This window comes from Tetrao urogallus, assembly GCF_951394365.1.
Source record: "Tetrao urogallus genome assembly, chromosome: 6".
Lineage (NCBI taxonomy): Eukaryota > Metazoa > Chordata > Aves > Galliformes > Phasianidae > Tetrao > Tetrao urogallus.
Window position 1 is genome coordinate 27,470,611 of NC_136819.1, and position 144,179 is coordinate 27,614,789.

The window sequence follows — 144,179 nt, forward strand, 5'->3', positions numbered from 1 at the left end:
TTCATATTTCTAATGCACTGTTAGAATTAGGAGTAAGGTTTCTATCTGTCTCTGGTGGTTTGAGTTCATGTGCAGGATTCTTCATTTTTGTGTTGTGTTTCTGAAGTTATTCAAGGATGGCTTCAGTAACCTGAAAACTGACTCAAAGTGTTTGACAAACTCAATGTAAACAAATCCAGGAACTAGCTCTTCTCTTGGTATTGAGGCTTTTTTTTAAACAAAAACTGTCCTCACAAAGAAAGATTTGGTCATTCCTTGGGCAAGAGGCCTCTAGGGGAAGCCATGGTGCCACAGGCAGTGCTGGCAACATAGCAGGAAGCTGAATGCTCTGAGGGAATGCTGAAGCATACACTGGTAGTGCCACTGATGTATGCTGCGCTGTTTCATTCTTCACATGCAACATAAAAAGGAAGACTGAGGCCACCAGCTGCTGTAAAGATTTCAGTGCTCTTTCACAAGAAGGCTTGTCCTAATGTCTTTGCTGAGCAGTAATGGGAGTGTTTGCTTTGCAATAACTTCTCTCAGATCTTCTATTCAAGCTGCTTATATTACTGTTTCACACATTTTCATGAATGTGGCACAGTGTTATCTGTAGGGCAGTGCTGGTGTTCCTCTGCAGGACTGCCAGCGCACCAATGCCAAATGAAATAGGGGCTATACAAGCAGCTTGGAATGCAATAAAATATATAGCATGTAAATTGAAGTCATCACTAAACCAAAGTTAGACGTAATTTCTCTTAGCTGTGTATCTTCTAGTGAAGTTATAAAGCTCATTTGAAACACTTTCTCTGATTTATTTTTCTTACATGAATATTGATAAATGTATCAGTGCTGCGTGGCACAAGTGAAATCATACTGTGACCTGTGAGTTAAAAAGATGAATCTTTAAGAAACTCACATTTTAGCCCAGAATTTCCACTAACTATTGTTTTCAGTCTTGTTTTATTTTCCAGGTCATCTGCTCCATGATGGTGTAGCCATCTGGGAGATTAGCATATATATTTTATGGAGCAGAGCTCCCTCTTGTACTGACTCAGATGCTGAAGTCCCAGATTCACAGCCTCTTTCCTAGTCAGCACGGCACAGCTTGTACAGCTTCTGTTGCCAGTGGCTTACCTCTCCCCTGCATGAAGAGCAAACCTACATTAAAGCGATGCTGGTAAAGCAGTACTTTTCTAAAGTGAGGGAAAAGCATGGTCCAGTTTTACAGCCATGCACTGAGGCAATTTATAACGATAGAAGAATCAATTCGTCAGTGAAGCTGACATTATTTGAGGAGACATTATCAAATAACTGTCTGCTGGCATTACGCACATCTCCAGATTGCTTTATATGGCTCTATCTGTGGTTATAACTATGGAACACAGTTGACACACATCCTAGGAAATGTATAAAAGCCAAATGCTTCAGTGCCAGGGTAATTTAAGATGCAATATAAATTACCATGGACTGCATAAGGAGTGAGCTATGCTAAGGAGACACACCAAGGACCATCTCCTTAATCTTTTATACCTTCTAAGTGTGCTGGCAGAGATGTGTTTTCATCAAAGCTATTGTTGGAACAACAGTAGTGACATTCTAGTACTACGTTGTACATACTGGTACTGTTTCTTCCTTCTGGACCTTTTTTCTTTTTTCTTCTGTAGGTTTTTTTTTTTTTTTTTTTTTTGCCTATACAGAGCACACAGACAAGGAGTCTGGAGTGCCAAGATTTTGATAACCAGTATAGTTTATAACTATGGACTGGCACATTAGGAAGATGTTGTTATAGAACAGCTAGGTCCAGTTAAGAGAGGGAAAAAGTGTCAGTGGAAACAGAAAGCACTAGTTTAATAGTGCACACAAATAATCCTCAGAAGATAGGGCAAAAACTGAGATGGTTGTTCTAAATGTACACAAATAATGGAATGCAATCAGCAGGGCAGAGTTTTTGAAGCTAAGGCTAGGGATAGATGGGCCTCTCTTTTCTCCTCTAATAACTTTTGTTTTCTAACACAAAAGCAAGACTAAGCCTGCATTAAAACCCTTGGTCCTAAATTTCCATTGTGAAGGCATTCTGAACTACATTCAGATTATCATCCGTATTTTACAGATTAGTCTCCTTTTTAAACACATTGTGATGAAATCTGTTGCCAAACATTCAGAATCACTGAATGGGGATTGAGATACAGACTTTCAGATTTGAATCTACAGTCTAATTCTCGTTATTCAGATTTGCTTGAATAATAATGGCAATATGTAGAGTAGTCTTAGAGAACCCGTAAGAAAAAAAAAAAACAAAAAAAAAACAAACAAACAACAAACCCCCCCACTGTAGCATGTATGCTGTTCATCAGACAATCATGCACTATTCCAAAACTTTCTGTATCTCACAAGAGCTAAAATATCATTCACAGACTGCCTGTGCTATTTAATGTTACTTTCTTCTGACTTTTGCCAGTTACTGACATATTAGTTTAACATTAACTGACTCTTGTGATCAAGGTAAATAGATGAACTGCCTTTCCAGTCTGCCCACGTATTTACAAGCAGAAACTGCTTTCTGAGATGGCTGGTGAATGATGCCAAGAGAAATCTCTGAGAATGGTAGAAACCCATGAGGGCTCCTGCAGAGCATTTCCCTGGTCACTCTCCCAGCTCCAGGTACTTATTGCTCTGGGTTTCCTACACAAGTGAGACTATTTCTGCAGAAATATATCATGGAAGAAGAAAAAGCACAAGGAGAAAAAAGAAAAAATCAAGATCTATTTTTACAAGTTAAGTTGGCTGCATACCACAATACCAAGGCACTCCACACGAGGGCAGGGCTCTGTCTAGGTTGCTGCAGTAGACCATCTGAGCATGTATAAAGTCAATTTCCTTGGAGTTTTCACCATTAGCAGTGTAACTCTGCTTTAAAGGTTTTTGTGTTCTATTGTAGAAATGCTTCAATCAGCTAAAAGACAGGAGGCCTTTATTTTGCTGTCTCATTAAATTTTTCGTCGGACAATTTTTAAAGAATAATATTTGCTTTGAACTGTATTTCCCCATTGTGTGGTTTAAAGAAGCTGTTATTTTCAGTTAATATAACTGGACAGAAAGGTACTGGATGCAGCTGAGGGTGTTTTAAAGAAGGATGTTAACACCACTCCTTCAGATTTCTCCTCAATTATTTATTATTTGAACTTTAAAAATTACAGATACAGCTATATGTTAACCCCTCAGCATCATGCGGAAGGCAAGCTAACCTGACTGTGGGTTGAACAGGAGAGGTCTGCCATTCCCCATCCCTTATATAGTGCTGGCTTTAATGATCATGCTTGCACACAGCCCTAACACGAGTCAGACCAACCTGAAAAGCTGACTGAAATCTCCCTGCCTTTACAGGGTGGCTTAGCTTTCAGATGGCTGAATGAGCTGAAATGACTCTAGAGCCACGCAGTCACTGCTGCTGGAATCAGGAAAGCAGGTCAGGCATGTGACACAGCGCAGGGAAGTCCCTTTCAGCAGCAGTAACGTTGGATAAGCTCAGATTAATGGTGAAAACGCTGTTTAGTAACAAACGAACGGTGGAAAGGGTGCACCCTGAGATCCAGCCCCGCTGGCAAGAGGGAAATACAAAAGTCCCATGCAGAACACTGAGGAAGTACTGGCTGTCACCTTGTACATTAAAAAACAACAAAAGCTCCAAAACACCATCAAGTGCTTCATTTTAAGTGCAGAATAAAAAAAAAAATCATTTAGCAGATAAGAATTGTGTAATTCTCTTTGCAAAACTCTGAACAGACACTAAGCCCAAGGCCTCATGTGGGAACACGTTACACGCAGTTGGGAAAGCAAGCACTTCCAGTCAGGAGGTATTGCACGATGAGACTTTTCACCTGCAGGTTTATCAGTGACACCTGCAATGACATATGAAGAAAAGCCGCCCTTTTTTGTCACTATTACACTTTTACTCATTTTTCACTTGGTGAGCCACCCGCATTAATCTTGCGTGAAGCCCGGGTAACGCCTGCGCTGGCGCACAGCCTGACCATGTGGGGATAAACGAAACCGCAGCCCCTCTTGGCCCGCGTCTGCGCTTCCACGCTGTGCCTGCTACAGCCGACCGCACCGCAGCCCTCGCCGCTCCCCACAGCACGACATGGCGGCGCCCCGCCCGCAGCGCGCTCGTGGCCTCGTGCCGAGCGCAGGCGCAACCCCGCCCAAAACCGCGGCCTCAGCGCCGCACGGAGGGCCCGCGCTGCCATTGGCCAGCGACGCCGCGGCCGGCCCCGCCCTCCAGCTGGCGGCGGGCGAGCGTGGCCCCGCTCACTCACGTCCGCCCTCTTTCGGCCCTCCCCGCGTCGCGCCGCTTTCCCCAGCCAACGAGATGCGGCGGGGCGGGCGGGGCTCGGGGCCCTTAACTGACAATTGCGGCGAGGCCAATGGGAAGCGGCGGCTGACGGGGCGGGGGCCGATGGGGGGGGGACGCCGGCGAGCGCGAGGCTCCGGCGCGAGGGGGTGTGGGCGTGGCCGAGAGGGCTAGAGCCCTCAATCAGGTGAGAGGGAGGCGTTGACGGGCGTGAGCGGCGGCCAATCGCGGCGAGGAGCCGGGCCGCCCCTCCCCTCCCGCCGCCGAAGCTGCCAGAGAGTCAGGTGGCTCCGGGATGCGCGGCCGCGGCGGCAGGCGGAGGCGGGCGGGGAGGAGAGGGATGCGGCGGCGGCCCGGCGGCACGCGCCGCCCGCCCTCACCCCTTCCCGCGCTGGGCTGAGGCGGATCCGGGCCGGGCCGCGGCGGCGGCACCCGCTGCCGGGCCGCGCCGGGCCGCATGAACAATAGGCGGCGGTACCGGCCCCGCCGCCCCCCGCAGCGCTCGGCTGCTGCGGGCGCCTCCCCCTATGGAGCAGCCTCGCCATGGAGCCCCTCACAGCGCTCAGCCAGGAGGGCGCGGGCGGCGGGGAGCCGCCGGGCGGCGGACCGCTCTGGACGGCCGTCTTCGAGTACGAGGCGTGCGGCGAGGACGAGCTGAGCCTGCGGCCGGGAGACGTGGTGCAGGTGCTGTCCCGGGACTCGCAGGTGTCCGGCGACGAGGGCTGGTGGACGGGGCAGATCGACCAGCGCGTCGGCATCTTCCCCAGCAACTACGTGAGCAGCGGCGTGCAAGGGGGCGGCCCGGAGCTGCGCGCCCGCTACCCGCCGCCCCCCGCCATACAGCGTAAGGAGCGCGGCAGGGGGGGCGCCGCGGGGACCGAGGGCCGCGGCTGTGGGGAGCGGTGCGGCGAGGCGAGGCCCGGCCCTCGGCACGGACGGCCCCGCGAGGGCGGCCCCGGGAGCTGAGTGCGAGGCGGTTCGGCGCTGCGCCGCGCGGGGCTGCCTGGGGGCCTTTCCTGTCGGCAGCCCGGCGGTCTTCTGTCTCCCGGGTTCGGCAGCGCGGGCGCCGCGTTCGCGGTTATCGCCGTTTCCCTTTGTTAAATACCGTGCTTCTGTGGGCTATAAACCTTCACACGGCTGAAGCTTCGTGTGGCCTCCGGTGGCTCCCCTTTGAGAATGTCCTTAAGGAGGGAGACGTTGCTGTGTGGGAAGCGGTTGCTTTCTGCAACGATCCTTCGTTACTCGTTCATTATTTTCCTTGCTCCTAACCAGAAGTCTATTATCTTTTACTCCTATGTTAATTTGTGTTAGCAGGTTCCCGTTTGCCATTTCCCTAGTTACAAACGCTGCTCAATAACAACTCCGAATGAGTTTTATCAGAGTTTGGATATTTGGGCCTACCTGAGAGTTGTGTGATTAAGGTGTGATGCTGAAAGTATGGAGGGGTTGGTTTGTACCTAATTTCAGAGCAGTTTTGAAGCCTTTGAGCCATTTCATTTTTGCTTATTCTTGCTGCCACGTATAATTGCGGAAAGTGAAACAAGATGGAATGGATGTTATTAAATCTTGTTTTTATCAGTATTGACAATTCAGGCAAGAATAAAGTTGTGGGTTGGTGGGTTTTTTTTTTTTTTTTTTTTTTTTGGGGGGTGGGGGCAGAGATGAATCTTCATTTTTTCTAGAAAGTAAAAGGGGTGAAGATGCTTTGTCCTATCTGGGACGTATCTCCAAGGAATACAACTAATAGCTTCTTTTTTTTTTTTTTTTTTTTTTTTTTTTTTTTTTTTCCTTATTCCACATCTGCTTGAAAGCATTTAGGTAGAGAGCTCAGTAATTTGTAGAATTACTCTTGGAAATATGAAAAGACTGCTGGGCAGCAGTGGGGCTCGCTTTCATGCTGGAAGAGCGTAGGGTATTTTTTTCCTCATGCAGAAAATGCTGCAAATGCTCAGTAGGTTTTGCCTCATGATAGCTGGGAAGAACCACTTCTACAGAGAGTCTTGAAACCTCAGCTTCTCTCATGCTTTGGGCTGTTTTAGCACAGTCTTTATAACTATGTATTCTCCTGTCCTATTACACTTTCCGAGGCAAGGTAGTTCAGGAACAGTTGTGGAGTTGCACCATCTCCCTTTATCCTTGTTATCTTACCCTTCTGTTGCCCTAACAGGACAGCACTGCCTCTTTTCTCAAGTAAGCAACCATAAGTTCATGATGCAATAGAATTTATTCCCCTGCAGTAAGTTTTTAACGTGCATTCTGGTGGTGGTGTGGTGTTTGTTTTTGTTTGTTTTTTAAGAAACAGTGAGATTTGGACAGGTGGAAAGGTTGGTTGCTTTTGAACTGGATTTTGAAGCTTGACTTCACAGATCTGCCCTTCACAAGGAGTGATGCTCCCTTTTAGTGTTGGCGCTGCTAACTTGAGGGCTATTTGGAGTACTGATCCACTGTTAACTTGCTTAATGGAGTAATTCAGAGTAGTAATTTGTAGCAGTCATGCAGGTCATTCTAGAGATGTGCACCTCAGTGCAGAAGCTATTTTTAGTTGCTTCCTGAAGTTTATCTTCATGTATCATGAAGGTGTTGGAGTGCAAGGTCTTGAGACATTGCTTCCCCTGAGAGTTGTGGTATTGAGTGGCTGCACACTTCCAGCCATCCTGACAGCTCTCGGCAGAGCCTTACCTCAATACCCTAAGCAGAACTACCAAGCATGCTCTCCCTGCATCCCTATGCAGGCTGTCAGCGATGGGTCTATTTGAAGGACCCTCATTTACACTATGGGCTCTTATGCATGACAGACTCAGCTAAGTGGCTTAATCATATGGTGTAATGAATACCGATTAAACAACGATTACTTTGCAATTGTCAACTTCCCCACCGGTTAATGGCATACAGGCTCTAATTCCTTTTCAGTCCAAGACCAACGATAGCGCTTCTTAAGTTCTCCGGCAATACAATCTGCACCCTATATGTTCCCATTGTCTCTGCAGTTTATTATAGCATGTCTTAAATTAACTCGAGCTTTGAGAAGGTGTTAGTGTGTTCAAAAAGATAAGGGGAAATGAGTCTTTTATGTGCTACTGTAGCAGTACAACCGACTCTGTGAAGTTAAACTAAATCAACGCAAAATACTTCTTTAATTAAAAAGCTTGTCTAAAAGTGAGCTTTTTTCCTGATTAAACTACTTTTGAGGATGAGAAGGCCAGTCTGCATTAAAGAAACATGCACACATTCACAGCAAAGATCGTTCCTGCAAATAAAAGAACTCATTTCAAAATTCCGTGCAGTGTCGTGTCTTAAGTTTCACCTGGAAGCGTAGATCTCGCTGGTGTGCCCCAGGCTGCTTCAGCTGTGCGCCCAGGAGGGCGTTACTGTTTGTGTAGGGGTGCAGCTGACGGCGCCCGCGCCGTTCGGCTTCCGTGCGTGGCCTTTTCCTCCCGGCGCGGCCCCGGGGGGAGCTGTCCCTTCAGCACCGCCGCTGTCCGGCCGCGGGCTGGCCGCGCTGCGCTCGCTACCCGCGAGTCCTGCTGTGGGCTTACGTGTTTGGTTCTTCTCGGACTTGTCATTGACTCCATTGTTCGTGGAACAATAGAGAAAAGAAAACAGGCATTCTTATTATGCGCTATATGCACTAGTAAAAAATTGTTTTCCTTATTGCTGGCCCTGCATGCTCAGTATGCAGTCTGATCCATCTGTTTGTCACACAATTGTCAGTACTGTCAGAATTGGCAAACAGATCTCTTGGGAAACAAGCCTGCAAAGCTTTTAAAGTGTGGAGGAATAAGCTTGATTTTGGAAGGATTAAAATATTGTTAGTGGCATTTGAATAAAAACTTTCAAATACGGCTGAATTCAAGAGAAGATGTTTGATATTTACATTTAACTCTATAACGGCAAGCACTGTAGTCACATCAGTGGAGATTAGCATGTGGCTGTCTCTTGTTTTAGTTTTCAAAATATTGCACTATCAGTGAGGGCAAGAAATTAGGATTTATCCTTAACTGTGTTTCAGCATGTTAAGACGATGATATTTTTAAGTGTATCATACACAGCTGTGATGTTGAAATCATCACCATTGAGTGACTACTTTATGGAAGTTTTTATAATACTACAAGTTCTTTTTTATTGTACTAGTTCTTTAAGAAATATTATCAGAAGGGACTACTGCTTCCATTTGTGTAATTTTGGGTAGAAAATTGGTCCATCTTATAAGGGTGAGGTTGGGCAATATGGACCTTGAGTAAATATATGGGCTGCATAGTTGCTAAACATTTACATCTTTTTTTTTTTTTTTTTTTTTTTTTTTCCCTCTTTTCCTAGTCTTGGAGATCGACTTCTCAGAACTTGTTCTGGAGGAAATCATTGGCATAGGAGGCTTCGGAAAAGTATATCGAGCTGTGTGGATAGGAGATGAGGTTGCTGTCAAGGCAGCTCGTTATGACCCTGATGAGGACATCAGCCAGACCATTGAGAATGTCCGCCAAGAAGCCAAGCTCTTTGCAATGTTAAAGCATCCCAACATCATTGCCCTCAGGGGCGTATGTTTGAAGGAACCTAATCTTTGCTTGATCATGGAGTTTGCCCGTGGAGGATCATTAAATAGAGTGTTGTCTGGTAAAAGGATACCTCCTGACATCTTAGTGAACTGGGCAGTACAGATTGCAAAGGGAATGAACTACTTGCACGAGGAAGCAATTGTTCCTATAATTCACCGTGACCTGAAGTCCAGCAACAGTAAGTGCTATACGATTAACAGTAAGGGAGCTGGGATCAATTTTCAGAAAGAAATAGTATATAGAAGAGAGGGGAATAACTCTAATTTAGGAATCCTTTCTTGTGAACCACTGTATCCTCTAATTTAATCCGAGAGGGGTTTAGTTGTCTACAGTATGGTGCTACAGACCACAGAAAAACATGTGAATGCTGTTACTTTGTAGAAGTGACTGAAAAACTGTAATTGGAGTATTCTTCTGTAGTAGTTCTCATACATATGATGTCTTAGTTCTTCTGGCATTTCAGTGGATTCTGGTGTGTTGGAAAGTGCTTTTGAGCTTAAACTGTGCACCTTCTTTCTACTTTTTTGAAGGATAAAAATGTCTTTTGGAAAGATTAACACCCTAAAGCTTTTATTTTCTTTGCTATATTTTGCTATATGTATGAGATATAAGCCTAATTTCCTTACGGGAGATAATCTCTACTAAGTGGGAACTTCTCCCAGTTCCTCACAGAGCTATTGTTGACAGAAGCTTTTTTTTTTTTTTTTTTTTGTAGAAATTTTTTTTTTTCTCCAATTTTCTCAAATTTTCTCTTATTTTTTTTTCTCCAAACTTTATCTTGAAGTCAAATGCACATACAGAACCATTATTTATGAATGTTAGAGCAAACTGCTGTGGTGGCTTAATGATCATCTCCATCCTGATGTCAGTTTGCAACTGTTCGGCTTTGGCCTTTCTCTGTGCTTATTTCTTGTCTTTCTATTTCTTGATAAAAGAAATCAACTATCTGCATGTTAACTGCAGTGATTTAGTTAGATGTGTTAGTATGAATCCATTTGTATTTATGACTTGAATTAATAAGAAGCACTATGAAGTGGGTGGCTGAGATGCAGGCACATGCCCTCCTTTGCTTTGAGGAGAGTAACATCTAGCAGAGAGGTCTGACAGATGGGAATTTTAATATCTTAAATAGATTTGCTAGAGCTGGTATTAACCATTACGATGCTATAAATTTCAAGTCTGCAGAATCTCCCTAGGTTTTTTTGTCTTTTAAGCTTTTTTTTTCCGTTAGAACTAACTATGTATGTTTACTGCCACAAGTATTAACTTTTATTGCTGAGTTTGAAAATAGAAACTAGGAATTTTCAAATTTATTTCTGTATTATGCTACTAAAGTTTCCCTTTTTTCTTGAAAAATCAAAGCAATCTTAACATCTAAACTTCTTCCCTTTCAAGTGGCAATACGTATTGGCATATTAATAAAGTGAGAAGAAAGATTGAGTGGTTGTGTTAATTAAGGAAAGGCTGGCTTCATCTGTGAAAAAGAAATAATTAAGAGTTGCTTACCTAAGCAAATACTGTCTTATTTCACTAGCAGGCTGTTAAGACTTGATTGCTTAGTGTCTGAACATTTTTGAGGCTTAGAAGGAAAGCTAATTCTAAAATAAACGGCTGTTATGTCCTGGCTTTTCACTGTTTCGTTCAGACTAGAGACTGCTAGTTGTGAAAGGAAAATGTACCAGTGCAATGAGAGGTACTCGGGCACACAGGATTGCCAATGAAACTCAGATATGGGTGTTAGAAAGCATCTGTTCTGGCAGCAAAAAAAAAAAAAAAAAGTCTCTTGTCACAGTGATTCAGCAGTACATAATTTGTGCCGCGCTGTAAATCTTCAGTGAGAAGTGAAAAGGTTCTGCTAAATAAATTGCTAGAATTTTCCTCATTTGGGAAGGAAACAATTGGAAGGGAATAATCAATGAGAATGCCTGTTGAATAATTCCAGGATGTTCTGTGTTTGGAGCAGAGCGGGGGAGAATTTCTAATTATTATTGGATCACCATGTATATATTGTTTGTGTTTTGTGTGGTTTTCTGATGTATGTAACTTTCCTATTGCTGTGGATAGTTGAGAATGAATTAAGTTATCAGCTTTATGGCTGAGGAATTACAAGTTTGTTGCTTTTTTTTTTTTTTTTTTCTTTTTTTGGTACAAGTTTTCACCCACCAACTGGATAGAAAGTAATGCATCTCTGCAGAAGGAACAGCTTCTGCTCGCCAGATCTTGGAAAGGATTCTTGCAGACAACTTCTGCCACGTACTGAACATCTACCAGTACTCCAGAGCTGCCATGAGAGCATCTGTATTGGTCTACTGATTTGTACTGCCTAGCTTTAGTAATAACTACTTGTACAATTCTTCTACATCTTGTCTTCAAGAACCACCTGCTATCTTGGACTTGTGCTGACTGTCTGAAGCTGCAGGAGTCATCAGTATGAGAGTTAGGGAGTTAGATGGGGGAGCGAGAAGTAACAGTTGGCTTATTTAAAGTCAGATTTCCTGCTGGAGTAGTAGAAGATCAGATAGTGCTTTGCTCTCAGATGCCTGCCTATGTTCAGGCAGATGCAAGCTGCATAAGGACAATACTTCATGCTGAACCTTCTAAAAATAGTCGTATTACATTTGAAACTATGAAATTAATCAGATGAACACCTTAATGCAAGTCTGAGAAATTACCCAATTACATACCAGGATTTGAAAATATCCTTTTTAATCTGAGGTATTGCAGTTTTATCTGGAATCAACTAGTAGGTACCTCAACAATGTTTTCAACATTTTGGATGGCATAGTAAAGAACAGGGTTTCATTGCTCTAGGAGGTAACTCCATTTTGTATGGAGACTGAACCTTGTGAGATTATTTGGGGATTCTGGGAGGTGTAGTTCCTTGAGATTTTCTCAGTCAAAAAACACTCTGTCACAATTTTCTGTTTTCCTTTTAATCAAAAACTTAAACATCTTATTTTTGTTCCACCATTTTTCTTAATTTATTTGACATTTTTGTTATCTTACTTTTTTTAAAAAAAAATTAATTCTAATGCAGTTACAGTGTAGAAAGCATCCTGTAAGTTTTAGAAGCAGTGTTCATTTCAGTTAGAATTTTAATCTTTGGAGGTGAGGGTCTGAGCTGCCTGTTCTCGTTGCTGGATATTATCAGGAAATGGGCGGATAAAATCTTTACAGAACAGATTGCACACCTGCAACTTATTTTTAGAGATCTGAAATTCTTTTGCTGAATGTCCGTTTGCAGCGAGTCTGGGAGGTGAGTGTTCCGCTGGAATTACCATCTCCCGTGTTAGCTGTCTAACTACAGAATAGAAAGAGGATAACCCAGGGAAGCTGTTCAGTTCTGTTGTGAGGGGATGAATCTTTTTTTTTTTTTTTTTCCTTGCATTTGGTTCAAGAGACTCAGTTCTTTTTATATAAGAAATTAATCTTTTTTTTTTTTTTTAATCTGTTGACAGAATCATCTGATTCTTTCCTCTTTTCATCTGGTGGTATTGTTAACCTTTGCCTCTTCTCCTGCGTGTCAGTGCTCCACTGAGCATCTGCTACAGAATTGTTAGTAGGCCTCTCCCAGTGTGGAGGCTTCTAAATCATGGAAATATGGAGCTATAGGAGGAAAAGAAAAAAAAAAAGCAGTAGGAAATGCCCACTGAAGGAAACATCATCTGATTGGAGTCTTGTTTTTGGCTGTGGGAAGACGTTCGGTCAGTAATGCTGAAGATCAAAAAGGGCAGTCCTGCTGGTTTCAGTGAAGTACTGTAAATAATCAAGCTGTTTCAATTTGTCTGCCAGCACTAGATATGCCAGCATTGTTAGAGGAATAATGCCCGTTAACTAATGCTGCAGAGAACTACCAAAAGTATATTTGCTCCTTTTTTTTAGCTGGCTCAGCAAAACATGGTTGTTGTTTGCACAGCACTAAGATTTAGCTGAGGGTATTCATGCTACTTAGCAAAATGCTTTATAAAAGCTGCTATTTGCGTTCCACAGAGTGGCACGGATTAGCAGGGAAGTGATATGTCCAAGGTCAAAGAAAGAGGTAAGGACAGAGCTCAAAATAAAGCCCAGTAGTTCTGATTCATTCAAGTCGGTAGTTCTTTCCTTCTTGTTCTTTGGAGGTGTTCACCTCACCACCTACTAAGAGGACCAAGGTAAGTCTGTGGTATCCTGAGAATTAAAACTAGCTTTCTGAAAATCTCCTGAGTCTGCTATAGCTTTGATTATTGGTTTTGTGCAGTTAAGCCTTTTTCAGTTCATAAAAACGCTAATAGAGGTGAATGATGGTCTATAAACAGTTGTTCCTAGGAATTAAAATGTTCTTTGTTCTTTATTTTTTTAAACTGTGGCCAGAAGCAAGGATGGTTTGCAACTAGTTTGAGTCTAATCTCAGGATGCCATGACTTGAATATTACATAGCAGTGCTGCTGACATGTGGTTAGTTATCCCATTTCTTGTTGCAGTACTGGATCCCAATCCATTTGTAAATGACATTCTTCCTGTTGGTCCATTCTGAGAAGGAAAAATGCTTAATGTAAACCTCTTGCTCTATCTGATGGCATCACAGAGGAAAGTTTTCTCAGGGTCTGGTTAATGTACGTTGGCAGAGCAGTTTGCAAGTCTGCACTGCTATTACTGCTTCTTGCACTTCAGTGTAATTTGCTGAGTAATTCTCCAGTGTTGTACTTTCTACCCAAATGGATTTCCTTTGTCAGTGCTATGAAATGAATGTGAGTAATGCTTCATATAAAGGATAGTGAAAGTATTTTAAGAACATCTGAGTATTTTAGGCTGGGTGGATTATTGATTTAGCCTCAGTTAGTTGGTCTTTCTCCTGTGAGAGGAAAGTGAAATAAAAGTAATTTTTTTTTTGACAGAAGCTGTGTGATTAATTTGGATTAAAATAGTCCATATAGTAAAATCAAGTCTTTTATACTGCCTGAGTACACTCTTGGAGGTGACTAAAGATGGCTTTTGAGGTTTGTAGTGGAAATGCGAAGTCATGGCTTGAATCAGTGATTGAGCACCTGGTAGGAAGGCAGGGCCAACCTTGGGGAGCTCAGGTGCATGCAGTGCAGCCAAATGACCAGAAGGGGTGGAGCTAGGATCCTCTCCTTCCCATTCCTCATTTAAGTGCTGGCAGTGGAGGTGAGGGTATCTTGCTGGAGATCTCTGCGTACCTGGGGCCTTCTGAAGGTAAGCGGCTTCTTTCCTTTTTTTCTGTGCCTATGGCGGTTGTACTTGAGCAAACTCTCAATTGCAGCCTAGCACCTTGCTGCTCTGCTGTCATTGCTGCACTTTCCCTCGTGTTACAAGGTTCTACACTTCAATAGTTACCAGATTTTGTGGGTGTGCTGCATGGTATTGCTAATGGTGCTTAACTTGCAGTTCTGGCTTCTCTGTTCTTTTTTGCATCTCCCCAGAGCATCAATCTTTGTGCTGATGTTCTCATTGCTTCTACTGTGGTTAACAAATTCCTGAGAACTGTATACTTTTCTAAACGCGGTAATATGGTGATGAAAGTCACGGCAGTAATCTTACAACTTGTGTGGAATAGAATCACAGAATCACAGAATCACCCGGGTTGGAAGGGACCCCAAGGATCATGTAGTTCCAACCCCCCTGCCTAGCAGGGCCACCAAACATACACATTTAGATCAGGTTGCCCAGGACCCCGTCCAACCTGGCCTTGAACATGTCCAAGGACGGGGCATCCACAACCTCCCTGGGCAGTCCGTTCCAGGGCCTAACCACTCTCCTTGTAAAGAACTTCCCCCTAACATCCAACCTAAATCTTCCCTCCTTCAACTTGGATCCATTTCCCCTAGTCCTGCTATTGTCAGCCCTTTTGAAGAGTTTAATCCCCTCCTGGGTGTAGGTTCCCTTCAGGTATTGATAGGCTGCAATGAGGTCGCCCCGCAGCCTTCTCTTCTCCAGGCTGAACAAGCCCAACTCCCTCAGCCTGTCCTCATAGGGGAGGTGCTCCAGCCCCCTGATCATCTTAGTCGCCCTCCTCTGGACCCTTTCCAAAATCTCTATGTCTTTCTTCTACTGAGGGCTCCACACCTGGACACAGTACTCCAGATGGGGCAATGCAGTATTGCAGTATGTACTGCAGAATGCAGTACATTAATTTCTTTTTTTATCATTTCAGAAGATATAAGTTACACCTGAAGGCAATTCTAATTGATGCAATTGAGACAGTGGAAATTCAAAGAAAAAGGGAGACGGTTTACATCATGTTTTTAAAAATTTTATTTATTTTAGCCTGCCTGAATAAGTGCAACTACTTTTTTGAGAGGTGTAACAGGTGCTTTCGTGCTGCAGTCTTACTATATTCAGTATGCATTAGTAGGTTTCTGAGAGAATGTTTTCTTTTTGGAGATGTTTTGTTTTAGTTGAATATTAATTGCTATCTTCAATGTGAATTATGGGTCAAAAAAGGAAAGAATGGGAAATGATTCTGATATGCAGAAGAATACTTTGAGATACTTCTGCCCCCACTAAGCAGCAAAAATACAATTTTACAAATGGAATTCCATGTTTTTGTAAAGAAGAATAGAAAGAGTTGATCTCATTTTTAGAAGTGAAGCTGTTTCAAACTTTTTTAAACCTACCTAATATCCTTTCCATTTCTCTCTGCTGCTGTGTATAGTTTTATACAGAGTTACTTGTCCTAAGAAAAAAATTAACCAAGCATTGTGATACTGAGCGCTTTCTCCCAATTGTGTGTGTGGAACCATAGAAGAGATGGGAGCAGGCATGGCCCCCATTGTGCAGGAAATGTATCTCAGCATCTGTGTGCTGATCCCGTGGCTTCAGTAGCTGCCATCTGTGCCAGAGCTGTGATAAATCTGCTTGTCTGAAATTTCTTTTAAAGCAGTAAGTTGAGAATGAGAACAGCTTTGTGGTCTTTCTGGGAAGTTGGGATGACTTTCAGCTGCATTTCTTTTTTTTTTTTTTTTTGTTCCTACATCAATCAACTTGACTTGTATTTTGAGAGACTTCTCTCAGCAGCTTAATTTTTGCTTTTCTCATCAAACAGTTCTCTTAATAATTTCAACATATCCAGTGTAGACAAACTTACTCTTGAAGCATCAGAAGTGTGATTTTTGCTGTTTGAAATGATGAATTGCCACCGAGGATGATTTCCTTAATTTTGGTAATAATCTATTTTGAAGTTGGTGCACGTTCCTTTATGATGATAAAAGCTTTAAGTTATTGGGAAGATCACAAGATGTAGCATTTGATTTAGGTGGCTGCTGCTTGGTACGTGTTTGTGATTCCAAGGTAGTTTCAGTTAGATTGGGGTGACTTTGTATTCCAAATGGTTGCCAGAATCGTCTTGGATATTTCACGATTGCTTATTGATGGTCAGACTGCTGATGGCAAGCTACACGTAGCCTCTGTCAGACCAGAAGGTTTTCCAGATATGGGAAAGTAGTGACAAAAACATGCACTAAGAAGAGAAACTATCACAATGCATGATGATTTAAAGTTACATCATTAGAGTTCATTAGTGTTTGTTATATAAGGGAGAAGAATGCTTACTTGGATAACAGTACATCTTTAGGCCTCTGCCTGTGGAAATCACTGTGATGTTGATGGTAGCATGGTGCAGCTTCTGTGAATATAGATCTGAAAGTTTTTCTGAAATCCCGTATCTGCTTTGAACACTGTACTAAAGTTCTGGGTGATTTTGAGCTACAGGGTAGGATCCCAGTTGTGCCACGTGTTCCTCTACTTCCTCAAAAATACTTTTGGAATTTGCTTTGGCTGTTAAAGATGTTAATGGATTAGCTGCTTGTGTTGTGGCTGCAAGCCTTTAGTTAAATCATGAGTGTGACTTCAACCTTATTGATTTACGGACTTGCTGCTTATGTGTGGCAAATGATAGTGTAGCTTTATTTACTAGTAACTGAGGGAGATATTTCTGCCATTAAGGTTTTGCTCATTGCAATGCTTACTGTGCTTAAACTGGGGATTCCTGGAGCATTTCAGGGGCACTGTAAAGAATTGCTGATACGGAGAACAGTGAAAGGGCTGGTAGGGCATGTCTTACGAGGTAAGGCTGAGGTCACTTGGGTTGTGCAGTGTGGGGAAGGTGAGACTGAGAGGTGAACTCATTGCTCTGAAACTTCCTGCGGAGGGAGAGAGGAGAAAGAGGTGCTAGTTTTTTCTGTCTGGTCACCACTGATGGGATGTGCAGGAATGGCACAAAACTGTGCTAGGGGGTGTTCAGACTGGACAGTAGGAACTACTTACTTGCTGGGTGGACTGTCAGGTACTGGAGCAGGCTTTTGAGAGAGGTGGTTGATGTCCCACACTTGTTGGTGTTGAAAAGGCGTTTAGATAATGCCCTCGGTAACAGGCTTTAACCTTTGGCTAGCACTCAGGTGGCCAGGTGGCTGGAGTCAGTGAAGGTCCCTTCCAACTGAACTGTTCTAAATAATTGCTGCAAAGATAACGTGGGGTGCAGAGGGGCAGTGGGATGCATGTGAATCATGGCCTCAGCAGCTGTAGAATCACAGAATGTTGAAAGGGACCTTAAAGTTGATCCAGTTCCAAACCCCGCTACCCAAAGCCCTATCCAACTGGCTTTGAACATTTCCAGGGATGAGATGTTAGGCTTTCCTGATGTTTCTCCTATTGCCTAGGAAAAGAAATTAGAGCCTTCCATTGCTCTTGATGTGGTTTTTTTTTTTGTTTTTTTGTTTTTTTTTTTTTTTTTTAGGCCGTGAAATGATCCTGGAAAGAAGAATTCTGTAATTTTAGTTATCAACAGAAAATTGTCTAATTCTACTTACTGAAGTGCTATCAATCTTGCCTTTGGATAGATTGATTTGATTTTTTTTGTTTGTAATCATTCACATAGTGTGACTTTGATATGATTATGGTCTTCTGGCAACTGAAGGACATGCTTAATGTTTCATCATGTTGCTTTGTAGCTCAATGTGATTAAGAAGCATTAGTCAGAATTAAAAACAATGTAACACTTCAAGAAAGTGGACAGCTTTCTGATGGTTTTGATAATCATTTCTGATGGTATGAGCTGTTGTCTTATGTGGACTTGTGCAATGGTGCAGGACTGCCCTCTTTCTCAGCAGCTGGCAATTTCTTTTACTCAGCTTAATGTAAAGCTGCAGTATTTAAGGAAGCCTGGATTTTGCTGTAGTCAGCTCTAGTTTTGTGCTGGTTGGACATCTCTGAACCCGTTTACATTTGTTGGGATTAGTGGAAATTACTTCTGTTTTCTTAATGCTTGCACTAAAGTCTAATTATTTAAAAAAAAAAAAAAAAAAAAAAAAAAGGTAGGATTTAATCTGAATCCAGAGTCAAACAGCACCAGTTTTCCAGTAGAGTCACCTGAGTCTTCTCCAGAAGCATTCTAAGTGTTTAGTACCAGATCACTAAAGCGATAAGACTTTCAGCTTGGCTAGGAGAAAGGCTGGATTCTAAATATACTATGGCTCTGGAGGCCTTTCCTACCCCCTCCCCCTTATGCATTAGCTTTTTACAGTTACTGTACTGCACAGTTTAAAATCAGAGAACTGCTGTGCTGTCACATCCATCACCTCTTCTAGGTTGATAGAAGAAGACAGTTGGCCAGCTTTATGGCTTTACTGAACCCTCACGTAGCCAATAATCAAAATGCTTTTTCCTTTCAAAGTGTGTACGTATATATTTTAATGTGATGTTACAGAATGGTTAATAATATAAAGTATTTGCTGTTTACTTAAAGGCAGCACTTACGTTCTTTGGTTTTCCTTCTAAGATGTAGTATTTTGAGCAGGACTTGAATTCCGTGATGCACAGGATTTTAAGCAGCACCGTGTAACCTTCTGCACTGCGAGCAGTCATTAGAATAAAGATGCAGTCCTTCTGAAATGTACAACAGAGTACCCAACAGCACGTTGGGTGAGGGCTGCATGCGGAAAGCTCGGACTCAATCCACGTGCGGCTCTGTTAATCACTTTTAAGTACTTTGAATGTGGGATCAGGAGCAGATTGCTCATTATCTGGATACTTGGGAAGCAAAGCTGTGCACGCTGACTGTGGAAGGTACAGCTGAAATTACAATTTAAATTTTGGCAAGCCACTGCAGTACAAGATTTTGGAGTGAGTGTTTGAAATCCTTTCCCAAAAGCTCAGTTCTCTGGATGCGTTTGTACTGCCAATAGGATTTAATAATTAAACAAAATAAATACCCAGCAATCTTAGTTCCTTGTCCCTCTTCCAATGACACTGCTTTTTTGTCAGCCAAACTACAGACTTATTAGCTATCTTCTGACTCTTGAGACCATGCAGCTCAGAGAATGCAACAATCTGAAGAAATATACTAAGGCTGTCCTTTTCTCTAGTTGTGTGATACGCACTTCCCTCCCCCCATGCCATCCAAGCTGAAATTTATCTTGGGAAGTTTTGCTTATTCATAGGAGGGGAGAGTGGGACTGGAACAATCATAGGAAGTTCAGTGAAGACATCCTCTTCTATGCAAAAGCATTTTAATTTCATCTGTATGTACTTTTCTTGTTCAAATAAGGATTGTTCAAGAGCCGTGGAGCTATACTGAATGCTTGCTATTACTGTAGTACTTTCTAAATAAGAGACTTGAAGATTTGACAGATGACTTGTGTTTCTTTAGAGTACAGTGGAATTTTCTAACTTTTTTTTCAGATAAAAATAAAGATAAAAAGTTGTATTTGGACCATGCAGGGCATGAAAAATACTCGTCATTTTTTCCTCAATTGGTCTCCAGAATAAAAATAAAACTACATTGAAATGAACATTAAAGCCTTCCAGTAGCTGAAAATGTTCGGACTGAATATAGATCAGTAAGACAGTTAAGACTTGGATAAAGTGAAGTTCTACCTAGATTGTAAGGAAAAGATTGCAAAAACATTTTAAACTGAAATTGGCTGCTCTAACTCTGAAATTCCAACGTGCGTGTGCCAGGGAGGAAAATGAAATACAAGAGTAGTATTTAACTTCTGTGTTCATGGATCCTCTGCTCAGAAGGGAGTTCTTCAGAAAGTGCCTTCTGAGCTGATCTGGTTTGGATAACTGTATTCTGGAAAACAAGAATACACACATTTGAAAACACACAAGGTCGAGTGAAGAGCTTTTGTTCAAAACAAGGTTTCATGTAATGAATTGGCATTTTCTGCTGTGCGCTAAGTGAGAGACTGGATTGGATCCTTTAACACTGATCAGATGTCTTCCCCTCTGGTATACTTTCAGCTTCATGCAGCCTTTAACTGACTTCTAATAGTTATGTAAGGCTTTTTTTGGGGGGGTGTAAATTAGGAATTTCCGTTGGAAAAGAGGTCAGAATATCCTGTTTCCTTCAATTCTTGCACTTGAGGACACTTCTCTCTGTTAGGGAGAAGTTTTATGGCAGTGCTTCCTTATGGGGATGTGGATTGCCCTTAAATCATTCAGTGGAAAATCTTGCAGCTTTCAAACTAAAACTTTGGTCAGGTTTTGTGCATTAGAAGATCTCAGAATGAAACAGCATGGTTTTCCTTAAAGATTTTACTCTGTTCATTTCTTTCTTAAAAACTCTTATCTGGCATTTGATGGACTCAATATCTGATATTTCTTGTAGCTCGTGAGTTATCTTCATAGAGGAGGCGAATGGTTTGAAGCTTATCTGTTATCGGATAGAATTTTTTTTTTTTTTTTTTTTTTTTTTTTGCATTTTGGAAAGTGGAAGCCATAGTGATCTATTCTGTTTGCATGATAGAGCAAGAAATAAAATGTGTCCACTATCCCCACTCGCAGTGAGTGCTCAGCTGCAGCAGAAGTCTTTTACGTTCCAGCTATTACAGGATAAGCATTAGTTCCCATTTGTAGCTGCTTGCTGACCTTTACTGCTGTCAAAAACAGTGATCATAGAGTAACAGTGAGTCAGATATGCATAGATGAGTGAAGGCTTGTGGGGGGGAGGGGGAAAATGCAGTTACTAGGCAGTTGTATAGGTGTTTGAGTTTCTCTGAAGTGATGGGAACATCTAACTGCAGAAAAAAATTCATGGTACTATTTTGAGAATGTCTCTACTCTGAGTAAATAGCTCTAATTTTTTCTATGTAGATTTAAATTCCTCTGCTTTTTTTTTCCTTCAGCCTTGGAGTTCTTAAGCAGTGATCTTCTCAATTTACAACCTAACAAAATAGGAATAGATATAGTGAAACCGTGAGAATAAAGGAAAATCTAGCATGAACCCAGATGGATGTGGGAAACTAGGAAATAAACTTCATTAAGTCTTTGCAAGAAGTTAGATGGCTACTTAACAATTTAACTATAATAGTTTAATAGTTCAGCATCAAGTAAAATAACAGATTACATCCTGATTTATAACCTTTCCTTGCTAGTGTTACCCACCCACCATTACTGCTGCCACCTTGATCTTAGACTGTGTAACCAGATGATTGTGCCTCTAAAGAAGACAGTACAGCACAGAATTCAAACCTGTCAGCAGCACTGTTAATTGCAGGCATCTTTTCAACAGGTATGAAGACTTAACAGAGATAACTTCAAAATATAACAGTGGCTCACACAGCTTAGTGTTGTTTTATCACTAGTTAATAGTTCTGTTGTTTTGTGATCTGTTGTCTTTATTGGACAAAAACTACTTGCGAGTAGTTTTTTGCGAGTATAAATGTGAGGTCATCAGTCAGCCTTTTAATCAGTGATAATCCCAGTGTATCATAGACAACAAACCCAGCTTTCCTCTCTGCCCTCAGAGTAGAGATCCTGGTTTTCTAGACTCCTTCCTTATTTCTTCCTGTATGTTTTTGATTCTCATTGTATACTCAAGTCCTCATTTCTTTTTTAACCTCCCTTCAGTTAATGATTGTCAGCCATTCCCATCAGACTTAATGTTCATTAATGTATAATCAATGAATATATGGATGCTATAACTAAGAAATGTACAAGAAAGTTAGGCTAAACAGGTTATCACACTAAAGAAGAATGGACAGAAGGCTTACCCTTATCCTGGGCTCGCTGAGAAGACTCCAAGGGGAGCCATCTCCAAAAGAGATCCTTCCCCACTGGCAGTCAGCTCTTAATTGGTGTTGGAGAGGTGGAGCCAGGCTTCACCCCTTCCGGCAGCACGGATGAATTGCCTTCACTTCTGCTCCCATGGCTGACACGTTGCTTGCCTCAGGTGGTAAATCAGAGGTTCAGGCTGTAAATTTAGCTAGTAAATTTTTATTCTTTGGAGTCAACTGTAAGCTGGACCATGAAAGAAACTATTTGTTGATTTCTCTCCTGTTTCTTAATAATATGCACTGGGGAGGGGAGCAGGAAGTTGTTGATAGAGCTGTGTCATGAAATAATGAGTGGCGACGAGTTTGGTTAGCTATTGTGGCAACATGGGGGAATGTTACTTTTCTTGTTCAGTCTTAATGAGTTTTATCTCAAGTCAGGATTTTTCTGTTTTCTGAGTGTGTAGGAGACCCTTATTTTTCTATCTTCATTTCTAAAAATGTGATATTTTTTACAATGAATGATCATCCTATAATAGATCTCCTGGAGCACTCTGCTTTTGAAGCGATAATGAACTTCAGCATAATTGAAGGTGAGTTCTGTTCAGCACTTCCAGAAATCAGAAGAAGAGATGACATAGCCATATTTACAATATATATTTTTTACTATATTTCGTCTTATGGTCAAAACTAGGTGACAGTGAAGAGCCACTTCCTACCAGTTCTTTGGTGTTATGGGTGCAGGTTAAAATATTTATTTTGTCCTATGTGGTACCAAGGACAGTTCTATTTAAGACTAATGTAGCAACAGTACTATTCTGATCTAGATTTGCTGTCCTCCTAATAGAACAATATATTTCTGGAAACTTTAATTAAAAGAATTTCAGAGCACTGACAAAATTTTGCAGCTATGAGTATATAGATTTTCACCGGATGGCTCTCTGATGTTCCAGCAGCCGTTGAGGAGAGATTCACATGGTTTGAGTGTGAAACTTGACACAGGTGTGCCTCTGGTCGTAAGAGGTCTCTTTAGAGAGTAATTTGGGTATGTATATTAGATTTAGGCTTCAAATCTCTTTTTGGAGAGACTGTCACTTCAGGTAATGGTGGGAGCCTGGGAAGACTGCTGTCTAGGATGATGTGAGTTTGTTTCATTCAAGCCAACTTTTACTGTTATCATCTGTGGGGATAGAGAAGGGATGGAGTGTGAAGGTGACAAAATCCCTCTTTTCAATGTGTGAAGCTATGGGAGGTGTGCATCTCTTTCATGTTTGCAAGACAGAACTTAGTCTCTACGAAAATGTTCATCATCTGCCTTCCACCTTTCTCTGGTTTTACAGTTTATGGCAGAGTTGAAACCTGACTAGCATTTAATTGGTATGTTTTTAATTTGTGTATCTTCAGAATCCATTTACACTTCTGTTGTGTCTGGTCAGAACCAACCACTGTTATGTTGAACTAGTGCAGTGTTCAGTAAGAAAACTAGCAGCTTTAAGTTTTGATATTTTCTGTGCGAAAATGAATACAAAATAGTCCTAGATATGTATAATCCGCGTATTAAACATGGTAGTGAAAATTCGTGAGTTGCCAGTAAAACTTTAATATTCTAACATGAAACTCCACATTTAGTACTGTCCTTAAAGGTCGCATTAGACCAAAGCAGTCTTAACTCTGTCCTTTTAGCTGTTAATCTTGCACTATCTCGTGCACCATGGAGCAAGCATGCTGAAAAGTACTGAAAACAATAAAAGGCAGGTGTTCTTAGCTCTAGCAATACATAGTTCATTGACTTGCTGTCATGTCAGACAGAATGACTGGACACTGCACCAGAGTCCCGTCAAATGGTCTTTGTATTTATTCCACTTTACAGTTTTCTTCCTGTTAGTCTGTCTGTTGTCAAACCAATAAATGTTAACTCATTACCTAACTCACCTCTGTGTGATGCAAACTTTTCCCTGTATGCCAGGCAACTTTCTCACAAGAGACTGATGTCGAGGTATCCTCGGTGCTTCTTGTAAGGGACAAAAGGTATTCTTAAAGAGCAACTGAGAATCTCAACAGGAATTTTTATTTCTGAGAGAGAAGTCTGGTCTTCATTACCTACATAAGAGGAGGCCCAGCATTTAATTTGTATCTTCTCATCTGTCTATCTCAGCTGTAAAGTGTCATGGTTGCCTGTTGTCTTTCAGGACTGGCATTTTGCTGACTCTTAAGAAGTTAAACAGTGGGACTGGATCATGAGCAGTAATGATTCTTCAGTCCTTGTAATGAAGTTAATACTAAAATCCTGGTAGTGCAAATGACATACCTAAGTGATGTGCATTTGTCTTCATGACTGCCTCATCAAGGGCAGATGTTGCTAGGAGCTAATAGGGTCTATTTGGATCCATTCTTGTTCTCTCAACTGGGACACCTTGCGATATAGAAGGGCTGGCTTGCTGGGCAGGATTCATCTGAGCTATAATGAATTCCTCCCTGTCAAGCACTTATTTTCTGAAGGACAAGTTCAAAGGAATAGTTCAGGAATATATGCAAATTTATGTAGTGCTTCTGAGTTATTATTCTTATCAGTACACGTTCCATGAGATATCCCTCACCTAAAGTTGCTACAACTTGTTTTAAACCTCCATGCTTTGCTTTGCTACACTTTAGGCAACAAACATGGTGTTGGTGATTTGCTGCTAATCACCAGGTAGGCTAGCTGGGTTTTTGGTATAGATGCTCTCTCTGGATGTTTCTGTTGACTTCTTAAAAATAACTGTATCTGGCAACAGTTCTGCTCCAAGTGGTCACATCTATTTGCAGATGATGGCAAGGTAAGTAAGTTAACTCTGCAACTGCTGCAAGTATGGGGAGTATCTTATCTGTGTTGCAATTTGTGCTAGATTCTAGTAAGTGCAGAAGATGTGGTACTTGCAGAAGAGGACTTGCATTAAAAGTTTTAAATGGGAGGCAATAACTGGTTATGTATCAAGCTCACAAGAAAGCGGCATTTCACTCTTGCAGATCAGTATGGAGTGTGTGTTGTCCTAGCAACCTGGCTTGTGTTCACTATAAAGGAGGTTAAGGGGGAAAGTGAAAGGAATTGATATTTCACCTATTTACAAGATACTTCATTGAAAACTGAATGAGTACAGGAGAGAGAGTTGAGGCTTCGGGCTTGGAAATCTGACAGATAGGCTAGAGAGATTCTTGACAGTCAGAAGTGAGCCTGTTGGTACTGACCGCGGTGAGGAGAACTGTTTCAGATACTAGAGAGAGCTTTAATTCTTAAAATTAACTTATGTAATTTGAGGTTGCAGAGTTCATTATTATGGGGAAATAAGAGGGGAACCAAGGATGTAACTAAGGAATTAAGGACTTGAAGTAAATGCAGCTCTTTTATTGTCCTTCTCTGTGGCCTTTTGTTATGTTAATTTGTCTTACAGCCTATATCTGACAAAAGGACCAGTTTATGGATACAAAAGGTCTGTGTAAGTACTAATTATTTTCTTAGCTCTACGATAGAGAAAGGTAATTAGATTTAGATAATCTCTTTCGAGGAAGGTCTGTAAAGCCAAACTGTGATATTTGGCCCCTTGTCCTGCTATTGAGCTGACTCGCACCGTATGATCTGCTTTGTGGAGTGCAGGTTATCTTGTTGCTTGTGCTCCTGGATGGAAGTGAAAACATGCCCCATACCCATGGTTTTCTTTGTTTGCTTTGGAGTTTTTCTTTATTTTTACAACATCACCATAACTCTATTGTTGTTTTTAAATTTAAAATTCATATTATTTCTGCTGATTATTTAGGCGCAATCAGTATGTTGTAGAAGAAAAAGAGCATGAGACTTAGGAAAGTTGTTCACTCTTGCAATCAGGAGACTTGCTGAGAATTTCTATTAACAATTCTTCAGCTGCTAGAAATAATAATAGAAAAAGTAAGCTGGAAGATGAGGGCTGAACAAAGCTTGCTTCCGTTCCTCTGTGTCTTGTGGTTCTTTTGTTCCTCGCTGAAGTTTGAGGGAGGAGAGTTGATGAAGTTTTGGTCTGGGCATGTTATCAATGTTCACCGATCTTTATTTTAGTTAGGAATTAAGAAAAAGCATATGTAGAGTTTGTGCTCTTAATGTATTTACTCAAGGGGTATATCAGCCTATGGGTGTATCTGGATTAAAAAAAAAAGTCCTCTAAGCAGTTCAAGAAAACAATTCTATTACTGGCTTGCTGAGAGAGGATTAATTAGGAAATGTCTTCCCTTATCTGGATTTCTAGATGTTACAGTGGTTCACTTCCTCTTAGTAGAGGAATATACAGAGTAACACTAGTTACTATATTAAATAGTTTTGTTTGTTCTCTGAGGTTTTAGATTTGAAGTTATTTGCTAGACAGTTTTTCACTTATCTCATGACAAGATTAGCTTGAAATGACATGTAACAAGATGAGTTATTTGAATAACTAAAAGTCAGGAAGAATCTTGAATTTTGAGAGATCTTCAGTAAGACCTTTTTACATAAATACTAGTCTTACTTTGCATACTTTTTATCCCCTTTCCTTTTCTCCAGTACTGATACTCGAAAAGGTGGAAAATGGAGATCTGAGCAACAAGATATTGAAGATCACGGATTTCGGCTTGGCCAGGGAATGGCATAAAACTACCAAAATGAGTGCAGCTGGGACATATGCCTGGATGGCTCCTGAGGTCATCCGCTCCTCCATGTTCTCCAAAGGCAGCGATGTGTGGAGGTATTGATTTGGCATTAAGTGTTTGGATACTGAAGACCTGCTAGGAAATGTATTTCGTTTGAGAATGAGTGATGAAGCAAATGTTAAAATTCTGGGGTTAAGAAAACCGTCCACTGGCTTTCCATGAACTTGACTTTGAGACTACTTTGGTATTAATTGTAAACGCTTTTTCCCTGTAGAAATTTGTGGATCACCTCCTGTGTGCTTCCAAATTTTTGTTGTTCCTTGCATTTACCTTCAGATCATCCTAGGATTCATAGCCTCCATTTCACTATTGGCTATCATAAAGACATAAAACTGAGATGTGAAGTACTTAAAGTTGCTGATTTATTTTTTTTTTTTTAAGATTTCCCAAGATTAAGATTACTTAATTTTGATTGTAATTTGTCACAATGCATATGTGCACAATTACACAGTACTTCACGAAGTTCTCCCTGCAGTTTTAGCTTGAGCACAATGTTTTTTTCACTTTCATAATGAGCTCATGAATTATTTATAACTTCCTACTCTTTCTGCATAAAACAACACATCTCTTCTGCAGGTCAGTCTGAGTATGTGATCAATGAGTAGTAATTTGTGTGCATTGTCTTTTCCGTTTAGGAACTGTGATTTTTGAGAATAGGAACTACTTTGGTGGATAGGAACTGCTTTGATAAGGATCGGCCCATAGAAAAAAGTAGAGTTTGATTATGTCTCTTAAGTGAATTAAATCCAGAATTCAGTAAACAGCTCATTGTTGTCCTAGGATAATGACATTTCTGGATACTGTGAGACACAAATTTGTACTAAAAATCTGAAACAAAGTAGGTAGAATTTTGTTTTCCTGCATGGGGCGGAGGTATTGAAATGTTGAATTGACCAGGTCTTTAGAGCCATAAAAATCTCTCATTAATTATCAGTGCTCCCATGAAGTATGTGCATGCTGTGAAATATGCCAGGAGGAAGAAATATTCCAGCTGGAAGAATTATGTGGTTGTTACAGAAGATATTTGGTGCGGAGTTCTTATTTTCCTTATCTAGTTATGCAGAATAGATAGATAATTTATTTCCTTTTATGCATAAATGTGAGCTTGTTCTGCACATATTGGTATGGATTGACTTAAGACTATCATTAAATGTGCAAACCCCTATTAGTAATCTGAGAGGAACTGTGAAATAACTAGGCTTTTACTCTGAGTGAATTCTGGCAGAAATTACAAACTGACAGTACTGGTTTGTATTTTTTCTCCTCTGAAACAGTGCCAGGAATTGCCTTTAAGGGCAGGAGGGAGGAAGGAAGAAGGAAAGCTGGAAACAATTCCTCTGTGACTGTAACTTTACTAGTCTGTGCGTACTGAACAGATCACAAGATGTTTTGCTCCAATAAGGCCTCATTTAAAAAAAAAAAAAAAAAAAAAAAAAAAAAAGGGAATTTTAAGGGTCAGTTTAGTCTTTCTGTGAGGGTAATTTAAGAGCCTCGATATCTGTGCGAAAATATCAGTCTGGTAATTGACTAACTTAGACTGTAAATCATGTGTAAATATTTCTCAGCTTCTCAGAAGTAAATTTCTAAAATTTTCGTCACTTTATAGTGATTTCTTTATAGTTAGCAGTCTTTCATTGAACACAGGTTGAATTCCTCTCAGTACTTTTCCTTAAGCAGGGTAGTCATCACTGAAAGTGCTATGATATATTGTTTCTGGGTAAGCCCTCTTCTGAGATGGCCAAAACCTCAAATCATACTGAAATAAGCTGAAAAAGACATGGTGTTTGCAGCATCTATGTAGATGCTTGCCAGCATAGTCACTGCCACTGGGTCAGTGACTAAGCACTTGATTTTTGTGAAGGCAGCAGTGCACGTATGTTATAAATCCTTTCCCCACCCATGGACACAACTTGAAATTGTGAACAGAATGAAATTTTAAAATCCTGTTTGATTTGATTCTTGTCCACTTCAGCCTCTTGGTTAATCACTGGTGTTGAGGGTGCTTTCTGACTGATAAAAGACCTTCTAGTTAGTCTGTGTACCATCAACAAGACTGGAATATTTCTGTCCCTAACAATCACAGCACTTTTTATCTCAACACTTTTGTTGAAAAGCTTGTTAGAATAATACTACTGGCTGAACTGTTGCCCAGCTTTTCAACAAGAATCTTATTGTGTATCTGTTTCCTCTGCACAAATGCAGGTAGCTGCTGAAGAAGGTGCTTGCCAACACTGAAATTTCCTGAATCGGTCTTTTATTCTGTCATAAATAATGTATTTGTACAATTCCTTTCAATAATGTATGAAACTCTTAAAAACAGCAACAACAGCAAAAATCCCCATTCTACAGAAGTACCAGCAAAGAACGTGAGAAGGCAGAGGAACACTCCCGTGTGTTGATGTCTACCACTACTATCACCATGGTCTTGGCTACTGTAAAGCTTGTTGACAATAATAGCACTTTGAGAATCTTGCTAGTTATAGTCTGTCTTGCTATGAAAGTTGTTGTGCCTCACCCATGAATTTTAGGTGTATAACAGAAACCTTGTGCTTATGTTGCACAGAGGACAAAAGCTACCATTTTGTTTAAGTGTCAGACAGTACCTGTAAGTCTAGCGATATGCTTGAGAGGAGAGTTAGGAATCCATTTTGGATTCTTGGGGATGAAAATGAAGTGCAGATATGACAGTTTATCCAGCATTGCACAGCAAGCTGATGTTTGTAGGAATCAAATTCAAATTTCCATGCCATTTAAATTTTTTGTTTACTACCAACTTCATGTTTGACCTGTGCAGCTTAAAAGAAAGTAGTGTTGTCATCATATGAAGAAGATAAGGCGCAACATTACAGCCTTCATTTGAGTTCTTAAGGTTCCTCAATTCAGATTCATCTTAGAATTATCTACTCTGAGACCAGTCAAATAATTAGGAATTGAATCTCTATTTGGGAATGGAATACCAAAGCTAACAAAAAAGACCTGATTAGCAGATCAAGTTATTTCATGCATTCAGTGATGTAGATACTTTGGTCGCTGGAATACTTCATTTGAATCCATTGCTGGCAAGCACTTTCATCCTCACCTGACTGCTTGCAGGCTTCTGTAGACTTCTGTGTGGAATGAAGCACTGGCAAGATACCAATTCCTGGCAGATAACGGTTGACTAACAATACTGTTAGAAATTCATGTGAGAAAATCATACGTAACTGACGGTTGTGAAATAACTACATGTAAACTCTGGAACTACCAGTTGAATAATGTGCAGAAGTACTGTTAATTACCATTAAAAATTTAACTAAGTTCAATTTTTTTTTTGTCCTAGCAAGAGTAATATTCTAGTTTCTGTTGCTGCTGGTGTCTCCATGGTGTGTTGATAGTGGCTTTATTATAGAAGGTGCTGCACCAAGGGCAGTGCAGAATAGGAACCTACGGTGGAAATGCCATTGAACAATAATAGCGAGAGGAATTTAGTGGTTTTTTTTTTTTTTTAAAGTTCACAGATTGGCAAGGGAGGTGGCAAAATCATATCTGAAATCCTGCAGACCTCCAGCCTCCTCCTTCCACAGAATCCAACGTGTAAGATTGAACCTGATGTTAAATGGCTTAAGGGATTACTGGATCACTGGGAAATGCTTAATTATTCAGTGTCAGTTGACTTGAACACAGGGTGTATATCACGTGGTTCATTTTGTAATTAAAGTCCAAAAACTACTAGTGGATGCTGGAAAAATAAATGAGCTTTCCTCCCAGTTGAGAATAAGCGCAACTCGTTGATTCTTTCTTCCCAGGCCCTTTTCATGGAAATCTCTGTTCTTTTGCTTTATAATTCATTATAATCCTTCGCTAGAGAATGAATGGAGAATACTCTTCTCAGCAGCCCCTCTCTTGTTGCTTAGTCACTTGGGATGATCTTTGTTAAAATGACACTAGTTATGTGAAAGCAGTATTCTCAGCCTAGTTAGCTAGACTAGACTGGCTAGTTAGCTCAGTGACTACAAGTCAGCTAATAGGCACAAAGGGATGCCATTAGGTTCTCCAAGAAACAAACCGTGCTTTCCTGCAATATGTATGTCTTGTGTCATATTAAAAAAAAATAAATGGACAGATCTATATTTAATCTTAAATATATATATACATATGCCCTGTATAAGAAATGTTTTGAGCAAATCAGTAGCGTTTTCCTAACAATTCCATGAGGGGAAGTATCTAATTCCTGCCTTATTCAGAACAAGTGGTAAAGTAATAGGACAGTCTACCAAAGAGTTAACTTTTGATATCAAAACTCTGAAAGCTCTCAACTCTGAAGAGTATCGTGAACAATCAGCGTTAAATAGGACAAGTCCTGTATTCATTCAGCCCAGTATTCATTTTCTTTCAGTGTGCCTTTTATGCATCCTTGGAGGTCAAAAAGAAAATCTGAAGTCTTTAAACTCCTGTTTCTGTTTTTCAAGTGAGGCAATTATTGCAGTAAGAAATGATGGAAAGAAACAGTTGATGGGACATTATAATATGAAAAGTGTGAATTATATAGGAAAAAATTCAAAAGGTTGTGTAGATGGAAAAGTGGTCTTTTGTTTTTAAAACGTAGGCTATATTAGCAGTAAAGATGGAATCCTTAGCAACTCACATTTATTTCATGTTTAAATAGGAAAAGTTATCAGTAAGAGTTTCCAACTTGGGTGACTGCAGTTACAAGGAAAAGGTCTTGGTAGAGGTGGGATGGGGAGATGGCAAAAATAGATTGTGGTGATGAAAAATGATTACTTCCAAATGGGTAGAGCAAATGACACTTTGAGCCATGAAGAATAGATGCATATTTTAGATACCAAGGTTACTGTTTCATGGGACAGCTATTCAGGGAGCTTTTAGGAGGAAAAGCTCTTGGTCTTCAGGTGTGCTTAGGAGGCCTTCAAGATAGTGCAGTGTGCCAGTTGTTAAAAAAATACATGCTTTGGCTTAATGTCTTTGCAAGAGCAGTGACGAAGTCTGGTAGAGTAGTGCTCTAATCTGAAGGAGAATAGTAACAGTATTGAGATATTCTGCTTAAAAAAATCAAAAAGAGTGGTTGCACAACTTCATGATGGTCAAGGTGGATCTCTTAAGGAAGCTACATGGAAATGCAGAGCAAATGGATAGGAAATGACACCATGAAAGTAGCTGTGAAACAGTGGGTCATCTTCAGTGGTGCAGATTTTTATGAGCACAGCATGCAGGCAATGTCCATTGTGGCAAAAATGCATAGTTAGTAGTGGTGGCTATGTTGAAAAATAGTGTTTTATAGCTGAAAATTTACTCAAACAGTGTATGATTATGTTCTTTGTATCTGTATTAGTCTCTGTGGATATAAATAGGAGGCATTAACTTCAAGAGTGACCTACATAAAACCAAATATCCTGAGGTAGCTTTACTTTTAAAAATTAATGTATTGCTGTTGACTGATGGTGTCCAATTTGACTTGGATGGTTTACTGTATCATATCCTGAACTCAAGAAAATGAAGTTACCATGTTATATGAACAAGATTTTTGCTGTTGTGCAAAGGTTACTTAAAGATGTAAGGCAGGGCTCCTGACTGCTTCAGGTGCAGTTTTGGACTAGTCAGAGAAATGATTACAATTCATGGTTAGTCCTTAATTTAATCAGATGTTGTAAAGAAATGAAGACATTCAGGTAATGGGATTGATTTTTTTAGGACTGGTTTTTACAGAAGTCTCATTTCCTTTGTTTTTAAACCGAAGCAAAGTTAGAAACTGTAAAAGTATGAAGATTTTCTGTGCTGTTATTGGGTTTAAAACTGACTGATGAGGGGATCAGTATGTTAGTAATGGATTTTTCCTTTTTGACCATGGGATTCAAGAGGAAGAATCTGCTGCGTTATGTTACTTAACAGCCTCTGTCCTCTTATAATTGCTATCACCATCAAATAAGAAAAATTCCCAGTTTTATTGCTTGATATTACTTAATCTTATTTCTTGATATTCATATCATAAATCCAGAATTAGGAATGTAGAAGTTAGGATTGTTGGATTACTGTGTGATAATTTCACTGGAGTTCTTGATGAAATGTTAGCAGTTGAGAAAAGAGAGACTGATACACAGCTTTTTATGAACAAATACCCCTCAGGTGACCTTTATTTGCCCCTCACATTTCAGTTCTCATTCTTACTCTGATAAGAAGCTTTTTCTTTACATTCCTCTATTGCAATGTAGTCAAATATTAATTCTAAAGTTCCCGCAGGTTATCTGTCTAGTTCATGTGTAACATATATGGATGATAAAAGAACAAAAAATGGTTTTTCAAGTGAACCTGTTCAATATCCTTAAAGATTTCCCAAATTTATCAACAAAGATATTTTGCATTTTTGAATGTCAACGTAGATGTTAGTACTCTTCCAAAAATATTTTAATTTACACACTGGGGTTACTTTGTTTTCATTATATTAAAAAAAAAAAAAAAAAAAAAAAAGAGGTGTAACAAAGAACTTTTGCCAGTTTGACAGCCACAATTAACTTATCCAGAAAATATGTGAATTCTTCGGTATACCAGAGGCACCCGGATAGGCTTACATGCTGTCAACTTGCTTTACCAAGGATGCATTAAAATCAGGCACTTACATTCTTTTCCCTTTCCTGTTAGTTATGGCGTGCTGCTTTGGGAGCTGCTAACAGGGGAAGTGCCATTCCGAGGAATTGATGGTCTTGCAGTAGCCTACGGTGTTGCCATGAATAAACTTGCTCTTCCAATCCCTTCCACGTGTCCAGAGCCTTTTGCCAAACTAATGGAAGGTAAGCCAGCTCTAGTGTGAGTATGGTTAGAACATTGTATGCTGTTCCTAGAGTGCTGTTTAGCATTGCCTCCTGGTGTTGGTTTTGATACCTAAGAGCATAAATTACTCAGATGGATTTTTTGATGCTGCAAATTACTGTGGGGCTTCAGTATAGCTGTTTATGTGCTGTAACAGTTATTCTGTTACAACAGTAATATATGAAATTCCCATCCATTTTTTACTATGTGGGCTATTGTTGTCATCATCTAGCTTGTTTTCTTGTAGCGAAAATGCACTGACACCAAGATTTGACATATATTGATATAGTTTAAAACCTTCAACTTGTTTTGGAGGTTGTAGCTTGAATACCTTGCTGGCCACTGTCAGGATAATTTGGAATCGTAGTGTCACAGATATCGAATGCTGAACTTAGGTTTTGTGGCCTTTGGAGGTGTTTTTAGCCCTCAGAAAGGAATTTTTATGCAAGAAAATGTTTCTGGTGGATTTTTCTGCTCTTGGAATATTTTTTCAGCTATGCTTTCTGTAGATGACAGGCTTCAGTTAAATTAAAGTAGAAAATCTCAGGTATTGTTTTGCAAAAAAAAAAAAAAAAAAGGTGGTATGCTGGACAGTAAACAGCAACAGAGTTGCAGGTGTATTAAATTGGAAGAAATGTTAAACAGGAAACTGCAACTGAAACCAGTTTATGAAAGATTAGAGCACAGTGTTTTGCCATCGTGGTTTGTTTTGGCGTGGCTCCCTAAAACAAGGGACCCTGAATTTCTTAAATGTAAGTGGTCTATCTGCTGATAGCGTTAAAAATAATGCCTTCTTCCTGGGAAAGTTGGATAGAGGCGCGTGGCCTGTGCTTGAACCCAGGAGCACAGGGGTAAGGACCCTTGGCTCTGAAATGCTAGGCTTCTCCATGTGCAGGGAGAATCAGAGAACAAAGGAACAGTTACTTTCTGCCCCTTCACTAGAACTGTTTTTCAGGCTATTTCCCATCTCTGTGAACTCTTGTTTCCTTAATGCTTCTTTTGCTTTTGAATTACTCCTCTGGTGGTCGTCAGTGAGAAAACAAAGCTGAACTTTACCTTTTCACAGAAAAGATTTGTATGTTTCAACTGTCCTCATTAGTGCAAATAATGGCAGATCTAGGACTGGAGGGAAAAAAAAAAAGCCAGGGGCCACCTGCATAGTTATCCTGCTCATTCATTCATGCATTTGGCTGGCCACAGCATTTTGTTTTACTTTGGGTCATGTTTGCTTTGCCATGCTTAAAACCTGTGCTAGTGGGGCAGAGATTATGCCACTGTCAGTCCAGCTGTATCACCCATTGCTGCTAATTGGTCAGCAGCAGCGGGGGACCTTCAGAGCACTTTTAACATCCTTAATTCTCTGTTTTGGTAAGAGAAACAATTTGAAATCCACAAAGACAAATGTGTTCCAGCTTATGCCTCCCGGAACTTGATCAAATGCTTAAATACCATCTTGGTATCAGCAGTTTCAAAAACAAAGCTCCCAAATGCCAAATGTCAGTAACAGTAAAATCAAAGCAGAGAAAAGATCTGCAAAAAGAAGCCTCAGCAGTTGCACAGATTTTGTGAAATTTTATTTATTTTTTAATCACAGATGCTCCTTGATGTATTTCAATCCTTAAAACAGATTAAGTGAATGCTTTTTAGGACATCACTAGAGATTTTTAAGAACAGTACTGCTCTTCTTCCCCAGCAGTAAAGTCTAGGAAACTTTTGAACATTTATATTATTCTTGCTTCTTAATGCGGCAATTTATGTCTCAAACGTAGTGATCGTTCTTAGCAATGGTAGTATGAGTGTATTGAGAAAGACCCACATATTAGTGTCTTCCACTTGGACACAAAAGCTGTTGTCCATAGCTTTCAGAAATGTTAGAATGTTAAATCTCCTGTTTGGTTCTTGTCAAAGTTTGACGTGCAGTTATCTTGCAGTACTAAAAAGAGTAAGGATACGTGTTGAAGAATAACCTGTGTAAGTGCCAGTATTGGAAAATATAGAATGAGCAAAATATGTTTTCTGCAGGAGTTAAAATAATGGTGAGGTCAGAGAGGATGGAATGGGTAATAATTTCACACTCAGAAGCACTGCTAAGCCAAATTCTTTCATTTAGTAACTTTTAAAAACATGATTTTGATTTCGTAGATTGTGATGTTACTCTGGAGTGTTTTCTTTTTCCATTTGTTTTCAATGTTCAGCTTCCCTCGCTGTAAGAGGAAGAACCTTTTCATACCATCACAAATTGAATTGCCCTTTGTGGTAATAAGGGTACCTAAAATTCTGTATAGCTCTGTGATTGGTTAAGTGAGTGCATTGGACTGTTTAATGAAAAATCTTACCTGTGGTTTCTCATAAAAGCAATTGGGGGGGGAGCGGGGGGGGAGAAGCCTTATTAAACAAATTTCTCACAGTAACAAACAAAAAAAACCTTTAAAAATAAGAAAACTCTAAATGTACTGTCTGTTTTCATAATCTACTTGAATCCTGTGTTTTCAGTCACAGTGCCCAGTATTTTACCCAAGTATGCTCAGGCTGCTTTGCAGGAGAGTTTTTCTGTTCTGTGGAAGAGATTCATAATGACTCAGCTTAGCTTTAGAAGGGGCTCTAATACATACCTTTCACAGCGACCGGTAGCTCTGCAGTGTAAATGTGTTAAAGGAATTGTGTATAGGCATCTTACTTGCATGTGCTCACAAAGTACAGATGATAGTTTAAAAATTCCACACTTGGTTTATGATAACACAATAGTCAATGAAAGAGAGAAATGGGAGACAGAGTAACACAGTGTACGTGCCATTCTCAGCCACTGGGGATCAGTAAAGTACCTCTCATCATCTCCAGCCTTCTTACTAAGAGATGCTTAATAGTTGCTTGTCTTTGTCCTGTTCTAGATTGTTGGAACCCTGACCCACACTCACGACCTTCCTTTGCCAGTATCCTAGGCCATCTCACCGCTATAGAAGAGTCTGGTTTCTTTGAAATGCCCAAAGATTCCTTCCATTCCCTTCAGGAAGACTGGAAACAAGAGATCCAAGAGATGTTTGATCAGCTCAGAGCCAAAGAAAAGGTAAGTAGAGAAAAACAGTCCTTGCTTGTGTTCTTCTTGTGTTTGATAGAGTACTTCCTATTCAGGGATCATATTTTAGGGCATCTCAGAATTAATTTTGCACATGCTTTGCTTCAGCTTTTAGTAAGTCCCTGAGTAAATGGGAGTTATGATGCATGCTGGGGTAGATTCATAAGTAAAATAAACATCTGCATCTTTACCAGCATGCTGCTCTAATGTTGTAGTGAGCATAATGTCCATTATACACTATGCTGAATTATCTTTGTTTAATACATCTGGTAACTATTTCACTGCCATTGTCATAACTGAGAAGCCCAGCAATAATTGTTAACATTAAAAATAAGAGAGAGAGCTTCAGACTATACACTTCTGCAAAAATCTCTAATTTCTGTCAGGTTTGTATCTTCAAGGTAGTGTTCAGGGCTGTGGGTGCAGTTAAAGGGGATAAAATATAATAAACACGAGTACTACCAAGGGAATAATCCAACAACTGTTTAATTAAAATTTGCCTGGTAAACAGCAGGGAATGAAGACCCTAACAGGAATAAAAGGAACAATGACCATCAGTTAAGTGACAAGAATCGGAGTCTTATTCTTCAAGCATACTGCCAGAAACAAAGCAGTTTGCTACATCTGGATAAGGTCCTTACAGACATTACAGATGTTGGTACGAAGTACTGCAGTTATTCACTGAGGTGGTAGTTTTTTGAGTTGACTGCCTCTCACACAGAAGTAAATTCATAATAAATAGCCAACTTGATTTTGGCTCAGAAGTTGGGTTTAGAAGACAGAGAAAAAGAGGATATCTTGTGTACAGGGATAAGTCCTACAATGGTTTGTAAAGCATTTTCTCTGCATGTATTATAGCAGCTTTTGGAGGAAAAAAGGAAGAGCTGATGGACATTACCCTGATGCACTGTGTGGTGTGTTGGTATAAGTTTATTGGAACAGCTCTTGAAAACCAGAAACTTCAACAGAGAACAGTAGTTGCTAGACTGCTGTCGTGTTTTGAGCACTGTGTTCCTCCATAGCAACGAGGAAAGAGAGTTTGATATCATGGGAAAGCAAAGATTAATTTTTTTCAATATATGGATGATAAATCTTGCAAAATGAGTTCTCATGTATGTGGTAATCTCCAGTGGCTCTTGAAGATGTGCACGTCAGCATTTTTTTCTCATGACGCTGTATTTAGGATTCAGTGTCTTTTCACAGAATCACGGAGTGGTTGAAGTTGGCAGGGTTTTCAGGAGTCATTTACTCCAACCCCTGCTTGACCGGGGCCACCCAGAGCAGGTTGCCCAGGCCCATGCCCACGTGGCTTTTGAGATCTCCGAAAAAAAAAAAGATTCTACAAGATTCTACAACTTTTCTGGGCAGCCTGTGCCAGTGCTCCATCACTCACACAGTATGAAAAAGCTTCCTAATATTCAGACAGCCTTCTGTGTTTGTGCCCACTGCTTCTTGTCTTATCTCTGAACACCGCTGAGAACAATCTGGTGCTGTCATCTTTGCATCCTCCACTTAAATATTTGTATGTATTGATAAGAAACACCGGAGCCTTCTCTTCTCTGGACTGAGCAGTCCCAGCTCTCTCAGCCTTTCCTCATAGGAGAGATGCCTCGGTTCTTTCACCATTTCAGTAGCCCTTTACTGGCCTTTCTCCAATGTCTATGTCACTCTTTTATTAAGGAGACAGAAAGTACACCAGATGTGGTCTTATGAGTGCTGATTAGAAAATTTTTCTTCACTTTTTTTTTAATGTCTGTATGTTAACAGTGATTTGAAGGGCCTCGAATGGCAATCACAGAATTTCTTAAGTATTGTTTTCAGTTTATTGATGTTCAGCTGAGTCTTGAACAGTGGCATTAGCTGTGCTGCGAACAAAAGTCAGTGCTGCTGTACCTTCAGAATAGGTGTTGTTAGCCTTAACCCACAGGTCACGAGATAGCTATTCTTCTTTCTCCTTTCTGATCCCCCTACAGGAGCTTCGCACATGGGAAGAAGAGCTGACTCGTGCTGCTGTTGAACAGAAGAACCATGAGGAGTTGCTCCGAAGGCGGGAACAGGAGCTGGCAGAACGTGAGATTGACATCCTGGAAAGGGAGCTCAACATCATCATCCACCAGCTGTGTCAGGAGAAGCCTCGTGTGAAGAAACGTATGGGGAAGTTCAAGAAAAGTCGGCTCAAGTTAAAAGATGGCAATAATATCAGCCTGCCTTCAGGTTGGTGAGACGAATAAGGCAAGATGGGAGGAGTATGTGAAAACCCGTAGCTTTGGTGTCTTCTTTGTGCTCATACTTGCACATTTTAAATTATAAAAAACATACCTTTGGCATCTAGGAACTAAACTTCATGCTTTTGTGGCTAGCATTCCTCAAAGGGAACAAGTCAAATTATAAAGCCAAGAAGTGGGATTGTAATGTTACATGTTTGTTAATGTATACGATTGATAGTAAAAATGTTGCAATTTAATACAGTAGTGCTCAAAATAATAATTCGAATAAAGGATATTGTTTTGTTTGGTTGTTTTAAGCAAATGTTCCTTCTCTGGGAATATTTTACATAATACTGCAGCTGAATCTGTAAGTTATCAGATTTCTTGAGGCAAGAATCAAAAACTTACCAGAAATATTGAAAGCTTTGATACTGTGGCATTACACAACTTCACATGTTAATGCAACACACAAGTGACTTCTAATGTAACCCTTAAAATAAACCTTAAATACTGGCAGTCTGTCTGAGAAGTCACATAGTGTTTTCCTTTGTTAGCATCTCTTTGTCCTGTAGAACATTTTCTATACAGACCCTGAAAATTTCACGTATTACAAGTTAGCATCAACAGTTATTTTTTTTCTTGTATTAAAAAAGGATTTTAACTGTTTTTCTGCTTGTGTTGATTTTTTTTTTTTTTTTTTTTCTTTTGGTAACAGATTTCCAGCATAAATTCACTGTGCAGGCTTCTCCAACAATGGATAAAAGGAAGAGCTTGATCAGTAGCTGCTCCAGCCCTCCTGCAAGTCCTACCATTATTCCCAGACTCAGGGCCATACAGTGTAAGGAGCTCAATGTAGTATTGAATTTGGGAAATGTGCAGTCTGTCAGCGTGGTAAGATGCCAAGATTCCATATCTAGGACAGGACTGTAAAAAGAAATGTTCCTAAAATGTTGGCTTTGTGCCCTTGCATGTATGAATTTAGAGAGAGAAAAATGGTGTTTTGACAATTGGCTGGGAGGATGGTGAGTTTGGTATTGTTTGGAGTCTGAACCTTACCTATACTCTTGAAAGATTGCTGCTTGATTTTACAGAGAACATATTCTTTGGGTCTGTAGGCTAATGTTTAGAATGTTAGTCTGCAGAGTAGATTTGTGAAACGTTATTGAAGTAGATTAAGTTACTAATGGGGAGAAAGAGAACCGGGGTGCTTATCATTAAAATAGTGTTCCCCTAATAACCCAGAATTAGGGAGATAAGTGTGTATTAGAAGTATGAAAGGAATGTTAATGTTTAGTGTTTGCATTAGATGTCACAATTCTTGTGTTTCTGACATCAGACTAATTCTTCTGAAGGAGAAAACAGTACTAAACTAAAGCCTATCTGTAGTCATTTTGAAGAGATCTATATGCTAGATCAATGTTGATGCATGATGAGAATTTTGGGAAATAACTCTGAATGAACATTTTCATTCTAACATTCTTCTGGCTCGTGTTCTTTACATTGCATTGGGACCCATGTGTGTACCTTTTTTTCCTATTTTCCACTCTTTTTTCTACTTATGAAGTGACTCCTGCTGAAAGCAGTAAAACATGGGGACGAAACTCAGTCCTTCCAAAGGAGGAAGGAGAGGAAGAAGAGAAGAGAGGCCAGAAGAAAAAAGGACGCACCTGGGGACCAAGCTCACTTTGTCACAAGGAGCTAGGTGCAGGAGAGGACAGGTAAGAGGAGGGAATTAGATTGATGTCCATGTTCTGAAACTGGTTGTTATGACGGTTTCCCAGGAGATTTGCCTGTCCTCTTGCAAGCACTTTTCTGCTTACATATTTGCTGTGCCAAAGGCTTTAGAAATTTTAAACAGATTAGAGAACTGTTGTGTTCATTTCCTTGCTAGGGGTCTAACCCTGACCTGATGCTTTTCCCGTCTGCCATTACCTTACTTTTATTTTGAGTGGAATTTCTCCTTAGCTGTTTCTCTGCAGCTATTCTTTTGTCTGTAGCTTTTTTTTTTCTTTTTTTTTTTTCAGGCTTTGTTGTTTCATATTACACCTGAGAATAGTTATTTTATAATTCTCAGCTATGTTCTCTCAGTCTTTTACGTGCTATTGTTTAAAAAGCATGGGACAGAACCAGGCAAATATCTTCTCTTCCAGCTTTTGAAAAGTACACATGTACCTTGAGTGAATTTTAGCAGATTTTGAGTGATTTTTAGAACAGGTGCAAGTTGTACCTGGCCCTTTTCTATAGATTCTTGTTTTGCGACTTTATTTTTTTACTTTCACTTAAAGTATAGGAATATTTTATTAAGACTTTGAGAGGTTTGAGTACCTGTTGTCTTTTAGTGGAATCTGAAGCAACTTCCACTGCTAAATTGATAGTTTGACTTCAGCTATATTTTTTAGCAGGGAAAATAAGGTCAATGATTATAATTTAATATTAGGTGCTTGAGCATGGAACTCTTGGCAAACAGATATTTATGTACTGTGTCATCACTACAATACTGTACAGGAACACCTAGATTGAAGTATTCAGTGGCACTAAGCTGCATTCTCCATCCAAGGTACTCTTAGCATGTGTTTTAACAGGGCAATATGGGGAAGCTACTTCAGCTTGCTGTTCTATAGATGGAATATTGTATTTTTCAGAATTAAAACTGATGTCCTTTTTTACAGTCATTGATTAATTGTTTTTAAAAAAAGGAGATGAGTGAAGCTGGTAGAACAGCACTTCTACCTTGAAATAATGCTCAGAATTTTGGAAATAAGCCCCTTTTTCTGATGATTTTTTTTTCCTGTTCCTTCTTGTATGGTCTGAAGAACTGAGTTGCTTTTGAGCATGGACTCCTGAAAAGGAGTTGCTTGCTAACTGTGATTGCTCTTAGTAAGATGACAGCATTTTGCAGAGTACTTGAAATGTGATAGTATTGCTGAGGGGGCAGTGTGGTTAACATTAATGAACTGTTTTACACTGTGATCATAGAGTCACAGAATCATTTTAGTTGGAAGGGACCCTTAGAGGCCATCTAACCCAACTCCCCTTCAATGAACCCGAGCACCTACAGTGAGATCAGGGTACTTGGAGCTCTGTCAAGCCTGACCTTGAATGTCTCCAAGGATGGGGCATCCACCACCTCTCTGGGCAATCTGTGCCAGTGCTTCACAACCTGTATTTTAAAGAACTTCTTCCTTATATCTAATCTAAAATTCTCCTCTTTTACTTTGAAACCACTTTCCCTTGTCTTATCCCAACAGACCCTGCTAAAGAGTCTGTTGCCTTCTTTCTTACGGCCTGTTAGATACCAAAAAAGATCATGTCACACTGCAGATTATTTAAATAGAATAGGACTGCATTAAAAATTAGTGCTTCAGATGATAGAGTACTTGCTCTTTTTAGTTCTTTTTTTTTTTAATCTAATTCTAATTTGGTAGGATAGGATATTAGATTTAAGTGAAGAGCTGGACTTAGCACAGAAAAGTCCAGTTTAAGCTTTCCCCATGACTCTGTTTGGGTAGCAGCAGTGCTACTATTCCACATGCTTATGTAGCTCTTTGGCCAAGCCAACATGAATATTCATCTTTTCATCACTTTCCATGTATTTTTCCTTAGGATTATTATCAGATTTTTATGCAAGAATTGCATTATAGGAGTTGCTATAAAAATCTCTAATGTGAGTAAACCTACCTGTAATGAACTTTAAGAAAAGTTAATCTTCAGGAGATGACTTGTTATTCATCCTTCTGCATTTATGTTTGAGCCTAAGAAATACATATAGCAGCAGAATTCAGCAGTTGCTATGCTGAATTACTGAGACTGGATAAAGCTTTATGCTGGAATAGCATTGTGAAAATTCAGTTGTGATCTTACAGTGTCTTCTCAGGAATATCCTCTGCACAGATCTTCAGAGTCTCCTTGTAGTGTTGCTTATAATTTCGGGGAGAGGAGGAGCGAAAATATGGACTTTGTAACTTAAAAAGAAATCTAGCAAGTCACAAAATTATTCTGGTAGCCATTTGTATTTCTATTCAGGTTAAACTATGCTATGTGAGTAGAAGCAAATCTGTCTGGTTTTGCCAAGGGAAGATTTTTCTGAGAAGTCAAGAAGTTTGTGTGCCCTCCTGTATAACAAAAGGCACTTTCCAAGGCTGTATGTACTTAACTATGAAGTAAAGCCTAAACTGAAGATCACTGCTGCCTGTTACATATGACTGTAGTCATTGCTCTCTTTGCACAGAGAGTGTTTTCACTGCCCCACTGAAGACTCCCTCAGTAGTTGTCTGCCTGTGTTCTGTGTTGACAAACTCTCTTAGACATGGTCACGCTGCTAATATCATTCATTCTCACTCACCAGCTTTCTCTTAACGTGAGTCTGCTTTACGATGTTTATCCTAACTGTATATGTTGTACACACAGATAATATGGATACAGTAAGCATTCTCTGCTGCATTTCATTTCACAGCTGAATATAGTGTGGAGGGAATAAATTGGACTTATGTTGTAAAATCATGTGGTTTCTTTCTTGACAAAGAGGATTCAGCCGGAACGATTAAGGATGGGAGAATGATGAGCTCTGAAGATAGATGGGAGCTGTATGAGATGCTTTTAGTGTGATATGAAACTATTCCTGAATGTTGGGAATAGAAAGAACATTTGGAAAGTCATGTCTATAGGTTGATCTTCAACCAACTGAACAAGTACTAAATCAAGCTAAGACCTTATGACTTTGCCAATAAAAATATAGCTAGTCTGGTTGAGCTAGTCAGTTAGGTTGAGAATAGAGGAAAAATACAAACCGAGAAAAAAAAAAAAAGTCCTTACCACCTTGATATAATACGACCTTGAAATCCTGCCATGGAAGTAATCTTACAAATGCAGAGTGATTCTAGTGGAAAATGAGAATAAGGAGAGGGTCTTGATCACAATCCTTTCCTTGGAAAGAAGGGAGAATATGAGCATATGTAAGCTGTCTTCTCAAAGAACAGCACAAGCTGGTCATGTTGCTGAAAGAGGTCTCATCTCTTCAATTCTTCCAGTAACAGACATGCTATTTTATGTCCATCTGAGATCATTCAGACAATCCATAGATGTTGTCTTCTTTCATTCAATTTTCTGAGTAAGTGCTTTTAAGCTTTTCACCAGCATTGATGGGTTTAATGTTGGAGTTCGTAGAAGGACGCCACAAAACTATCAGCTTGGAGACTACTGTTGACTGAAAAATAAATCTACTTGGCTTGTTGAGGTGTCAAAATTGTGCAGTTTACTGTTGTTGTTTCTGATATTGTGAAAGTGGTGCAGAATACGTATAGGATGATGACAGTGAATATCTGTTAACAGGACTACTAATAAGCTTAGGGGCAAAGCAAGATGCCTTTAAACTCAGATGACTTCGATGTAGGGATTTACTTTGGTTTTTTTTTTGCTTGTTTTTGTTTTTTTGTATTTTTGGTCTGTAACTAGGAGAATAACATGAACCATGGTGTGTAATTACTCATTTTTCCATAGTCTGTAGCTTATGCTTTTAACCTTTTGTACTTCAAAACAATATTTTCTCTAGAGGAATGTAATATATTCTTATGATATAGAAGCACGACTGTTGTTATGACTTCAACGAACTATATTCCCACTGAGTGATTTTTGATTTTCACTTTTCACTTGTATTTCATGTAGAAATGTTTTTAGAGCTGTTTTTCCCCTCTTCCTACTGAGCACTTTATTTTGTACTTGCCATGGCATGTTTGCCTTAGAAGAAACTCTCTCATCTAATTTCTGTCATAGTACTTAGTATTACCATGCATTCATAGCTATTGTTTATCATCAGAGATCTTTTGACTGTTACATTGTCACAAATTAGGGAAGTGTTGTAAAATATCTTGCTAGCACAGGATTGTAAATCTATGTAATTGAGATGGATTAATGCATACCCTAAATAGAGCGATAGAGAATATAGAAGGGAGGAGGTAGTTTCTTGTCAGCACTCTACATCTTATTCATTCTATTATTTCAGTTTGAAAGCTCTGGTAGAAGGATACAAACAGTGGTCATCCAGTGCACCAAACCTAGGGAAGATTCAGAGAACTGCACCTGCTTTTCCAGGATTCACCAGCTTAGCAGAGATGGGTAAAGTATTTACCTGGACTTGATATTCTCTTGTTTGATATTCCGCTTTGCTATTCTGCTTCCATTCACATGAACTTTTGAATGTCCATTCAATGAACTTTCCCTTGTCTTCACCTTAAGCAATGTTTTCATTTTGATGGTGTCTGCTTTTACTGTATTCTTAGTGAAATAAGTACCTTCACTTTGGATTTTAATTTTTTGTTTATTCTTATAAGCTAGCAAGCTTCTCCTAATTCCCCTCTTCTTTCCATGCTTTCAACTCCTTTCAACTCCTTTCCTGTTAATATTTAGATGAGCAGTGTGGTTACACCCTTACTTGCCAAGGAGAGATTCTTACCATTTTCCTACCTTTTCACTCATCACCCCCATACGTACAAACTTTGGAGGTAACTGGAGCATATATCGCTTCTGGTATGCTGTTTCCTTAATGGCTCATGAAAAAAATCAACGTGTCAGTAACTTCTTTGGAGTTTTTGGGTACTTGTCTCAACCTGTCTGTTTTGGGATCAGTACCTTGTGAGCATTTGGCAGTTGGTAAACAGTGCTTTTAGTGAGAAGGATAGTTGCATCTTCTGAGAAGAAGCTTAACTCATGTGTATTTGTAAAACTTGGTGAAATTAGCTAAAGTCTTGCATCCATGCAAAGTACTTTTTTTCATTTGCTTTCCAGATGATGAAGACAGTGAATGTCTTAATGGGGAGGGCAAAGTGCACCCTTCACCTGGGCACAACCAGTCATACCTCTGCATCCCGTTTCAGAAGAATGATGACTGGGATGGGCCTTCTAGTGATGCCAATGATGAGTCCACTCCTGTGAACTCTGCTACAAGCACCCCACAGCTTACACCCACCAACAGCCTCAAACGTAGTGGCTCCCACCACAAACGGTGCGAGGTTGCCTTGCTTGGCTGTGGAGCGGTTCTGGCTGCTGCAGGCCTGGGGTTCGATCTGCTAGAAGCGGGGAAGTGTCAGCTGCTGGTTGAAGAGGAGCCAGAGCCACCCAAGGAAGAGAAGAAGAAACGTGACAGCATTTTCCAGCGAGCTGGACGCCCACGCAGGAGCACTAGCCCTCCTTCTCGAAAAATCTTCAAGAAAGATGAGCCCATGTTGTTGCTTGGCGAGCCATCCACATCCCTCACCCTTCTTTCCCTGTCTTCCATTTCCGAATGTAATTCCACCCGATCCCTGCTGCGCTCAGACAGTGATGAGATTGTGGTATACGAAATGCCTGTCAGCCCTGTGACAGTCAAGGCTCCCTTGCCAGCCATTAATAACCCACTAGTTAATGTCCAGATTGAGAGATTCAAACAAGACCCCAACCAGTCCCTCACTCCCACACATGTGACGGTCTCTTCCCACACCCAGCAAGGCGGGCACAGGCGCACACCTTCTGATGGGGCCATCAAAGGGACTGGACTAGTTGTCAATGGGTGCCCAACCAGTGGATGCCCTTCCAGTAGCTGTTTAACTGGAGCACTGGGAGCAGGTAGGTTTTCAGCCATCTTCCTTTTCTTCTTCAGAAGAAGGGCCCAAACACTATAGATACTTGTTAGGAAGTGAGCATATTGCATATACAGCATCTGTTGCCAACCCACAGGCAAGGCTCGTGGATGTTGTCTTTACAAAAATAAGGACTGGAACAATACAGTAACAGTCTCTATTCCATCACCTATACACCAAGGAACTCTCTGCATCATGTTGTGAGGCAGAGCCATGTTATTGTATCAAGGTACAAATACTGTTCATTTTTAATAGTTTCTCAGAATTCCATCTCTGTTGCCTTTATGCACTTGTTTGTTTTGCTGTTACAACTTTAAAGCAAATTATAATCTTTAAGGCAGTGAAGACTGAATCTCTAAAGCAGTGTGGGGCCTCTGCTGCTCTTGCTCTTATTCCTTCACAAGCCAGAGGGATTTTCTTGGGTAGGTAATGTTCTCATTGTTACAGTCTTTAGGAGTGGCTGTGACTAGATAACTTAATGCTTTCCCTATTTTTTTTTCCCCTAGTAATCCACAAGAAAAGAAAAGACTAGAATGTGAAAATTAAGTCTGATTTAGCTAGACTAAATGAAATGTGGCATTGTCTGTTGAATGGAAGTCTGCAGTAAGATGTGGGTTAATACTCATTAAAATATTCACGAAAAATTTTGTTCTATTTTAAAAACAACCAAACAAGAAAAACAAAGTGTCTACATTAGATTTTGTTAAGTGACTCTTCTAGGGAGTTGGTCTAACTCACTGCAAACAGGTGTCACACCTCCTGCTGTGCAAGTGTCTCCCCCATCCATTCAAGCTTTTAATGGATAATGTGCCTTCCAAAGGATTTGGAGAGTTCTTACCTCTGATAGGAGGTCAAATCCATGCTGTGCAGTCTGAGAATGAAGAAAACAAATCAGAGAATGAACAAAATACTCTGCCTATGCAAGGCAAGTGAATCAGGTGTTTCACAATGTGTTGAGAAGGATATAGGAATAAAGAAACCAGTTATTCTCTTCAGTCTTGAAGATATGGAGATTGTAGGTTCTGAATGGAGGCTTTCTGCTTTGAAAATGTTTTCGCAGTGTACGTACGATAAGATTTGTCGGAACCTTTTAGAAGTGACATCTAACATGTTTCCCTCTTCTTTCACATTCTCTGTTTTGGATAGGTGTATTAAAAACACCTAGTCCAAGTAGAGATCCAAATGAGGTCCCTCGCCTGCCAGATCCCAACCTTGTTTTTCCTCCAACCCCGAGACGATGGAATGCACAGCAGGACCCCACGCTGGAAAGACCCAAGACGCTGGAGTTCCTGCCTCGGCCTCGGCCCGCAGCCAGCCGGCAGCGGCTTGATCCCTGGTGGTTTGTGTCACCCAGCAATGCCAAGGGTGAATCTTCTGCCAACAGTTCAAGTACTGACACTCCAAGCAATCTGGACTCTTGTTTTGCTAGTAGCAGCAGCACTGTAGAAGAGAGACCTGGACTTCCTGCACTGCTTCCTTTCCAGGGGAGTCATCCTGTAGAGGAGCGGACACTGTTGGACATAGATGCTGAGGGACAGAGCCAAGACAGCACCATTCCGCTATGCAGAAGTGAACTTAACACACACAAAGCTACAGCATATGAACTCAAGCAAGAATTCTGGTCATAGTATGAAATTCACTCGGGACAGTAAGCCCCTCTAAATTCAATTCTACTTTTTGCACTGAGAATGCACTTTGAAGACAGATGAGTTAGATGCTACGGAGATCGTATGGTGCTGCCTCTGCTGAAGGTGTTGTTTAACTGCCTGATTGTTGTCTGCAGTTGGGTGTAATTTGGCGACTCAGAGCTGCTGACTTTGCTGTGGGGTTTTTCTGTAGTCTTCCCTGTCACCTTATTGCAGTTTGTATCTGCAGTAAGCTAAATTTATCATATCGAAGTCTTTGTTACTGACCTTGTAGGATTTGGCACTTGCAGTAAGTATCTATCCTGGTATTCATCAGTATTTTCAAAACTCAAATGCTGTAATACAGCAGATGCCAGTATTTATTTTTCCCAAACATTCCAGGAAAGAAACAAGTAAATATTTGGAGACTACCTTCTCTGAAATGTGTCATTAGATAGGCCTGGGAATCATGGTGCCCCCACTGAAGGAGCAGAAGTAGCAGCAGTCTTACTCTTTCTTGCCCTCTTTTGTTCATGTCCTAGTGTAAGGTGGATTGCTGAGGAAGGCTGTGGCGTCTCTATTGGTGGAGGTCTTGGAGAAGAGACTGGATGGTTGGGAATGAGTAGGTGTAGTTGGTCCTGGCTTCAAGGCAGGTTGAGTGGACTTCGATGATCTTTTGAGGACCCTCTCATCCCTATTTTTTCATGACCCTTTGCTTTCAAAATAGCGACTGGGGGTGTTATGACTACTTACTTCAGCCTGTTGTTTTGTTTCTAGCTGTGGTTCCATTAGCCTCTTTTTTTGTCCCCCTGTATCACAGACTCATAGTTGAGTTGCCTCAGCTTTGGGAGGGAAATGGACAGGAACTCTAACTTCTGCAAGCAACACGCAGCTTTAAAGAAAGTTATGCCCCTCATTGTTTTTCTTCCTGTTTCTCATGTTTTTTAGGAGTGGCCCTGTAAACCCGAGGTGGTTCCTGTGCATGCTGCTACTTGTTCAAGGCTCTTTTGAAATTGAGACTGTGTTGTTAGTAGTTGGATTGTGCAAATAGGAATCAGAACATCTGGATTCTGTCTTCTTTAGTCACTGACTCACTGTGTGACCTTGGGCAAATAATGTAACCTCTCCGTGCCTGAATTTCCCCATCTGTAAATAACAGGGATAATACCTACCTCACAAGGGGGGTGGGACCTATGTAGTATGTTCTTTGAGATCTTTGTGTGGAAGGCAGTATAGGCAAGTAAAACATTTGTTCAGATTTGTAAAAGCTCTTACCTGGTCAAGGAAGACCGGGTAAGAAGACCTCCTGCCTTGAAGGAGGAAGTCACACGACGAATGTGTGCATACACTCAGTTTTCTTCAGAGGCTGCAAGTGTGTCTGCGCTCCCAGCAAGTCTGTGTTATGGGGTTTAATGAGAGCTTCATTTGTTCCCAGTTTTGGCATTATAAATAAGGGATGTGGCCTTTTTACATGAGTGTGTTAGGGTAGTCTGCTTTATTGAGGGTACAGCTTATCTGTTAGCTCTTCCTGTACAGATCTTTGCTCATTTTGCTAACCTACTTACCATTTGGGTGCAAATAACTGATTTGGCAGTGCTGCCAATGCTGCCTTCCTGTCATGGAAGTCCAGTTCTGTTGCGAAGGCACTGTGGATGAATACTTTCTTGCAGCAGCACAGAGAATGTGAGCGTTTAAATGTTTATAACCTTAATATTAAAAACCAGCATGTGTGGGGAAATATTCTCCTTAGTATTTTTAATTCAGTTTGAGGGCTAAAAGCATCATGTTGCTGTGGGTCAAGTGTATCTTCTTAGCAAGCAAGCACAGTATGTTACCATCGAGGAAAGGCATGGACTTCTTGTTCCTCACATTCCACAAAATTTGTTTAATGTCTGAATTTCTTTTTGCTGCCTACTCCACTGAACTCTCCAGAGCTAGCCTTAATGATGCTACACTAGCTGCTAATGCTGGATAGACTGTTGACTGTGTAGACAAGGTGCTCTGGTATGTCACAAAGAAAAAAATTGATGTTTCTGGCACTTTTGTTAAGTGTAAACCTTTAGGTTTTTTTTTTTTTTTTTAATTTCTTGTGCATTCGTCCTTTTGTTTTTCATTTCTGAAACCTCAATGTGTGTGATCCAGGAACTTCAAAAACAAACAAACGCCAGCAAAAAGCACCTCAAGGGAAGCCTGATCAGAAGTTGTGTCAGAAGAACATAAAGCAAGGCATTAAAACTATCTAGTTTTCAGTCTCCCTTACCCTTTTTGAAAGTCTGAGACAAAACTGGATCAGCTGTTCTTTCTATGCAAAAAGCATTATTCCAAAGTGATGGGAAGAAGCATCTGCTCTGCAAAGACATGATGTAGAATTGCTCTTTTGCATAGGAAAGCTAATGAAGTGTCAGAATCTCTTCTCTCTCGCTTTTAGATAACCACTTGGTGAAGGCTATGGGTAGCTAACCATACGAGGATCTTGTGCCAAAGGGCAGCTGCCCTAACACCAAATGGACAGCAAAGGAACTGGTTGACACCAGTGACAAAGAGTCATGGATCCGGATGAGGGTTTCTGGCTTAGATGTTCTCTATTACAAAGCTGCTAGAAAGACAGGGTAGGAACAATGTTTTCTAAATGCTCCTCAGATGCAATTATCTTAATCGAATCCAGCATGTGAGATAAAAACAAGATTGACTCTGGGCATCAACCCCTAAATAAGCTTTCCAGTTTGGAGTCCCATGACTTACCTGAGGGTACCAAGGAAGAGGAATCTGTTGTAAAACAAAGCTGTTTACTTTAGCAGGTGGTGGGATACTTTCTGACAGGCAGAGGGCTCTCAAGGCAAAGTCATGTGTTTTACTGTATGCATCCTGAAAGCTGTTGCCACTGGTGCCTTGAGGCCCAGAGGCCATCTGAATGTTAAAGCTAGTTTGTAACCTTTTCGGTTATCCATCTATGGTGTACTGGTTTGATTACTCTCCTGTCTTATTCTGTTTGTTTCCTTTTCCTTCCCGGCTCTAGGCAGTGAGGTGCCCCAAGTCCCAGAGTTTACTCTAGTCCACTATATACCACGAAAATCTGAGCCAGTCAGAAAGCTCACATACCTTTTTTTGTCTACTGGCTTTAATTTATTTGTCAGTGAGACAAAAATTTCATTATTATATTGATATACCTGCTAGTATATCAAGAACCTGGAGTTCTTGAGGAAAATGGTGAAAATCTTGCTGTAAAATACCCTTAAATACGTGAATAGGTTGCACTTTCTGCTTAGAAAAAGAGAACACAAGAGCACAAATTTACTGAGCAGCCTAAAACAATGATAAAAGAGAGGAGTAAAACATATTAAAGTTTTTAGAGCTCACAAAGAAGAAATAACCTCATTACTCTTAGTATCAATTACAAAATGCTATTGCTGTGAAATTTTTCAGATTTGGAAATACATGTTTTATTTTAAATAGTTGACTGGTAATATATATATCACTAATTTATGTAATTGACTTATTTAAAATATGTTTGCCAGCTCTTGAAAATATGCTGTCTAGCAGTCTGCCTGTTTTCCCTGTAAAATTGAGAGGAAAGCACAGACTTAGCAACAGTGCAAAAAAATTACTTCAAAAAAAAAAAAATTTTCTACTGGTTTCACAGAAATTGAATGTGGGACAGATAGACAGAAGAAAGCTTTTGTGTCAAAGCTAAAAAATTATGGATGGTTATGGATTCTTTGTAATATTGTTGCTTCCTATGGACTGCACAGTGCTCTGTTTCACCATCAAGTAGATCTTATCTCCTTTGAGCCTTCTCTGAGGTGCGAATGTAACTTTTTATAGGTACCCTTTTTCCTTCAGATTATTGCTGCAGCAGATTGATATTCAGTGCGGGCCAGGGAACCTCAATGAAAATATTCTTTTTGTATTGTTTTTTCTTAACAGAATGAGTATTTTCAAAGTAAAATTTTCATTAGTGATGTAGAAAGACCTTTGGGTTTGGTATGCTTTTATGATGTATTTTTCTGTACCTCTAGGAATGGGAATAGTTGCCTTCCTCTTCATAGCATACTGTTATCTTAAGACTTGTGGACAGTGCTGCGTAGAGATGTTACTGGATGAAACTGGATACCTCTCATTCAGCTGAAGGTGAGGCAGTAATTAATGGTCAAGTAAAGAGAGGTCTTTGCCATTTGGAGTGCTTTATTAAATAGTAAATCACAGGAAACCTCCTAACTTGAACCACCACCTCTCTATCTTTTATTTAACTTTTATTTGAATTTAATTCACTTCTATGGAATGAATATGGGATCTGAAGACCGATTAGATGTGCGGAACCAAACCAAATTACTATATCCCAGAATTCAGTGTTGGCTTGTTGCCTTTGTAAGTATCTCTAAGCTAATATTAATGTTTATTTCTTTGGGTTTTTTTGAAAATTTTCTTCTTGGAAAAAAGATGGTTATTAGTTTCTAATATTTTCTGTGTGTTTTGGAAATATTCTTAAAAACTCTATCAGCTCTATGGAAAATAGGAAGTCTTATCTTGCATAGTGATATAGATCTTTCTTTTGACATAAAACAAGGGGACCGTTAGAAATGAAAATTTCTGATCCCTTTTACTATAGGGTAGTTGCCTTCCTTTGCTTCTATACTTATAACTTGTTTAAGGTTGTAATTTGGGTAAAACTGGATGCTAACAGTGACAGGAGAGGCATATGTTAAAAGATTATTTACAAACAAGCAATGAATACAGCATGTGCACAAACAAAACTGAAATATGCTGTCATGAAGGATAACTTTATGACTTCATAAACACTTTGGTTCATTATATTATTAAGGTATCTTTAAGAAAGAATGCCTTCCTATGTTTTTCTTTACTTTGGAAGATTAGAATAAGGTGCTTGGCACAGACTCTCTTCTTGCATCTGGCTGGACAGAATGGGATTTTAACCAAATGCTTGTTTTTTGTATTTCCGTATCTAATCTGTGGTTTAGACTTTCCTATTTCTTTTGCTTAGCAAACAAGTCTTAAGAAGAACTTGTTTCTTCAGCTCTGCTGTCACAGTTTCACAAAGCAGTACCAAAATGCATTTATGGCTTACTTTGCTACTCCCATCTTATTAAATACACTGGTAGAATGTTACCTGCTATAGTTTTAATGTTCATTTGCTTTTGTTTTTTCTCATGCTCAGCTTTTTTAAGCAGCATTACTACTGATCAGAGACAAGTACAGCTTCTGAAATCACCTACGTCAGCTTTATTTTTATGTGTTAAAAACAGTCATTCCCACCTTAGAAGTGTGTGCCTGATTATAAGGTAATTTCCCACTGGTGACTGGGTCGGGGGTCTCACATAGCTACCAGAATTCTTATTGTCCCTCTGTAACAAGAATCTCCTTTTTTTTTTTTTTTTTTCCCCAGTAGAAAACACTTCATCAGTGTTGTGTACAAGAGCCACGTTCCACCTCTTTCTGTACATGAGTAATAGAATCTTTTTTTTTCTTTGTTTCCAAATGACAAGGAGCATCATTTTACCTACTGAGTGTGGCTACTTGTGCTGGTCTTTCTAAGCCTCTGAATTACATCTGTGTGTTTTAGGTGCATCTTGTATTGCTAGGTGCCTTCTATTTCATGTGCATCTTTGCTGGGGCCTTAGGTTGTTTTCTGGAAGGAACTCTTGGTTGTAGCTTTCAGAACTGCAGTTTTCTTCATCGTACATTCAGCCAAACACCAGTGATACCAACACTTCATGTCCTTCAGTTTGCTGACTTGTGTATACCCTTGTGGAAACAAGTATGCTATTGCTAACTCTCCATTTCTCAATTAGAATTCTAAATACGTGATTCCGTGGCTGTCTCTTGTCAGTTATTTGTTCTTGTTGCCATAGTATTTTGGCAGAAGGCAGAAACCAACATTATCTTATCTGTGCTTTGACCTAAAACATTTTCAAGGTAGAAGCATAAAACACAAGTGGGGGAAGTACAAGTGTGGAGGTTAGCAGAAATTAACCAGTACAAGGGGTGAAATTTTCTATCTTACTGTACTAAACAGTGGTCAGAGGACACTGACCAAGAGCTGCTTGGTAACCTATTGGCATCATAGTTAAATTGAGTCCTAAAGAAAAATTTGAGGGTTGTGTGGTGACTTTGTTTCTGGTTGATTTGTTTTCTTTTACCCTGAGCTACCTCATTTGTACAGATGGAGTGGAAATAAAGGATAAGTTGTAAGAATTACTCTAGATAAACAATTGAGACTAGAATGGTGAGAGCACCAAGGAAAACACTTGTGCTTGGCTCTTTGACATTCAAATTCCTTATGGAAAAATAAAACCAGCTGTTCATTTCCAAAAATTAAGATTATTCTTTTATTATGTAACTCTCCAAAATAAACAATAACAAGGCGCAAAGTATATTTCCTGATGGTTTTTGACCTGTGGAAGAGCTAAATTTCCAATCTAAAAGGTGATTATTTCATACTGGTCACTGCTGCTTTTAAAGGTAAAAGTATGTTTTTTGAGAACATATTTTTTTTTCTAAATAATCTCATGTACTCTTTAAGTGAGCCTATATGCAGTCTTGTTTCCCTTGTATTTACTGTAGTTTTCCTAGTATCGTAGAAACCTTAGATGTTGCAAGGGACTCTGAAGGCCATCTTGTCCAAATCTCCTGCAGTGAACAGGGACATCCACAGCTAGATCAGGTTCCCTGGGGAATATATCTGATTCTAATGCAGCTCTTGTATCTGAGTGCTAATGGTGTGTGGATAGTCAACTATAGCTCATTTTAAGAAACTATGACACGTTTTTACTGTGTAACATAGTGGATTTTTCTGCTCAACTTGAAGTGGGCTACTGTTAGTCTGTAGCTGATGGGGTCAGATAGATGTGTATCTAGCAAATGTGGACCTAGAACAGATCTGCAGGAGGAATGCCAAAGTTGCATTTGCTTAGAGAAGGATAATTGAAAGATAATAATGGTGGGGGAAAATGTCCTTCCACTATTCAGAAGTAATTCTCTAGGATCTTGACCGTGCTTGAATTTTAGCTTCCATACAGTGAGAGCTCATGGATTTTAATAAAAAATTTTTTTGACTGAAGCCCTGGCATAAGACCAAGACAAAGTATTTACGTTATTTAGGAGTGATTGACACTGTCTCCTTGTCCTACCTTGATTGTTCCAGTTTAGCATTTTCTCAAGAACAGATGCTGAGTAAAACTATCCTTCTTGCCTTGAAGCAGGAGGAGAGAGATGTGAGTCCAAGAAAGAAGAATCATTGCTATAGCCATGTCCTAATGCATTTCCTTGTCACTCTGCCAGCAGCAGAGGTTATAGTGGAGCAGGAAGACATACCAGTGTTTTTCCAAGCTTTATTGGTGAGAATGCTGCTAAAATAAGGTTTTAGTATATAAACAAGCAAGTTTGGGAAGCCTTATATTTAACTACTTGTTATTAAGTTTCAAAACAAATGTGTCCTCTGATTATTATCTGGCGTTGCTCAATTGCACACTTATCTTATTGAGTTTAACTACAGCTGGAGAAGAGCTGAACTCTTTCCTTGAGTTCTTGGGGATGCGGCTACTTTTGATTATTTTGGGGGGTAAAGTAATGTTTTCTCCTAGTCCCACTTTGCGTTGCAAAACGAGTTGTCTCTCCTGACTAATTGTCCAGATATTCGTAGTAAGCTTCTATTTCTGCCTTGCATGCTTTGGTGAGTGGCTCTTAAAATGTCATCATGGTTAGCATTTGTGTCTGAATAGGGCAGCTAATACCTCTGAGCTGATTTTTCACACTGCATCTCAAACAGATGTTATTACATTAGTTCTGCCATTGCTCTGTTTTCAAGGTTATCTTGGCAACCATAACATCCAGAAATCCTAGACTATATAAAAAGTAAAGCAGCAGAAAAAAAAACAAACATACCAATGCTTACCAATTGAACAGCTGAGTTGTGCCAGTGGTCTTTGCAGAGAGTAAAAAACATTCTTCTGCAGCGTAGGTCTCTGCGAGACAGCTGAATTCCAGGTGGAAAATGTACCTGTATCTGCTTAATGTCAACAGGCACCAGCGCCTCTCCTATTTGGCAGTTTTTATATTAAATCGTGTAAAGCCAAAAACATATAGTAGTAAAAGTTTATATGTAGGGTACTGTCTTGTAACTAGGAGGGGAAGAGGTCTCAATTCAAGAAAGCATACTTAAACATCACCGAAATCAATGGAATGTATCTATGGGGCTAAATGCACAAAACCTCAAGTCAGCAAAGCTGTTATGATCTGATCTGGGGGGTTGTCTTGTAGAGATTAATGGTGAAGGACCAGTCTCCATATTTTGTCAGAGGGAGTTCCTTCACAAGCCTTTGGGTAAATGCAGGCTCGATTTGCTCTGACTTATGTGGCCTTTCCATGCCTGCATTTTCCATCCTATTTGATCACTAGTTCTTACCATAAACAGGGAAAGCTTTGAGAATATTTTCTGACACAGGAGAGATCAATAACTTCTGCACTAGCAGACTGCTGGCTTCAGAGGGGGCAGTAAATGGTGTGTGGAGGCTGTGTGTACAAATTTTGATTTAACCTGAAGTATTTTCTCAGGTTTTTTCATTTCAGAAATGCAGCCTTCCAGGTTAGTGTACAGATTTGACAAATGTGGAAGTGATCAGTGTCTACTGTTATTGTTAGGGTTCTTGGATTCTTGCTTGCCAGCTGTTGGCCCAGCACTTCATGCTGGTATATATGACTTCTTTGTCATAAATTCAGAACAAACTGGGAATATCAGAGATATTTTGCCTGACTTCAGTTGAGAGGCTTATATAGAGTGGGGAGGGGCAGCAGTGGTGGAAAAATCAGGGAAACTACCTGTGATTTTAACAGTGTCTCTTCTGTGGCTTTGAAAGTCTGAATTTCACAGCCAGAGAATGTATTTCCTCCCTCTTTTTATAAGCTACATCTTTCTTTTGCCTTATTAATTGTGGACCTGTTCCTGCTTCTGTTTAAAGCCAGTTGCAAAAAACAGTGACCTGAATTTCCTAGGTACAGTGTTGTCAAATCTGAAGAACCAGGTGAGTAGTTGACTCCAGTGTAAGATCGTATGCCCATGTCCATTTTTTTTTTGAGGTATGGGATAGTTCCTGCCTGTGTTGAAATCCCTGTGTGAAAAGTGTTAGGTACTTTGTAAGGAGCTCCAATCTCTGCAGGACTGGGATTCATCTGATGACTGAAGTATTTCCGGTCCATTTTTGGAGACCTCTGTATGTCTTCTGTTCATGATGTTCAAAAGTCTTTTACTATGGAAGTAGCACCTGAAGGTGTGTTTTGCCCAAACAACCTGCAATGAAGCAGTTGCATTAGCAAATGGTAATGTACCCCAGAGTTGAGTAAAATAACAGAGGCCACCAAGGTTATTCTTGTTTGTGTGATGAAATGTTGTCAAATGAAGTGATTTGTTGGAGCCTTCCTGTAACCTCTGTACAGCAGTAAGCTTAGGGGAAAATAAGATTGCATTATTTTTTAAAAAGCTTTATTTGTGACCTGGCTTTGTTGCCTCTGACCCTAACTTAAATAGTTAAATTATATTAATGTCCAGTTTGTTTCACTGTAGGTAACACATCAACTGAATACTCTTGTGCATAATCTACTGTATCTTTCCTCTGTTCTGTGTCAATGTATTATGTGTATTTGGATTACGGTTCTTTTTTATTGTATTAAATTATTTTATGTTATAGAATAATATTTAAGCAAAGCAAAGAGCTGATGAAAGTTGTTGGCGTTTTGGGATTTTTTTTTTTCTCTTTGCTTTTTTTTGGATGTACTGTAAATTGTAAACCAAGGATGCCAAGCAGGCTTGGTTCAATGGCTAAAATTATTGTATTACAGTGTAATGCTGATCTAGGCCTTGTCTCAACACTAGAGCACACAGACTTGAATAAAACTGTTATAAAAGTGATTGTCTTTAGGTCCTGAGTTCTTAGCTTTGTGCTTTAGATAATTTGAACAGATGTTTAGAACAGCAGTATCATTACCTTGCTCTGAGGAGCAGGTATTTTCTTCCCAGTGCCACGACAGGTTTGTTTTTTTTTTTTATTAGTCATCTTGGTTCTGATAACTGTTCCAGTCCTGGGCTTTTCTGGAGTTTTGAAATCTGTCCTAAATCCACAGTCTGATATCAGTCTTGGCATACAGTATCTGTGCTAACATCTAGCTCTGAACAGGGTATTTAATTGCTTTTATTAAGGTTAATATTTCTGTTCTGTTAGCTTAAGATTTTTGTGTCTTTATTTAGCATCCTCGCCAGATGATGAGTCTGAATGCCTAGATCTGTAGCAAATGCAGTAACGCATTTTGTGCATGATGACATTTAGCAGATGGTTTTGATTCACTTCTGTTGCTATGCCTTTGTCCTTGCCACTTTATTAAGATACTATTGCTTGAACCAGTTTTCAAACTCTCTTTCACGTGCTGCCAGACTGAAAGATGACATGGTTTTGATTCCTGTGCGTTTGAGTCCTGGCTTATGACTTTACTGTTGTCTGACATGATTACTTATGTAGGTTGCTCTGAAAGTAATGCCTCCTATTTATTTTCATGGAAACTACAACAGATACAAAGAGCGTAATAACACAATTTGGTAGAGCAAATTCTCAGCTACAAAACAATGTTTTTCAACATAGTCAGCAGCAATGCATTTTTGCTAGCAGTGGACAAGAGCCTGCATGCCTCACTTGTATTAAAAAAAAAAAATAATAATAATAATAAAAATCTGCACCATTGGAGATGACCACTGCCACCACTACTTAAATGCACCACCCACTACCTTACTGTGCTCGCATCCACTGCTTGGTCTCAGTAAACATTCCGCAAACATGAATGAGTGTTAGTGGGTGTAATTTTTTCTGCTGGGAGGAATTCATTGACACACCTTAGTTTCATATGCCCTTCCATGTCAAACACCATTTTGTCAGACTGTCCCTCTGCTGCCAGCACAGCAACAAAATGTAATGGAATCTTGATGGAAGGTTCAGCCTTTACTGTCATACCACCTGCCATGCCTCTGACATCATGGGCCAACATAATACAATAGGAGGCATTACTTTTGGAATTTTGTAATTTTTGTAACTTGTAATTTAATCTTTTTAAGGAATAACTGTGTGCTACAAGTTTCATAATTTCCTTTGAGAAATGACTTTTCTCTAGTCACCTTCCCTCCAGATTTTTGAATGCCTTGGGCTTAAACAATTTCTACCTTCTGTAATAGTTGCTATAATATGGTTCTATTCTAAAAGAATCTGATATTCTAGCTGGATTTGTTCTCCTGTCACGACTATGAGGTTACCATGACATTCAGGCTGACCTCATCAGGAACAAAAATCTGGATGCATTATGGCAGATAAGTTTCTGCTTGTGAATACAGCTCCTGTAGAAAATGGCAGGATCACAATGCACTACGTGAGAACGTAAACCTTGAATTTTCTTAAGCAGAGGTATCTAACTACTATCAGAAAAAGAGGGTCCTAAATAAAAGTTGCCAGAATCTCTGTGGGCACAAAATAAACATCAGTGGGTGTTTTGGGATGAGTAACATTAGTTTTTATTTTCTTGATGTGTAGGTAGGGGTTGGTAATACAAATTCTAGAACAAATCTTTTAGCCTTTATGTATATGTATGTTATGTATGTGTGAGGGAGGAAATAATCACATATTACATTGTTACAATACTAGATGACAGGTGCTGGAATAGTATGAAGAAGTGGTGCTTTCAGAGCTCACCACGTACCTTGATACTACTTCTAGGAGCATTCTAAGACCAAGCAGATGAATGGGAGTGAGCCTAATCTTTCCTATGTGATAGGAGTGAGCTTTCCTATGTGAGCTGCATATCGTATAAAGGTAGCATTGTTCTGCTGTTTTTAATTTAATTTTGACATGCTTGGCCATTGTTACACAGGGGAGAAGCTGTCCCACTAAAGTTAGTCTTAGCAAGAACCTAATTAATTGTTACCATGAAAAGTTTGCAGGTAGGTTGGTATCCAAACTTAAGGAGACTTCAGGCTTTAGAAAAAATGCTGAGTGAGCATGGTAATAACAAACATCACTGTCTTAATAAGACTCATCCTCATGCTTGGACTTCTGGCTCTTTACTACTTAATGAGAAATCTTATTAAATGTCTTGTGACTTACCATTAAGGCCTTGTTAATTTAACAACAAATCCCAGTGTAGTGGGAAGAGTTTGGATCAACTGATATTGCTCTATCATAAAGTAGAGCAGAACTATGATTGTGCTATTAATACAGGCAAAACCTACTTCACTGTAGCTCATAATTGTCTTGGTTTGTGTTGGTCTAGTTCTGTAGTTCATTGCTGTAATAAAATACAACCGGAGCCAAGGAGGAGTATGAGGAGGAACAGGACCCAGGAGGCTCTCATGGCTGCTTGGGGATTCTCAGAACCTCAGCTTTTGCTGTGTATGGAGAAAGAAGCCACTCCTCCACCTTCCATACACAGTGTTTCTACTACAGACAAATGAGACCCAAAACCATTAATGACTGGGTTTCTTCTCTTCGATGCAGTTTTCAGTCTTTGTTTTCCTTGAATCAGAATGCTTTCTCTGGAGCAGTTGGTCATAATGATGTTTGCCAACTAATTTCTTGCAGCCCTGATATTAGGACTACACTGTTCTTGCAGACCACTGTTCTAGTTCAGCCTGAAGTATTTTTTCTTTCACAAATTGCACGCAAGATGGGACAGCCACTTTTCTCCTTCATTTATGTACATCTTTGAGCAATGCAATTTCAGGCAATATCCCTCATTCTCCTCCTGTCTAGAGATATGGGTGAGGAGTCCAGTGTTGTCTTCTTAACTCTGAAATGTCCTCAGAGTAACTTAGTTTTCAGCATTTTTCAACAGCCATTACAGCATCTGTTGTCTGCTGCTTGATCACAGATTCTTTCTCTTAAAACTAAAACATGGAATTGATCTTAAAACAAAAAAAGAAAGTGGCAGGCTCAAAACTGAAAGCAGTGTCTAGAAAACCTAGGAATTTGGTGTAATAGTTGCTACTTATGCAAAACTTTCCTGGCTTTATATCTATGTTGTCTTCAAGATGTAAGTGCCATTAATATCTATTCAGTACGAGAAGAGTTGAGGAGTTTCAGGACCAGAAGGAGGTGAGACAAGCTACCATGACAGCCTTTGGGCACCAATAATATGTTGTGTGTCTTACCAATAGGAGTGTTAGAACAGCTTTTGCTTTGCCCAGCTCCCTCTGTGTGGCTGGAGTACTCTGCCTGGACCTGAGTTCTCATCAGAAAGGCAGTAAGCTGAGAAGTAACTCGGGCTGGCACTTCGGTCTGTGCAGAGGGCTGGCTGCCTGGTCACAGATGAATCAAACCTACGTGTTCGACTTGGTCTCCTTCCCTGTGTCAGTCTGACACTTGGTATCCCTTACAGATCATCTCTGTGCACAATCTCAGGTGTGTCCCTGCCTTTGGCTTTCAGTACAGCTTGGTGATGGTGCCACTAATTTGTCCTGTGCAAGGAAGAACAAGGGATTCATCTGCATCTCGGCATCACACTGCTGTCACAGGTATGTGCATTAAGTATTGTTTCTTTTTTTTTTTTTTCTTTCTTTTTCTTTTAGCAAAAAGGATAGGCAAAATACATTGATTTGAACATACAAGGTATATAGGATTCATCAGCTGTGATAAAGCCTGGATTAATTTCACGCCAATGACACTAATTCTCTCTGAAAGTCACCATCCTGCTTGCATAGTTTTCTTCCTTTCTAGAAGAAAGGCTTTTGGTTAACATAATGCTGTTACATCTGGGAACAAGGCTTAAAATAACACCAACGTTCAGCTTGGCAGCCTCTGGCAACTGCACAGTGGATTCCCAGGAAAAAAAACTGTTTCCATGCTCAAACTGTACGGGAACATTCCTACCAGTGCAGAGATATTGTTAATCACATTGTCCTGCACCAGGCTGTTAAGGAGGTGGATTTTCCATAAAAAGACAACCCAGGTTATAGACAACAGGTATGTGCTGCGGTGATGGTGGGTGATTCAGGCTGTGATGGACTGTGTCCTAAGAACTTGAAGAACAAAATTTTCTGCAATGACTGCTTCATTTTTTCACTTTAATGCTGGAGAAAATTTACCACATCCACATTTGAATGCTATGCTCTGTCAGTGACAGACCAAAAATAAACGATAAATACATCATGTATTTTAATGCATGTATACTAGACGGCATGGAAAAGAAGCCTTGCTCAGACAGGTCCATAGCTTTAATTTGCTTCAGGCCATCTGATAACCAGCCACTGTGCTTAGGCACCAAGTGCTGCGTGGCTGTTTGTGTGCTACACAGATGTGGTTTCAGCACATATCCCAGTCAGTCACACAGAAGCTGCCACCCCATGCAAGGGAAATTGTTAGTCTTACCTGGGCATTACAAGGGGTTTAGTGTACAGCTCTGCTCCCAGCCCTGCTGCACAACTGCTTACCCTTGTTGAGCTAGGTAAGTCCCATGGGCTTCTATTTTCCTCCCTGCAAAAAGCAAACAAAAAAAAAACCACAAACCAAAACACAAGCCTACTGCTCCCTATCTAAAGATGCGTGAGGATAATGCAGAGTCGTGTCCCCTTACTGGAAGGTGTGATGGTGGAGTTTAAGTATAGCATACTGCTTGCTCATTATTCTGGTAGGCTTCTTGCTCCTGGAGCACACCACCTGGGCAGGACTAAAGACATCTATCCCACAGCTGACAGCACATTATCTCCAGGGCCATGCATTACCTCTGGACATCCGCAGGAAGTGGATGTGAATACCATGTTGCATAACCTCCCTGGAGCTTGTCTCAGAAGACCCTGAAAACGTTTTTTTTTTTTTTTTTTTCCCCATGTTATGTTTTTTGCTATATTCTTGTCCTAGTCCTTCATCTTTCAGAGTACTCAGCCTTCATTTAAAAATAGATTAAGAGTTTCACGTGCGATTATTAGCAATGCTAAGAAGCAGCTTCTGATGTGGCTCCCTTGGTGCTAATGCAGTGCACCTGAAGTAAGCAGGAGGACTGGTAGTAGCAGGGGTAAGAAGCATGGGCCCCATGGGTGCGTCTGACAGTCCTTGTCACTCACTGTGGATGGCTGGTGGGACAGCAGAACTGTCCCCAGGTGCTGAGCCAGGCAGGGATTGCAGCGGATCTGAGCAGTTCTGGGCTATATGGCAATTTGGGGGGGGGGGAAGGGTGTTCCTCAGCAGGGGAGCTGCTCGGGCTCATTAGATGTTCACTTAGCAGCTTATGGACAGATAAGGGCAGGAAGCAGGAGTGAGGCTTACATATGGCTGTGTCTTGATGGCTGTCACTGGTAAAGACTTGCTGATCATTTTCCTGTCATCATCCTCATGCCTCTTTTGGCAGCTGAGAGGTAAAAGGGCTTCTGTATATTGGAAGGAAAAAAACCCAGAGTTTCCATCTGGGATCTGCAGCCTGCATAATGCTAGAGGTGGATGTCATAAAAGATCCTTAGAAGGAATTGACTCACCTGTAGCCTGTGTCACTGTGGCAGGTGGTCAGGAAAGGAGCATGTCCCCCTCTGTAGTGGAACTCCACACCTTGCTTTCCTCTCATCATCAGGCTGGCAACTTGTGCAGGAATTGCATTTCACTGAGGAGTTGGGGTTTTACAGTAGACATTTGGCAACTTGCCACCACACAGCTACTGCCTGCAAAGAGCTGCAAACTGCCAGTTTTGCCAGTGCCACTGAGTGTTAGGTTCTTCCCGTTCTTGCAGCCAGAGAAGCATTATGCATGGGTCAGGAGGGATCGGTCCCATCCTAGCCTTGTGACAACACGCTATGAAGCCCTGCATCTCATCACTAGCTCTGGGAGCAGTGAGTTCTCATGTGTCCTGTGTGCATTTGCAGGATATCATTTGTTATCATTCAGTTTTGCACCTTGTATAGCAGTGCATCTTCTTTTATTTTCTAGGTAGGAGAAGGAAGTGGTTAAAATGGCCATTTTAGAACAGAAGTTTTGTGATCACGGGGCATAGAAAGTGCAGGCCTACTTTTGTGTGTGTGTGTATGTGTGTGTATATGTGTGTGTGTGTACACACGTGTACTTGCCCTTATTATCCTTGTATCCAGGATCTTTGCAAACTCAGTTTAGTATTCCAAGTAAGCCTCTTACATGGGTCATTCTACAATTCAGAAACCAAGGCAGTAGGAAGTTAAAAACCTTTTTGAAGGTGCAAGCTTTAAACAAGGCTGAAAGAGGAGTGTTGGAGCACTGCCTCTTAATTCTCTTCTCTGACCACAGCTCTCTCATTGATCTTCCTCAAGTGTTCTTCTGCTTTAGGTATGCATTAGTCTGCTCTCTTGTACGATTAGAGTTGTTAGCAAGGATAATAACATTAAAACAAAATGGCTGGGTATCTCTAGAGGTCTATAGGGAAGCGTATGATGCTCCAGTAAGAACAGTGCTACCAGGAAAGCGATGAATGCTACAGCTAGGTACTGAGTAATATAGTGTAAAAATCTGCCATTTAATGACACGTTAAGAAGAAAAATGATATGCAAAAGTTGAGGCTACTTTTGTTTTCTGATAAGTTTCTTAGGAAAATGTTGCGTTCTACTCAGAGGTTTGGTCAAGTGTTTTGTTGTGACTTGCATGGACTTTAGCTAATAAAGCAGAGGCATCTTCTTCAGCATTTTATGTGGCTGTAATCAGAGCTGCATAAAGGTCACAGCTGGGTAATGCCAGCATTTGAGGGTGAGAAAAATACTGATAGAAGATCTGTGAGCTGCAGGAAAGATAAAGAATCAATAATGTGAGGTTTGGTGAAACAAATACAGTATGGTTGAATGTTTTCACTCTGTACTATATTTATCTCTTGCGGAAGTTTGTCCCAGATACAGGACGTGGTCTGGAGTTATTCACAGGGATTTGAGGATGCAGTTTCTGTGAAATATGCCATCCTAAATAAAGCTGTATTGATTCAAAGGAAGTAGGGAAGTGGTGGTTGAGAAGCAGAACCTCAGGAAAGAATCTGAGCCTAGAAGTAGAGTTGCCTCTGGATTAACAAATAACATAAATAAAATTAACAAATACAACCAACACAAAAGTGAAAAGAGTAGAATACCATTTTGTGGAGAAAGGAGCATCACCTGAGGAAGAAAATCCCATTCTGTTCTATAGCTCCACACCCTTTAAGGCCCAACACAGCAGCTAGAGGAGGTGAATGATGAGGGAGGACTAAAGCCTTGGGCTGTAGCTGTAAATTAGTGTGTCTGCTGCTGTTGGAGCATGGGCAAGGGGACAGAAGCGCAGGGAACAGTGATTTGTCTTTGTGCCCTGGAACTGCCCTTAGCCTGCAATCCTTAGCCTTAGCCACTGAGATCATCTAGTCTAACCATCATCCCTTCACCTCCATGCCTGCTAAACCACATCCTTCAGTACCACATCTGCACACTTCTTGAATGCCTCCAGGGCTGGTGACTTCACCTCTTCCCTCAGCAGCCTGTTCCAATTCTTCACTGCTCTCTCAGAGAAGAAATTTTTCCTAATATCCAACCTTCCATACTCAGGCTTTTAGTTGTGCTAACTTCAGCAAAGGGCAGGGAAAGTAAAATAATTTCTCACCTCACCTGGCAGGCAGATAAATGGTTGTTGTGCTGGGTAACATCCTTTTTGTAGCTGTAGCTGTGGATGGGAAAGGGAGAGGCAAGTAAAGAGCATGGCACAACTAAGGGGGAGAGGAGAAACAACTCATTTTGAATGGCAAGGGGAGTAGGAGATCCCATTTTCTATAGCATGCCCTTCTCTCCCTCTGTCCTTGCCTTCTCTTCCCTATATGCCTTCAGTAAAGATTTCTCTGAAGAGATAGATGATATTCTGGGTGTCACTCCAATAAAGAACCACAGGCTTATAGCAGAGAACAGCAAAATGTGCAAGTATGAGCACTTGAGCAATACTGCCTGGAGTAAGAGTGAGGGCAGGGCGGGAGTGTCTAAGCAGCTGAGAACTGGCCAAGTAGAGAGCCTCTGGTCTGGGATGTGCTCTGTTCACTGCAGCTTCCAGGAGGGATATGCAGCCAGTGCCACAGTAGCAGCCTAGAGGCACTGTAGTACGCCTCTCACGTCGCACATCAAAACATCATGAATTAAAAGCAAAACAAAATACCTCTTTCAAATAGTATTAGCAGTTTTAGTAGCACTAGCTTATTATAGAGTATAATTCCAAAAAGGCACTTTACTTTTGCTGATTTTTTTTCTACACCTCTAGGGAATGTGTTTTCAGGCCGTAAGACTTCATTTATATTAAGTGTGATGACAAATGGGGGGAAAAAAAAGACAGCAGAAATGAAGCATTTAACAGCTTTCTGGATCATACTTTGAGAGTTTGCTTTCATAAATTGGTGGGCCTTCCTGCATCTCAATTGTGCAGTGCAAGGGCTGTACCTATGAAGATGGAGTCACCCACTCCTGTGAAGTCGTCATAGAGTGGCTTAGGTTGCAGGGACTTCAAAGGTCGTTCAGTTCCAACCCCAAAGTCAGTAGGGTTCAGAGTAAATGCTGGTAGCCAAAAATACCTTTTTTTTTTTTTTTCAATTTTAACTGACTGTGGATATAAGGCGGTGTAGTAGATGGGGAGGGAGCTACAAGCCTGGTAGGAAACTTCAGGCAGAGCATTTAAGAAGGGCTGTGGCACCATGAGCAAAATGTGCAAGAGGGACAAAAGCGCTTCTGTGTGAACACAGGGTGCTCTAAGGAGGAAGCTGCGATTCTTTGTGTCCTTATAGCTGTGGGCTGCAGCTTTTGGCAAGCACAGCTGCAGCATGATTGGACAAGCTCTCTTAATTGTAACAGAAGACAAGACAGTCTTTCAGCAGACATTCATTTATTGGGTGAAATAGGTGGCTGAGCATAAGATAAAATTGCTCTTCACTTGGGACTTCTGCAGTCAGAAAATGCATTTGCAGCAGCTGGATCCTCTTGTCTTTAAGCTTTCTGGATCTACATCAGACTCAGAAGTACAGGCTTCTTAAAATCGGAGGTGCTGGACTCTAATGTCAGACTGAAGTTATGTAATTTCAAGTGGTGTGGTGTAATCAGTGGCAAGTGGTGTCCCTCAGGGGTCTGTACTGGAACCAATGCTCTTTAACATCTTCATCAGTGATGTTGACAGTGGGATTGAATGCATCCTCAGCATGTTTGCAGATGACTCCAAGCTGTGGGGTGCATTTGACCTGCCTGATGGATGGGATGGCATCCAAAGAAACCTAGACAGGCACGAGCAGTGGGCCCAGGAGAACCTCATGAGATTGAAAAAAGCCAAGGACAAGGTCTTGCACCTGGGTCGTGACAATCCCTGCTATCAGTACAAGCTGGAGAGTGTAAGGATAGAGCACAGCCCTCCCAAAAAGGACTTGGGAGTACTGGTGAATGGCAAGGTGGACGTGAGCCAGTAATGTGCTCTCACAGCCCAGAAAGCCAACCATATCTTGGTCTGCATCCAAAAAAGTGTGTCCAGAAGGTAGAGAGGGATGATCTTGCCCCTCTGCTCTGTGCTTGTTGAGGCCTCACTATCTCCCTATCTGGACATGGTACTACAGTACCTCAATACAGGAGAGATTGTAGACCAGTTGGAGTGCATCCAGAGAAGGGCCACAGAAGTTATCTGAGGGATGGAACACCTCTCCTGTGAGGACAGGCTGAGAGAGTTGGGGCAGTTCAGCCTGAAGAAGAGAGGGCCCTGGGGAGACCTGAAAGCAGCCTTTCAGTATCTAAAGGGGGGCTGTAATAAAGACTCCTTAGCAAGGTCTGTAGTGATAGAACAAGGGGAAATGGTTTCAAAATAAAAGGGGAGATTAGACTGGACATAAGGAAGATTTTTACAGTAAGGTTGGTGAGGCACTGGCATAGGATGCCCAGAGAGCTGGATGCCCTGTCCCTGGTGACATTCAAGGTCAGGCTGGATGGGGCTCTGAGCACTTCTGAACTTGCTGTGGGTGTCCCTGCTCGTTGCAGAGGAATTGGACTAGATGGCCTTTAACGGTCCCTTCCAACGCAAATGATTCTATGATTCTGTGTAATATGCTACAGCAAAAGTAAATGATAAATAGCACTTTTCCAATGCTGTCACCTTCTTAATGGGATCAGTAAAGAAAACGTTCCTTTTCTGCTAAATATGTCATCCTTCATTGACAGTTGGGTGAAATCCACCACTTGTACAGGGAGAGTTTGCACTGCTGTTGTCTGTCTTCCTTTCCTCACATATCAAGGACATCCCAAATCTCCAGGCCCAGGTGACATGCCATCTCATCACCTCTGCAGATCTGCGTGGACAACGGCAAACTCATCTTGAGGTGAATGCGGGTCAGGATGATAAAAACAGTGGCAGAGCTGATCAGGATAGATCAAAATCCAAGACAGCAAGCTGTCCACCAGCTTCTTGTGTTACACAGTGAGCAGTTTTAAGTCAGAAGTCCCCAGAAATGAGTAAATAGAAGAATACTGATGAGAAACCTTTCCAGTAACTGGAAATCCAGAGATTCCTGGATTGCCTTGGTTGTTGCTGGGATTCAGTAGTAGACACTGATGCAGAGGTTTAGAGTATAGTGTTTGCATGGCATTGTATTGGCTGTTTAAGGTATCTCCCACAAGTCAAACTAGAATGGATTATTTATTAAGCCTATGGATGTGCACACCTACCCCAGAAGATACTCAGAATTTCTGAGATGTTAACAAAAACATTTTCACCGTAAAGTCACTGTGCTCAGCCTACAACGTTTTGCTTGCTCCTGCTGGAGCCAACTTGTACTGCCTCCACAGTGCTCTAGACCCGTGCTATGCCAGCACAGCCTTGAAAGTGCCAGGTGCAGAGTCAGCCATGTCCTGTGTGCTCCTCAAAGACAGAGCAGGGAATTATGGAGATGAAATTGTCTCAGCGTTTCTTAAAAAGGCACTATGGGCCATGAGCACATTTCTGTTGCTTCAGGTGTGACTGTAAAACTGCCATCAGGGGGGTTCCTTGTTTATTTTTTCTCAGTGCTTTTTGCCAGTCAGATATGTTCAGCTTGCAAGTACACATCACTTGGTTTCTTAGGAGAAAGGCAACTCGGAAGGTGAAAACTTGTTCAGTCGGCCTCTGACTGTAATCTGCAATAAAATTTCTAGTGTTCAAGCTTAGGTGACCAGATTACAGAGCTAAATCAGGATGCTGAAAAGCTAAGAGCAGGTTTGCTGCATTGCTGTCTAGCTCTGTTTATTGCTGCTGAGGCAGAATCTCATGGAGAGTTGTTTGGAATCTTTCCCTTTTAAAGGCGTATATGGCTGAGAGTATATGGATGGATTTTCATCCTGCAGAGCAAACTGTGCCTGCTGAAGGCCTTTGCTTTCTCTGATATCTAATCCTTTCCTTTGGCAAAGTAAGTAATGAGACACTACTGCAGATCTGATTAAGCTCCCAGTCCCTTTTTAAATGAGAGAAGATCAATACTATTACTAAATCCATTAAATGGTTTTTCACACTCCAGTTGTGCTTCCTCTATGATATATGAGAAAGAACAGAGGGATATTTTGGCTATTATAGAGAAAATGCATCATGGAGCCTCTTCTCGTGTTTCTCTTTCTGGCTCCAAGCCAGATTCATACCTTCCAGGCTTATTGGCCAGAATTCATAGGGATGCAGGAAGGACTTTCACATTTCCATCCCCCAAGTCAGGCTTGAATCCATTAGTGATATTTGGAAAGTCTGTCTTCCGGGTATTTTGAGGTGACTAGTGAGCTAAAATGGGTCTCAGTTTGTTTTAATTTTTGTTTTGATTTCTGTTTTCTGGTGGTACACTGATAATTTCCACAACCCTCACATGAGAATCAGGGTACCACAGCTCTGTATCCATACATGACTGTACAGTCATGCAGCAGTTTTTGAGGCCTTATATCCATTTCAAGGCTAGTGACTGACCATACATGAAGAATGTACATAGCGTTAAGTACATAAATGGGTTTTCTTCCCAAGCCAGGGCAGAGGGAGACTTTTTGTGTGATATGATGAAGAAGAGGCTTACAAGAAAAGCCAAAAGTACTTTGGGTGCCTTACAAAGTGCCCTGAAGGCTGGGGAATGCTGAATCCCCCTCTTTTACCTGAGTTGGTGCCTCCAAGCCTGTGGTTATAAGATACGGAGAAGAAAAATGAAGGAGCCGAGTGTGTAACAATGTCCTGAAAGCAGTGAGGAGGGAGGGTGAGCCTAGAGCAGAAGCTGGAGAGTCTGGACTCGAGGTTTTGTCTCCATGCTGTGATTCACTCTGCCACTGTAGGCATTAGGTTTTGGACCTTAACTTCGTTCATCTGTAAAACAGAACTAGAAACCTACAAGAGTGTTGTAGTTTGTAACCGGTCTGTTATGTGCTTTGAGATCTCTGAAGTTAAAGGCAAAATGCTACAACAGTTCTGAACATGAGGTAGGCACCCCAGCGCGTGTTCATTCTTGGCTGCAGCACGCTGCTGCCAGCCAACCTGAGAGCTCCAGCTGCATCCCGTTCCCCAGAAGCACTTTGCAATTATGTCTCATTGTACGGTCTTTTTGTTCTACAACTCACTGGCTTTTCTCGCATCAAATGAATTATTCAGCAGCAGATTGTGTTCTTGTTTTTAACAACAGCAGCAACAATACTTCATGCTCAGAGAGTCCATTCAGAAGTGTGCTTGAAACAGTACTTGCTAAATTCTTCCATAACCAGCAATGTGAGATGGGGTTAGTTCAGTGCTTGGAAAAACCAGGCTCAGCACTGCTCTGTAATTGGGCCAGGCAATACGGGGAACAGATCTAGGAGAAGTCCAGCTTGTACTACACTGCGCAACATTTCTTCCCTTCTGAGCTGATTTTTAGCAATGTAGCCCCAAGCCAAATCCGCAACTGCTTAAATCAGCATTATTCTCTTAAGCACCATAGGGAGATGCCAACATTTATCTGGATCTGGACCACATTTTCAGGCTAAATTCCCTCGGGTTTTCCACAGATTCCTGATATTTTTTAGATGCCTTTGGCTCACTGCTCCCATCAAGAGTGGTAAGTTGGAACTATTTAATCTCTGGGCACGTGCAAGACACTGTACAACGAGATGAATGCTACATGCTTGTTTGTGGCTGCTTCACCCACTCTTCAGAGGGACTCTTGCTTGAAGATCTCCCACAGCAGCATACGTTGCAGGCTTTATAGCATTCCTGAAAGCCCTGAAAAGGCAGAGATTTACTTCTACAAGCAGTAATTTTGTTTCAGTAGTTAATGCTTTTAAACATGAACCCAGTCATGGAGCCTGCAATGATTAGGGGATTTGATGAGTGTTCTTCAGCACAGTTCAATGTAACCAAGTGGCTACAGATTTGAGTCTGGTCTTGCCATGGGCCTTCCAGTCAGATCCAGTTCAAGGCTGGCTTTTCCACTGGCTGAAGATAGTCAGTGATGTTAGATAAAATCTTTGGGCTGCACTGCCTGTGATCCTTGCCTAGAAGCTTTCTGAAAGAAATGACTCTCTTTTGACTGTGGGATGATAGGAAAATAACTTACTGGGCATGAAGCAAAACATGATAGGTCTGAATTTTAGTGCTGTTGTTCTTAAATGCTCACATCTTGCTCAGGCATTATTAATCTTGCTTGCTGTGGATGATCTGAATGTGCTTGACTCTGTAGGGTGATCTAAAAGAACAGAAGGAGTTGCTTTTGAGTGATGTTCCCAACAGGCTGTGACTCTCAGCTGTAAAGTAGTGTTTTTCTTAAATGGTAAAGGACTGCAAAGCCCTGAAGATCTTGTTAGCAACACTACAAAAATGAAACACTTATACTGATTTCCCCCTGCCTCAAAGCTGGTGATTTATGTCTTAAAATTTGACTATGCATGTCCTTTCAAGACCAGAGAGATGCAGATCTGTTCACTGTGTGGATAAAGAACCATGATTCCTCATTCCATGAAATGTAACTGTTTCTCAAACAGGATGCAACTCAGTAAGGAGTGTTGAATGAGAAATTAAAGCGGGAATGAGCAGAGCAGTCTGGGATGAGACTTGAATGTGAGTCAAAATTTTCTTGATACTGCAAGGAATGCAAAACTTATTACAATCAATAAGTAGACCTGTTGTACATAGGACATCTGAAATAATGTTTCCACTCCCTCTTGTGCTGGGAACCTAGAGGACTGTCCTGTTCCCAGCACTGCACTCAAATGCAGATGGAAACCACCTGGAAGTAATGCGAAGGTAAGCCAGGGGAACAGAGAGAGCCACTCAGCTGAAGAAATGTTGATAAAAGCTGAAAGATCAGTTCTAGAGAAGAGGCTTTTGCAAAGATTAGAGATTTCTGCAAAGAAAAAGAATAAATTTGTCACGTCTGCTGTAAATTGATTGGTTGAAATCACTGCAAAGGAGACTTAGTTTAAGCTTTAGTAAAAAGTCTCTTACCTTTCCATTTATGTAGGCTGTGGTATTCTGCTATAGGAGGCCTTTAAGAACAGGTTAGACAAACACCTCTTGGCAGCAGTTTAACTTAGTCTAACCTAATTGCCTTAAGGCAATGAGGTGATGTAGGTGCTCTCTTGAGGATCTTTTCCAGACCTATTTTCAGAGTTAGTATTGCTTCAGCTTTATGGTATGAGATGATATAACTTGACTTGCTCATCATTAGTAGAGCTCTGACATTCCTGAAGGGAATCTGTATTTACACTGGTGATGAGTGAGAGATTCCATCTTTTATTAGACAGCTCTCCTGTATTAACTAATTCCATCTAATGTTGGATCACAGAGATGTAAAAATCTCCTAGCTCCACGTCAGCCTTTGGACAAATAACAGTTGGAGTAGAAAACTGCTGTCCCAGACTACTGCAAGGAAGAGAGATCTCTTAAGGACAGCATGTGTATTAGAAGATCTGTTTCTTGAGAAGAAAATTATTGTCAGAAATAAAACCTAGCTCATTTTATAATGAGAATCCTTGCTAACAGCACTGTAGGCCTCCTTATTTTTCTGTTGATTTGAATTCTGACTCTGTTTGCTATAAATTGGAGGATTTCAGTCAAGCTGCACAGTTACCTGTAATCTGCAGATGCAGACCCTCTTATCATGTACAGCTTTTCCTTTTCTTCTCTCATATGGCAGTCATTTTCCAGAAGCCACATAAGGTGAAGTGGAGCTCGATTCGTGTGCCATAGTGGCCCAACATAACAAACAAAGACAACGAAGATAAACTGTTACTTTTATTCCTTGAGCAAATGGATACAACCTCTTACTCATTTTGCCTATTGAGATGATGGTAGACTTTGTGGAGTGGCTGTTAGCTCCTCCACATTGCCAAACTGATGCTGGGAGACTGACTTTAGGTTTGCTGAAGAGCAAATTAAACTCTACAGGTTGAGGTGAAAGTTTGGGGTGCTGCTGGGACATGTTGGTTTGGCTGTATCCAAGGCAGGTTTCTGTCTTTCTCAGCCCCTCCATCTTGTTGGGCTGGGGACAAGCATAGGGAGTCACTGACTAGGTAACTGTTTTTCTATACTTACACAAAAGCCCAGGCCTGTGTGACACATGAGCAGACAGCACTGCCTGACACAAATATTAAGAAATGATGAAGTGAGTCCTCCTGCATCACAATAGCTTAGAACGAGTCACAGCTGTTTATGGTTTGTTTGGTATGTTTGTAGCCCTTATTACTTGGGTTTTAAGGGGCACCTAGGAACAGGAGCATACTCCCAGGATGATAGTGCAGCCTCAGCATCAAAGCACTGCGGGCTGAAAGAGGTGCAGCTAAGAGCCAGCAATGGGGATGTGCCAATCTGGGCCACGCTGTCTCCTCCAGCCTGCAAAGCTGGTGTCAGGGTCCAGCCTCATGATGACCCCATTTGTTCTGTTCAGGCACTGCCTATGCCTGCATTTTGGTGAGCGTCCTGGCAGGGCAGCCGGATTTCACCAGAGATTTGAAGGGTCCTGTGAAACATTGTGCATATTGGCTTGTAGGGCTTATTTCAGGAACGGGCTTATGAGCTCTCCCTGTGTCCATGCTCAGGGCTTGCCAGCAGGCAGCCAAGCCTCAGAGACAACCTACTGAAGTCAGCAAGCTGTTGCTTGGATCTAATTCAGTCCTAGCAAAATGCAGGAGAACAGCTCTGACTGAGGGAATATGCCATTTACATGTGGCCATTTTTATAAGCAGAAGTTTGTAGGAGGCAATATGAGACAGCTGGGTTTTATCTGATGCCAGAAGATTTGCTGTAGCCCAGCATTGCTCCTGTGTGAAGAGGAAGAATTCTGCAGAGCTCTGTCAGCCCTTGTCAGGGAGGTGCTGCCACAGTCTCTTCAGCCTGAGCCTGTTCTTGATGCACTAGGCTGCTTCTCTGTGTTGTCATCACTGACCAAGAATGCCCCTCGTAGTCAGGCTAGTTACAAACAACCCACTATTGTTTAAAGGAAGCAAAAATCCTTGTGTCCCCAACTGTAAATCCTCCAGCTGTCTTTGCTAAGCAAAATCAAAGGAATGCTTAGTCCATCTGTTTCATTCTGGGTAATCTGAATATGTACTTTTCCTAGTGGTCAATGAGATATATTTTAATTTAGTATCACAAGCACAGCAGCAGTTTCTGTCTAGAAGGAGAGTTGAAGATGCTGCTGAAGGAGAGGGACAAGGGGAGACTGCATTTGAGTTTGAGTCACTGCTGAAACAGAAGCACTTACAGCTAAACAATTCCTCTAACAAATTGGAACAGCAGCCTGCTTATGGACAGTTTTGCAAAAGGATTGCAATCTGAAGTCATCAAGGAAGTCACACTCCCTGTGTGACAGGTCTGGCAAATGGCCTCTGCTTGAGGCTTCCTACACGTGTCTTCAGGAGGATGTCTGTCTCATTCTTCTCCCTCTATCTTAAGCTGTGGTGGGATCTCATTACACAGATGCCCAAGTCTTACTTGCCATGGCTGGGAAGTCTTGCTACCAGCTCAATATTTCATTTTCCTACCATATTCTACTTCCCTATTTTCTCATTTTCTTCTGTTTTACTCCCTGTTGTGTCTTACATTCCAGAAATCCCTCCTCTACCCTGGAGTCAGAGCTCCTGCCAGCTCCTTCCTTCAGAGTGCAGGTTAGGGGTATCTGTGTCACTTTCTCCTCTGTTCCTTTTCCAAACTCCCTTTATAGATGCTGTCAATGAAACTCTTTTCTAGATTCCTTAGTTCTTTACAGGTCTCTGCTTCTGTCTTTCTTCTCTCACATCCAAGCAGGGTCTCAGGATCTTCTTTGACTGATTTGTTGTAAGACTTTTCATTCAACCTGTTTTTCCCACTCACAGAAGCTCTCCTTTTCCTTTCCATTTCCATTACTGTGGGGAAATGTCAGTGTCTGGATATTAACTTCTTACAAAGACCCCCCACAGAAAAGGCTTTCAAAACCCAGAACTTTCTGCTCTTCAACACTTTACCATGCTAGCATTGCAGCTCAAGATTTTTTCTGTTTCTCCAGTTACCTGAAAAATACTGCTTTTATTTTAAAAAGTAACCTTATGTGGCTGCAGCAACTGCTTGTCTTAGACTTCTCTGCAGTGTGGATTTTATTCTCCCCAGTAAGAAATCAAAAAAGCCTGGAATCAAAGGAGCTGAGATGGGGTGGGAGTCTCACTGGTGCAAAATGGGGAGAGTCTTCTCAATGGCTTTAGGGTCTTTGGAGCTGCCACCCCTCATCAAGAGATGTCTTCTGTTCAGTGCTTGTAAGACAAGATGTTTAGGAATTACAGAAGAGGCAAAGCCACATTTCTGGCTGTCACGCTGGTTCAGCTTGGACAGGGGAGACCTAACCAACACTAAGCATGGTGGGATGGGATGGATAGCCGCACAAGGTCTGGCCCAGCTCTGCCTGCACTGCTCTGCCCTCGAGACTGCAGCCTATGGCCACTTTGTGCCCCTGCATGTGCACACTCATACACAAATAGGCTGGGGAACGCCTTCAGAAATGATGGAAGAGACACAGTTGGTCAGATGACTTTGTCTTAAATCTAGCTTCAGTTACAAGCAACCAGGTTTTCTCCTTTTACTTTGAAAGTTTTTTTGGGGGGAGCAGAGTTCTTTATACGAAGCTTCTCTGCCATCTTCAGTGCTCAGAGTCTGCATGTTGGATGTCAGCATTTCACTGCAGTCAGCGCCAAGCCTTTACAGCACTGAACTAAGCTGGGTCTAATACAGAAAATGTACAGTTTCACATGAATCACAGTTTTGATTTGTCGATCTGACAATAGAGAAGAGAACATATGCTCAGATGCTTCTGTCAGCCCAGCTCTAAGGAGAAAACAGTGTAACAGAGCACAGTGGTGATTCACCACACTTCCTCTGAGCTTATCTGCTGTGGCTTTTGTATGCTGCGGTGGGCAACAGGGAGCTCTCATGAGGGCCATATGTGACAGGAGCCTAAGCACAGGCAGTCAGGGGAGATCAGGTGGCACAATTCTTATGAGGATTATATTGGCTCCACAGCCCCAGCCAAGTTCACCTTCTCCTTCCTTAATTCTCTCCCCAGTTCCAGCTGGCTCTGCTGTGTATTATTTCCTCACCAGCAATGGGCTGTTGCCAGAGGCAGCTACCAGCTGGCAGAGGCTCACACGACCCAGCAGGCAAAAGGAGCGGAGGGGAGCCCTCTGGAAGGAGGAAAAAAGTTGTACAAGTTAGTTATTGTGGAGCCACAGCTATTTATAAAACTGGGCTGGCAATGAAGGAAGGAGAAAAGCTGTGGGTAGGGCCTGTGACGCCAGGCTGGCAAGGCAGCTTTGTTCTCTCCTGCTACAGCTGGATAGTGCAGCACATTGGCCTTGCAGCTACAGCTACAGCATTTTCCCCACCTGACATGATCAGTCATTCTGCCAAAATCTGTCTGCTCTCAGGCTTGTACTATGATGTAGCTATGGTGAACAGGGAAGACTGGAGGCCAGAGGGCTGACAAGAGGTTGTGGAGAAAGCTGGAGGCCATGGTGCAGGCAGGAGGCTGTGGGGCAGGAGAACCAATGCCCGGCAGAGGTAGCCCAGGCACATGCTGCTCATTGCAGAGCAGAGGGGAATATTTGGAAGGGCAGTCTCCTGTTCCCCCTTTCTGTGAATAGGTCAACTTGTTAAACCCATTCCTACATCAGTCTGTTGGAGTCCATTCAGTGTATTTGCTGCTATACAGTTTTGCTAGGAAAACTGAGAGAGGTGTATTGTGTTTCTTTCCATCCTGCCTTATTTCCTCTCCTCCCTCTTGTCCTCTTATCTGTCCTTGTAGCACAACAGATGTTTTCCATAGGATAATGAGTGGGCACGAAGCTGGGGTAACAAGACAGTTTCCTGGGCAGTACCAAATCTATTCATTTCCTGATTCTCCATCATAACTACTGCTGGAAGCAGTTGCTGTAGGCACAGCTTTCCAGGCTGAATGATTTTGAGCTGGCCCTTTGTTATGACAAAGGAAAATGTGTCTCTGGGAAACAAAAAGGAATCTTATCCTCTCCCTACCTCCCAGAGACCACTTACACCCCTTTCCACCTAACAGGCTGCTAACTGCTTCAAAGTCATAAGTTGACACAGGTTTCCTCTTATGTTCTTATCTGGTATCTATGAATTTACCTTCCTTAAGCTGTAGCTGAGGGAGGTGTCTTGTCTTTTCATTACCTTCAGAGGCAGCAAGGAGGCTGCTGGTGTGGTAGCATAGCCTGCAGCAGTTAGCACCTGAAGATCCTATAAGAACTACTCAGAACAACCTCTGGAAATCTCATACCAGCTGCAGCAATACAAAGTCCTGTTAATTGTTTATGCAAATCCATGAATAGAATTAAGGACAATTAACTTGGGATTCGCTTGGGAGGGTGCAGTTAATGAACAGGATTCTGGGTGGCATACCACTGTGGTTCCTTATTTAAATAGCCCCTGTCCAAGCCTCTCAACTGCTTTGCGGAGCATGAAGCTCAGGAGGAACACCAGTGTGCTTCAGGGTGCATAAGCAAAAGTGAGCAAACAAGCAGAGAAGAGGAGTATACAGGTTCTGTGTGTATTTGGTGTGGTTTTCCCTTTGCCACACCAAATACCCTTCCACTTCTCCTTCCTCTAAAATAGAAAAGGCAGGGTACAATCAAGGGTTTGAACATAAAGGAAGGATAAAGAAAACAAGGCAGACCAAGCCCCTGAAGATCCCACATGAACCACACAAAGAACGCAGCTACTTGTTAGTCTGCTGGGCTGAGTTCTAGGGAAAACATTCACACAGATGAAATTATTGGAAAGTGAAATGGAGATGCACTGCTAAAGGGGTTGCTCTGTGCTCAATGTCATCTTCAATTTCCGGGCTCCTGAGTTTTCCAGCAAGCACGAATAGCCAGATCTTTGCCTACCCATCAATTCTGAAAACCAATCATTCTTAAATTAAACAAAGACTTTTGTCCTGTCCATGTCACTTTTTCCAGCTGCAGGGATTGACATGTATTTGGAAAAAGTCTGCAGCCAGCATGTGTTCGTCATCTCCTCACACTTTCATAAATGATTGTGCTGGAGGAAGGAAGCCCGCCTCTCTGCTGCCCCCTCCAGCTGGAAAATCAACTCTAATCTGTCTGTCCTTTTTCCTGTTGTGCATCTTGCCAATTAAAACTAAGTCTTGTTATTACCTTCAAATAGCATGGCTAAGCCTTTGGTCACTTTTTTCCTGCTTTAATTCTCATTCTGCCCATGAACCTGTATTTGGCTTCTAGTTTGCAGCTCATAATTGGCTCAGCCCTCTCTCGTTTCAACCCCAGTTCTTGCTTGCTCTCAGCCTTCCTCCTGCTCTGCCAGATATCTGCCATGTCATTTTGTTCCTGCTGTTTTCATATGTGATGGGTGAATGGACTTCCAATTACACTGGAGACAATTTAACTGTGCTGGATACTTGGATGGGCCTGTGTTCATTCTTCTGTATACTGTACATTGAGGCCCTTCCTATACCACCCAGTTGAATGTTGTTTGCTTATTTTGGCTTTCAAGATTTGTATTCTCACATTGCTGTTTGACTGCTCAGTATAAAAACACCACTGACCTGTAGTGGACACAAACAGCTCCAACAGAGATTGTCTTTTCATGGTGTAACCAATTGCTGAAAGCAGTGAGTGGGTAATGGGGGTGGGATTTGGTGGCCCCTGCAGATATCTCAGCAGCTGGCAAGTACTGCTTGTTGTAAAAAAAAGTAACTATGGGCTCTGAAGATTTTGTTGGACACATGGAGCCCTCTGTTTTGGGGGCTCAATAGTAGCTTCTTCCCTTAACATCCAATTTTTATTTCACTCTTCCATTTCCTGATGAACAGTTCTTGGACAAAACCACAACTTTTTCCTTGGGTATTCTTAAGTTCAGCAGTTGCCAGAAGCAACTTAGTATTTTATGGCCTTGCTCCTCTAGAGCTGAAGAACCCCTTAGTGTGCTGGAACTCCAATATGCCTTCTCTCTCTGCAGAAGACAAAGCCTTTTAGGAATTCTTCAAGGCTCTTCCCCACTCCCCTGACACATGCAGACATATGTAGAGGTAGTGATATATCTGCGCATCTTTCCAGTTAGACTGCAAACTGTACTGGATTGTTTGATATCGCAAGGCAGAGCACGCTGCTGTGGGAAGAGCTGTGTGGCTTTGGGGGCGTTGCTGCTCTCTTTCTTTCCTGTGTTCAGAACTTCCACATGGACTTCTGTGCATCTTTCTCCTGGGCTTTGTGTTACAGTAGAAACACAGATGCTACTTATCTGCAAAACAGTCTCCGGCTCTCTTTTCTCTCTGGTATTTTCCTTCTTTTAGCTTCTGGTGTGATGGAGGTACCCTGAGTGCCAAGGTATGTAAGAACAACTCTTTTCTGAAGAAAGTAACTTGTTAAGTAATGTCTGGAGGCTCTTAGAGATCTTTTTCATATGCACATTCACAAACTTCTCACTTTCCCCCATAGTTCACAGTGCACCTGGAGAGAAAGATGTTGAGCACTAAGGTCTATGCTCCTTTTATACAGCTCTGGTAACGTTGGTTACTGGAAGCTGTTGCAAGGGCTAAAACTATTACTAGAACAAAGTAACAGGGCCATGGGCCTACATCTCCAATGAGTGGAAAATGGCTTTCCTTTTTTATTAAGGTCATGAGAGAGAAGCCTGCCTCTGCTTGCCTGCACTCTCCTGGGGCAGAGACTGGTAGGTGGTGTCCTCTCCTTGTGCGTAGCCTACAGGGTGAATCCTTGTTTCAATTCTAGTAAAGGGCAGCATGCAGCTGTGGTGTGAACTGTTAAGAGCAAAATGAAGTACAGGGAAGTCACCTCTATTTTCATTTGCTGTACACCATAATGTGTACAGGATATGGAGAACTGCATGCATCTTTTTATCTATTTCACACAGTACCATGTAAAACAGGCACCCAAGCACAGTTCTGCCTAAACTTCTTTTTCTAGTTAACAACAATTTACAGAATGCCTCTCATTTGTCCTCTGCCTTTAAACCCATGGTTGTCCTAGCAGCAGCTGCTTAGACATGGGTAGTGGTGGGCAGAGGCGCTTGCTATTTCTGGCAGAGATGTATGAGCCGTAGGCTATCTAAAGAGAGTGATGATGCTGTCCCAAGTACACAGCACTTTCCTTCACAGTTGCTGCACACAGCATTCCTGATTTTGGGAAGGAGCTGCTTTCCACCACCCGCTTGAGAAACATGAACTTCTGGTGCCATCCAAAGTAATAAGTTTCACACAACTGACGTAGGTCCATCTTATCTCAGAGGCTTATATGTCATTCTAAGACAGTCTCTTCCTCACCCGCAGTGTGGGCTGGATGTATCCCTGATCTAAAGAACATAGCTTTGTTTTTTTCAGGGACAGTGGTACAGATTTGCCTTTTCCCTTGATGTTTCTCTAGCAACTCTTCCAAGTTTTGGCTGGAAAAAAAGTCGCAAGATACTGCTGCTGGAATGTGAGATATAGCCCACTGTTTGCAAATACCACATCCAATGGGACCAGAGCATGCAGCACGCAACAGAACTTGGTGTGTTCAGATTTCTGCTTTCTGCGTTTCAGTTTGTACACTTCATCTAAATGCTGAGAGGGCTATCTTGGGGCACACACACTGCACTGACCACCACAGGATGAGACCACATGTTCACCCTGTAGCTGGGAGTGATTCCCCATGGCCCAGTGTGGTGGGGCAGCCCCATTGGAGATGTGTGTGTGGCACTTACTGATCCCATTACTGGCAGTTCCAGGAAAGAACCCTTGAGTCAAGGAGCCTGAAATCACAGAAGTGATCAGACTGCCGCAGTAGGTCTGAAAGACCCTTTGGGCTGCTGAAATGGCTTCCAAAGCTGTTGGTCCTGCCCTGTTTGTTGGCACCATGTTCTGCTAAAAAAGAAAAAAAGAGGACACAGGAAGCACCAACACAAGGTGGGAGAGTCAAGACCTCAATCCAATGTACTAGTAACACTTAGCACTGTACATCACTATACTTACAAACATGAACTAGTAAGTCCTCACAACACCCCTGCGAGGTAGGGAAGTATTATTATCCCCAGTGTACAGATGGGGAAACCGAGGCACAGAGAGGCTAAGTGACTTGCCCAAGACCACACAGCAAGGCATTGGCAGAGCTGGTACACGAATGGAGACGTCCCTGTCCCCCACCCTACACAAACCCCACCAGATGATGTTGCCTGTCTGGATACGGGAAACCCACAAGTCCCTTCTAAAAGGAATGCCTGGACTTGTTGCCTATTAATAATTTTTATTTGCCTTTAATGAATTATTTCACAGTTTTTCCCTCATACTGTACACCACACTTTGACAGTCTGTTCAGCCTTCTGTGGTACCCCACAACCTTCTCCTCTGGCACTGGGACAGCTTTGGGGGTATTGTAGGGTGCTCTGTGCTTTCATTAAGAGGATGTCTAGAAACAGTTTCACTGGAATTGGATTGGGAGCACGTGAGCTCTCAATGGAGACTGATAGCACACACTGGAGAAGCAGGCAGGGGGAGCTGATGGTAAAAAGGCATTTGCTGTCCCCTGTGAAATCACCAGTGGTCTCTTGGTTTCTTAGCTCTTCTAAGCTCCATCGATCACTCGAGTAGAAACTGTTTTTCTCCAGCTTGTCTGGTCAGGAAGGAGTTGTCTGGGGGTTGCTTCCCTACAGGTAGTAGCAGTCAGCTTGGGACCAGGGAGGTCCCCTCACATGGCCTCCTCCAGGTGTGTGACACTGTCTTGGAACAAGGCTGGCTGTAGCCATTGTGCTCTCCTGCCATGGGGAAGGGGTATTACTGTGGTTGGCAATGGTAATTGCTGCAGCCATACCCAGCATCTGAGTCTCTTTTTTCAAAACCAAGATTGAATGAAGAGCAAGGGAGAGTGGGTGGATGAGGAGATGGGGATGAGGCAGAGCAAACAAGAAAATCCACCAAATGGGCTTCTGGGAAGGAAATGTTCCCCTTTGGGCACTTCAGCTGAAGCGGCTTCATTTTCACAAGGCTTCTTTCTCTCTCTGGGAACATCTGCTGAGCTTCATCTCTGTCAGCTGGATATATCGTATGACATTGGTATCTGCAGGGAAAGAGCACACACATACATGTAGAGAGGTTACAACTTCCTGTGAAAGACAAGCACACCACACCTCTCATCTGTGGTGCATCCCTGTTCCTGGGCTCCGGCACTGCCTGCAGGAAGAGCTCCAGTGGGAAGGGGCTCTGAACCAAACCCTCAAACCAAACAGGCATAGAAACATTGTTTTGTCTGTGTAGAGAGCTGTGAGATCCCTGTGCAAGTGGTAAGTTATCTTTTTCCTTGCAGTATTTCGTTGCGCAAGCACAGTGCATACAACACACAAGTTTTGCCATTCACTCAAGGCACAGGTTAATTTGCACAAGCATGTCTCCAAAAACACTTCATGCTTCTGCAGCCAAGGTCACTCCTATCTCCAATCACATTGATTTACTATCACAAGAGCCTGGCATCCACATAGGAGCAAATGGTGTGTGATATCAGAAGCAAGCAAGCATAAAAAATAACTGCTTTCACTTATGTATTAATTTTAAAATGCTCTTTGCTCACAGCTATACTCAGAGGGCCAACCAGGGACAGCTTTGTCCATTTTAAGTTATTGCAGCTTCAGAAATCAATCTGAAGCACAGTGCATCTGCTCTGCCCACAGTGAGAGAGCGATCTCATCTCTTCCTCATCCAAACAGCAACATGCCCCACACCAGCTGGGAAAGGAGAAGTGCTTGAGCTTCCAAAGAGATGAGCACATTACTGGTATCGTGCCAGTTACGAGCAAGTGCAGGTATTGCACCCACTGAAGGAGTTGTGGGTGCAAAATTTCCTTTAAAATTGAGAGGTGGACCCCTCTATTGTGCCCCTCAGCTCAAGTGGAGGCCATGGGAGGTGGTTCAGTCCCTCTTTACACAGAGCTCTCTGCATGCTGCAGCAATGCTGTTTTGACTTTCCAAGCCATCTCTGGTGAGGTGGGGCTCTGGGCTAAGCCTTCTGCAGGCTTACCAGCATCACCCAAGTCAGATCAGGGGATAGAATTCAGTGATTTAGCTACCTGTCCCATTCAGGGAACCTTAGTGAAGCAAGAAGTTCTGCTGTCACTTGTGTTAGATAAGGAGCAGCAGCACTCCATACCAGCCTAATCAATTTTAAAGCAGCCTTTTAAAAAGAGCAGAATTAATTTCAGTTGCACAGCTTCCAGAAGTGGAGCAGTTCAGCTGAGGGGGTGGTCCTGAGCATTTGGCCTCCCTTTACTCTGCCTGCTCTTCCCTTCTAGCACCTGATAGCTTATCACAAAGGTAACCATCCTCTTTGTTGGGCTGCACAGAGGCCAGCACAGCTTCACTCACCCAGAAGATTGCAACAGGCATAGAGAGCCATGGGCAAAATAAGGTGCAGCTGACAGGGGGCGGGAGAAAGTCTAATTGCAAGATAGCTAAAAAAAAAATCTGGCAGGTGGAGACGTGTTTTGTTTTTCCTTTGAGAGCTATTGCTTTGCTAGAGAGGAGTAATGAGTAGCACTTTGCTTGTGGGAAAAAATGAAGCCTTGTCTTTTCCTTTAAATAATACTGTGCTACTCTAGCTCCACATGCAGTCTTTCAAAACTAAAAGTTAATGAGCAGAGGGTTTTGGTGCTTCTCAGTGAGGAAGTACTGATGTGTAAGTAACAGGTAAGGGCAGTCTGGGACTGGTCAGGCCATGCTGAAGGATGGTGATGCTGTAGGAGGAGTTTATCTCATGACTCTCAGGCTGTTCCTATGGCTTTTTTGCTTTGTTGCTTCTCCCTGTAGCTTTGGGGCTGGTCATGTGCCACTGGGGCAGGTGCTGTGGCCTAGACCTTTGCTCCCAGGATCGGAGTCCTGAGCATTAAAGCCAACTCCTGTGTAGCATGGGAAGCTGGTCTGGTGTACAGGCCCTCTGGCCAGAGCACCGTGTCTGGTGTTCTCAGGCCAACCCATGGTCCCTTTGCATCCCTGGCCAGTGGTCACCTTGATGGTGTGACCAGATGGAAGGGAAGAAGTTGAACACAGCTTGAAGATAAGGTGTATGCGAAGTCTGTTACATCAAAGTTCAGCTTTGTGATGTACAGTTTCTGGGCACCTGTTTATGGAAGGGTGTTCTGCACAGCTTAGCAGTGGCTTTCTTCTCTCTTTCCAAGCAGTTTCTTAGTAAGAATTGTTATACAGTAATCTTGTACTATTTCATTCTGCTTTTGTATGTTTTTCTTTTTGTTTGGAGGTAGCATAAGAAATCAGAACCAACCCAGCCCTCACTATTGGTGGACAATAAACAGCTATAAGGGATCTACTATGCTGACAGACCTGTAAAACCATCTACTAATTCTTCTTTGCCATTTAAAATTGCCCCCACTGCAGAGACTGACTGTTATTTCTGCCAAAAACAGTCCTATTAGAGAGAGGAGGGGGAAAAAAAAAAAGGCAGAACATGACTGTAATGAGTCATGTGCTTTACCAGCAAGCTTGGTGAAACCTCAGACAAAAGAAATGATCACATTTTGCAGATGGAGACACTGAAAGTAGAGACTCTGAGTTACTCCAGGTCACGTAATAACACTTCTCGATAGCATCACCTGGTTCCTACTGCTGTAACAGCCACATCCATTCTTACTTAAAGAAGTATTCATTTCTTTCCCTCGAATACCCTGCAAGTTCTCAATAATCATAAATGAAACAGTGCAACAATGACCTCAGATAGTCTGACAGTAAAAGAAGAGTCTGGAAGAGTCTGATGCTGAAGGCCAGAACTGTTTTTTGTATATGTTAAGGGTCTTTGGGGACAGTTTCTGTTATGCCTCTGCAGCAAGTAGTGGCATTTGAAGCTGTTGCTGTTGAATACATTAGTTTTTCATTCAGGAAGGGATACCAAATAAATAGTATTCCTGAGAGGGGAAAAAAAAGAACAACAATACAGATTTTAAAAAGTGTTTCAGCTAGAAAGGCTTTTTCACATCTGAGCCTATCTTAACCTTGAGGTTCTGATAAACTTCTTATTTTCCTCTGTTTTTCTTTAAACAGGCTTCCCTATTTGCTGGTTCTGGCATGGGCTGAAAGCAGAAGGGCACACTGTAAATAGGCTAAACTGAGCTTTTAAGCACATTTGCTCAGCAGTGCGGAGTGCGCAGCTGTGCTGTCAGACTGCCCAGAGCCTGGGGCCAAGCATGGCAGATGGGACTGGGTGCCTGTACAGGAGGTGGAAGGGGAGTGGGATCCCAGTGCTCCTCCAGGACAGTGTTGCTGCAGGAGCCCAGCAGGACCAGGACAATGCACGCAGTCAGCTCTGACTACCTCTGTTGCCTCCTCTAGCTCATGGCACACCAGCACCACTGTACTCACTCCTATTCCACACCCAGCTTTCACTCTGTGCTCACAGGTGTGGGAGGGAGCTGCTGTCTGGGGTTTTCCTTGCACGTGGCTTCTGTTTGACTTTCTTGTGGTCCTTTAATTTTCCTCCAAGTCTTGCAAAATTTATTTCTTTTCACCAAAATGGTTTGAACAACTGTGTTTTTTATCTCACTATCAGGTGGTCTTTGAAAAATAAAAGCACTATCTCTGCACTGTGGCCCTCTGCCTCCTTCTGATTTCAGGTAGGTAGACATACAGATGGCTGGGCTGACTAGCTTAGGCTGCTTGGGTATATAATCACTTTGCTTCCCAAATTAATTATTTTGGTTTTGGATGTGTGGATGACAGATACTTGAACAAATACGAGACTGATTTCACAGCACAAGTTGAAGCATCCCAATGAATGCTTTTAGAGTTAATGTCTGTCTGAGCAGAGAAAAATACTGCTCCTCTATAGAGGAGCTGGGAGGCACAGTTGTTCGGACTGCAAATAGTCTTCTGGTTTTGCTAAACTGAAAAAGTTTGTTCTCATATTCATAAAACGTTTTGGTTGGGATGAATTCTTCCCTATCCTGCTTCTGCACAAAGATGGCATTCCAGCAGCACTGGTACCTTCCAGCCTGTGCTGTAGCCTCTGCAGTAGCCCACAGCTAATGTCTTTGGACACTCAGTGCAAACTTGCTGCCCAAGGGGAGAATCCTTGAAGTAAGGCTAAAGATAAAGTGAGTTGTGTCCATCCCTGTGGAAATCAATAAAATCAGATAGGGACTTAGTCTTGTGAAAAGAAATGCAAAGGAACTCGATGTGAAGTCACGTTCCTCCTTCCCATACCTGTTGGCTGGCGGGATCTTGCCTCTTTCAAGTAGTAGAGTGCCTTGTTGTAGTCACCCAGGTGGTAAAATGCAACTCCCGACCGGTAGAGTGCCTTGAAGTTCTCGCCTTCTTTCTGCAGCACCTTCAGGCAGTACTCCTTGACGCGCTCATAGTTCACCAGCTCGGCCTGGAGCAGGCAGGCTGCAGGGCAAGGGGAGAGAGAGAGCAGGAAGTGTTACTGCTGCATTTCTGCTCCTGCAATCTGCACAGGCAAAAAGAGTAGCCTAGGTGAGGGCAGTGACTCAGACTCGTGATTCAGAAAGGGTGCAGTCATACACATTGTTTGCCAAATCCAATTGTTCGCCATTTAAATACCAATGCTTCTATTTTTGCAATTTCAGACCGATTAAATTGTTTGTTCTGGGGCTTCAGGGGGAGAGCAAGAACATAAACGTCCCCCTGGAGCCAGAGCTCCACGTGATCTTGTGGTAGTGACTGACTTAGCCTGGAGTAGAATCATTTCTCATTTGAGGAATGGGGCTTGGAACAGTACAGAAAAGGAGGTCAAAAAATAATTATCTGACAAGAGGGAGAAAAAGGAACTAAATTAGATTAGGTATTGGTCTTAGTGGTTCAAGGATGCTGAATTTATAATGTATTGTCTTTTACGCAGGAGGTCTTACATAGTGTTTTTCTGTAGGAATCAATGAGGGACCCTGCTCTGTTGGAATGTGCTGTTAGTAAAGCTATACACCTGGAGCTATAATGCAGGGAAAAAATGTGCTAGGCTGCGTGCTTTTTGCTAAGTACTGCAACAGAGGTTCAGCACAAGAGGTCAGTTCTCCTGACTTCCTAAAGGAAAGGCAAACAATGGTGAGGAAACAGCCTGCTGAGGGCTCAGTGCTGAAGGGCAATTGCTGCAGAAATCTCAAGGAGCCGAGGAAAATCCCCACAGTGAGTTTCCCACAACTAGGGGGTGATCCCAGGGACATGCTTTACAGATGGCATGCTGATTGCCACTCTGGGCTTACTCTAGCGCTCACTCTGGGCTCAGCTTCTTTTGGCTTACTGGGCATTAAGATGGTCTCAGGGAACACCAATGAGAACAGGACACACTGAAGCCACACATGTACAGGAAATGAAGAAAGTTATGTCCACAAGCTCTTCTGGTGCTATAACCCAAGGCAAGTTTGGGAATGACACAATCTGTGGAGGAAGAGAAGGGGAGGGAAGGCAGGATGCTGCTGCAAGGATCAGTTCAGAGGCTGGCAATGTCAAGTGCCAGGCCATGGGGAGAAATTTCCCCTAACAGGTGGTGTTACTCAGTGCCTCTCTGGCAAGGAGAGGCACTGCTCCTGGAAATCCAAGTCATCACTGTTCACAGGTCACCAACAAACAGCCAGACTTCATTTTTTGCATAGTAACTGTGGCTGAAATAATTCAATGCTAGATCAGAAAAATGACACAGTTCTCCCTTCTGCTGCACCCCTTCAGTAAGCCCTGCACCTTCTCTGTAACTCACTTTATATTCCATGGACAGGAGAGTGGCCTAGATGATCTCCAGAGATTCATTCCAGCCTTGATTAGTCTGAGCCTATCATCAGTTAATGTGGATGGAATGCACTCCTAACCCAAGTATACATTTGAGGTTTAAATAGCTTGAGGTTTAAATAGCTAACTGGAAATGATTATAAACAGCCTTTTACCTGTAGAGAGTCTATGGTACAGATGCACTGAGCAAGAAGTGCTAAACTTGCCCCACTGCTGGTCTGTTTGGCCAAGTGGCACATTATTTACTAGTTAGATCTCTGTCCCATTTGCTTTAGTGATGGACTTTCAATGTACTTTAGAACTTCCTGACACTGAAGTGCATAGGTATTAGAAAAGCATCTGACTGCTTGCTAATGATTGCCAGTTTAAAAAAAACAAACAAGCATACCTTTCTAAAAGCTTGGTAGCATTTCCTTATCTGGAATTTGTCCCTTCCTATTTGTCAAACATTGATTTTTCTCACTCTATTTCTAATGGAGCTTGAAATGACTGTGCTTTATTCTCCTTTATTTTTTTTGAAGCTATTAAAAAAAAAAAAGACAGTGTAAATTTACTGCTGGCTTCACAGCCCTGGAAACTGGATTGCTTTGTTTGTCTGCTGCCCAGTGGCATGTGCAGCAGTGGCAGCAGCTTTCTGCACACTGCCAATCCAGTCTTTCACGTCCTGGGAAACAGCCTTGTAGAGCAACTAGATAGGGGATTTCAGTCCGTTTGTTTACTACTTGGTATTTCCAGCTGTCATCATAGAAGTTACTCTGAAGATGACAGGCAGATGGACAATGCACATTAACTCAGTAATTCTATATTGGACTTGCTGCATGGATTAGTTCAAAAGAAAACTACCCCAAATCCTGCTAATTGATAAGCTGAAATGTGCTTCCAGAGATCTAGCTGGGTTCTTTCTGTGGCTCGTGTTCACAGTAAAGATTCTGCAAGGCAGTGTTAGTAACTATGCATATGGCTGGGAAAAGTCATTACCACATGGCTAGCAGGAGAGATGCTTGTTTATCGGAACAAAATGAGCAGATGGGTGTGCAGGAAACTGTTATGCTGGAGGAGATGGCCATTTGGAGCACCAACGTTGGAAGTGGCTGTTGTAAATGAACCTGGAGGGAGAACCTCACTTATAAATATTTAGAGGTGCGTGCTTTTAGCTCTTGTGCACTGAAATGACCTTAATGGATTGTGATTCAATGCAAATATTGAGTCTGTTAGTAGTTCGGCTTTCAAAAATGGAAGACACATGGTACCCTTGTATTCCCGCATAATTCAGTCAGGGGAGAATTGTTTTGAAAATGTCATTTTCCTAAACAGACGTGCATTTCTGGCTAGAAGTGTTTGTTTACCACATAAAACACATCTTCACTCTCCTTCCCTGTTCTTAATAGGCCCTCCAGTGAATCCTTCTGAGGAACAGAGCTCACTTACAGACTGCATCAAGAAAGGTTTATCTGGCTCCTTCTGCTTTCTTGAAAGTGAATGGGCTTGGTCCCACACAGCACCGTCTCTGGTAGCAATTTGGCAATTAGAAAGGTGCCCTTCACGGGCAGATGCAAACCCACAGTTGTAGTCACTCAGTTTCTGTGGGTCTCACCACTGTAAAGCAGCATCAGTTGAGCTCACAGCTCAGAAGTTAGGCTACTAGAAATTATGTTTCACTTCCCCTCTGTATGATTAGTTCATCATACTTGATATAATTCTCAATTTGGTACCTGATTTATCAAGTCAGCTTGATCAACAATTAACTCCTAATTTCTAAAACTATGTGAACCTAAGGAGATTTAATAAAACCAGTTTCAGTGTGTTTTACTTTGGGCTGGTGCAATCCCATGTGTGTGTGCAGACTGGGAGCAGCCTTGTGGAGAAGGACTTAGGGATTCTGATAGATGAAAAGCTTGATGCAAGCCAGCAGTATGCACTTGCAGCCCAGAAGGCCAACAGTATTGTCAGATGCATCAAAAGAAGGGTTGTTTATAGGGTGAGGGAGGGAGTTGTCCCCCTCTGTTCTGCCTTTTTGAGGCCCCAGCTGGAGTACTATGTCAAGGTGCGGGGACCCCAACACAAAAGAGATGCGCAGCTGTTGGAGTGAGTCCAGAGGAGGGCCACAAATATGGTCATGGAGCACCTCTCCTACAAAGACAGGCTGAGGCAGTTGGGATTGTTCAGCCTGGAGAAGAGAAGGCTGCAGGGAGACCTCGTCATGATATTCCAGTACTTGAAGAGAATCACAGAATCCTAGAAGAGAGCTTGTAAGTGGGAGGGAGGCTGACCTGTACATTGACTGATAGTGACAGGACAAGGAGAAACTGTTTTAAACTAAAAGAAGGGAGTTTTAGATGAGATATTATGAGGACTTTTTTTTCCTCAGTGTGGTGAGGCACTGGAACAGGTTGCTCAGAGAAGCTGTGGTGCCCCATCCCTGAAGGTGTTCAAGGCCAGGTTGGATGGGAGCCTGGGCAGCCTGGGCTGGTGGGTGACAGCCCTGTCCGTGGCAGGGGGTTCTTTAGCTTCAACTTCTAACCACCAACTTTTGTTATACCTTTGTCTGCTACACTGTACAGCTTGTGTTTTCTACTTGCATCAGTACACAGAAACTGATAAATTCACTCCATCTTCTCTTTGATAGCCTGCATAAAGAACAGTCTGGAGCTGCTTGCTAAAGCAAAACCAAACAAAGCTTTTCTCAGCTTATCACTGTTCTCTGAGCCTTCAAAGTGAAGCTCAAGTGAAAATGCTCTTGGTTAGCATGTCATCAGAGAAACCTCTTCTACTTGCAAACCTCTGCAGGTTATGCAGATAGTTTTGTTTGACCCAAACTTTTGACTTCTAATTTTGGCTGAGCCAAGAACTAGGTCTGCAAGTGAGATGTATGTATGGGTTTTAACGTGGAGATTTTGAACAACAATATGAAAAGCCTTGTGTACCTGGAAAGTTTTGCCAAGGGATAAATCCGCATGCCAGAACATTCCTCCAGCCAGTTTTATCCCAGTGGCCAAATTCCTGCTGCAAGTAAGGCTCAAGGCCTATCCATGTTACAGAAAAGTAAGCCAAATGACTGTGCAGTGTTAGCGTATCCCTACCCTGTGGCACGCTCCTTCAGTTCAGTGCATTGTGTTACTCAAAACATGAATTCCATTTACAGCTTTTCCAGGGAATGAAAATGATTTGGCCCTTCAGGAATGTCTCGGCTTTCAATTCATATTTCACAAAGTCCAGCCCTGTCTGCAGTTTGCTGGTACCACTGCCTTAGATTGATTGCTTCCATTGTAGATGAGAATCACCTACAACTTTGTTGCTCTTGTAGGTTTTTGTACTAAAATATTCCATATGTAATGTCTGCTTTTGGGAAATGTCAGCCAAAACTGTTTAGGTATTTTTGAAAAGCAGATTAGGGAAACACATCTTATTTTTCCCTTGTTAAAGGTCTCTGGTGACTGTCTCTTTGGATTTGTCTCATGTCCTCTCATCATTTGGCTTTGCAATCTGAAATCTGGCAGATATCATTTGTGTCAAGCAGGTGCCTTCTGTTATGCCTGGGGTATCATGGAGCTGGCCAACCAATAACTTTCTGAAAATAAAACCAAAAGAGTATGGCTTTATTGTACTCAGAGGTGCCTTAGATTTTGGTACCCACATTTTTTAATATTTTGTCTACCTTGGACACAATCCAGTCTAGGAAAAAGTAGGGAATTGGCAACTTAGAGAGCAGGAAACATTATCAGTGAGCCAATAAGAGACAAAAGAATTGCAGAAACTGGAAACTAAACAGGACAAAGGCAGAAAGACTCATGCTGGTGAGGCAAGGAGGCAGGGGCTGAGGGCCATGAGGGGCCGGAGGAAAAACTGCTGGGGTGGAGAAAGGGGTGTATGGGTGGGTAAGTGAACTCTGCTGAGGAGGAAAAGGCTGGGCACAGAAACGGAGGTAAGTTTGGGACAAGGTGCTGAGGATATAAAGGCACAGGACAAGATAGCCTGGGTACCAGGAGCAGCATTTACATCGCTGTAATTCAGGCACAGGTGACTAGTCTCCCTGCATGACAGCACCTCCTCTAGCACACAAATTACGCACCTTTGCATTCTTGCTCTGAATCATCTTTTTCTGTTCTCTGTCCTCACTGAGGGGAACTATTCTGCAATGCCTGAACTCTGGCCTTTGCAAATATCCCCTGGAGACAAGAGCAGGTGTCCTATGGCAGAGCTAATAGTCAGTTCTGTGGATGAACCACTATCAGACACCCACACGAGAAATCTGAATCCAAATGACTTGTTTTCCTCTCCTTAGACTAAAAATTTAGGGAAACTGAGATCTGACTTCCAAAAAACAACCCAAACCAAAAAAAACCACTGACAGTGTATTTCGTTCACTTTGGTGAGTTTACAATGAAGTGTGCAGGACAAATGACTGCTCTACAACATTCACTGATTCAAAACAAACTAACAAAAAAACCAAACCAGCAAGTATCAATTGGGCTGGCTGCAGAGCAGAGAGAAGTGGCTAACTGACCCATTACTGCTCAAGCCTGACATGGACATTTCTTCTTTACTGCATTTATTCTTGATTTTACCACTGGAGTTTAACAGCCTAAGCGTGGATTATTACGTCTTAGCAAGTGCTAGATATTGCAACCACTACAAACTCAATGTGTATTTCACAAACTCACAGTGTCGTTCCCAGAAATAACCATGATTAAACTCTGCAAAATACTTTACTTTCTGACATGATCTCACCCTAAGTATAGCAGCCAACAACTCACTTAAAATCTGTTTAAATCACAGAGAGATGGAACATATTCTTGTTCTATTTTAGAAAACAAGCGATTGATGCTTCAATATAACCACTTCAGGGTTGTGTTCTGACATATGATTAAGACCTTGATGTATCATTGAGCAGGTTTTGTCTTCCTATCGCATACAGAACTTGAATAGGGAAGACTATGAGAGTCTCATAGTACTTCCCTTACTTCAGAAGGCTCGGCATCTTGGCGATGCTCTTCCTCAGAAAAACATGACAGTGATAAGCCTTGGTTCGATTTGTGTTTAAGAAGAAAAAATATTGGAGTATAACTAGAGAAAAACCAGATTAAAAAAAGAAACAAATATGTTTTGTAACAGACAGCAATCTTCTAACTGTGCCACTGATGGATGTATCCACCTTTGTGTGTGGCAGTCTGTGTAACCATTGTTCATAGAAGTACATGGCTGTATTGTGTCCACTGGAGGAATTAAAGAGGATACTGTTACTAAATAACACTGAAAATTTCAGCCATGTGTTAGTAATTTAGATTATAATTAAATTCTAACATTGGGTAACATGTCTCTCATAAGGTGATGTATTGTAAAGGGTTAAATGTAAAGGGTTATCTGAGATTGATGGTAACCTTGGAATTAAGCTACTGTAATTTCAGAGTGCAGCCCAATAAGATCTTGACTGATCTAGATTGCTGGACTATTTTGATCCAGACTTCTCTGAAATTTAAGTAAGTGATCTTGAAGGTGAAGCTGCACAAGCAACATGGATGGCACAGCCCCAATCTCTAACCTGTGTAAAACTTCTGATCCTGACTGGCATGAAAGATGTATAATGTAAGGGAATGTATGAAAGCTATGCTGAAAGAACAGAGCGGGCTGTTAGGCATCCATATTCACACCAAGCCCGTGTGAGCTTTGCCATTCAAGAATGCAACCCAGTGTTCCTCCAAAGAGGATATTTAGCGGCATCTTTTTCAGAGAAATGTTGCATACAGTTTCACGACAGGGCTGAGATGCTAATTAGAATCCACAGTTTCCAGACAATCTCTTCCATTAAATATTTCTCTTTTCTCTATAGTCCAAGCTTGCAAACAAAGAGGATTTTCTGGCTTCTCACCAATAAGAAACTAATTATAGACAGCTTGATAATGTCTGGCAGTAATCTGATCAGCTGACTCCTAGTTCCTGAACACCCTTCATGGGGTGAGAAGGGAATACAAGAATGACAGTACAACTTTCCAGCTTATGGTTCTCATTTATTCATCTCCAGGTACCACAAAGCCCTAAATGTACCTGTATGTTTCTTCTTGCAGAGAAATGTGTGGATAATTAAAATCCAAACTGTATGACAGGCTGTTTCTCTCTGTAGGGAGGGATTCATGCTAAATGATCGACAAATGTTTGGAGAGCCCAAAGAGTCACCTCTTCCAAGCTGCCTTCCTCTTCTTAGCCTGACTCTCAACTCATAGACAGGTGCCAATTGTTCCTTCCCATTCTGCTTTCTTGACCATGCTTTCCTTTCAACACAGAGCCTGGTTTTCTTCAGTTCTCTGCTGCTCCTGAGTACATCCTACCTCTTCCAGGAGAAGGACCAGTATAAGAGTACATCCAGAATAGAGACCTTTGTGACTAAAGAATGTTTCCACCATCATACACACTAATAGGCATCTAGCAGCTCTCAAAGGAGCTGCTAAGTCTGGTGCATCAGGATTTTTGTGGCTAGCAGCCCACCCTAGGACTCTGCCTACCGCCATCCCTTCTAGGGGCTTGGAAAGCACAGAGCTGACAACTAGGAGATAAGTAACAGCTAATGTGAGCTGTCAGAACAAATCAGTTTAATTTCAGTCTGCGATAGGGTGATCAATCTTGAAGATAAAGGAGAAACAGTAGATGTTACACATCTTGGCTTTTACACTAGTCAAATGGCAAATTCTAGTGACATTTTCTTAAGCAAAGTGAAGGAGAGCCATCTAAATGAATACACTTAATTTTGTTACTGTTTTTGTTACATATATAAATGACAGACTGCAGAATGCCTTGTGAATTTTCAGATAACACCAAGATGTGAGAAGATGCTGGGGTGTATTGGAAGGCAGGGCTAGAAGTCCAAAGCATCCCCACAGACTGGAGCAGTGTCAGAACAAAAACAAGATGCAATCTGGAAGGGGCTGGTGAAAGGTGATAAAATTAGGCAGAAAACAAAACACCCCACACTGGGATGGGGGAAAGCAACTGTTTGAAGGACAGTTCCACAGAAACTGATCTGGGGGGTGACCCACATCACATCAGTCAACAAGGCAATACCATTAATGAAAAAAAATGCAAACCACCATGTGTAGGAAGTCTGCAAGAAAAATGAGTAACGTATTTAATTCTGGGTAACAGTCTTGCAAGAAAATGTGGATATGAACTGCGGGAGGACACCGGTAATAATAACTGGTACAGAAGAGACAGAGTACAAGACATAAAGAAGACAGTGAAGGAAAGCAGTCTTAGAATGTTCGCATGTATAAGAAGAAAAAAGCCCTGTCATGTGAAGCAGGTTGTAACCAGGATACAATCAGTTCTTCTTGTATTCAAGAAGAAGAGGGCTTACATTTTAGCAGGAAAGATTATTTCTGGGAAGAATTTCCCAATACTGAAAAGATAAACATTTTAATAGACTGCTCAGAGAAGTTGTGGAGGATCTTAGCTTTGGAAGTGTGTAAGAACAGTTTGTATAAAAGTTACCTGCAATATGCATTACCTGTACCCTTCCACCATGCTTGAGCATGGATTTCTGTCCAGTTCTGCAATCAGGTTACTGATTGTGCTGTCACACTTGGAGCACAAACTTGCTTCTCCCAATGGCCATCATGTAGCCCACTCATTCAGAAGGTTCTATGGAAGGAGGTTGCTGTGACACCTTCCAAGCTAGACTTTTGAATACATAAGCACTTCGTAACAGCAGGCATTAATGACTTCTGCCTTTGATGTGTTTTGGGTTAAAGTTCCCATATCTGACTTTTTGAATTTTCAAGAAAGCTTCAGAAATGTTCATTACTTCAAAATGATTCTTAAGTTACTTCTGAAATACTTCTGAAATTTGTGGTAATTTATGTGGTGTTTTTTTTTTTTTGTTTGTTTGTTTGTTTGTTTGTTTGTTTGTTTGTTTTTGTTTTGTTTTGTTTTTTGTTTTTTTTTTTTTTGGTCACAGATCCAGCAGTACAATACAGAAGTTCTCCTCCAAAGGGCCAAGCCTTTGGGAAGCAAAGAATTTCTGACAACTTTTCATCTGATCCTCATAGCTTCTTTTTTGAAAAGAGTATTTTGACCTACCTGTTCCTGTAGTTACTAGTCCTTCAAATTAACACCATTGATTTCCTGAAAATTCCTAGCTGGTAGTAGTTAAAACTAGATGCCAAGCAAACAAGGAGTGTTCTCTGAAGCCAAAATCTATGCCCAGTTGTGAATCAGCAAATCCTTATTCAACCAAAACAGAGATCATCTTCATATTGCATCTTCTAATCTCCTTGCCTTTGATTTTCCCAGCCAGGAGATGTGGGAGCAAGATCCTAGAAGACCATTGGTGGGACAAGAACTTCAATCAGCTTTTGCTGCCTAGACAAGAGCTTCAGTCAGCTTTTAACGCCTGGATCACTTTATTCTATAATCTCCGTAAGTACTTCCTTCTCCTGCAGCCACATGAGGAGAGATGGGAATCCCTTGTTTGTTTTTGCCAAGGCTGTTATTGTTGATCTGCCCAGCTAAATTCCCTGGAGGTTCCCTTCACTCTGACTTTATATTTATCTAGTAATCCTTGACCTGTCTCTATCTTTTAGAATCAGGACTCATGTAGTCCAGTTTAGTCCAGTCAACATGACTTTAGATATGTCTGACCTTCAGTTCTGCTGTTCAAGTTGCTGTTTATTTCATCACTCCTTCCTTGTTTGTTTTTCCATGTATTTCACCTTGCAGTGCTTTACTCTCTCACTGCTGTGTGGTCTTTATATCCTTTCTTCCTTTGGCCTTCTGTTGATATTGCCACCCACTGGAGGAATCTGGTCTCTTGGGTTGTTTTCACAAGGGAGAAGTAAACACGATTTTATCAGATATCAGCAATATCAGACAATGACAACCATCTGATGAGTGCCTGCAGTTCAACAGCTGTCCGGCTCTAACATGTGCAATCAGATGTTTTACAACTGTTAAGAGTAAACTATGAGAACTACTACGTAATGAAATTAAGACCTTAGTAGAAAGAGCTTCTGTCAACCCCACGGAGACAAGGAGGATATTTCTTTAAGTAGGGAGAATCTATGGAGGGACTGATAGATCTCAGACACCTTCTCTGCTGCAGGGCAAAGCTTCCATTGCTAGGTGTGGTTTGCTGAATAAACAGCTGACAGCAGGGGTGTGAAATGCAGCTGGTGCAGCTTGAAGGCTCTCAAATGAGGTTGCTGACAATTGCACATGCCACAGCTGCCTCAGGCTCAGCTTACTGTGGCACAATTAATTTGGGCTGAGAGCTAATGCTCCATCAGTGCCATAGCAGGGCTGGGAGATGTGGCTGCACAACACCTGTGTGCTGTGCCCTGTGGTGCTGAGCCACAGCTCACCTTACCTCCCAGGACATGAAGAAACAGGCAATTGCAGAATCTGCTAAGGAAGGGCTGGGAAGCAGGCTGTCTGAGGCCACTATCTTTTTGTCTCCAGACCATTTATGCAGGCCACTCTGGAAGTAATGACTCCTATTTATTTCCAAGGAAGCTACAACAAATACAGAGAGCACAATAACACTGTTTGATAAAGTAAATTCTATGAAATAGAATATGCTATGAAACACTATTTTTCAACGTAGTCACTACTGTTACCTATGAATTTTTGCCACTGATGGACAAGAACCTGCATGCTGTGCTCATAAAAACCTCCATCACTGGAATGACCCACTGTTTCACAGCTGGTATGATGGCATCACGGCTAGGAAAATGTTTCTGTTCCCATGTGAGCATATGTGGGACCCACCTGGTGCAACCCTTGAGATATTCCAATGCTGTCAGCATCATTTCCAATGCATTGAAGCAGATATTCAGCTCTGTACACAGTTCCCTAACCATAATCTGCCAATTCATGTAGATGAGCTGATTGAGACACTCTATATTTCATGGTGTGACAGCTGTGAATGGCCATCCGGAACGTGTCTTATCTTTTGCTGTCACCACTTCTGAAATGCACCAGTGCTCACATTCACTGTTTGGTCTCTATAAATGTTCAGGAAGCATCAATGAATGTCAGTGGGTGCCATTTTTTCCACATGGAGGAACTCAATGACACACCTTTGCTTCATCCGCACTTCCATGTCAGTTGCTATTTTGTCAGACTGCCCCTCTGCTGCCATCTGTCACACGGCAACAACATGTCATGGAATACTGGAGGGAGGCTTCAACCTCTACTACCATACCACCAACATCCACTTCTGACATCATAGGCCAACATAATAAAATAGAAGGCATTACTTCTGGAGCAGCCTTCATACAATTGATAGAGACGGAACATTTTTATTTTTTATTTTTAATTTTATCCCTCCTGAGCTCTCCCTAGCTGAGAAAACTTACTGGCAAGAAGGAGAGGTTGAAGGGGGAGGAACATTTCCTTCATTAAAATAATAACCCAATCACGTGTGTAGCCCAAAGCCTTTGCATTTAATGAGGTTCCGAAACAGAAAGCAGTCTTTATGGCCTCTGAGGGAGGGATGGAGAGAACAAGAACAGATACAATAAGAGGCAGAGGATGCCCAAGTCAGCTGTTTTCTAACTAAGTGAAGAGTGAGAGGTAAAAATCAAAGCTCTGAAAACTTTATTTTCCTTAAAACTGCACTGAACAAATGTACAAAGAAAAGTGTTTGTGAGCACAGCTGGCTCTGTCAGGTCTGTGCCACCTGACTGGGCTCTGCCTGCCAATGCAAGCTGAGGTTAAGCTTCACCTTTCTGTGTAGTTGGGCCTCTAGTGTCCTCATCTCCTCCTTGCCCTCTGTTTATACTGTATGTAAACGTACTACATTTGAGATAACTGCCACTCCATCAAAGCCAGCTAGGTGACAGGTTGGAAAGTTACTAAGGCCAACCACAGCAAACGTGCTTGCTTATGACTCATTTCCTTTGGAAATCAGGCTGAAAATGAATAAACTAAAGAGTAGAGTGATGATTCAGTGCATTATTTGCTTGAGAAAGCCAGGGTTTGAACTGTGCAGGAGCACTGGCTGGTGTTCTAATCAGATGTCTGCTCTTTAATATAAGTTGTAGCAAAGTGCTTCAGATAAAGATCCCAGATTGTTCCCAAACTTGTCATAATCCATGCCTGAGCAATGCACTGCTGGCAGTGGAAGAATGAGGTAGAGTGTGTCTGTTCAGAAGTCCAGGGCAACTTCCACCCCAAGTAAGGGGCTTGTTTTCAGACACCACATCACTGTACTAAGCCAGGCCAGTAATCCACTTCTCTGTCCTGACCGTGTACCGTTTTGATTTTGCTAGGAGATATGAGGATATACTGAGAACTGTATGATGGCTAACCAAGTTGATGTGGGTTCTGCTGACATGTATATAGGTCTGTTAATAGAGGTCACTAGTGGAATGCCTCAGGAACTCATTTCATAATTGAGCCTTTGTGCTTTTGTGGGAGTGCTCTACTGACACTGTGAAGTCAGAAGGTATTGTAAAAAGGATGATGATGTCGTATAAAAAGACCCACGTGACCTGGTGGATGGTGTTGAGTTTATTTGGGATGGAGATCGGTAATACAAAACTTAAAATCATGCTGTTTGGACTTAAGGCAAGAATTTCTGCTTGAATTTGTGAGCTCATGAGGTGGAAACAGCTAAAGAGGAAAAGGATGTGAATATGCTCCCTGGTCACAGGATGACTGAGTCATTTACGTGACACGGACATAGAAAGGGAAATTAAAATCTCAGGAGTTTATTCACAAATCCAAACCATTTAGCAGTGGTTGTCAAGCATGAAAATGTAATATTTGCTGTACAGTTTTTAGCCTATCTAATATAGCATCGCATGTTCTGATTAGTTCTGTGTCTAAGCCTTCTTTTCTAACCTTATTCGGTTCTTTAGCTCCACGATACCTTCTGGCACTGTGCTTCAAGTTAATCAGCCTTGAGTTTAAAAATTTATTCCATATTCATCTATTAATTTAATTTACCCTCCACCCCACAAGCAAAAATCCTGATCTGCCACAGTCTGAGCCCTACCACAATAGACAGAGGTCATATTAAGGAAAGTGAGTGTATTTTCTTTGTGCTTCCAGTATAGGTGAGGATCTTACGCTGCTCTGGTTTCTTTGCAACACGAATGCACTACTGCATCTTGAGCAATTAATCACTGCAAATCATTTAAGAGGCCAGTAATCTGGGATTTGAATTATGCTAGCATTAAAAAAATATGGTGACTGAAGAAGAAGTTGAGGCTTAATTCTGCACTGTGCTGTTCGATGAGAGAATCATCACTAGAGGCATGGGATGGAGGATCTCATTTATTCATCTGGAAATAAGAGACCAAAAAAAAAAAAAAGGAGCTGTGGCAGAGCAATAGGTATAGCTAGTGCTGACTTATGACAATTATCCTACAATAAGAGACTCCCTTTTCTCACAGTTCTGCTTTTGCAAGATTAACTGATGGCCTCCCCAAGGAGTTCACTTTTGGGAGAGGCTACAGTTTTTGCAAGGAGCCCACCTATTACCTAAAAGAATGGAAGAAACACAGGTCTTCCTGTTGACTCCCTCTCTGGGAGCAGGAGGAGGAATGCTAATTTTCACAGCTTCTTCTCTGCAGTTTGCTGAAAGATTGTTCTGTATATCATGAAGATGCTTTTCCTGTCAGGGTGAATTAGTGGGTTAGATGGTGACTGTAGGGATAGCACAGCACACTGGAGGTAGAAGTTGGTTAGTCACGCCAGCTCAGAAATAGCCAAAGGATGTGCTAAGGGTCTAACATAAATTTTCAAGTCCAGACACCTCCTCTGCCTTGAATTTGCTTTCAGGAGTAAATTTCTTCTCCCACACACCGCACTGGGGAGTGTGCAGAACAAGGATATACAGGCACTTACTTTCTGCTCTCCCCTCCATCTGCTTCAGGTAGCAGCAAACAGTTCTGCTGCTTGGAGTAAAAAGCAAAGTCTTTCAATCTGGACCTAAGATAAATGTATCAAGCTGAGCTAAGCTAAGTCTATGCACGTCAAGCTGAACTTTACAGATATATGAGGCAGGTAGTAAATCTCCACCACCGTGTGATCAGGTTCTACCAAGTGGGCCTTCATCCCTCTTACTTTACAGAGCAAAATGACTTCTGGCAAGGTAGATACCTCACTTGAGTTTCCTCAAGTAGGAAATGAGCCATTTAGACCCTGATGTGGCCAGGTCAGCGTAACACTAGGGGCATGAAGACTGACAGTTGTAATCAGGGCATTACAGGAGCTTCAGAATCAAAATCTGATGAAAACTGGTTTGGTGGCTCTTCGCTGGCTGCTCCTTTCCAGCAGCTCCTAGGAAACTAGATCGACGGCTTGATTAGCAGAGTTTTGCTGCTGCCACTCTGATATGAAAGGAGGTGCTGCTGCCGTTGATGCAGAACAATCTTCATGACAGCCCCCTAAACTGGCAGCAAGGAAACGCAACAGACAGTGCTCCTGTTAAAGTAAGAAAGAGAATGCAGAGCAGTGGTGAAAAAAGTACTTGCTTTAGTAAGGCTGGGGTTTTACCTGTCAAAAATGGATGTACTGGAGAAGGTCTCATAGCAGAGATGGGATTTAAAGGGAGCCAGGAAAGGAGAAAAGGTCTGGCCTGAACTAATATACCACAGGTAAAATCAGCTTTGAGGAATCAAGTGCATCAAGATGCTGCGGGGCAGAATCTGTGAACACAAAGGGCAAGAGAGTCTCAGATGGGGACAAGATGGGGACAGACCCTTTGTCTGTGGGGTCAAAAAGTGTGTTGTAACCAGGAAGGCGAGCAGAAGGACACAAGTGGGAATGGCATCGACTGCGTGAGCAGCCCCGACTCCGGAGCTGAGAAACGTGATGGAAGAACTGGGTACACGGGACAAAGCCAAGGAGAAGCAGATGGTGCTATCCAGTCTGTAAGCCTCAGGGTGATGGTGTGTCAAGAATTTCACAGTGAGGAGAATAGAGTGTATTTTGAAGTAAAGATCATGACATTAGCTGTTGCCTATGGATAATAACAGATGAGCTCTGGCACATCAAGCTATGACAGATAAAATCATCGCTCCCAGCTGTCCCTTCTGCCATGGATTATTGTAGAGAGAAAACGTGACTGTGCCTAATTCACTTCATGAATTGTCTCAGGATTATTTCCAGCATGGTCCTGATCTCAGAATGCTCAGAATGCTGAGGTAGCACCTCTCTGCTCCAGCCCCACCTTCCAAAGCTGCCAAGCACAGCACAGCTGCCTGGGCAGGTGTACAGGAGCAGGGCCAGCCATATGCCTTCCTCCCTCCTCCCCACCTCATGTGAGCCTGCCCCAGCTGAAGCTACCTCCGGCAATTCCAGCGATGCTTCCAGAAACTGCACTGACTCTAGTGTCTTTGTTAAAGAAAAAAGGAATAGAAATGCTCCACGCCACCACAAGATTTACCTGCATTCATCTATCAATGTCTTATGTTTACTGTTTTCCATCCAAGATGCGGTACAGAAATGAACAAAAGGAGACAGATTCCAGAGCAGCTGTTAGTGACAAGTTCTTAGTTAATGATAGTTAATATTGACTCTTCTTCAAAACATTTTTAACCCTCAGTTTCAGTCACTGGTATGCTTATTGCAGTAAGCTGAAATCAAGATTAATAAACAGATATATATATTCTATAATATACAGATACATTTCTTCTATATCACAATTTCTCACCTGCAAAGTAAGAGAACATAGAAGAAAATAAATAGCCAATGAATTTTCTTAAAACCTTGTTATGTAGTTCCTCTTTCTTAAATTTTGTTTCCTCAGTTTCACACAGTTTTGCATGCTATTTTCTGTACAATGGCACAGCGTCAGGAAGAAAGTGGGACCTGGCAACACTTAGACCTCCAATTTTATTTATACCCTTTTCTTTTGCTATTTCTTTCCTTAAAGCAGTCTCTTTTATTGGGTGTTAGAGCTCATCTTAAAATCCTAATATGAAATCTTCTGATGACCCTCCATACTTGGAGCATCAGTCATTCTGCTTACAGAACACCGATGGGGATGTGCTGCTGAACTGATAAGCATTTCTAGAAGAACGACTGAAGAAGCAAGTCTGGAGTTGTGTTAGAAATTTCTGGGTCTCAGCTCAACTGAACAGGAGGAAAAGAAGGATGCTCTACCTGCTGAACCATGGAAAGGTGGCCCAGCTCCCAGGAAAGAAGGTAACCATGGAGCTCACGGATGTATCTAGCAATAGTTTGGGAACCAGCTTTGGTTTTCACATGAGGCTTTATTGAACCACCTGAACCATCTCCAGAGCATCACTGATAGAAATGTAGCAAGGAGGAAGAGGCTGTGACTCACGGCAACTCACCATGGGACTCTTGCAGGAGGAAACTCCAGGACAGCATTTCAGAAGAGAATGGAGTAAAACTGGGAAGAGGTGCTACTGCAGACTTCACAGAAAGCATACCAACACACACCTCAAGGAAGAGAGCAATCGGTAGTCTTTAGATAAACAAATTAACCACTGCTCTGTGTTCCAGAAAAAGCTCTGTGGTTCTTCGATGCCTCCTGCTTCACCTCCTATGATGAGCTGCAGTTAACCTTGGACCTATCTCAGCTCACCAGAACTGCAGCTCCTCAGGGCAGTCTAGCATAGGGCTCTGTACTTTAACAACACCTTGCTTCGGGCAATCAGGTGATGAGATCAGATGAGATGGGACAAGGCAACTGGGCATGTGGTAGAAGCAGCTGCAAAAACACCTGCCACCACCACAGCCTCAAGTTTTGAAAAGGCTTGGGAAGAAGAGTGACGTATAGAGAGTAAAATGCGTCTCTTGACAGAGAGGTGCTGTCAGACATATTCAGATTTGAGAGTAGTTCCCATCCCTCAATCAATTCATCTCTCAATGAATACAAAACTCTTCCCTGAGCAGGGAGAATTTTGTTCTCCAAAATAAAAGGGAATAGGTAAATACAGAGGATTCGTACAGACTAATTCATGGCAGTGGCTTCAAATCTCACTTATTTAAATACATGTTCGGGCTTAGGCCTATCACTAAAATGCCTCACAGTCACTTGTATTCGTTCTCTGCTTTGACTGCACCTATGTGGAACAAGGAATGTGCCAGGCCTGTACAACAGACGTTCCCATCGGTTTGGTTGGGCAGATGCATCTAAACTAAAAGTATCAGGAAACTCCCACCTCAGTGAAAATGCAACCACATCCTCTCACATTTGCTGCTCTCTCTTTTTCCTACTGCATGGAATCCTTACCAAGTGGTTGGGTTTTTTGTTTTGTTTTGTTTTGTTGATGCAGCATGTAAAAAAACTTCACATCCAGCAATGTGCCCTGGTAGAGTCTGTACTTATTAGCTGCTATATACTGGAGTGGGATTTTAGTAGAGGTTCCTTTTGAGGAGTCTTAGTGGGTGGTCAGCGTGGACAAGTTTTAGCATCTTTTCTCATACACAGTTCTATTTTCACTTGGATTAAGGCCTCTTGTCTCAGAGACTACTCTCTGAAGGCCGTACTTGCTGTCCAGGCTGAGACCCAACCTGGATGGCTATGCTTTGTAATACTCTGCAGCTACGTGTGCTCTCTTGACTGGACTCCTGTACTAAAATAAGCGTACTTCAATGCAGATTTAATTGACATTCATGTAATTAACAAAGCCTTCCAGCACTCCCAAGAGGTCATCAATGCAGATGTATACACTGAGGTTCAAAGAATGAAAGTTTGGTGAAGCTAATACAACTGGTCAGCACAGAGAGACGGAATGGAACGTTCACATCTCCCAGCATCACTCCTCGTCCTTCATTCTGTCTCTGGTTCTGCTTTTCCTGCCAAGATTAGCTCCAGTATTTCTGCATGCTTGGGAAAACCAACAAAGGTTTCCTTATCACACTGCAATGTTCCCTCACGACAAAGCTTAAAACTATGCTTACTCTGTGCATTTTGCTGCTTTGGAAGAACAGGGACTTACACCTCTCTGCAGAGATCCTTTTGGGCAGATCCTCTGAAGCCTTCGGGCTGTAACACTGGAATGAATTATTGCTGCATTTAATGGAGACAGTGGTTGCATTTGTAGCAGGTAGATGCTCTCTACCTACTTGTGGTTCAAAAGGCATTTTAGCTTCAACTACGCACAAGATGTTATATGAGTGGAAAGGAGACTGGGACATGAGTGGTATTTGGCCAGCTTGTTTTTCTGCAGGCATTGTTCCTACATTCATTTTTATTTTCAAAGAATACAAACCACTGACTTGGGAAAACTCGGTTGAATGCACCACCAGGACTGGATCGTGGTTCCTGTTCTTTATTTTTCAAATGGGCTGAGAGAAGCAAAAAGAGGTCAACTGACTTCCTCAAGGTCAGAGACCATCACTGAGTCATAAAGAAATGACTGTTTGCCTCACAGCCCTGCATTCATTCTGCAAGGCTGTGCACTGTTAGTAGGATTTTTCTTTGCCTACCATAGTGATTTCTGGGAGCTCTGACCATGCTGCTGCTCTTGTGCCTGGTAACATTTATCAGACCGACATAGGGCAAAATGAAGGGCTCTCAGCTGGGTTGTGCAAATGAGGGGTGAGTCTCTTTCAGGTGAAACTCCTGGGGCTAGCCATGTGGCCCAGCTCATAGCTTTGTGAAGGAAATGTGAGCAGTACTACTGATGGCCAGCAGTGAAAAGGCCAGCAATTTACATAAATCACAGGAATTTACAAACCAGCAGGTTTTGGAATCCTGTGTGATGGGCTTAAATAGTTTAGTTTTGGGGGTGTCACATAGCTTCGCAAGCAGAAACTTGAGAAAATACACCAAATATTTTGGGGCTTTGATTAAAGGCAAGAATGAGCTGCCCTGCCCTGCAATATGGGAACTGCCTGTTGAAGGTGCTCTACGTGAATCTGTGACTTTACATTCTGCAAAGCAATAAATGCACTGACAACAGTTTACTGTTGGCCCACATAAAATACAAACCAACCCCGATTGTACTCTTTGCGGGCACAACCTTCACCCATCCAATTCTCCCAAATCCCCTCAGGCTGTGTATTTCTCACCCGCCTACTTGGCTAAGTGGCTAAGTGCATTATAACCATAGCTAATGTGTTCTTCTGTCTGGCTCTAAGTAAGCAATTAGGTGTGCACATCTATATTTACCATGCAAAACATCCCTGACAGGTGAATGTGTGCTGGGCCGCGTGGAAACAACAGCGCAAAACCAAAGTGGGCTTCCAAACTGCTGAGCTTGGAGAGCGAGCAGAGGTGCTGAAGAAACTCGATAATAAGGACATTCAGATGACAGCTGCTAATGCTATCGGGTACAAATCAGAGCTAAGTGAAAAACTGCCTTCTCTAGAATTAATATGCATGGCTGTTATGCTCCCTGCACTATGCAATGCAGATTTATTTATTTTAAAAACAGCTCGAGGCACCCAGTCAGTGCTCAGAAGCAGAACGCCCTGCGTCTCCTCTCTTCCCCACATCCAATAACCCCAACTGCTGCTCCAACAGGCACTGGTGCTGGAGCTCACTGTGCAGCGGATCCGCTGGCTCCTGCTGCACCACTCCCTTACAGAATACAGCCCCGCTGCTGCACCTCGTGAGGTTTCTATTAGGAAGGTGTACTAACTGTTATGACAGTTTTGGAGGAGCTCCCTCCCACCCCTCTCCTTCTCTTCAGACACTGATTCACAGATCCCCCTGCTAAGTGGGAGCTCAGGGGCTGTGCTGGGAGGAGCAGCACTGCATTTTGTTCAGCTGCACGCTCTCCTCTCCAACAAGAGCACTTCCTTCAGGCAGCGCAGCACACCCTGCTCAGCGTTTCCAGGACACATTCTCTCTCTCTGCTCTCCGCTCTCTGCTGTCCATCTACAGAAAACAAATAATGCTGTGAGCAAAAGGGCACCTTGACCTGCTGCCATGTTACCCCAGGGAAAACACTGCCTGCACCTCCTGGGTTAACTGTTGTCATCTCTTCCTGTGTTCACACCAGTTAAATTTAGGTGAAATCTGTTCAAATCTAGGCTAAAGATGGAGCAGGTTTCTCACGTCAGAATGCTACCACTGACAGAATGAAATACAATCAGCACTGAAAAAAATTCCCTGCAGAAACCAGAAACAGCAAATAAATGGACAACGACCATCCTGCAGGAGGACCCCGCAGGCACTGTGCACACCTCCAGCGAGCAGAACTTGTGTGTGCAGCAAAGTGCCGCTGGGGTAAGCCCAGCCCTTCTGCCGTGTCCCCGCTGTGCCTCGGCACTGACAGCAGGCAGAGGTGTTCCTGGGAATACATCTGCAAACCCACAAACACTCCGTGTGGAATTGTTCGTAGTACGATGGGCTCTGAATAACTAACTCCACTCATCTCAACAAGCCCTGCCACATACAATGGGTTTTAATAAGCCGGTGAACAGAAATTCTGTGAGGCAAAATTACAGCTGTGCAATTACGCTATCACTCTGGAATCTCACCTGCCTCTCCCTCCTCGCGATTTCAACAGGCTTTTGAAGGAAGAATATCTGGAAATGTGATAAATGGGGGCTAAATTGTGCCCCCCTGCTACATTCCAAAATGCACACTGAGCATAACAGATTGGCATGGATTAGACAGGAGAAGGTTCTGGCTTGATGTTTCAAACCCGGTTTGCTTTATTCTGCCTCTTTTTTTAGCCCTGGACAACAGGAACCAAAGCTCGCCAAGTGTCTAGAAAGCCAGGAGCCAGGCGGTGGTGACAGCTGACACACCAGTGTCCTGATTTCGCCATTTTTTCCCCAAGGATATAAAGGGTAGCGAGTGACCCTTCATCCTTCTGAAAACAGCACAGCTTTATCAGTTTTGTCATTTTGCGCACCTCACCTAGGTTACGAACCTTCCCTACCCTCTATGTCTGTAGCTACAAGTTTTTGTTTTAGGGATGCTTTCGGGCTTGGAAAGAAAGCATCCATGTGTTTCCTGGGAGCAGAAACGGGTGCAGCTCCTCAGCGGGGACTTCAGAACCAGAGCTCAAAGTGCGCCGATCCCCGGCCCTCCCCTCCATCTTCCCGCAGCACCTCTCCCGAGCAGATGGGAGGGATGAGCCCACGTCTGCTGGCCGCAGCTGCGACTGGCGCCTAGCGAAAAGCCAGCGCTATATTTGCTTTCAACTTTTATAGCTAAGGGGCCAGAAAACGCCTTTGGTACCCAGCGCTATTCGGAGCTACTGCAGCAGCACCCGATGCCTTCCTCTGCTTTGCCTCGGTCGCGGTGAGGGAGGCTCCCCGCCGTGCCGCCGCTTACAGGACCGGCTTTGCGCTGCGGCGGGGGGACCGGACCGGAGGACGCCCGCGGCTGCGGGGCAGCGGCGCACCGCCTCGGCTCGGTTCCGCGCTCCGGGCGCCACTCTCCCAGCGCCGGGGCCTGCGGCAGCCCGGGGAGGGCCGGGGGGGGCCGTGAGCAGCGCCCAGCTGCCGAACTCGCGCTGAAAGCGCGGCGGGGCCGGGGCACGACGCGGGGGAAGGGACGCGCGGCTGGGGGTCCCGGTGCCCCGCTCCCCGCTGACCTGCCAGGCTGTTGTAGCAGTCGATCTCGATGGCCTCCACCGCCTGCCGCTGCTCCTCGCTCAGCCCGCCCGCGGCGGCGTTGGCAGGGCGCTGCCCGCCCGGCTCCTGGCTCAGCAGCAGCGCCTTGAGCTCCAGCAGGGCGCGGTGGTACTTGCCGATGGCCTCCCGGAATTTCTTGTCCTTGTAGCACTGCGCCCCTTCGCTCTTGAAATCCAGCGCCCGCCCGATCAGCTCGCCCGGCTCCGCGCCGCCCGCCGCCGCCGCCCGCGGCTGGCTGCCCCCCGCGGGGCCGTGCCCATCGCCCGCCCCGCGGCCGCCGGCGTTCAGCTTCCCCGCCGCCGGGCTCGCCCTCTCCATGGCCGCGGCGCCGCCGCCTCCCGCGCCGCCCTACGCGGGCGATGCCGCGGCGCCCGCCGTCGCCGCCGCGCCGCCGCCGCCGCCGCCCGTGCCCCCGCGCGGCTGCCCGGCTCCGCCGCTCGCTCCCATCCTCTGGCGGCCGCCGCTCCTCCTCCTCCTCTCCGCGCCCGCGGGGCGCCCGCCTCCGCCCGCCCCCACCTCCGGCCGCCCTCAGCGGGCGCCGCCGCCCCCCCGAGGAGAGTCCCGCGCGGCGTGGGGCCGCCCGACGACCCCGGATCCCTTCGCCTCTGCGCCCCTTTGCAGCCCGGGAGCCGCCTCGCCCTCCCGTCCCCTCCTCATCCTCATCCCCATCCCCACCGCTCTCGCCGTTCCCGTCCCGCCGCCCTCAGGGCGTGAGCCCTCACTTCTCTGGTGGCACCGGGCAGAAGGCGGCTGCGTCCTCTTCGTGAAGGCGCTGAAGCCTTGTCCGGGCGGCTTCCCAGCCCCCGGCACCCCCCCCCTCCCCCCCTCGGGGGGCTTAAATTTTCCTGAATCGGATTTTCCCATTTTTTCACAAGTGGGTGGAGGCCCACCGATAAGCAGGACATTGCCAGGTTTGGGGGATCTGTGGGAGCGCTCCCCACACACACAGTGAGCGCATGGCCATCAGCACCAGGCACGAACGGCACAGGTGGGCTGAGCGCCGTGCAGCTCCGTGTCCTCTGGGTGCAGCGTGGCTCCAGGGTGCTTTGTCGGTCACACCTCATGCTGTAAAAGCTGAAGATGGATGAAAACACGGAGAGGCGTTTTCATCACCCATGTAACCCTCCCACGTTGGAGGTGCAGGTGTAGGGCGGTGTGTTCAAGCTCTGCAACCACAAGGAAGCTTCAAAATGGAGGCAGGATTCTCGCAGTGAGATACATGCAGCGTCGTGGCACAGCGCTGGTGGACAGGTCCTTGCTGGAGGTGGGTGCGGGTGTGCAGCCTGTGGCTGGGCGATTCCTGCTTAGCGGGCAGTGCTTTGGGCATGGCACTCTGGGGCGGCTGCCAGGCTTCTGGGCCTCACCACAGTCATGGCTTCAGCTGTGAGTGCAGACATCTCGGGGAGTGTCACAGAGAAATGGGTAGCACCGTAGCTGTGGTAAAAGCATAATTTTGAAAATTAGAGCTGAGATACTCAGCCACGATTAGCTGATTTCATGCGCTCTGATTTCCAGGTGCCCTGGCAGACCTGTCTCCGTAAAGCCTCACATCCTGCAAACAAATGCTCAGTGTTCTTGAGTACCCCGTGCCAATCACAAGATAAGAGAGACACTTGTACTCCAAGTGTGCACGGTCTGGAAGTTGGGAAGTCCAGTGAGGCAAGGAGGGCAGTAACAGAATAGAATTGATGTGTGGGATCTAAAAATCAAGGAAGGAATGTTCCTGCTGGACAATGCTTTGTCCTCCTGCTCGTCACATTGCTCAAGGTAAGTTCACAGAATTCCAGAGGTTTCATCTTACCGATATTGACTGCTGCTCAGGAGAATCAAAAGGACACTGTGAGTCACCTGTGACACTGCCAGGGGGAAAAAGGGAATGTCACAGGCACTGCGTCCCTTGGGTCTGAGCGGTGCAGAAGTGGGGAGGGAGCAGTTTGTTAGCAGGGTGCAGCAGCATGGCTGGGATCTGGGGTTGGTTTGCCTGAGCCCATGAACATGCACAGTTCTCAGGGCTGTGAGACAGAGGGGACCTTGCCTTCTCTTCCTTCCTGTGCATTAGTCTTTAAGGAAATCTTTGAGATTTCTTTCTTCGTTAACTGCCCTTCAGCTGGTGGCTAAGGCAGGCTGTGCAAAGCTGAAGTTTCTCCTACATGAAAGTCTGGCAGTGCTCACTGCACTGTGGGTGCTGGTGGGGATTGAAGAGGTCACAGAATAACGGGAAGAACAAGTTCTCATCTTGGTGTGGACTGTACTGGTGTGCTGTGCTGAGGCTTAGTCCTGAGTGCCGCTTCAGCACCCAGATGAGTTTTCCATCCTGTCATTCTTCCAGAAATGTCCAACCTCTCTTCCTGCCAGATTGCAGTGATTGTGAAGAGGGATGTCACAAGTGCATAAATCCCAAAATAGATGGTAGTAGCAGTGTTCGGTTGTTTGCTGTTTGTCATCCAACTGGATCTCCCACGCACATGACATAAAGCTGCTGTCAGGTTTGTGTAGGTCAGGCAGCAAAGGTCAGAGTAGCCCATCAGCTCTGTCCTCCTGAAGAGGAGCTGAGCAATGCACTGGTTGCACCAACATGCTTGAGAAACATTGGAGCACCACACTGGTTGCTCTTGGGGATGATCAGCACCTCTGTTGACACCCAGCTTGAAAACTTGACAGCACCAGAAAGAGCAGGTCTGTGTACCACATCAGTGCACCGTGCTGAGAGGTGAGGCATGCATTCAGATAAATGAAACAAGGCCGGTTCGTAGCCCTCAGCTGTGTGCCATGGAATGAGGTCACGGTGTTGGTCAGTGTCAGCTCCTGTGCCTGTTGGTGAGGTTTTGTCCGCAGCAGCACTTATCTGTCTTGTTGTGTGTTGGTGGGGGTGTGCTGATTGTCTGTCTATGTGTCTGTCTGCTTGTCTCTAGGTGCAGCAGAGCTGGCAGGTGCCTGGGTGTGCCTGTCTCTCCTCCTCCACACATGGAGGATTTCCTCACGCATTCCAAATGTGTACGCTTGCATTGCTTTATTATTGTTATTATTCTGCAGCAGCCACGTGCCTCATAGTGGTATTTTAGGATCTGTGACTCACTAAACCATAATTTCCTGCTCATAGCCTACCTGAAAAGAATTGTCTTGGTGGTGTCCCATTTGCAGGAGGGAGATGTGCTGCTGGGTGAAACCGTAAATATGGAGAAAGATGCTGGGCACAGAGCCATGAGATCCTCCGACCTTCTCCTGGCTGCAGTGGTTTGTCTCTGCCCAAGTGGTGATTAATTGACAGGCAGACATAGGGCAGATTCCTCACATTTCCGGACAGTGCTGTAAAGAACAGAGTGTGAGCTAAGCAGGCAGAGCACCTGTCTTTATGGCTGCACTGTTCTAGCTGGGTGTGAATTTGCTATATCATTTCTGGTGTTGGTCAGATTTTTACTAATTACAACTTTTACAGCCACTATGAGGTCTTAAATCTAAATAGCAAAATCATAGCATGGAATCATAGAATCATCTGAGTTGGAAGGGACTCTTAAAGGCCATCTAGACTTTAATGAACAGGACACTTCTTGTCCATGCACTGATTTTGATAGAACTGGTGGTGGTGGGAGAGTCATCCCACCAAGTCCTTATGGACAGCTGGAGAGGCAAACCAGAAGTCTTGCAACTCCCCAGATGAACCTAAACCAGGTTGTGATGAAAATGGTGCCGAGTCCCTGTGAATGGGAGAAGAGATTCCTGCCTGCCGCCATTCAGCTGGAAAGAGAATACCCAGGCTGCCCTCAGCCTCCAGCACGCACAGCTGCTGCTGCTAAAGTCTGTCACCAGCTTAGTCAATCATCCATTATTTATTTCCAAATCATATGTAAAACTCTGCACCACAGCCTTTAGTCTACCTATGGGGAAAAGAAGAGATGAAGCTTCTGAAAGACCTGGGAAAACAAAGGCAGAGAAGCCTCTGAAATTCTTTGCTTGGGAGATTGTCACATGTAGTTACATCTAAAAAAGAGAGGAAAGGGAAATAAAATCGTATGCAAGAAGGGGTTGCCACCTCGGTGCATATTCCTTTGATCTCTCCGTGTTGTTTGTTGCAGTTGATTTCTTTTAGCACTGGAGCTCCTTTGTTTACAAGTGTTCCTAAGATGCAAAGCGCTTCGCTCATGGTGTCCCTCATGCATGTTTCCCTGCAGCCTGGGCCATCTGTGCGGCTGGTCACCAGTCCCTGCTGCCTGCCTGCTGGAGAGAGGCCTCCTGGCACCAAGGAAGAGCAGTCAACAGAGATGTTTGCAGGCAAACAAGAGCATCTTTGTGACAAGCCATTCGTTAGGCGTGTGGATGAGCAGCGTCTTTGTCACAGAAATATTTGCTAGTAAAAAACAGTAAGAGGTAGACGGTAAAACAGCTGCTCAGAGTGAGGATGAGTGTTCCAGACTGCTTTTGACGTACTGGATTCCTTCATTTTCATAAAGATGATGGCAGGGTGCTGCCTGAGAGCCTTGGTTCTGGAGGCCAGATCAAACCCATGTCATCATTCTGAGTGGTCTTCTTTGCATTTTAATTGAGTTCTCTGATCCGTAGAACTGTTTGGTTGCACCAGAAGGGAAGAGAATGTTGCCATGAAATTTGAGAAACCCTTTTAATCTCTTAGCATCTATGGTGACAGGCCACCTGCAGGCTGCAGTCACAGTCTGTTGGACCATCCCCGGAGCTCTGGGAGAGCTCCTGCACTGTGCTCAGACCGAACTGGAGGGCAGTGAGGTTTTCCTCTGTTGTGTGCAAAAAGAGTAGATTCGTGGAAAAAAATACATCTTCCTTAGTATGCAGGTACTGTGAATTACAAAGCAAAGCCTGTATCTTTCGCCTCTCGTTTTTCCTATACCTTATCTACCAGCATCCAAGACTGTCCTAGTTCCAAAGGTACATCTACACCATACAAAAGAGCACAGTGAGGGGTTTTTGAATTAGCAGTGACCTAGATCTGAGCTCAGAACAAAGGTTTCCTGAGACCCTACGGAAGGAAGCAGACACTCCCTCTGCTAGCCCAGCTGTTGCAGCCCTGGGAAGATGCAGGACCGCTCCATGTTATACCACAGCATCAAGGACTGTGTCTCTATGCATCAGCCTCCTGGTGTCGCTAGCAGGGCACCTGCTCAGGCCCTTCCTGAAGGTGAAGTCTCGTTCCCAGACTGCTGAAGCATTGCACATTGTGCAGTATTAATGGAGCATAAGGGACTGCTCAGGTGAAAGGCAGGCAGCTCCAGGCTGGTGAAGATCATGGCACTGGTGTATCGGAGGACACTTGCCTTCAAATCTGTACAGGAATGAGGAGGAAGTCAGCCAAGTATGAGTCAAGCCTGATAGTGTGCAAGTATAACTGGATCTTGGATTACTGAACAACATAAAAAGCATCCCAAAATCCAGTGATGCCCTGTATATCCCGCATGGCTGGCACTCAGAAGACACACTGCTCTGCTTACACACCCTGCTCACACCTCCAGGATCAGGCGGAGGTTGCAACCACTTTCCAGGACAAGTGTGCATTTTTCATAACTCACCAATTACTAACATAACTAACACCAGAACCACTGGGCTTACTTTGCACATATGGCTGCAACTTTCATTCAGCTGCATTCTTCCACAATAACAGGTAGGCAGGATCAAGTATGCATCCAACTATACCTAGGCTTAAAGAAACGTCCCTCTCAGCTCGATGGTTCAACCTTATCACTGTTTGTGAGATTAAAAATGAAGAGTGGGATCAAATGGGGACATTCGTGCTTCAAATCGCTTACAGCTTACCCACCTTACAGCTGAACTGCAGGAGGAATGCTGTGAGCGCTCATTTCACAGAGCAAGCAGAGCTGCTAGGAGAGCAGCTGCCTCTCTGAGACCCATCCCAGCAACATGTGAAGGAGTTAAGATCTCTCAACAAGCACAGGTGTCTGGAAAGTTTCTAGTTTGGCTAAGCCTTTGAAAACCAGGGCTTCTGTGAGTGGTCTCCGTGTGGCATCTAGTTTTATTGCTCTATGTCAAGGTGGAGGTACAGTAGTTGGCCACTTTGTCGTGCCTGGCTGGACAGGACATCAGTGTACTGAGCACAGCTGGCCGGAGTGATGGCAGCAGGAAGGGCTGTGTGGTTTTCCTGCCCATTCTCACATGCCTCTACAAATCGTGGTGGTGACCAGGCGGGTGGCCCCAAGGAAGCACAGGCTGACTCAGGGTGTGTGGTCACTGATGCAGTAAATGCTGCTCTCTGCTAAGTGAGCACTTAGCCGCTCCACTGGTGCATCGGGAGGCCTGTTGGCTGTGCTATCTTTGGAAGAGGTGAGATGAAGGTGTTTCACTCTCCTGACCTTTAATGCTCTTGTGCAGTTGCTGAGTTTGGAATGTCGGCTGCAGGTCGTGGGTCAAATTTCAGTGCAAATGCATTCCCATTTACTTTTCCAGTTGGATGTATTTAGTCTGCTTGCTGTTCTCTCTGTCCGAACGTGCAGAGGGTGCTGCAGTACACAGCTGAGCAGATGGATCCTTTTGTCCCAGAGACAGATCCATGGCTGAGCACAGGGAGTCTTATGTCTACAGAAGTGCTTGAGTGCAAGCTGCAGTGTAAACTGGAGATCTTGGCCGTTTTGCACATGGATGGCTGATCTGCTCACAAGAAAGCAGAAACAGGAAGATAGGCTCTAAAAAAAGGAATGCTTCTTGCTGTATCCCCAACATTCATCATCCTTTAGCAGCATGTGGGGTTTTCCTGAGGACACACAATCCCAGATTTGCTAGAAATAAATTTGTGAGCTCTGGCGAACGCAAAGCCCCAGACAGCATGGTTGCAGGCTTACCATCTGTGCGTTACTCTAGGCCTGCAGTTCACATTGTGGGGTTCTCAGCTTTGTTCTTTTGTTGCAAAAATGGTTCTGTTCCCACTGAGGCAGCTTTTCAGGCTAGATCCATCTCCCAGGACGCTGCAGTGATGGAAGGTAGCCAGTACAGTGTGGTATCAGTATAATCCTGTGTGCAGTGCAGTGGTAGCTTAAATGAGCCTTAAGTGAAGAAACATAATTGATTCATCCTGCAGAGAGGAGAGAAGTTCTAGTAGCCTGGGTCCAGGCAAAGCTTTCAGGCTCATTCAGAGGAGCCATGTGAGGCTGCAAATATGAGGTCCCAAGAGTAGAAATGTAGAGATTAGCACCATCACTGCTTAATAGAAGCTCACTGAGGATTTCACTGCTGAAAGTTAGCATTTATATGGTGAGTCCTGCTACATGGTGAGCTACACTGCTTTGCATTGTGATACTGATTTTAAAGGTATTTATTTTCCTGTAAGCTGTTGAGCACAGTTGATATTAGCTGTATCACTGTGAGGAGAGTCTGAAGAGCAGCCTTTATGGCCCTGCTTGTCTGAGCCCAGCTGTCACTATAATGTCTTAGCCTGGAGCAGCAATGTCCTGGCAGCTCAGGAAAAGGCAGCTTTCTTTTGATGAGGAGATTTTGGCTGCTCTCTCGGCTTTTGAATTTTCTCTCATGTTTTGAGATTTGTCCTTGTTCCTGCCTGTCCTGTGCCTATTGGTCAGAATAAGCCAGGTAAAACAAGGTAGTTTCAATGCAGCAGTTCCAAATTTCTCAAGAAAAAGAGGACAGTTTTAAGCTACATTTGTGATCCTCTTTTCTTACTCTACACTCGCCTTGGAGGATCAGAGTATAAAAGTCATTGCATAGTACAGCACATGCTGTCAGAGAGACGTGGGAAGTTTCTGCTATAAGTATCTCAAGCTGGAAATTCCTTTGTCTTGGACTGCAGCTATGAGCTTCCTGTCTTCATGCATCAATAACATCTACTCCTTCGTAATGTCATATGTAAAAATTCTACTATATACGACTCCTACTAAAACCAGAGATATAATCCTGATGTATGTTGGAAGTGGAAGATGAAAGTAGATTTTTTCTCCAGTTCAACATTTATTTAAAATAGTGCATGGTATCAAGACAAGCAGCAGTTAAATTCTAGTTAGGGAAAGGAGCAAATTTATTTTCTGCAAGAATTTTGAAAACAGAAAATCAATGGTGTCAAGAGTAGCAGATGCCCCAGAGAAGGAACTCTGAAATCAGAGGCAGTGAGAATAAGAAAGAACAAAAATAGTGTGGAAAAAGGAAAAGATGAAGGAAAGAGGTGTCTTGGATGAGGAAGTAAAAGGAAAATGCTACAGTAAAGACAGTACTTTTGCAGTTCAGGGAGGAAGCAATGGATGGTTGAAGATGGAGCTGGTGCAACTTCTTGAAAGCTGAACTGATGGCTGGAACCTGTGTGAAAAACATTTCTAAAGCAGGGCCACGGCAGCACAGGTGTGAGGAAGCAAACCTGAGTGACAGTGACAGTGAAAAATCCTTGCTGAGTTGTAAAGAGGCAAAGTGTGTAAAACCCTTTGATCTGTCTGGTAGCATTTGGTAACCAGACAACTGTTCTCTGGAGATGCCAATTTAATGCTAAATTAATTACTTAAAAAAAAAAAATAGTGCCAACCTTTTTTTGCAGTAATCCCTCTGGTAGGAATAGTGAGCAGGATTTTTGAGACCTGACTCACTGTGTTCTTCAGATAAATCTGCGAACTTAAATGAGATGATTGTTTTCCAGTCTGTACCAGAGGTGGATTGTAGTCAGGAGTACAAAGGCACAGATCATCACATACTATTCCCAAATGAGTAGCCAAATGTCCAAGTAGCCAAATTGTTCAGCGGAGGGCCACAAAGATGGTGAAGGGCCTGGAGCATCTCTCCTATGAGGAAAGGCTGAGTGAACTGGGTCTGTTCAGCCTTGAGAAGAGAAGACTGAGAGGGGACCTGATCCAGGTCTATAAATATCTAAGGTGTGGGAGGCAGAATGGCGAGGCCAGACTGTTTTCAGTGGTGAGTGGAGACAGGACAAGGGGAAACGGCTGGAAACTGCAGCATAGGGAGTTCCATACAAACATGCGCAAGAACTTCTTGACAGTGAGGTGACGGAGCACTGGAACAGGCTGCCCAGGGAGGTGGTGGAGTCTCCTTCTCTGGAGATGTTCAAGACGTGCCTGGATGCCTACCTGTGCGACCTGCTGTAGGGAACCTGCTTTGGCAGGGGGGTTGGACTCGATGATCTCTGGAGGTCCCTTCCAACCCCTACAATTCTGTGATTCTGTGATTCTGTGAAATGTGCCAAGATAGGCACAGTGGAGAGGTGGTTAAGGAGAAAACCAGTTTTCTAAATGGGCACAAATAGTATTAGAGTCTGAAAGAAACTTTGATTGCCTTTTTGGAAAAGCACGAATACATGCAAGCTGAAGTACAGAATACCTAATCTTATCTACTGCATTTGTTCTGCAGTAGCACAATAACAAAAGCACAGTAATAGCAGTCCTTTAGTTCCACCACATCTGGTACTGAACCCATGCAGAGAATAGAGTAGTGTGCAGCTTGATTGTTCATTACTGTGGCTTCATCTGCTCCAGCTAAAGTCAGGAAGACGCAACTTCCATAAAGATGGACTTGCAAAATCCTTCTTGCATAAATTCAGAGGACTGTGCGCATAACAGTGAAGTATGTGGCCATATGGGACAGATTTTCTTAGCGCTTGTCAGCAAATCTGCCAAGTCTGCAGCTTTCTAGGTTTTCATCGTGCTGAGGTCAGATGCAGTGTATGAGGAATTCATCTGAAATCAGAAGGTAAGCCAAGAACGGGCCTGACATCAAAATGTGACCTTGTCTTTTTCTCATTATTCCCATAATTTATATTAGCCAAATATATATTGACTGAACAGAGAGAAAATCAATACTTTTCCTCCAAAATGAAAATATCTACATTAATGAAGGTTATAAAGTTGTTCATACGACCTCCTTAATATTTATAATGCAGATTTGTAGGGCTGTTTTGGCTCTTGTCAAATCAAAAGATCAAAAGGTAAACAGTGTCACAAAAAACCCCAACAAGCTGATGATAAGCAATGGGTGTTTTGGATTTGTCATTTTTCAGCACACAACTGGAACTTTGTTTGCAAGCAGTAGTATTGCTTAATGTACTCCATGTTCACAGTTTTGAAAGCCAGAATGAGCTATTGCACTCATCTGTTCTAATCTCCTCTGTAAAACAGGTAATGTAATCTTAACTGGTGGTCTGTGATTACAGTTTCTTATTTTCATTTCAGCTCTGAAACTTATTTATGAAGACATTGGGTCCTGACTTAAAATCTTCCAGGGTTTTTGATGGTTTACTCCAGGGGCTGATTACCGTCATTATTTTGTCTTACCGAGTCTGTCTTCTTTCAGCTTCTGATCATCAGATCTTGATGTATTTTTTTTCTTCTGCTAGATTGCACAGGCGGCTACTGCAACAAAAAAAAATATCTTTTGTCTTGACAGCTATTTGTCGATTTATTGTGGTCTGTTCTTGGTGAAGCTGAATAGACCGAGTTACACTAATCCTTGGCTGAAAACAGAGGTTTTCTAAACTACTCATCAGTTCTATGGCTCTTTTCTGAACTCTTTCTTAAATACCTCAAAAATGCAGACACTGGAACTAAACTCTGTTGTCAGCTGTAATTTCTTTATTCCCCAGTTCTGCCCAATAAGCCTAGCTTCAAAATCAGGTATTATACTCACTTTTTAAAACATAACCGAATCATTTATTTATTTCCTTCTACGCTTTCTAAAATTTTCATGGCATCTTGAGTTTTTCCAGGGCAACACATTTCTGGGGAGGTGAACTTCACTGACTAAATAGCAGATTATAGAAGGACAATATTAGAATGTCCTCTGTGTGAAGACTCTGTCATCTACTGTCATTTTTTGCATTTGGTAAACAAAACATTTTTTTTGTTTCACCAGACCTGGATAGTGCTGATTTTTGCATTCTGATTTTTTAGTTAGAATTTCAGAAAGGACAAACACAAATGCCATGCCATATACACGTGGTAAATAAGACTGATCTCAGCCCATCTCTCAGCCAATTTTGCCTGTTAAGATTTATTTTGTAACAAACCAAGCTACCTGGTATTGACCATGCCTCTGCTTCTCTGATTGCATCTGCTGTTGATGAACTCTTCATTCTGGTGGGATCAGGGTCAATCTAACTAGTCTGGAGTCACTTTGGTATTCATGTCAGCCCTTTTAAACAATAGGCAAAAGACTGTTTTTCAGCATCCAGACACTGGAAATTGTAGAAGGTCGCAAAAAAAAAGATCAATACTATAAGCCCTGGTAGCTCTTAAGTCTACTCCTGTAATAATCTCTTTTGATACCCTGGAGAGTAATGAAATCAGACAGGAAGCAACACAGGCTTATACCGTAAAATACTTGTTAGGACTTGTCACTGTGGCAATGAGTCGAGATACTATTTTCAAAGGTATGACCTGGACACTTACACTCATTTTTGATTCTCAGACTGGTGCTGCCTACTGAAATGATCTAATTTCTACAGTTCCAACCATTTGTGTGTGTTTCAGCTACGTGGTATCAAAGCTTTAAAATGAAAAGTCATTTCAGTGACTTCAGAGAGTTTCTGCAATATGTGGAAATATGTATTATTTAGGTGCATAGGATGCATAGGATGGGCAGAGTCCGTATGAGAAATAACTTCAGTGTGCAGATTTCATTTAATTCATAATCCACTGGTTTTCAATCAAGGACTGTTTGCATGTGAGAATCAGGCAAGAAAAGTCTCTTGTTGGGCTGCTGTCTCTCTTTTGGAAACTGTAGAATTATTTAAGTGTTGCCATCACAATTGAGAAACACCAGTACTGAAAATTGTAGAGCAGTTAGAAGAACAAACTATGCTTGACCTTATTAGCAGTATCACTTATTTTGTACTGCGAGGCTTTGGGGGTGGTGGGAATTGAGCCAGTCTGCTGGGAGCCGTGGGATATGGTGCAACTGTCTTCTGGTTGTTTACTTGCTAACTCATTTAATTAGTTTAGTTTCTTGACTATTTTTCTTTCTGCTTAAGTGCTGTTGTTGAAGGAGCTCGTATATATGTGTGTATATATACATATACTGGGGAATGCAATCTAGGTCGGGTAACAGAGGCACAAGGTTGAAGCCCGGCCTCTTATCAACACCTCTATGCCTCTATGGATCTCAACCAAATTAATTTCCCCTCCTCCCTCCCCTGAGTCACAGTTTTCCCAACAGACCCAACCCCTCTTACATATCCCTTAGCACCACCTACTGGGATGAGGATTCTCAGATGAATCCGGTACAGGACACTGGGAATACGGTCCAAAACAAATGTATAAAGCTACCTTATAAATGTATAATGTGTTTTTAGCATTTTTCTAATGAGTGAGGGAATGAAGAGATGACAGGCATGGGCAAACTTGCTTCTAACTATTTACCGTATGCATTAAGAGGGTTTAGAAGTTATGATGGATGCTGAAATGAGATATTTGAGCTGCATTAAGGATACAGAAATTGATACAATCACTTAGTGTTCTGCTCACATTACAAATGGGATCGTTATGACACACAGTCTTCTATAGATTGAAAGAGAGCAGGTCACTTTTATATCACAATAAGAATTTTATGAAATAGTTGACTTGTGTAGACTGGCTGAATAAGCTGCAATGTCTTTGCAGCTTCACAGATGATTTTAAATTGTATTTGGGAGATGATATTCTGATGTAGCCTTGGGCTAATAAATCCAGGGCTTATCTGCCCAACCAGCTGAGGTCTCAGGGTTACAGAAATAAGGAAGGCAGCTCCTGGAAAGGACTAGATTCTGCGTGTCAGTGAGACAAAAGACAAGCATTGAAATTGGTATGGGATATGGTTAGTATTTAGAAAACAAGTGCCCCCTGTAGTCACTTCCACTCCATCAGTGGTGAAAGGTAGTCAGGCTTCAGAAAAATAGTATTCACAAATGCAAAAGTCAATGTGTCCTGATTTGAGAGGCCTGAGATCTTCGGAGTGTAAAGCAAGAATTTACAGCATTTAATATATTCTGTAGATGGACTGAAAGAGATTTTAAAATATACTGATAAACCTGATAAGTAATGACTATGGAGGATAGGCAGACATATGAATTTTAACAAATAAGGATCATACAGACAGAGAAATGTGTGATGATTACAGCTCTCCATGTCCTCTTTTGTAAATGTTTTCAAAGACACAGGAGACATTTGATCTGCCATAAAAGCCACTGTGGATGGGAAAGTAGAAACCCACGAGCAATACAGAAAATCAGGCTACAGCTTCTGTATGCTTGATACTTGTCTGAGATACAGAAATAAAAAAATGTTTTTTCTGCCCAGAATGAAATCCAAATTTCCTCTCAAATGCTAGTAAGTTATAAGCTATACAATGTTTCACTCTACTCACCTTCTCCTTTTAGGAAAGAATGATCATACTGAGCTGTACAGCTGGATAATGTGCATAGAAAAGATTTTCCAGCCAACACAGAGCTTGAGTTTGAAGGACATTTCTTTCACCACAGCTCTGATAAGGGTATACAAAGAGAAGGCTACTCATTTAGCTGAACCTCCCTTAAATCCAAATCCTGTTCTAACTTGGAAACAGAAAAGTCATTTAACATGATTGAGAGATTTGAGAAACAGACGGACAAGAGTTAACAGTATATTATGGGGCTGGGTGAAGGCAGTAGAGATTGGTAAGGCTCATGATGAGTACAGAGCTCAGGCTGACTGTGCTGGGAATAGGCTCCACTGTGCTGTTAGATGCAATGCCCGATACGTGAACAAGACATTGCTACAAATCTGTTCTGCACTGGGGAAAGCTGTCCTGGAGAAACAGCCCTATTGATGGAGGTATTCATTGCCCCGCTTTACCTTCTGTTTCTTCAGATGACAGTCTACGCTTCATGGCACTGAATCAAGCTATGAAGGTCAGTCATGTGCTGTATTTCTGCTGGTAAATGTTAATTTTTTGGACAGATTTGTAGGACATTTAACAGGTCTGCATTCATCTCCTGATGTTCCTATTATCATTATTTATCACTGGATCATGATAGCTTTAGTGTCCCAGCAGAGCCCCAGTGTACTAAGCACTACAGGAACGCGTGCCCAGCTTTGCTTTTTTGGCTTCACTCCAGTAGATCAGCTATATTTGTGCGTCTCCTGCTCTGTCATCTTGACTTTTTCTTCTTCAGCAAAGGAGATATTTAAAACACTGGAGAAAAAGGAGCAGAGGAGATCATCACTTAAGATCTTTTGCTTGTTAATCTGTAAACATTCCTGCTCCATTTTCCATTGCACTGACAGAAAAACACGACCAATTCTTTGCTAGATGCACAGCTATCGCAGTGTATTGTCTAAGCTGCCACATCCCTACAGATTTTGCAGGGTGCAAAGCAGAGAGGTGCTCTGGTATTTTCGGTTATACAGATTAAGCTTTGGTATAAGAGAAGGTTTCTGTTTGCTGAATCTCTGTGCTGTGGTGAATCTCTGTGCCGTGAGCTTAATTAATTAATTAAACCTACCCTTTCCTACTGAAGTCTTATGCCAAGTACCCATTGACACACCACACTTGGCTGATGTGGTTGAGTGAATATTCCCCAATGAAAGTTTCTCTTATGTGCAGAGTATCATCTTGCCAAACAAGAGCACTTCCAGCATTGTATGTCATGAGGGCAGGGTCACACCTTCTGGCTCTGTGATGTGGCACAGCAAGACTAGCATTCTCTGATACTGGAAAATGCAGCACCAATACCAAAGAGATTGACCTTGCCTCTTTGGGATATATTGAAGCCAAATATGAGATTAACTATATTTGAAAAGGAAAATTCACCACTTTTTTAAATGCAGCCAATGATGGGGGGTATGTTACTCCTGCAACAGAAGTGATGGATGCTCCTGAGAATGAGATTTCTCTGTAAATTGCATTCCAGAACTATTTGAAGAGACTTCTTGTACACCCGTAGTTGTTCCAAGAGCCCACACAAAGCACCGATGTACCAGTAGTTCCCTATCCCACAGAGGACTTCATAATTTAGAGCTCACAGGGCAACAAAAGGAAGCCTACAGTGACGCTCTCTGCAGCAGCTTCTTTATGGAAAGGACTAGGAACCCACACCCTCTCAGACACAACGCTAGTGACCAGGTAAATCTGCTCTCTGAAACTCTCAGCTGAGCAGCCAGAGGTGCTGTTTAGCTGTTAAGCTACAAGGCTCCAGTAAACTCCTGCCCTATTCTGCCACCAGTATACTGACCTGGAATTTTGCTCTGCCCAAAGCAGAATCCAGTTATCTGGCAAGGAAATCCTCTATAGTGCAGTATTACCTGAAAGAAGGGGAACACGTTATTATAGTCATACAATTCTTTTTTTTTTTTTTTTTTTTTTTTTTTCCCCAGGCCTAGCAAAAATATGAGTTTCCCGCCTTCCATTAGCTCAGCCGTTAGTATGAACTCATTCAGTCTGGGCCCAGGGATGAGCAGTCTCTGCCACACTGAGATGCTGAGCTGAACATTTTTTTGTTTTCTCCAGGTCTTAGAATCAATGTATGATGTAACCCCTGCTTCACACCCTTGTGTTGTGCTGCCCAGCCCCACAGCAAACTCAGTGCCTTCCTGTGTGGGTCTGGAGATCTCGTGCCAGGGATTTGGAGCCAAGTGGGCCTGAGGGGATGCAAGCAAGTAAAGTCAACTGCTCAACCTGTTCATCCAAACCGAAAAGATTGTTAGCAGTGATTCTAGCCCTGTTAAGTTCAAAAAACCCAACAACAAAGCCTGAGATCAATATTTGAGTGACTTGTCTGTCTTCAGTGTTGGGCAGTGTGAAAGCACAGGTGAAGAAGCAGCACACCAGTCAGGACAGAAATAATGTTTTTTATTGCAACCTGCAGGGGAAAACATGTAAAATTACAGGGAAGGAAGCACAGGTGTTAGGGTTACCAAGCAACCACAGTATTAAAAATAATGTGACAGGAAAGCAGGGAAAAAGGGATCCAACCAGAGAGCTGCCTGGCCAATTAGGTGCCTGTATCAGTGATGAAGTGAGCACATTAGGATTTCATGGCAGGTGAAGAAATCTGAGGTAGACAGAAGCTGAAGAGAAAAAAATGTATGTCACTAAATGGACAGAGCGGAGATGAGAATTATTATCACTGGAATAAAACCCTCTTCTTAATTATTATAAAGCTTGGAGTTGTACAAGCAGAAAGATGATGAGAAGTTCCATTTGTGATCTGCCTCTGATATTTCTGGTTTGATTTTTTCAGCTCTTTCAAAACAATGAAATTAAGCTTTTCTTTTGCACTTCCTGATCTGGTCAGCCTGCCCTGTTCTGCTTCCTCCCACTGGGCTGCACTGAACGCTGCCACTGTGCAGCACAGGGCTCGCTGCCAACCAAGCCCTGGTTTTGACAGAGAGTACGGTTAACCAGGAAAGCACATCCCAATTTTGTTCTTCACAGTGGAGACACTTATTTTTCTCAAACCTTCTTTCAGATCAGCCAGATGCCTGGCTAAAGACATAAAAAGGACAATTTGGCCACATTTATATATTTATAAAGCACTGCAAAACAATGGTATTCAAGGCCTACTGAAAGATATTCTGAAATTGCTATGTAGTGTGGTGCAGAGACTGTGGCTATTTCCAACACGTGCAGTACAGAGGCTCCACGGGTGGGTGATTGCTTTGCCTTCCTTCCCCCCACTGCCCTTGGCTCCGTGGCTTTGAGCAGGGTCAGGATTCTGCTCCTGGGCTCGGATCTGCTTGGTGGAAATGGGGTATCAATGAAATACCAGCTGGCTGCAAAGCCAAAGAACAGATCCAAGTTGGAGGCTGAGCAGCAGTTACCTGATAGATCATCCTGCCTCTCTGTGGACACCTCTGTTTGTCTCCAAACGTGTGCATCTCAGAGGATGTAGGACAACTTCTGGGTCACGCATGTGTCCCATTTGCTCCAAGGAGGTGATCCCACACCTGCAGATTGTACTTGTTGCCTTCTTCTCTAGTGAGCTTCAGTGCTGACAATGTCAATCCAATTATAAATGTCTGCAGAAACAAAAAGGGCAGCATCCTAACTTTCAGTGATGCATTAATAAGAGATCATGTGCCAGATGACGTAGCTGGTGCTTCTTTGCTTGAGATCTCATTTCCTCTCCCGCCTGCAGTCGTAGCGGCCATGTGGCATCCTGACATTTCTTCTTTATTAACTTCTTGATATATAGCCTTTTGGGGTTTATTAGGAGATTAATAGTTTTCAAGAAGCTTTTAGGATATTACCAAGGTTTTATCTTTTTTTTTTTTTTTCTTTTTTTTCCCCTGTACCTTTAAACACATGACTCAATAGAGCAATGTGAGATGCTCTGAGGATGCTGGGAGCAGTGCTCTTCTCAATAGGCTCAGGCTCCTGCTGCTTCCAGCAGTGAGCTGATAGCAACAAGGGGAACCCAGTTCTGAAGAGGGCACCAGCTGCAGCCATCGTGGCAGCCACTTCAGTTAGATCTTCCCTGTGGCATTTTTCCAGTAGGAAAAAAAAAGATCACACAAGCCTGGCTTTTTTTTTCTATAGTCAGTGCATGTGATTAGCAGTATTTATAAAAACTGTGCATGAAACAGTATCTCAGGAAGGAAAAGTACAGGCAGATGCACTGAACAAAAGGAGAAATTAACGACTTTGAAGTCAGCAGAAGTGCCTGATTAAGGATGTGAAGAACAGAATTCTGCAATCTGTCCATTTTATAGGTTTCTAAAGCATCATTCCACAATGAATTTTGAGGCCTACAGAAAGCTATGGTATAAATGACTACATATGTGGTATCGCTAAAGATACCATTGAAATTTTCATTATTTTCCAGATGGAAACAAGGAAATCTCACCAGCAAAATGATAATACAAATTAAGGGAAACGTATTCATAGTAGCCCAATTAAACCTCCCATTTAAAGATGTTGTGGATGTTGTGGTTTTAGCATTTTCCTTGCACTGCTTATAATTTTCTAGCACTACTTGGTTCTTTTTTTTTTTTTTTTTTGCCAAAACAAAAACAAACATTTTTCCATTCCTGTTTAATATAGAACTGGTAGCAACTCACTCATTTCATATGCAGTTCAAGCCCTGCAATTTTGTGTTAGGACAGGAATTTAAATTTCCCTTGCGATTCAGATGAAAGCTAGAGTTGCACAGAACAGTCAATGGGACTTGGAGCTTGTTACTATTACAGTTCACTCATAGGTTGGCAGAATCCAAAGCTCTGTGATGATCTCCTTGTTCTGAAGCCTCTGATATGTTTTGGAAACTACCCAGGGTATAATGACAAGGATACAGAGACAATGCTTTTTACCTGATGACATACGGCTACATTATTACTTCTGCCTTTGTGGTCTGTGGAGATGTGCACAAAGACTACCATTAGTAGACAGAGTCCTCTCAATTTAGTTCTGTTTATGTGAGACCATAAAGGGAGTCCTTGCTAACGTCCCCTCCGTACCCATAATGCGATCGGAGCCAATCCCACATCCACTTCGGATAAAGAAGATTGTAAATTAGGAGCGGTCTCTGTTATTCTGTGTGTCATACATACAGTGCCTAGCACAGAGGGTCATAGCGGGACAATCTTCCTCATTAGCTCTGATAGCAGAAATACATAAAATTAATTCCACTTGACATCAAAACACTAGGGCATGAAAAGGTACCTATTTTTATCCATGTGTTTTATGCATTTTTAAAACACACGAATGCTTTGTGAATAGGTCTGACTGTCCATTCCTGCAAGTGCCTTTCTCTACACTGAAGGCAACTGGCATAAATTCCTCATTTTACCTGCAGAATTGATCAGATTCAACTGTAACCCACACCTCCTGCTACAAAAGACAGCACAGCAGCACTCTTTAGGACTCCTGCTTCAGAGAAAGCTAAGGGAAAAAATCCCAGACTTTCATCCTGCAGTAAAGGTGAGAATGCTACCAAATGAACCGTTCTTCCCAGCAGTGCCCCAGCTGGTCTTGCCGTGTAATTAGAGATTTGGTATAAACCATCGTCTGCAGTGTGCACATATCGGAATTGAATGGGGGAAAAGCATGTTCACACAGTACGATCTCAGTAACAAAAACAAGGGCTCAGAAATGAGAGCGCTGGAAAATTAAGGTGAGCTTTGATTTTTGACGTTCCGTGCCATTAAAGACTGACAGCATTAAAGAGCCGCCCCTCCGCACAAAGCCCCTCCTAAGGCCCGAGCCCGGGCAGGCGGAGGCCCGGCCCTGCCGCTGGGGGGCGCTCTCCCGGACTGCCGGCGCTGCGCGGCGCCGTGCCGTCCCGCCGTGGCGGCGTTCGACTTCCGGCTGGCGTGCCGGCGCCGCTCTGCCCCACTTCCGGTGCTCGGCGGGCTGGCGGCGTCGGGACCATGGCGGCGGTGGACGTGCGAGGTGCGGGGCGGAGGGGCTGGGACGGGAGCTGGGTCTGCAGGCGGGATGGTTGGGCGCAGGGCGGGCTCGGGCTGCGCTCCTCGGCTCTGTTTCCCCCCGGTTTATCGGTGATTGTGAATACCGTCAGTGTGTATATTTACAGAGCGGGCAGCGTTACCTTCTTAGCAGCTGCTCCGAGGAGCAGTTGAGTAGGTGTGAGCTGTTGTTTCGGAATGTTGTTTCGGAATGTGTCATGTCTGAGCGTGCAGAGCTGTCACAGAACTACAATACAATGCAGCGGAGTGCTGAGTGTGCTTTCAGGAGGGGTGTATTAGTGCATGGAAGTAGAAGAGTGATTCCTGTGAGAAGGGAATTTCAGCTCAGTGTTCAGAGACGTCTCATCACTTACGTGGTGCTGGTGGTGCTTTTTCAGGGCACCCCACGGATCTTCAGTGGTAGCGGATTTGTTGTCTGTAGAACCAATTGCTGCCAGTGGTTTCTTTGGTCAGACTGTAACTTTGGCTATTCGAGTGCTTCACGAATGTAATTGTGCTACAGCACGGTAATAAAATGTCAAGGACGTACATTTAAATGTTCCCACATCTGGAGGGATGTACCTGGTGTGGAATGATTTGCATATAATAGAGCATATGTCATTTTTAAAAGCTCTTTTTGAGTGTGTGTAATTGTGAACATTTGCATAGACGGATTTCTGTAAAACCCACTGAGGTATGCAGTAAGTAATTTGCCACAAGCAATTTGGCAAATTACTGTAGGATCTCTTGTTCATGACAGCTGAGAAACACGTACCCAAAATAGCATCTTTCTTTCCATTTCTGGGGGGGTTTGTTTATTACACATTTCACCTGTATCTTTGAAACACATTGGTATCAGCTGCTGTGATATCAGAGAGACTTATTGTAATAACAGCAACTTAGAAATGTTACTAATGCTGCTGTTCTGTTTCACTCAGTAATTTATTCACTGGCTTTATCAGAAGAAAACTCTTTGCTTTAATTAATAGGGCTCTCTAACTTTTTGTCTTGTTTTCAGTTGTGTCGTTTAGGACTTCAAACCTATTTTTTCTCAGAAATAAACAGTTTAAAACATGACCAGGCTCAGATTTAGTGCAAGGTTAATAACTTCTTTTTTTTTTTTCAGCAATAGATTCTAACGTAGTAACATAAATTCAACTTGCCTGACTTCTGTGTTTTGAAAGGAACTATGCCTTTCATGTGCTCTCTACTCAGCTAGTACTCTTGTTCATAAAATAAGCCTTATATAATACTATTAATTAGGCTTATATGAGTATAATTAGGCTGTTATGCAATATCATGATTACTGACTCCCATCTTGAGCTGTTAAAGGTATACCAACAGCTAGGAGTCAAGGAAAGAAAAACACCATGATGTATTTCTGCTGTGTACCTACAACAGAACTCTATAAAATGTGTTTATAATTAGAACTGGTTTGTATGGGGCTGTGTTGCACCTGCTGTGATCATTAGCTGGTGGCAGCTTACTGTTGGTGATGGTTGTAGCCTTGGTACTCAACGTAGGTTTCTCTTCCCAGATAACCTCTTGGGAATTTCCTGGGTTGACAGCGCCTGGATTCCAATACTAAACAATGGCAGTGTGTTGGACTACTTCTCAGAGCGCAGTAACCCGTTCTATGACCGAACTTGTAATAATGAAGTTGTCAAAATGCAGCGGATGACCCTGGACCACTTGAAGTAAGTTGCAGTTCCTATTAGTACACTGTGTCCCTCCATCTTTGATGACTGAATGGAAGCATGCTGGAAACCTTCTGCTTCTCTCTCCTGAGCTTTGTAGTCCCACCACTTGCCTGGGAGCCCAGCTTTCTTTCCTTTTTTTAATTTTTACTTTTTTATATTTAGTTGCTTTCTACTTCCTTCAACGCTATCTCAAGGAGTGTTGATTTTGAAGCATTCTAGCTACATGCAGAGATTCTTGTAAATCACCTTTTAGATGTTTCTAATTAGAAAAGCTGCTGACTTTCGTCTTCCCAGCTCAACAGAAGCTCGGTGATGGTAATGGCTTTAAATGTTTTTTTTTCTACAGTCAGTAGGGTTTATGTTAGGGGATACTTCTGTGTTCGTAAGTAGTCCGTGATTCTAAATCACGCTGGCTGCATGCCATAATTAGTACATAACTCCTCTTAGGAGCTGGCTTTTTAGTATGGAAGATGAAATTATGGAACGTTGTAAATAAACTGGTCACAGATGGTTGTGTAATGAGATGACAGCATGTGCAGGTTAACTTTCTCTGCAGTTTCCCATCTGCTGCACTGAGCACAAGTGAGGTGTTAGAGGACTATTTGAAGACTCTACAGTATAATAAGGAATGTGCAAACTGAGCTGAATGTTCATTGGTAAAGCCACTTGTGTTTGGATGTGGTTGTAGAGGGGCTTTCAAATGAGATATGCAGATAGTCACATCATACACTGATCCTTTTTCTGTGTTTAAATGGCATGTTTATGCTAACAGATTGTGTTGTTTCCCTTGCTGTTTGACCGCTAGTGTGTCCAGTTTAGATGTGCCAGATTGTTGCAGTGTCATTTGTATATGCAGGTGCATGTGTGGGTTTTGACAGCTAGATCAGGCAGTGCTATGAAATCCGAAGTCTTTATTTAGAAATAGCTTGAGAAATGATTATAGAAAGCTTGAGAACGTTATCGCTATAATGCTAGGCCCTTGATATCTCTTCACATCCCACAGATTTTGCTTTGAGAAAGATAATTATTCAGATTGTTTCTGTTTCAGCCAGATGGTTGGAGTGGAGTACATCCTCCTTCACGCTCAAGAGCCCATTCTCTTCATTATCCGAAAGCAGCAAAGGCAATCTCCAACACAAGGTGAGGCCATTTAGTTCTTGCCGCTGTTGAGAAGGCCGACCAGTTAATCTCTTTTCTGTATTCCTCATTTGCTTGAATAGTTCTGACTCCCCTTTTCTGCCTTCATCCTAAATTTAGGTGGAAGGTTATGAGGCTTTGTGTTGGAGGTGTGGTGGGGGTATTTTGTCACTAGTGACCTCTGGTGAGCTCATAGCTGGGGCTGCCATCTGGTGGTGAAATGTGATGAGTGCAGTGAGAAAGTACTGCTCTGCAGTGTATTCTAAAAGTGGTGGTAGCATTCATGCAATATCTTATATGTTTGGCTCTCTAGGACTTTTCATTTTAATTATTTAAATGTAAGGCTAATTATATCTTTGCTTGGAGCTGATGAGCTTGGTTTAATTACAGGTAATCATCTGAAGTGGCTAGTATGCAATTGGGAGTGAGCTGTGATTTCCATTGACTAGGGAGAGAGCTCGTTCATGGTTCTTTTTCTGTCATTTTTTAATTCCGTGCTGTTTCCACCTTCAGCTGTGGTTTGGGTAGACTGAGTAGCATCTTGTCAGTAAGGGAAGAAGACCTATCTGAAAAATGACCATGAGGTGATACAGATCTTGTTTTCCTTGTTCTTTTGAGACCAGGGTACTGTGAAATCATTGAAATCATTAGATCTTTACAAGTTCTAAGTGAAATACCTTTGTTTTTTCTTCCCTTTGCGTGCAACCTGATTCAGTATTCCTTTTTAACCTTGAATTTGCTGTGCATGTGTGATTAATTAAAAAAGAAAAAAAAGCAATCACATTTCAGTAGTTTTATTCTGTATACATACAAAATATTTTAGATTATTTCAGAATAAGCAGAAAAGAAGAGCATGATAATGCTAGTTACTTTTTAACTTTATGTTTACTAACTCAGACTCTGCACGTGCATTTTGCTATTGCACAGGACTTTGACTTATCCAGCAATGCTTTTTATTTGCTTGTATCAGATATTGGCTCTTAATATTGTAGTTTTGTACTGAAAAAGAGCACATGTAATTCTACCTTTAATGGATTTTCCAGTTGTTTCTTGGTTAAAGGTTTCATGTCTAGCGTATCGAAATCTTGTGCTTAGACACCTTTTAAATCAAGAGTAGAGTTTGGCTTCCGCATTACTTGTGTTAAGCTGGGAGGCAGCAGTGCTGCTGTTCTGTCTTTTTGTGCTTCTAGGGAAATCTGAGAAGGAACTCCTCGTTCTTTTTACTGGCTGTGATGTGTCCCCAGTTGTCTTGGCCTGTTAATTTAGGCTGGTGTCCAAGCTTCGTAAAATGCAAATACGGGAGGCATTGGGCCCTGTCAGTAAAAAGGTTGAGACAAAATGAGTTAAAGCAGATGGAGGAACCAGAACAAATGAGTGCACAGACCAGAGTCTTGGGAATGTGAAGCTGACAGCGTTGTTAGTTTCCAAACTGAAGCCCGTTCCATAGAATGTTATGGAGACAATTGTGATGTTTTTCTGCACTGCAGGCCTAACAAACAGGTATTTTCAATCAGTTAGTAGAAGTTGTTCCCAAACCTGATTTAACAAATGGCTTTGGAAGGCTTTTTTTTTTTTTTTTTTTGGCAGAATGTTATGAATGTAGGAAAGCATGCTTTGTACATGCTCACTGCCATTGGGCTTGGGAAATTTGGCTAAGGTTGGAGAGAACAGACTACAGAAAAATGATCTTTTGATTACTGATAGCAGGAACAACTGATGGAACTACTTCCACTTGCAGTTCACTTGATTTCTCCTGCATAGCTCTGAAAATGCCAACTCTGCTAAGATCAGTTATTTGCTTGCAATAGAGAAAGACCTAAGTCTGATGCTCTCCTCTCTGTAAAGCAGACCTTGGGGCTTTTCCCCTTAGACGAATAGAGTACAAATAAAACACCTGTAAGGAAAGACGTAAAAAGACACAGCTTGTTGATCAGAAGGATTGCAGTTTCTATTTTTACTACAGAAATTCAGCAGCAAATATGGAGTCTTTAGCCAGAACTTTAAATTGATCATGCATATCTTTCTTTTTTTTTTTTTTTTTTTTTTTTTTTTTTTTTCTCTCCTCCCCACAGTTATTCCTTTGGCTGACTACTATATTATTGCTGGAGTGATTTATCAGGCACCCGACTTAGGGTCTGTCATTAACTCCAGAGTTGTAAGTGTTCTGAACATTTTATATATGTGTAAACACTTTGTATCTGCTTTTATTTTCTGTAGTTCCTCAGGCTTTTCAAACTTTTTTTCACTGTAGTAGTATGCTATGTGTATGCATAGCATGCACGGGCTTAATAGAAATGCTACCAGTTAATATGGTCTGTATTCCACATGGAAATGGAAGATCCTGGCAGAGTGCAGCATGGCCCAAGAAGTAGGATGCATACCTCAAGAATTAAGGGATCAGAATAACTGAAGGTTGACAACTGTCAGAACACAAGGTTCAAATAATCAAAAGAGAAATTAAGTGATAAATATATATGAAACAGTAATTAAACATTGAGCTTTGAAATGTTCATACTATGGTAATGTGGTATTTCTTTTAATGAAACTTCTCTTTTTAAATTAATATGGATTTCTCTTTAAATTGAACTCCTGAGTTTTTTGTTTCTACTGATCTTATAAACTGCTTTTATGCAAGCTTTTGCTGTCAATGTAGGAAAAGAAAAAACCTTGGTTTTATGAGATCCTTTGCAAGAAATTACATTCTTAGTCCAAAACTAGCTGTCCCAGGTCTCTTTCATAGCATAAATGAATATAGAATGCTAATCTTAAAATCATTGCTTACAAAAACTTGTACTGTACTTTCTCCTTAAATTCTGAACACTGACTTACGTTACTTTGTTCTAAAAGCTCACTGCTGTACATGGAATTCAGTCTGCTTTTGAAGAAGCGATGTCCTATTGTCGCTATCACCCATCAAAAGGCTATTGGTGGCATTTCAAAGACCAGGAAGAACGAGGTATGATTCTTAGTTGCTCCTTGTCTCTTGAGAGAAAGAGAAGATAGTATAGGCAGGGTGGGAGGTAAAAGCTTGAGGCAGCACACAGTGATGGTGTGGAGATGTTCTGTCTGAGGAGTAAGTTGGTGCTCTCTGCCAGGGGAAAGAATCTTGCTGATGGGGATAGACAGTGAGACATGGATAGGAAATAAAATGGTAAGCTATGTGTCAACACAATGGACCCAACTTCAACCTACTGGTGACCAAAGTACACTTTGTTTTGAGGTATAAAATTATTCTTAACCTGTCTTCCACAAAAAAACCCCAACAAGCCGAAGAGAAAATGGAGCTGAAGTTAAGAGGAGAGTTGCATTCCAACTTTGTGTACATCAGAGAGCTGCTGAGACAACAAAACTTTTCATTAGCTTCCTCTTACATTTTTGTACTTGCAGAGAAAGCTAAGCCAAAAGCGAAGAAGAAAGAAGAACCAAGTTCTATTTTCCAAAGACATCGGGTAGATGCTTTGCTTCTAGACCTAAGACAAAAGTTTCCACCCAAATTTGTTCAGGTATGACAGTTATAAGCCACAGTATTATTGTAACTTAGTCAGAACTTAAGGCAGTCATAAACAGCTGAAACTCACAGTGGGAATCTTCTGTGCTTTCTACGATGATAATACAAGTTAAGTAATAAGTTTGAAATGGAAAGCTTTGGTTTGAGTGTGGGAGTCCCCTCAGTAATTGCAGGAGTTAAGACCTTGGCAAAACGATGAGGGCAAATTGCATTGCACCAGTTCCTTATCTATTTGTAGAGGATCTGTAAATGTCAGCTATCTGACTTTGCTGGTGCTTACAGTTTCCTGTTTTGTGAGCTGAATCAGATCACCACAACTATTGTGTTCTGGTTACCCCATTGTTCTGGGTGCTCATTAATTAGTGTGGAAATTCTCAGCATTCTGTGAGGTTGTTGTGATTACCTCTGATAATCTCTAATAGTTCTTTGTACCATTGTGTCTTCTGGTTGAGAGTAATGAAAATAATTTCTACAGCAACTCAGGAAGGACTGGCTGAGCATTTTTTCATTTAGTCCTTTTCAGCTGTCTGAGGAAAAACTGGATGTTAAAAAAAATTAAAGCTTGATGTTCAAAAGTTGGATTTTGTTTTAAGCGTATTTAGTGATCTGTTCAACAGCCTTCCCTTCTTCCTTCAACTCATGCGTGTAACAGCATTGCTTGGTGTGCATTCTTAAGTGAATAGTAGGAAGGGTCAAGCATTAAGACTTCATTTCCACTGATGTGTTGTTTTTTCCTCCCCCACAGCAAAAGCCTGGAGAAAAGCCCATTCCAGGTAAATCTCTAATATTATCACAAGATCTAAAAAAAATGTGATGTGTGGTAAAGTCTTCCTGTTGCCCTATGAGCTTCTCACTGTTGCCACTGAGGTGGTTAGGGATTCTGGCATTGTTGAATTGTGCAAATACAAGAGTACAGAAGATAGCAAGAAAGAAATAGGAAAAATGCGTATTCTGCTCCCTGTCTGGAAGATGTCCTGCCCTTTCCATCTGTAAAAGCTATGTTATCTGAAGGTCCAAATGCAAGAAATAGTCTTTGAAAGCAGCAGACGGGGAAAAGGTAAAAGAGGAAAGGAATAATTTGGTCAGTCCAGCATCCTAGTGACTTTGGCAAGTTGCTCAGGAAAGCATGTGAAGGCTTTTAGTTGATCTGAAGCAACTTCAAAACAGGAAAAGCATAAACTAGATCTTTTCATCCACTCCATTTTTTTTTTTTTTTTTTTAACTTGTATAGGCATGAATTTATTCCTTAGTTCTTAAACCTTTGAAACTAATTTTATCCTTTTGAAATCAATATTTTCTAAACACTCTGAAGAATATTTTGGGAATGAAAATAGGAGGTTTAACCCTGTTTTGCTGTTACTTCTTAAGTGGATCAAATAAAGAAGGAGCCAGAACCAGCCCCTGAAGCTGTCAAGACAGAGGAGAAAGAGACTGTAAAGAATGCTCAGCAGAGTGCTGCTGCTAAAGGACCACCTGAAAAACGGATGAGACTACAGTGAAGGGTGAAGTCGATGCATGTCTGGATCAGTCAATACCTGGAAAACAGCAGATTCCAACTCCCGTCCTTCATATTTACGCTCTTCAACCGAGACTGTGACATTTCAGGAATTCAAGTCCCTGTAACAGCTTTTTCTGTAGAAATCTGTTACAAAAATGCTAATGGCAGGATGTGAGCTGCCTTAAGTAAGGTGTTTTCAGTTTTCATCTTATTTTGAATATTGGCTTCTGGGAATGATTTTTACAGGGATGTATTTTGCAGCCTCCTGAAATCTACAAACCCTTGCATTCCTTGTGTCTTGGTTTGCTATGTAAACAAACAAAAAAAGCCCTTTAATACAACAGTAACAAACAATTCACCTTGTGTCTCAGTTAATAAAATCCTGATTGCTAGAATGCTTTTCTTCTTTAGTAGCAATTAATACCATAGGTGCAAGCAGCAATTTTGTTTTGTTTGGATGTTGAAATATGTTATGGGCTATTTTGAGGAAGGCAGGTTTGCCTAAAGAGTTTAGGCTGTTTGCTGTAAATTGCCATGCCTTTAGTATGCTTGGGACGCGCATCAGAAATTTGATAACTGAAGACTCAAATCCACATAATTAGGTGTCAAACTGTTCTCAGTCTGTAAGGGTTCTTGGATGTTTCTTTTACTTAATGGTTTAGCTTTTAATCTTTTATGATTAAAAAGTTAGTGTTGAGGGGGATTCCTTGTTGCATAAAACAAGCTAGAATGTCCTAATGTTGCACTATTAGAGCGAAGTTGTTTATGTTTCTCCTTTCTTTCCTTGCTGTCTCCCAAGTATATCAGTTACACATCTCTTCCTCTGTGCTTCTAGCACCTTTTTGCTGCATTTTACCACCTTGATTAGTCATCTGCCTTTTAGACCTGAAGAGGTAGAGCAGTTGAACATTGCAAAGAGCACTTTATTTAGCCATGCTGTTTACACAACTTTTTTTTTTGCCTTGCAGAAAAAGATAAGAAGCCACCCATTGCAAAGAAATGACCATTGGGTTGTTTCTTGCTTTTGTCAAAGTAACGAAACAAAGTAGCTTGTTTTCTTTTCTCAACTGTTGTCATCTTTCTTGAGGTAAACTCTAGGATGTGACAAAAAGAGCTGTACGTAGGATATAGAATGTAAATAGGAAGGAAGACAAAGATACACTTCTATCGTTTCCTCAGATTTATTTTGAAGTTGTAAGAGAAGCCTTGTTTTCTGATATAGTAACTAATGAAGAGTTCTGATGGGATAGCTATTGAACAGTGGAAAGAATTTTTGCCCTTTAATCCAAAACTGTAAAAGCAAATACAGATAAGCCAAGAGCTGTTTGCTGTTGATACATCAGTGTACTTAAGTGTGTATTACCTTCATTTTATATAATGTGGGTGGCATTTGAACTGCTATTTCTTGAAATGTTGATGGAAACAGGTAATAAGGTAGTGTGAACTATTAACTATAGAGAGAGCAGTTATTCTGGAATGCTCAAAACAAGCTGGAGCTAATTGTTTAACCTTGAATAATTACAAGGAAGCATGAATATGCTTAGAATAAAAGTTTTGCTTCTTTCTCCTATTAAAGAAATTCCTTTGAAAGGAAGGAGCTTGAGAAGTGCCAAAACCATCATCTTGCTCACCTGTATGGTAGAAAGGAGACATGAGTGGTGAGGAGCCTCAAGATTCTCCACTGAATTTCTGATATTCAGATGAAGTTCTTGAAAAGGGGCTGTTAAGGCAGCTTAACTCTATGCAGTGATTCATATCACTAGAACCTATAAGCTATTTGGAAAAGCTTAGTTAAGAAAGATGACTAGATTGCACTGCAATGAAGATCTAAAGTTTTATTTCAGTTTAGGAGACTAATTAAATATTTGTGTATCAAAGAAAGATTTGAAATTACTAGCATAGGAAGGATACCTTGTCTACTGTTGAAAGTATGTAAAAATGGTCAATGTGGATGCTAGTACAAGCACAAAATCTGTCATTAAGTGGGCTACCCCTACAGTACAGTGTGTTGTACAGCACAAATACTGGAAGAATTCTTCCAAAGAAAAGGATTTGAAGATTGGCGATAACATGAGTAAGATGGGGAAAAAAATCTCTTATGAAGCCATTGGTAAGACCAAGACTTTCCTGGGAAAGAAAAATATTGGCCCTTTATAAAATTGAGTGCTGTGAAGCAAATAGGATACCTTGTTCTGTCTTGCACTGTAAGAATACACGGACAAGTTAATGAAGCTGAATGGAGTTACATTTAAAATGAATCACTGCACTTCATGCTCAGAATTTGACCTGATTTAGAGATGAGAGTAAAACTTAGGGGGGCGGACTGTCCTTGTGTTTGCCTCTCCTAACAGTGTTTTTGCTTTCTGTAGATGCATCTGGTTTTGGTCAGTGTCAGACTGAGGACATTAAAAAAGATCGTCTTCTGCTCTGATCCAGCTTGAGTTAATGCCAGCATATAAGCTATTGAAAGGATAGAAAATAGTTTCCACGCATGAAAATGTGAAGTAGAATGCAGTAAGCCTTTTTATTTTTTTATTTTTTATTTTTTTCCCAAAGAAGAATGATCTCTTCTGCAAAAAATATCAAGAGCTGTAGGAAGCACAAATTATATTATAGAGCAATGGGAGATGTTATCGATTAATGTGTTGATTTCTTAGTAGCCATCTTTCAATGCTGAAGGCTTACTGCATGAGGGAGTGAGGAACTGGAATCTTGTCTGATCCTATTATTTGCTGACAAGATATTCTAAAACAACTTTACTGGTTAAATGAGCTTTGATATTTACTTGCTCAAGTGTAATTATATCAGTTATTACTGCTAAAATCAAAGTAGCTGCTAAAATGCTATCTTTTAGTCGGTTATGTTTCTTGGTGTATGAGAATCTAAGTCTTTTTTCCCTCTGGTGTTTATACGGTATATCTTAGTCTGAGCCTGAGCACTGAAGTCCAAAGTCCTTCAGAGGACATTCCGTATTTGTAAAGCTTATAGATGAAAGGGAAATAAGCAGTTCCAAAATTTTTACTGTCACTTCGTTTTGGAGGTATTTGGTTGTACAAAGGAAATACATTTTTCTTTACTTTTGCTCTTAGATAATAACTGTTCAGACTTTAAAAGGGTTTTTCTTAGTCCAAATCAGAGGGATGAAGGAATTGAAGATGACCTAAAAATCTAATAAAAACATTCTCCTGATAGCCTGAAGATGCACATGTCTGCATACATATCCATATGAACAGATATGTATGTATGCATATACACTGCAAAAATCTGGCCAGATTACAGGAAGAGAGGGAGCCTTGCTATCTCCCTTCACCATTTAAAGTTAACAGTATCTGAAATGTGTCACAAACACAGTCTTTTCTGCTCTTTACCAAGTAAGATGTGACCATGCATTATGCTTACTCATTTCTCTTTGCCACCTGCACCCATACTTTGTATTTTGATAACCTTTCCCTAATTAAAAAAAAAAAAAAAAAAAAAAAAATTACATGGCATTTGAACAATCAGTGCATGTTTGCCATGTTTCCTTGGAGAGATACGTAAATTTTGGATCAAGTGTTGTTTTAGTCCTGTATTCATATATGGATGGCTGGGTAGTAACAGGAAATCTTCCCAGTGAAATGAGGTATGACGTAGTACTATTCATCTCAACAATCAGAAATTTCATTTCTTTCTGTTAGGACAGTGGATTTCAACCTGTGGTCCTCAAGACTGCTGTGAGTTTGTGATGTGTTCATAAAGACTCACAGCAGGTAAGTGAGAAAAGCAAATCTCTTGCTAAGATTCAGTTTCATAAGAGCTTGTACCTCCATTGAAAATTTTAGGGGATGACTGCATGAAAAAAAAAGTTTGAAAGCACTGCTGCATACAAAGAAGGCCAGTTGCAGCTGCCAAACAAATGTTTCTGCTGCTGAAGTAGCTATGGATTGATGCAAACTTTCTTCTCTGCTCTTTTATAAGGTCAGTCTTTTTTTTTTTTTTTTTTTCTTTCTTCCAACCTGTTCATTGTCATACAATGGGAATCTACCTCCCTCTCATTTATTCTTAATCAGAGTACAAAGTGCAGTGTTAGTCGGAACAAAGTGTCATCTCTCTTTATGAAATCTTGCTGCCAGAGGGCTTGCTTGAGATGTTCAACACAATGTGAAACTGTTTACATGTTCCACCCCCACCCAAATAACCTGCAGTGAGTTTAATAATGGAACCACGTAGTTTCTGGTCCTGACTGTATAGTGATACATATACTAAAAGATAAGAAAATAGTTTGCCTGCTTATCTGCAGCAGTTTGAAATGTTAAGTTTTTTTTTTCCGGTGGTCTAACCGTATGATCTGTTCACTCAATGCAGACGTGGATGACTAGGAGCATGAAACTTAGCTGGGGCCCCTCCTCACACAGAGTTCTTACGTCTATGCAGGATAAATGAGGATTGTAGAAAGCTGTGTTTGCTTGTTTTGGAGTAATTCTGTTTAGTCTTCCACAAGAGCCGACGCCTGTACTCATAGAGCAGGGGATGGCTGTCTTGAGGTGCCTTTGTGGCCATCCAAGATGTACCTCTAGGCAGTGGGGTGTCATTTCCTGATGGAGGAGGCAAAGGAGGCTGCCATGTTGCTGATCTTCCCTGGTACCTTCCAAGGGAAGGGCAGGCACTTAAGGTGCAGTTCTAGACCTGAAGGTGTGTCAATGGTGACAAGGTGGCTCCTCCATTCCGAGCTCCGGCCTCTCACAAACAGAGCACGGGGCAACGCTGTGCAGTTACCATGGAGATGCTGCTGGTGCTGGTGGTGCTGCTGGGCCTGGTGGGGTGCTCCACCACCCCTGATGATGAGCCTGAGCCGCTTCGTGTCACCGGTGTGTGGGTGACAGTGCCACGACAGCTGAGCCCCCGGGCTGATACCAACCCCCTGACTGTCTCCTACTGGCTGGAGGTGCAGGGGAAGCCACAGGTCCTGCGCCTGCGGCCCAGGAAGGGCCTGGCCTCCCAGCCTTTCACTTTGGTCACCTATGGCGAGGATGGGGCACGTCGGGAGGAGCATGTCTACATTCAGGACAATTGCTTCTATCAAGGTGAGGTGCAGGGAAGTCCCGGCTCCCTGGTGGCCCTCGGCACCTGTGGCAGGGGCCTCCGTGGAGTGCTTTGGATGGAAGGCAGCACCTACGAGATTGAGCCCATCCCTGATGATCCAGCCTTTCAGCACATGCTCTACCGCATGGAGGCAGACAGCGACCCTATGGGCCCCACGTGCGGGCTGACCCCCACAGAGCTGCAGTACCAAAAGACTGTGCTGCCCTGGCTTCAGGCTCCACGAACAGAGGAGAAGTACATGCTGAAGGACTGGTGGACACATACCAGGTATGTGAAGTTAGTAGTAGTTGTGGACAACGTGCGGTTTGTGAGGTCAGACAGGAATGAATCCAAAGTCTTGAGGCAAGTCCTCGAAGTTGTCAATATTGGAGATTCTCTGTATGACCAGCTTTCTGTTCAGCTGTTCCTTGTGGGACTGGAGATTTGGACCAAAGGCAATCTTATAAACATTACTAACTCTGTAAACAAGGCACTTTCAGACTTTAACAAATGGCGAAAAACAGACCTATATCCACGGATGCGCCATGATGTTGCTCACTTATTTGCATTTCAGGGCTTTGGGAAAAGCCTGGGATTGGCATATCTGGGGTCCATATGTGACAGGCAGTGGTCAGCAGCAGTTGATTCCTTCACCAACAGGAGGCTGTCTTCATTTATTGTCACATTTGTCCATGAGCTGGGCCATAATCTTGGGATGCGTCATGATGAACGGCACTGTAAATGCAGGCGGAAGAGGTGCATTATGTACGAAAGTGAATCTGACACCGACGCATTCAGTGACTGCAGTTACAAAGACTACTTTGACCTGCTTGGGAGTGGTGGTATCTGCCTGCGTCAGTCACCAGCACTTGGCAGCTACTACACTCTGAAGCGTGAATACTGTGGGAATAAGATAGTAGAAAGCGGAGAGCAGTGCGACTGTGGTTCAAAATCAGACTGCAGAAACGATCCTTGTTGTCACCCTAACTGCACGTTGACTGAAGGTTCAGTTTGTGCTTCTGGAAAATGTTGCAAAGGCTGTCAGATCCTTCCAGCAGGAACACTCTGCAGAGCACGTACCGGTAACTGCGACCTGCCGGAGTACTGCAATGGGACCTCGCCTTGGTGCAAGCCGGACCTGTACGTACAAGATGGAGCCCCTTGCGAAGATGGTGCCTATTGCTACAAAGGAAAATGTTCTTCCCACGGTAAACAATGCAAGCATCTTTTTGGCAAACAAGCCAGGCCCGCTCCTTTAGATTGCTTCAAAGAAGTGAATAGTCGAGGTGACCGTTTTGGAAATTGTGGTATTCGTAATGGTATTCATTTTACTAAGTGCAGTGTTGAGGATGCCTTATGTGGTAGGCTACAGTGTGAAAACATACCCAAGTTGCCCTCTTTGCAGAACCACATAACAGTTATCCAAACCCCTGCCAGAGGTAAAAAGTGTTGGGGTCTTGACTATCACATAGGGATGCCTGTAGCTGACTTGGGGGCTGTGGAAGATGGCACGACGTGTGGCAGCAACAAGATTTGTATTGACAGGAAATGTACCGATATTTCAGTGCTGAATTATGATTGTAACATAACAAAGTGCCATAACAGAGGAGTGTGTAACAATCTTAGGAACTGTCACTGCGAGTATGGTTGGGCTCCTCCATATTGTGAGCAGGAAGGATTTGGAGGTAGCATTGACAGCGGGCCCCCTCCATCCAAGCGGATTTTTCGGAGGTCAAGAATAGGAGTAGTTGGCCTTGTTTTCCCTGTTGTTCTCGGAGTTATTCTTGTCATATATTATAAAAAGGAAATAGGGGAATGGTTTATGAGGATAAGGCCTGATTCCACAGAAGGAGTTAGTCGTTGTTTCAAATACTGCAAATGCCGATAGTTGCTATATAACACCTACTGCTGAGACAAAATCTACTACCGTGCACTTCGCAAAGACCAACAAAGCTCTGGCTTTGGATGCTCCTAAGAAAATCTCCTAAGGAAGTCAGCAGAGCCCGCTGATACCTTATTGAAATAATTCAACACATTCTGAGTTGTTATAATCCAATACAGCATTGTGAAACAGATTAAATGTTATCTCTGTTTATTTTAATAAATGCCGGCAATAAGGTATGCTGCTCTCAGTTTGTACCTTGGGTTCTTAAAAATGAAGCGCTCAGTGAGTGGTGAGTACGCAGTGTATGTACTGCTGGGTCCTCCAAGTGCTGTGGATTTTACTGCTGCAAGAACAAGCAATCTGAGGCTGCACAAGTTCAGTGCACTTCTAAAATAGGGCTGTTCTGCAGCTCTCCTACCCTCACAACTCCTGTGCTATTTGACAGATGCTTTATATCTGCCTAGCTCGGTGCCTTTCTCTTGTTTTACTCTGTGATTACTTTGGGGACTGTTAGCAAATATGCTGCTCTACAACGTGTCGCACAGAAGCATTTCTTTTAATAAGACGTAAAACGTGTCATTTATGAGAAAGCATGAGGGATCTGGAACACCATTCAGTGCTTTATTATGTGCATTAAAGCAATGTCTAGAACTCTCCTCTAGTGCAGCAGAAAGAAGACGCTGTATTTTAACAGTGAGAATTTTATTCTGAAGGAGGGGCATTTCTGTAGGAAAGGCTGTAAAACAATTCACTTGTCTGCTAGCTGAACAATCGTTGCTGTTGCTGATTGTCAGCAAACCGTTAACTGCCTTTTTTTAACGCTTTAAACGGACGCAGGCAGAGCTAACCGCCACCGCCCCGGGGCAGTCCAGCCGCACCAGCTCGTGCGCCCTCAGCGAGCCCCGCGGCGGGCGCGAGGCACTGCCAGCAGCGGGCCGCTCGCGGGCTGCGGCGGCTGCCGGGCCCGGCCCGTCCCTTCCCGGGCGGACTACAACTCCCAGCGCTCCGCAGCGCGGCCCTGCGCCGGCGGCCGAGGAAACGAAAGCGGTTGCCTCGCCAGCCGACTTCACCTTCAGGCTGCAGCATGAACGGCAGCGTGGCGGGCGGCGGCGTTTCCGAGGAGGTGATCCGGCTCACCCGGGGACCCTCAGGTGAGGCCGGGGCGGCCGCGCTCCGCGTGGGGCCGTGCCGAGGCGGGGGGGGGGGAGAGCGGGCCGGCACCTCGGCTGCCCCTTCCGTGGATGGGGAGGGGGGGAAGGGGGACGCGGCCCCGGCGTCGGAGGTGCCGCCGAGGGGCGGGGGGGAGCCCCGAGCCCTGCGGGAGCGGTGTCCTGCCGAGCCCCGGCCGGGCAGCGCGGCGCCGGGGCTGTGCCGGCGGCACCGTGCCGAGCACGTTGCTCCGGAAGGGGACTGCGAGCCGTGTGAGCGGGAGGCGACGCCGTCGGACTTGGTCTTCCGCGATAACA

At 42.5% G+C, this 144,179-nt stretch overlaps 5 protein-coding genes across 5 annotated transcripts in view; 4 read left to right on the forward strand and 1 right to left on the reverse strand.

The window, feature by feature from the left end:
• Window positions 1-4,876: 4,876 nt before the first annotated feature.
• On the forward strand, window positions 4,877-47,883 carry MAP3K9 (mitogen-activated protein kinase kinase kinase 9; the record flags this gene model as incomplete). Its single annotated transcript, XM_079536899.1, has 11 exons — window positions 4,877-5,177; window positions 8,651-9,064; window positions 26,419-26,599; window positions 33,198-33,346; window positions 36,254-36,429; window positions 38,412-38,652; window positions 39,361-39,483; window positions 40,210-40,363; window positions 44,644-44,756; window positions 45,426-46,241; window positions 47,402-47,883. 11 exons carry the CDS (start codon window positions 4,877-4,879, stop codon window positions 47,881-47,883), a joined length of 3,150 nt encoding a protein of 1,049 aa, XP_079393025.1.
• Window positions 47,884-82,328: 34,445 nt separating this feature from the next.
• Window positions 82,329-108,908, reverse strand: TTC9 (tetratricopeptide repeat domain 9; the record flags this gene model as incomplete). Its single annotated transcript, XM_079536619.1, has 3 exons — window positions 82,329-82,408; window positions 86,550-86,732; window positions 108,551-108,908. The coding sequence occupies 3 exons, from the start codon at window positions 108,906-108,908 to the stop codon at window positions 82,329-82,331; spliced, it is 621 nt and encodes a 206-aa protein (XP_079392745.1).
• Window positions 108,909-127,888: 18,980 nt separating this feature from the next.
• MED6 (mediator complex subunit 6) lies at window positions 127,889-135,768 on the forward strand (the record flags this gene model as incomplete). The annotated part of the gene is made up of 8 exons (XM_079537312.1): window positions 127,889-127,910; window positions 129,462-129,621; window positions 130,673-130,764; window positions 132,834-132,916; window positions 133,609-133,717; window positions 134,149-134,264; window positions 135,015-135,042; window positions 135,638-135,768. 8 exons carry the CDS (start codon window positions 127,889-127,891, stop codon window positions 135,766-135,768), a joined length of 741 nt encoding a protein of 246 aa, XP_079393438.1.
• A 4,755-nt stretch (window positions 135,769-140,523) lies between these two features.
• Window positions 140,524-142,716, forward strand: LOC306947988 (disintegrin and metalloproteinase domain-containing protein 21-like; the record flags this gene model as incomplete). The annotated part of the gene is made up of 1 exon (XM_079537448.1): window positions 140,524-142,716. The coding sequence occupies one exon, from the start codon at window positions 140,524-140,526 to the stop codon at window positions 142,714-142,716; it is 2,193 nt and encodes a 730-aa protein (XP_079393574.1).
• A 1,081-nt stretch (window positions 142,717-143,797) lies between these two features.
• The window catches only part of LOC306948239 (synaptojanin-2-binding protein-like), a gene marked incomplete at both ends in the record, with an annotated part of 6,686 nt that continues 6,304 nt past the window's right edge, over window positions 143,798-144,179 (forward strand). Inside the window, one exon of the mRNA XM_079537780.1 lies at window positions 143,798-143,864. Coding sequence (XP_079393906.1) covers window positions 143,798-143,864 — 67 coding nt within the window. The remainder of the gene's footprint in view (window positions 143,865-144,179) is intronic.